The 102,853-nt window shown below is 42.7% G+C and overlaps 5 protein-coding genes across 6 annotated transcripts in view; 4 read left to right on the top strand and 1 right to left on the bottom strand.

The window, feature by feature from the left end:
* The first annotated feature begins 2,152 nt into the window (after nt 1-2,152).
* urm1 (ubiquitin related modifier 1) lies at nt 2,153-13,483 on the top strand. The gene is made up of 5 exons (XM_076758394.1): nt 2,153-2,203; nt 3,921-3,991; nt 9,360-9,441; nt 11,501-11,549; nt 12,121-13,483. The coding sequence occupies exons 1-5, from the start codon at nt 2,169-2,171 to the stop codon at nt 12,187-12,189; spliced, it is 306 nt and encodes a 101-aa protein (XP_076614509.1). The 5' UTR covers nt 2,153-2,168; the 3' UTR covers nt 12,190-13,483.
* A 15,214-nt stretch (nt 13,484-28,697) lies between these two features.
* cercam (cerebral endothelial cell adhesion molecule) lies at nt 28,698-38,169 on the top strand. The gene is made up of 12 exons (XM_076759001.1): nt 28,698-29,165; nt 30,492-30,602; nt 31,224-31,341; nt 31,538-31,672; nt 31,846-32,050; nt 32,169-32,288; nt 32,378-32,454; nt 32,923-33,029; nt 33,297-33,429; nt 33,852-33,979; nt 34,365-34,568; nt 36,061-38,169. Exons 1-12 carry the CDS (start codon nt 28,840-28,842, stop codon nt 36,293-36,295), a joined length of 1,899 nt encoding a protein of 632 aa, XP_076615116.1. The 5' UTR covers nt 28,698-28,839; the 3' UTR covers nt 36,296-38,169.
* A 2,046-nt stretch (nt 38,170-40,215) lies between these two features.
* Nucleotides 40,216-81,473, top strand: sardh (sarcosine dehydrogenase). 2 transcript variants are annotated; one of them, XM_076758998.1, is made up of 22 exons: nt 40,216-40,328; nt 42,390-42,579; nt 43,339-43,475; nt 43,763-43,941; nt 44,782-44,961; nt 46,080-46,203; nt 46,601-46,701; nt 49,001-49,105; nt 54,139-54,268; nt 55,950-56,036; nt 60,469-60,559; nt 60,780-60,921; nt 64,901-64,984; nt 65,250-65,363; nt 65,812-65,950; nt 67,663-67,776; nt 68,818-68,965; nt 71,670-71,763; nt 73,992-74,154; nt 74,783-74,951; nt 75,714-75,849; nt 78,640-81,473. In XM_076758998.1, the coding sequence occupies exons 2-22, from the start codon at nt 42,395-42,397 to the stop codon at nt 78,766-78,768; spliced, it is 2,751 nt and encodes a 916-aa protein (XP_076615113.1). In that variant the 5' UTR covers nt 40,216-40,328; nt 42,390-42,394; the 3' UTR covers nt 78,769-81,473. The 2 variants fall into 2 exon arrangements, with proteins under 2 accessions (XP_076615113.1, XP_076615112.1); XM_076758997.1 differs by lacking the exon at nt 40,216-40,328 and adding an exon at nt 41,017-41,240.
* A 113-nt stretch (nt 81,474-81,586) lies between these two features.
* On the bottom strand, nt 81,587-97,804 carry dbh (dopamine beta-hydroxylase (dopamine beta-monooxygenase)). The gene is made up of 12 exons (XM_076759000.1): nt 96,281-97,804; nt 92,507-92,653; nt 91,087-91,344; nt 90,460-90,636; nt 87,860-87,962; nt 86,675-86,841; nt 86,359-86,502; nt 84,927-84,965; nt 84,471-84,530; nt 84,157-84,284; nt 83,645-83,804; nt 81,587-82,221 (listed from the first exon to the last, which is right to left on the bottom strand). The coding sequence occupies exons 1-12, from the start codon at nt 96,647-96,649 to the stop codon at nt 82,114-82,116; spliced, it is 1,860 nt and encodes a 619-aa protein (XP_076615115.1). The 5' UTR covers nt 96,650-97,804; the 3' UTR covers nt 81,587-82,113.
* A 4,999-nt stretch (nt 97,805-102,803) lies between these two features.
* LOC143338537 (protein FAM163B-like) overlaps nt 102,804-102,853 on the top strand; it is a 27,892-nt gene continuing 27,842 nt past the window's right edge. The window contains exon 1 of the mRNA XM_076758996.1: nt 102,804-102,853. This exon is cut by the window's right edge and continues 1,213 nt beyond it. The gene's annotated coding sequence lies outside the window, so the exon portion shown is untranslated.

Raw genomic sequence — 102,853 nt, 5'->3', positions numbered from 1 at the left:
CGTTGTCAAGAAATGTCTAAAATGTCAATGTCAATGAGATGTAATTTCTGTAATTTTTGTAATGACATGTCAGGGTGAGGATGACCGTAGCTTGGGTGGGATATAGGTTGCACATAGAGACAAAGCATAGGTACATATTTGTCACGTCAGAGGTCACCACCACTCTTTCACAGAATAAAATCTAATAAATATAATCTGATGAAAGAATGTTTGACCTCAGTGAATCACATATTTAGTCCAGGATGGAGACATTGTAATTTAAAAGGTATATGAACATTGGCATGGGTGAGAGCAGATCCTTGTGTATTCCTCGGTATAACATACTCAATTTTTACCGTATAATAAACAAGAATCATATAAAATGTAAATGCAACTATTTGTGTGGACTTATCAAATTCACATAAAGGCTCAATTTTGATCACTGCACACTGAGATGAAGAAAGCACAAGAAATCCATCAGAGTACAACAGAAGCAAGGCGTACCATTCGCAGCTTTATGTGAACTTCAAGGCAGCTTAGCAAATATGACGTGACACCCAGCAATGCTGCGATCATTCCTGGATCACTCATGAAACTTACAGCCATAACAATCCCACCCACACCCCATCTTCTGCCTGTTTGCCTCCCTCTGAGCTCACCCCATGACTGTTTTCACTCGTGAGGACACTCCTCGCCCCAGTTAGGACCAAAAGACAGCACTCACCAATGGTACACATCATGTCTTCATTATCTTTCAAAACTTCCACTGCGGCCTCCGCCATCAGAGGACCCCCTCGTTTTCCCGCCCGTCTCCTCATCCACGCCCCACTCTACCCTCACCCCCCGCCAGGCCCCTGGTCGATCTGTCTATCTGCCCCTGCACTGACTCCTCATTAACACATGAATGTAGACAGGGAAGGGCCTACTAAGGCTTGGACGCCAACAGAAGGCAGCAGATTTGCAATTCAAACCTCTGACCGACCCTCTCCCACCCCCACCCCAGCCTCCCAGCCCTGTATACTGGGACTGGAACTGTCACCAGTATGATTGAGGATGTATGTAAGGAGGGAGAGAGGGGATAGAGAGACAGATGTGCATTCACACACTCATGTCATGCCTCTGCACACTTAAATATTGACTCATACAATGCAAATGCGTGCACTTGCAAAGGCCATGTGTGGGAGAGTGCTGTATACTAATGACTTTCCAATATAATGATTTTCTCAAATAAAGTTAAAGTCCAAGGGAGTATATATAGTTGCACTCAGTCAAAACAAGTTCAAGTCCAGCTTAAAAATGATAATCACAGTCCTTATACTGCAAAGCAGTTAGACAGTAACACACAACAATGCAATTTAAAAACTGGCAATTTGGCACGCTGCTGCTCGAGTCCTTACAAAGACCAAGAAAGCTGCACACATCACACAGGTCTCTTCACTGGTCCTCAGTGTTTCAGAGAATAGAGTTTAAAGTACTGCTGCTTGTCTATAATTTCTCAACAGCTCAGAACCAAAATACGCCTTCTCTGCCTCTCAGGTCATCTGCTAAAGGGCTGCTAACTGTTCCCAGAGTGCAAACTAAGCGCACAGAAGCAGCATTTAGTTCCTGAACACAACAGAGCAGAACAAACAATCAGAGGATATTAGCACCAAGTTTAAATCTGTGTCTGAACAGCCTTTGATTGAACCTTAAATACACCTCATGATATATCTTATTCATATATTGTGTATTTATATCTATGGTTTCAATTTTCGATTCAATTTCAATCAAATTTTTGATTTCTTTTGAACGGTTTGATTTTTTTTTATTCTGCATTTCAATGTTTTATGGTATTTTCCTCTCCATTATATGTTTTTAATGCATTATGTAAATTGCTTTGAACTGCCTTTGCGTATGAAATGTGCTACACAAATAAACTTACCTTGCCTTGGGATAAAGGAGCTGGTATTTGCATTACTGACTCTGGAGTGCGCAGAACAGAACAATGAGTAAAAGTGTAAAAAATGAAATTCTGGAAACATTGAAAATCAAAATTCAATTTTTGTCTGCAGGATACATTTCATTGAAAGATAATTCTGAGTTTGCGTTCAGTTTGCTCACCACGTCTAGTCTCCCCTTAACCAATGAGAAACGTATCTAAATACGTCACTTCCGACTTCGTCTTACTACTTCCTGCATTTGCCGACAATATGGCAGCGCCCTTAGCGATTCACCTGGAGTTTGGGTAGGCGAAATTAAAACCCTTTCTGACAGTTTAGTCGTCACGTTTTAATGTTCCGTCAGCAGTCAGGCGGAGACCAAAGGCTGGGCGACCCTTGTATTAGTTTAATATTGAATCGTAATTCTTCGTTTACTTAAAAAAGTCCTTATATCAGTGTAACAGCTAGCTTACCTGCTAGTTTTCAGTTTGTTTATGAAATATCCATCACCGTGAGATCGCTTCTTCTCTGTAATTTGATAGGAACAGAGCGGGATGTGCGTTAAAACAGAGTTGAACATATAAATGAGCATTTTTGGCAGCTGACTGACTTTTAACATGATCTTCAGTCTGACCGGGCTGCACTGTGAAGCCTGTGAAACATTTCAAACTGTCCGATCGGTTTCACACACAGACGCCGTCCCTCTCTGTGCCTCCCCTGGTTCCTCCTGCAGCTCAGCCACATGTGCATAATCCATGAACTGCACAACAAAAAGAAAACAGTTGGGAGGGGGATACTTAGAAAGTCCCTTTTCAGTGTATGTGATTCTGTATTAAGAGAGAAAAACATATTTATGGGTCCCATAATTCCTATTTTTCATAGAAATTAACTGATTTATCACAGTAATTAATCACTTTTGTTTTTTGAAAAGCAAGCAAACAATCTGGTAGATGAACTTAGAAATGATAAATTAATATTATCTTGCATTCAAAAGGATTTCGTTCAGTTTTTCCAGTCATTAAGATTTTAAAACAAACTGCTTAACGACTGTTTGTCACAGCACAGCTAACTAATATAACTAAAAGCTGAAATGACTATTTCAGAATTTGTCTTTATTTTCTCAGTAATTAATATTTCTTTAAAGTTCTTGCACCCCAAAAAGTCTTATGGACAAGTGTGTTGGATTTTAAATTGTGACTAAAATAACCCAAAAAATGGCCGTTTTCTTCTACTCTCTTTATTAACAACATTTTGGCCCTCAGACATTTATTGGGTACAATTCATACAAACAAAGTGCAGCAGTACCAGTGACTATAATCACTACCAAATTACCTTCGATGCTTTCAAGGAAACCTCAAGAAAAGAGTGGGAATATCACAGACCTTTAAATTAAAGTGTTACCTAACTTTCTGCAACATCAAGTAACAAATGAATGCATAAACTAACCAGAAACACATCTCTGTTATTGGCCAGTCAGGTGAATTAAATACCTGAGCTGCCCTGCTCAAACAGCCCTGCTTTCCCCACATGTGGCTCAGCGGTTTGGTCGTAATATTTGGGGAGAGGCAGCTTGTACACCTGAGCCTTTCAGACCCTTTTCAGCTGAAACTTCCTTCCATTGTGTCTTAATGGTTTCTTTCAAGATCCCCTAGTTTCCTCACTGAGACTCACATAATATAGAAAACCTTTCCTCGGGCTCAGAGTGATGGAAACCAGGTGTAAATGGGTTTTATATATTTAATCCTTCAACCTGCTTCGGCCTCTTAAATGTGTGTGTGTTGTTTAATTGCTATATCTGTAAAGCTGTTTTTATTTTGATGGTGTGCTTCTGACTCCTTTTCCTGTGAAAAACACCACATTGTGCTCTTGTCTTTATATATTTGAAATGTACTTTTATTGGAAATAGTTAATTACGTTGTGGATTGACACGGCACAACAGCCAGTTTTGACAGAACCCCCACAAGTCTCTAAATGCCACAACGCACACACTTTATTGATCCGTCTAACACTTGTTTTGTCTAGTGGCGGAGCAGAGCTGCTCTTTAATGGCGTGAAGGAACATCATGTGACTCTTCCGAGCCAATCTCAGCCCTGTGAGTATCACCTGTCTGCTCGTGTCATATTTAGAGCCTCATTGTATAACGGTGATGTCCTCAAGGACCCGTCCAGTGTTTCTGCAAGCTTCAGTACTTTCACTGCAAACCACACAGACTGGTATTGTACGTGGTGTGTTCATGGACATCAGACATCTTGGCTGCTACATGACAGCTTTTTACTCCACAAGCTTTTACATTTCACTTTAAATTCATGTTCCCAAAATTCATATGTGCCTGCTCGTTTTTAGCTGCATTACCATGTGATGATTATGTTGAATTAACTAAATTAAAATGAGATATGAGCTTCAGTGTGATGGATTACATGCATCCATTTTGCAGCCTCATCAAGTTGACTGCCATTACATGCTGAAATAAATGGAAACCAATGGGGAAAATAGAAAAAGTGTTAACAGATGACAGTTTGTGGAGAAAGCAACAATCTTTCAACAACTGTGGATCACTGTTGTTCACTTTGTTTATGATGTTTTGCTTCGCCTGATCAACAGTGATAGATAGTGTGCACGATTCTTTGGTTTCCTCGCGGTCGAGAGTTTGTGGTCTGTGAGATTTTTGTTGCACATTGTCAGAATTGTAGCTTACAGAGAGGTTTGGAAATGACGGGCAGTCATCTCAAGATAAATTGTATGAAAATGCAAAACCATCAGCATTGCACACATTTCGCATAATTCCAGCTGTTATCTCAAAGCAACAGACACGGTGCCTTCTTAGATCATAATGGCCGCACATTTTATTTCTTCAACCTTTATTGAGCCAGGAACTCTTTTCAGGCACAGTTTCTCCTTTCCAACAGATCACACTTGTATTTTTAAAGCACACGTGCATTGTGACTGTTGATATAACACAGCAATGTTAAAATGCGTGTTTCAAGGTTTTGTTGATACTATGATACAACAGGAAGCAACATCATACAACAGGAAAACCTGCTCAGTTTTCAATATGGATGCGAGCACCATCGTTAACCCTTCATCAGCGTTTAAATCAAATGTAAATAAGCAATATAGGAGCTTTCCCTTTGCACTTCTCTGTCATGACCCCCTCCTGTAAGCCATCATAACATCTGTGTGGCTGCTTGTTCTGCTTCTCAACTGCCTCTTTCACTTGGAAAAGCTGCCCACTGCTAAAGCCGATGTATGTGTGTACATGAATGGGGGTAGTAAACGGGGTAAAAGGGAAGTTAATTTTTTTTTTTTCTGTGGGTTGCAACACTGCGGTGGGGCGACATTTTTTTTCTTTTTTTTTTTGTCAGGGGTCATTTCAGCTGACTTGGCGGGCTCATTTCTCAATTCATAAAACGTTTCCACCTCAGGATTCAAATGAAATAGATTTTAATTTGGTGAGAAATTCAGGTTTCCTCCAATGTGGGTCACTAACTCAGCATGGGGGAGGAGGGGTCGAAGGAAAACCTGCCTGCAGCCGATTTAACGTCCTAAACCCACCTCAGGACTCGGCTCATTGAGAAAATAAGGAGAGGAAAAGTGAAGGCAGTGAATGGCAGCTGCATAGAGGTTAAAACTGTGATTTTATATGTGTATGTGTGTGTGTGTGTGTGTGTGTGTGTGTGTGTGTGTCTTTGGTATTTCACTAAACAAAGCATGTTCATCCATGGCGCTGACGTTACCACGACAACAAAAAGACAAAAGTTGACCAGAACAGGGAATGTCAGCCAGATATGACCTTGCTGCACCAGCCGACCTGTGTGTGTGTGTGTGTGTGTGTGTGTGTGTGTGTGTGTTTTGCCATGCGGTGCACGAAGTTGATCATTGTAACGTCCCAGCAGCACGGACATTTTGACATAACATTTCCTGGATGTATGCGCTCGTTGTGATCTTAAGTTTGTGTGTCTGGCAGGTTTGCTGATCCTGAAAATGTTGCTCCGAACTAATTTCGCGTTACGCGTCAGTGCGCGTGTGTGTGTTTGCATGAGTGTGTGTTCATACAGAAGGGGAGCAGTGAAGGCAGATATAATTGGTTCTGAATCCTTCGTATTTCTCTTTGACCCCAGCTGGTGATTGATGACCCTCGACTGAAAGACACCCCCCTCTCCCTCTCTCTCTCTCTCTCTCTCTGTCTCTCTCTCTCTGTCTCTCTCTCACTCTTAGTCTCTCTCCCTCTCATGCACACACACAACAAAACCCCCGTGGTCGAAGGATCACACAGTTTTTGCCCCTCGCATCAGCAGAAAGATGGATAGCTCATCCCCCCTCACATGACCGTCATAATCGCACAAAGACAGAAAAGCAAAGGGAGAAGAAAGGGGGGAAAAACTGCACGCACAAAAGAAAAGCGGGCACGGTTTTGAATCGCCGTCAAAATGGCGCCTTTTCCTTCCCCTCCCTCCATGTCTCCTTTCCACCCACGCAACGCAGCTATCCCAAGATGCATTAGGAGGCTGTGACGCATTTTCCCTGTCTCTTGTCTGTTTGTTCCCTCATTTTCTTTCCCCCCTCTACCTGGACTGCAAAGCGTGATCAAAAGCCCTCAGTCGCTCCGTGTCGTCGTCCTTCCGCCTCTCTAGCTGCTAATTGCTAATGCTTTACATTGTGTCCCTTTCTTCACACAGTTCATGTGTGTAAGCCTGTTGTTTTGCCTCTGGATCATTTGAGTTTGTGTAACCTCTTCCAAGAAAGCCATTAAAAGGGCACCGCCTGACAACTGTGTCTGTTATAAAAATCTTAACTGATGAACTTGAATTATCATCGACCTGCATAGCGAGCAAAGACATCCCCTTTATTTCCTGCGTGCAACTTTAACATGTTTGCTTGTGTGTGTTTAGGGGGAGGCAAATAAAATGAGAAGGCAGAAGACGTAAAGAGATGAAGGGGGGGAAAGAGGGGAGGAGAGCGGGTTTTACGAGAGAATTAAAGAGAGTGTGAGAGTGCGTGAGATGGAGGGAGAGAGAGAGCAAATGAAAAAGTAAATGGGGGGCGAGAGGATGAAAGAGCGAATAAGGGGTAATGGTGGAGAAAAATTACCAACAGTCAAAGGCAGAGAGAGAGGGCAAAGAAAGGAGTCACCAGAAAGAAGGAGTTATGACTTCTGTAGTGATTAGTTCTGTTTTTAGCCCCACAGAGGTGCCGGTCAATATTCACTGCCTAGGACTGTGTGTGTGTGTGTGTGTGTGTGTGTGTGTGTGTGTGTGTGTGTGTGTTGCAAAGAGAGGTATTTGTCTTTTTTTATACGGAGGCCTGGAACCGTAGAAAACCAGCACTATCATTATACTACTGAGCTGGCCGACAGCACTGCAATTAACCTGAACACCATTCACACAGGCTTGGGACTCCACATGCAGTAACACACACACACACACACACACGCATGCACACACGCCTTCATACATCACATATCATCCACGCAGTCTGTTGCCCTCATAGCCACAGTGACCGAGCAGGTGCTTCTACAAATTCATGAATCATTTATTGTCACGAGCAAAATGCTGCAAGTAAGCCGTCCGATATTTCTTTTAGTGTCGTTTGTTTTTATTTTTTTTTTCCTCGTTTCCTTTTTGGATGTGTATTATCTGTTTTGTAATCAATCTGTGATTTCTGCGATTTTTATGGATGCATTAATTAAACCTTGAACTTTGTAAGATGCCTCTGCCACAGAAAATTAAAAAAAAACAACCAGTTTTTGTCAGATGTGTGGAGGCCAGGTTTGAAATCAAAAACACCTGAGCCCCGGTCACAGCACCCCTCAATTTGGTGAGTTTTTGGATGATTTTAGACAACAAAATATCTCAGTAATTTTACACACGTGAGCTGTAAGCCTGCACTTTATTATCTAACAATAATTCACTGAAAAGTAAAACAAAATCCGCATTTTGCTCCGCTATGAGCATGCAGCATTTTCCCTCCTGCTTCTCTCTGGACGTACTTGATGTCAAACCTGCCTTCACTGAACACGTAATGGGATGTTAGCTCTGCGTTTGGTCCAGCTGAACCCCGCGTGGTTCGACGCCTACCTGCTCACGGCTTCACCGCTCTCCTTACACCTGTCTCGGGATGACTCGCTGTCGTCCCCCTCATATCTGCTCCATCTGCTGCTGCTCTCTCTCTCTCTCTCGCTCTCTCTCTCTCTTGTAGCCTGTTAGCTTTCTCTCATCTGTTTATTTACTCTCTCCTTGCACATTTCCATCCCTCATCCCCTCTGTTCTTTCATTCCTTTGTAAACTGTTCAAGGATGCTGATACTGTTAATTTTGATGGTGTGTGTGTGTGTGTGTGTGTGTGTGTGTGTGTGTTATATGGCTAGCAGCGATTGCAGTGCAGCTCTCAAGTGTTATCGCGAGTCGTTGTGCTCCTGTACATTAAGTGGACAGCTGTGATCATACACACACACACACACACACACACACACAGACACGCCGTACATTTGAACACAACCACAAGTCACAAGCAAATATTAGATTTCTGTCATTTGCTGCATGTGTGTCCATGTTAGACCACTGTTTTTAAAGGAAAGCGCACAGTTTTGTGAGGAAACACACGCAGTGCGAACACACAGACACTCAACAGCTCTTAGACCACCTTGAATTTTAATGGTAACGACCACCATAACTATAATATATTCATTAATAGTTGTTTAGCGGGGATTTATCCTAAAACCTCTCATTGTCGTCGCCTTTGTGGCTTTCTGTCAGTCGGTCCGAGTGAGGCTCAACCTATTGTTGAGACAAGGTCAATCTGATTGTTCCAGAGGTCAGACTCATGGAAAATTCAAGCACCGCGGATATTCAAGCTCAGGCGATTAAATGTTTGACTCTCGCAATGAAAATGAGCGTTGCGACTTTCTGTTCCTTTTATTTAGTCCTGAAAATATTAAGTGCAAGCGTGCGGCTGGGAGAGGAGTAAAACGTATGTTTTAGAAGACGCAGCTGCTTTTGGAAAATGTCTGGCTTCATATTTTCTTTTTTTCCCTTCGTGTTGATTTTTGAAAAAGACACGTCAAGCTGTGGATGGTCTTTGTTTTCACCTCTGTTCAGTCGCATCAGGACTGAGACGCACAAATCATACATTTTATTTCTTTCCAACCAAGGTGAACAATGTCGCTCTTGGCCATTGACATCAGTCAACCCTTCCCCCATTTCCAGTGTCCTCTCCTCTCCCGCCCGCCCGCCAAACATACACATACACTCATAAATATACATGCACACAGACACACACACACACACACACACACATATACACAGCCTCGTCCCGCCTGGTGCTTCCGTCGCGTCACATCGACCAGGGGGCTGGAACCGTGCACCTTGACCCTTAACCCCTGACCTGTGACCTCTGTTGTCTGCCTCTGTATGGGCTTTGTGTGTGTATGGGTCTTATATGTGTGTGTGTGTGTGTGTTTTCCAGGGGACGTGAAGCAGCTGCTGGTCTGGATCCAACGGAACCTGCTGAAGGAACGGCCCGAGCTCTTTGTCCAGGGAGACTCTGTGTGAGTGTGTGTGTGTGCACTTGACACACACTTGATCTGCGTACAACAATACAACCTAAAAGGACGTGTTATACATCACACGGCCACTGGAACAAAACCCTAAATGCCAAATATGACCCTTATAGTTGATCACGAACGGGACGAGGATGGTTTTCGGCCCGTTGAAAATTCGAGTCGAGGAGCTTTCTCAAGCATTTTTTCCTGCACTTTAAAACTGCTGAAATGCTGGAAAAAAAAAAACAGTCTAGCCTTGAAGTTATGGGTTTCAGTAAGATGATTACCTGTGTGCAAGAGTGTGTGTGTGCGCGCGCACATGTGAGCTTGTGTGTTTGTATGCACCCACGTGTGTGTTTACGTCTGTGTGTGTGTGGGTCCAGGGCTCACAGCGGTCTTATAGGACTGGCTGACTTTTACAGCTGCCTTTGTGCAGGACTATTTATAGCTCCCCCTAACCAATGAATGGAGAAAAAGCTGGCCTACCTATAAACCTTATAGATTAGATGTGTGTGTGTTTGTGTGTGCTTTATGTTGGTAGCACACACTGTTTTTGAGCAAACCATTGTCAAGGTGTTTTCTTCATTATCTTATTAAAAAAAAGCTCAGGAGCACTGTGTGTGTGTGTATGTGTGTGTGTGTGTGTGTGTGTGTGTGTGTGTGTTAGTTTACAATCTTTAGCTTTTTTTTTCTTTTGTTCTTTCTCAACGCAGCCATGTTTTTTTTTTTTGTGTGTGTGTGTGTGCGTGCATGCGTGTGTGTGTTGCCACATGTTTGCACTCACAGGTTCCACTCACACTGCCCTTTCTCATTGACGTCATAGAGCATCCACAAGGTGGAGAGAGGCTCACTTGAACGCTGTGAGAGGTGTCTGTTTCAGGCATTATCTCACCATCCACTTCACCTAAACTGCTTCCTCTGTGACTTTCAGGAAAACAATACACTGACATGTGTGGAGCAGACTGCACCCATAGGTGCCTGTTGTTACCCTCCCCCATTATCCCCATTATGCTCTTTTAGAGGGTGGTGATTTTTTTTTTTTTTTTTCTTTTTTTTAGCTTTTATCTGTATGTTATTTTAGGGCCTCCATTAATTTCTGGTGACAGTTTGTTTCCCCCCCACAGTCTTCCTACTCTTTTACCTCCGTCTCTTATATTTTTATATATAGTATTTTTTTTATTTTGGTATATGAAATACAAGTAGTCTCTGTATATTTGTAGAGCGTTCTCAGTGTACATAGCAACAGTGAGAATAACCCCATACATAACACACATAAACACACACTCGCAGTCACTTATCCTGATTTTTATTATTTAGTTAGTTTTATTATCAGAAATACAACAGTTTTTGTTCCCAAGTATAAAACTGGCTTTATATTAGTTTCATACTGTGCAGTGTTGAAAATTAAAACACCAGACTTGATTTCCTACAGCTATGTTTTACTATAAAATTAAAAAGATATCAAAATTTTTTGGCTGAAAATATTTCACAACAAAAAAAACAACAACAACATATATTTAAAATCTTTTCTTGCTACTTTCAGGTTAATTTCTCAATTATCTGTGTTTTTTAAAGCAAACTGCGTTACGCTGAGTAACTGTTACACAGGCTGTGGCCGCAAACAAATGACCTCTGTGTCCTGATCCACCACCCCGAAACGTTAAAGACTAAACTGTAACTGATAATAATTAGTAAGAATTTAATTTGTAATGATATATTTATTTTTTCTAAATAGGGTTTAATTGGACTGGCTTACATTCACAGAGGAAATAAAGATCTCATGTCTGGGAAAGCAGTACTTTATTTATACTATTCCTCCTTTGTTGAGCATCATTTTAACCTTTTTTTTTAGCTTCTCTTTCATCTGTTTAGCTCTCATATTTCATAACAGCTTGAAAGTTTGGATTTTATCTTGACTGTTTTTTATTCGTATGTTTTTTTTTCTGTACATCTGTGTAGGCTTTTCCTGCTCTACGTGTTTCCTTTACACGCATGTGTACGTGTGTTTGCGCCTGTGTTACCTTTGGGAAATGTGTCTGACTCAAAGCGGTGTGTTTTCCCACAGGAGACCTGGGATTCTGGTGCTTATCAATGACGCAGACTGGGAGCTAATGGTGAGCACTGGGAGCCATGTTCACTGTCAGATGGTGTAATGTGTGTGTGTGTGCGTGCGTGCTTGCAGCAGCTTGTAGAAACATGCATTATTTCTATTTTAAGCTCTTTTAACCTACGTTGTCTGTTTTGAGGATGCACCTTTACAGTGTTAAATGATTGGAGATCATGTGCGGTTTCATGCCCTCATGCGTAGATATATAAAAATGCTCGTGTGCACGTTTAGATCAGGAAGAGGACGACTGTTTGTGAGCGTGAAGCCTATATGTTCCCTCACACTGTTCATTTTCTCTGTGTCAGTTCACGTGTTATATCATGTGAAAGCAGCTGCAAGACAAGTTTGTCCTTGGGGTCTCATATCTGAGCACATATTTACATGCACACACAGTCTGAACGCTTCAATTTGAATCCATTGATTCAATTACAGGACGCAACGCAGGATGTAAATGAAATGAAAAGTTTGTCATTGATTGGACTCCAGTGGGAACATGGGAGTAATGCACATATTCGTATTAGTAAAGACAGACACTTCTGTTTGAATATTGAATATTTTGTATGTTTTCTACACCTCAGGGAGAGCTGGACTACCAGCTACAAGACCAAGACAACGTTGTGTTCATTTCTACTCTTCATGGAGGATAGAAAGCGAGTTGAGGAAGGCAAACAGAGCCTTGACACGTCTGTAACAGCCTTTTCTCCACATCCCCTCCACTCTTCACTCTTTCTCCCCCCAACATCACAACAACACATCGCCCCATTGGACGTTGCGGATGTGTCGGCCTGCACCGTCACATACGAGGTGATTGATGTCGGTCTGCGGGAATGAGTGGAAATTCAGAGATGGTTACCAAGAATAAATGTGGACAGAAATTTTTGGGACGTTTGCGTAAACACAGACAGATTTTCATTTCATTTTTTTTTTTTAATCAAGCTGGACAGGTTTAAAGGGCAGCCGAATGAAGCTGTGGTTGTACTGGTCAGCTCACAGAGGAGAGTGTAAATACCCACAGTCGGCATGTAAACCTTCACCTCCCTGCATCCTCTCCTTCAGCATGACTGTGGAAGACAAAATGACCTTCTCCTGGGATCTACAATGACCTTTAATTCATGAGTATAAAAGAAAAGGCAACACTTTACTGAAACCCTCCTGATTCGCATTTCCAAGCAGTGTATCAACATTTAATAACACACTGTAGGGTAGTTGTGAGCAGACTGAAGAACATTGGAAGTGTTTATTCATATATTTGTCAAAATTAGAACTTCTCCCATGAAGACATATTTTATATGATTACAGTCATGTTCTAATCTTATTCATTATCTGTTTATACAGCAGAAAACGAAGAAGAAACAATAGAAACAATTTCCTTACATCCGCCTACAACTACACTGTAGTGTGTTATAAACTTTTCAGTGTTTATAATGTGCTTAGAAATGCTAACGAGGGCCTTAAAATAAAGTGTTACCAAGAAAGTTATGGGTTGGTTTTTTGGGGGGTTTTTTGTGATTTTTGTGATTTTTTTTTTTTTTTTTTTTTTTTAATAAAATTTAGTCTTTTTATTGCTTCTAATCTTTTTCCTCGCATAAAAAAAATAAACTTTTTTTTTTAAGACAAACTAAGTACCTGAATCTTTGTTACACCATCATTTCTGCAATTACACGCTTAATGATCAAAGGGCTATTTTTGGAAAAAAGATATTAGAACAATATAATTTCTTTGCTTTATTTCTGTGGGAATATTCTCAGTTAAAAACACGTGAAATAACAAATTAAATATATATGTTGAGTTACACTATAATTCCTGTACCCTCTTCAATTTGCGGAGGGTAATTCAGTTGCAATAAATAATAAATATCTGTATAGTAAATTCTACTGTTCCGTGCTAAATGTCGTCTATGTTATGATTTTTGTTGTCCAATATAAAAATCATTCTCTCACAAACACCACACTCTCACTGTGTGTTTCTGCACTTTACAATTTCCCCCTAAAGTGGGCTGCAGGGATCCAGACCAGCCTGTGCCGCACACAGAGGCCTTCTCAATTAGGATTTTCCATCACGCCTCGATAATTCCCGGTGATAGCTTATATCTGATCGATTTAAGACCAGCTCTGTGATCACACTGCAGTTTTAGGCTGATTAGGCGAGACTTGAGGGAGATTTTGCCGTCCTATAGCCCCACTCAGCTGGAATATTCATAAGAGGAGGAGGGGGGGCGGGGGGCGGTGGGCTGTGTGTATATGTGTGTGTGGTGATGGAGTGGTGGGTGGGGTGTGAACTACAGGACCACTGCGGGAGGTCGAGGTCTAGCCTCCGGGCTGCCCTCCCCTGAGCGCCCGGGGCGACCTAAAACCTTTTCTCGGTTGCGGAGTCCGATTTGCAACGGGAAACCGACCGATAATGGCCGCTAGAAAGGAAATGCTAATGAGGCTGCAAGGGGGTTAGAGAGGAGCTCTGTGCCAGCCAGGCCTGGGACAGGGAGAGACTTCCACAGAGGGAGCAGACGATCAAAAACATTTTTCTACATGTGTGCAAACACTATTTTTTTTCGGATTATTTGGACCAAATATGAAAAGTGTCGGAGCTGATGCTTTCTAAAGCGCACAATCTTAAATTTGATCTGTTATACATTCCACACGAGACTGTAGTTTCCCATCATTTGCGTGCATATCATGATTTTAACTCACACTTGATTCCCTCTCAGTTTCCACTGTTAGAATGAACAGTACGAGCACACACGTCTAAATACCGGAGGTGCTCCATCAGTCCCGCAGGGCTCCGACTATTACCTGGGCCTGCACACTGACTGGCTGCCTGCTGCAACAGGAGAGATACTGGTGGTGATGATGCTGGTGGTGAGAGGGTGGACCTGGCCTCACCATCACACCACACACACACACACACACACGTATCATAACGACTGTGAGCAGTCCAGGTTACAACAGTGTGTATATAAAAAGCGTCTGTGATCTCCAGTCTGTGGTGAGCCACAGCCATAAAGTAAACACTAGCCAATAAAAATAAACTGCTACACTATGATTTTACATAATAGCATTGATTTTGCATTTCTTTCTTTATCTATCAGGCAGGCAGGATGGTTTTATTTGCACAGTTAATTTTTCTAGAACGAAAAAGCAAAGCTAACTTGCATCCCTGCATTGCAAAGTCAATGTGTATTTACCAATAATATTTCGATAATGCTGACAAAAGTTCTCAGTAATTAGACCGTTTTGTGCATGTTCTCGTGTAATCTGAGATCGTTTGCTAAATAAAGTGCCTCCTGCCTTACGCTAAAAGCAACTGTTGCCAGATCTGCTCTCCATCATGTTTTCCTTTTGCACCCACAGCTTCCTGCAGAGAGTCCAGAGCTGAGACTCAGTGCATGGTTAGCTGCATGGGAACAAAACACTCCAGTTGGAAACATACAGTTAAATCTGCACAAAGTAATGAAAGCTAAGCTCAAAGCCTGCATGTGCAAATAACATAATTGGAGGCATTTTTTAGCATCTGTCACCACACTCAAAAGGCAACAGGATTTAGTGATTATTATTTAAAAAAAGGAGCTCTTTATGGGAACCACTTTCCTGTTAAGCAGTTGCTTTTTGTTTGCACGCAGAAAACACGTGCACGCATCCATCATTTGTGCAGAGCAGACTTCAAATATTCCACCATTTAATATGCGGTTGTAATTTCGAAGCTACCAATATTCTGTGAAATAAATGCAGAGGGAACAGTAGCCTAGCAGAGACCAGCAGATCACACAGAAGCACCTCTGCAAACACGATGCACTGATCCCGGAATTAAGAAAGGTTAGCCTTTAATGGTCAACAACAACACACACGTTGGCTCTGTGTGTGTGTGTGTGTGTGTGTGTGTGTGTGTGTGTGTGTGTGTGTGTGTTGTGTTTTGAATTAAATGTTGAACGTACAACTGAGAACAAAATAAGGGCATTTTTAAAAAAAAGATATTTTAAAATAAGAAAATATCTTTTTGCGGTCATTTGCTTTCTATATTTTTGCATTACCGATTAAAAACGTGAATCGTTTTTATGTTCAAATAAATGTGAATGTTAAATCATTTAGCGTTTGATAAAAGAGGAGGTTTTAACTATTTCAAGCAGTAAAATCCTTCATTAAAAAAAAAAAAGAATGGGAAAAGTAAAAGGATAAAAACACGTAATGGGCCTTAAAGTGTCCCACGTGATTTATCAGTGACGCTGCTGGGCTCCACAGATTTGGCAGCATCAGTCCAATCAGACCTCTTCCTCTCTGTGTTTTTCCGTTTTCACACCTTGACATTTAGCACGCCGCCTTTGATTTTGCCCTAAAAGCACTAAATGCGTTTTAAAGCCGCGTTTTAAGTAATACTACACGTGCGGTTCAGTGTCTTCCTGCAGGATGCACTTTAGCTTCGCCTTAATAGGCTCTAAATATGCTCATAATATATAAATAAATTATTAGGAATTATTTAAGGAACTGTTTTACAGCCAAATGTAGCTTTGAACGATTTTTTTTATTTGTCTGCTCTGCCTCGGTCATTCGTATTTACTCTCCTGGTGTCTGAGATGGGCTAGTTATTTTATTTTTTTTGTTGCTTTGCTCATCTCATGCACAACGTGCCTCTGTGCTGCATGCAGGCCTCACTCTGCGAGCACTCAACTTACTGCTTTCTACTATTTGCCAAACACAGTCAATACATCGATGCTTCCAGTCGATATTTGCCATTTAAAACAAACAGTCTTGATTAGATCTTCGACAAAGTGTAAATACCAATCGGGCCAACCACAACGCACAGCCCGAAAAACACATTACATGAGGCAGGATAGGCTTTCCTCCACTTTATTGGCCCAGACGCGCGTCTTTTCCTCCATAACATGCGAAACATGGCTTGTGTCTTACCTGAAATGAGACAGTTACACAACAAAACGAGGCTAAGGGCCTTTCTATAGCCTTCTTTGTGGCTTTGGGGGCCTACATTCTTGGTGTGGCGTTTGGCCAGAGACAGCAGTGATGAATGCGAGCCTGCAGCAACAGATGTCCATACACAATTCTTGGGGTTGAATCTGAGTTTACTCAAGAATTGCGTTTGGACAATCAGTCGCTAAAGACTCTGTATATCCTCTGCCAAGATGAAGAGAAGAAATTAAGCATTCGATTATTTAAATCACAAGCGTGCACGGACAGTTAATGTATAGGCCCATGGCTGCACCTGCTACGGCTGCCTAAATGCCCTTTGACAGTAAGAGCTGCGTCTGACACTGGAAACTGTTTGCTTTCCCCCCACAAATAGGGAGTTGCAGCACTGTGCATTATTTTTGACATTCTCACTGCTCAGCATTGCCTTTTCCTTTGAAAAAAACAAAACAAAAAAAACAACAGCTTTCTCGCTGAGCATTTCCAACACTGAGCTGTTGCAGCAGAAAACTACATCTCAAGATTTTTTTTTTTTTCGATGAAAAATATTCAAATGCAGCCTGTAGTGCAACTTTCCTCTAAACTATCCAAAAATGCTTGAGCACACTCCCTTTTTGACGCCAGCTAAAGGCTGATCTCCTTCTGTTGGACTGATGGCCGCATGAGAAGAAATTCCATCCTTTTAAGCAATTGTTTGATAACGCTATGGAGCCATTGTTGCAGCCACAATCACTTGGTGACTTTTTCTACTGCAGTTTGAAAGCATCCTATTTCCCACTTTCTCTCATGGCTACACCGCTGTCTCTCCATGCCTTTGCACCGGTTGCTAGTTGTAAAGTTAACCCCAAGTCTGTCCAGATCTTTGGGCCCTTAAGATGGCTGAATGGCCGTTGCATCTTTAAGTAAAATGTCATCTCCTTTGGTTCACCAGAGAGTCTCACTTTCAAAGTGTCTCAAGGAAAAAAGGGATGAAAAAGACGCGGATCAAAGGAGCTCAAGTGCACTTTCTTTCATTTTTAAAGTCCGAGGTGTGAACGCCACGAAAACGTTTCGCCATTTCTGCACCTGTGTACTGTCATCGATTTAGGGGAAGACTGTTCGGTTCTGGTGCCTCAGGATGCACAATGGCTTTCCACGGATGTTAAATCTAATAATAAAAATAATAATAAAAATTAAAAAATCCCCTTCTATTTGAAGAAAGACACTTGGGGCGTTTATGTTCTTTCCTCTTGTGTTTTATAGCTGGTGATGAAACCGATTTTTTTTTTTTTTTTTTTTTTTTAAAGGAAACCCCTTAGTTCCCGTTGGTGCGTCCTTGGTTCAGTTCCCACGACGTGAATCCCTCGGATCTCTCTGCTCCGTCCAAATGCCCCCCCAGCGAGCAGCGGTGGATGGTGGCGAGCAAGACGCTGAGGAGCAGCAGAGAAGCGGGCTTCGTACACTCCGGACAGACGCTCCTGCCTTCCCTCCGTCCATCCTCCCTCTCCGGGTCTCTCGGACTGACTGGCTGGCTGACTGGATGGATGCCTCTCTGCCCTCCTGGCTTTTTCTTACGCTGCTCCGACAATAAACGCTGCGGCCGCGACGCAAGGCGGAGAGAGGAGTGGAGAAAGTCCTCGCTTGGTACTGAATTTGAATAACACCACGGGGTGATAAATGTCCATTGTACTGCTTAAGTAATGAATCTCCGCTGTCCTCTATGTCACACACACACACACACACACACACACACACACACACACACGCCAGCAGCTGCGATGAGGGACCAGCAGCCCCTCTTAAAGACACAACAGCCCTATTTTCTACCCAGAAAGAGATTACAATCCCGACACTGTTTACTCTCTGACCGCACTGCATGACGTTTAGTGTTTGTCTTGTGCCCCCTCTCTTGTGTGAGCAAACTAGTGCAACGCTGTAACCAGGCACTTGGGCATAAAGCGGTGCCTTCAGCGCCATGTGCAGCCGTCCTGCTGCAGAAAAGGCCAGCCTACTGTAGGCCTGTGTGGCAAGTGTTCTTCTATGATGCTCATGTGACAGAGGACAACACAGGCTTGTTAAGAGATTTTAAATAGCGACCAATCTTTATTTGTATGGCACATTTGAGGGGCAAAAGATGCAATGAAACATCAACAAATGGTGCAAAGTGCAGTGATCATTTTGCACTGGTTTAGCAATGTTCCATCACACTCTAAACTGCTAATATGTTGCTCCTGTGTGGCTGCTTCTTTATTTATTTCAAAATGCCAAGGTTAAAATGTTTAGCCCCGAGCGCACCCGGTGAAAGCATGAACACTGTGACTAATGAGATCAATTTATTTATTTTTACAAGCAGTAACACAAAAGAAACAAATTAAAAGAGCTTTTCGGAGCGTTTGCTCTTTGTATGCACATGTAACTGCATTTTGGGCATGCTGAAAATATCCTGTCAAGAGGGTTGGCTGCTGTGTTCATGCGAAAAACGGGTTTGTACAAATGGCCCCAAATGTGAGTGTAATTGAAGAGGTGAGGAGTCGAAGTGTGTCTCTCACTGGAAACTGGAATCTGAATCAAGCCCCATTCTCATGGCGTGCATATCAGCACTTTTCAATGCTGCGTTTGCGCTGCAGCGTTTTGATGCTTACAAACGCCGCCTCCTCTCTCTCTCTCTCTCTCTCTCTCTCTCTCTCTCTCTCTCTCTCTCTAATAAATCATCCTGTCTGATCCCGCCCCGGGCGCAGGGGGTCCTCCTCTTTAAAGCTCAATCCGTTTTTTCCCTTTTCATCCTCCTGAAGAAGCCGAGTTAACCTCTGCTGATCCACAGGGCCAGAGCCCCTCTCAGCCTCAGCCCGCCTCTCATTCATTCACCCAGTCACTCCTTCATTGCTCTTTTTTTTTTTTTTTTGAGTGGTGAAAAGCAAGCCCCTCCATCTCCACTCCTCTCTGTCTCTCTCTTTGCCTTTTCATGCCCTGACTCCTCCAGAGGCGGGAAACCCAGTGAGAAGTCAACAGGGCCCACTTTCACTCTCACCTTGCCATCCTTCTCTTGTGGTACTCCAGGTTATGGATCTTAAGAGTTTTGAAGCTCTCAGTTTATACTGTGAGCCAGATCCACACCGCAAAGATCAGTTTTTTTACCCTGTAACCACACTGAACACATACTGGTAAGATCACAGACACGTGTGCCACAGAAGTTTGTTCTTTTCATCTCAAAATGTTGCCCATGTGTGGCAAAAACTCAAGTCAACAAGTGATGCATACGATATGTGGGGTCAATTTCAGTGCAACCTGTTTTTTTATTTTTTTGGAAGAGAAGCCTCTTTAAATCTGCAAAATAGTTTTCACACATGCAGGAAAATGTAAAAATATTAGTTTTTTGGTGATCCGGACCACTTTAAAGTCAATCACTGAAACAAGTTTATCCCTTAAAAATGTTTCTTTCATTCTTCCTCTGAAGCTGTGTGTGTTTGGCTTCAGTTAGAGAGAAAACACAATGCTGGATGTGAAAATTTCCCGACTTCGCAGTTCAAAAAAAATCTAATCAAAACAATTAAAGACTAAATAGGAGCATAAAACCATTTTTAAACACTATCAACTATCTTCATTTGTTGAATTAAGGCCTTTTAGCTCAGTAGCTTTCATGTTGGCTGTTAGTCTTGGTGGTGTATAGTAGGGGTGTGTGTGTGTACACACAGAAACAGTAGGGGACCGCTGCACTCTACGCAGGGGCCACTGTGCTTCCCTCCATTCACAAATCAATGTTTAACCCGCTGGCTAAAAGGCCTGGCAGGGGAGAGGGAGGCCCAGTCGGCGGGGTGGGCTATGAAACCATCCCGTCGAGAGATGGAGAGGAGAGAGAGGACAAAGGGAACAGGGGAATCCTTAAAATAAACCTCCTCTGGTGAAGGCATCTCCTCCCTGCTGCTAGGGCACGGCTATAGGGGACGGAGAGCAGAGCAGGGAGGTTAGAGAGAGGGAGGCAGCGCTGTGGCAGGGAATGTCACTGAAATTTATAGTGAGAGGCATGTTTGGGCAAGACGGGACAAAGAGTCAAATGCACAAAGAGGTAAATTTGAGAGGAGAGTTTTTGAACAGGCTCAGCGGACAAACACAGGCCCTCCATCCATATATCTGCCTGCTGGAGCACTGCTAAAAAGATCATTACAGGAGCAGCTACAGAGATTTCATTCAGCACTCACGGTAAAAGTGAGTTCGTCTGTTTGTTGTTTAGTAGAGTAAATGTAAGAGATAGAGAGGAAATATGATGCACGACCAGAGCATTGAAGGAGACAGACGGCAAATGCAGGAAGCCAATTACAGAAATGCGAAATGACTTCTTTAGGCCAGGCACACAAGAGAGACAGTTTCAGTTTTCATATTAATGTCCCACATTCATTGACTTCTTGCATGTCATGTTCTGAGCTATAATGTTGCTTATAGGCCAAACTTCATATCACCAGTTATTTTGCAATTCGTTGACGGGAGACTGCTCCACGTGCTGCAGGGGGTCAAGAATTTGACCTTGTGAACCAATGACAACACACTGCAAACATCAAAAACATGCATTTGTGTGAGTGCAAAGAGCCTCTGTGTCTGCTGGTGTGAGGAAAGTTGACTCATCACAGATCAGGGCTGTACTTTGTGACACTGATGAAAAGGCTGGATTGTAAAACAGATCCTGAGGAGTCACCGAGTGGCATAATGGCCGAGATTAAAAGATTAAAAGAAAATTCTCATATAAATGCACAACTGAGTGTTTCCTGCTACTCTCTGCTCAGACCAACACACACCCCTGTGCCACCACTACAACCACACACACACACACACACACACACACACACACACACACACACACACACACACACACCGTCCCTCCAAGCATGCCCCTGCCTAAACATCCCCCAGAATTCTTTGACAGTGGCTGCGCTGTTGCTTGGCAACGAGGCGACGGACAGCGTCATCCAGGGAGTAGCAGCGAGGATGAGAAGCAGAGAAGTCTGCACTAATCTCACCATTACTTTGTAGAGATCACGGGGGCTCAAGGGTGTTCACAAATATCCTGTAATTTGTTATTGTGTGTCAGCGTTCGCAAGACCACAAGTACACAACAGTAAAGCCAGCTCTGAGTTAGTGTGCAAGGTCGGGGATTTCTGTCAGTTTTTAAAAGTTAAAAAAGCTGAAATTGTAAAACGCTGCTTCTGCAACCAAGATCAACAAACTGGCTTTAAACTGCAGCAGCATAAAGGCAGATGATGAGCTGAAGAGAATGTCTGATTGTTGAGGGTCCAAGCGTTGAAGCTGCTGGGAACCTATTGTATCTGTTAGTCCTCCTGTGCCCTAAACGCATCTCAGCCTCAGAAACCATAACAGCTACAATTTCCAAACTCCACCCAATTACTCAAAAAAATTGTATACCAGTTGCCCAGATGGTGGTTACCTTGCAGGGCAGCTGGATTCACCAGATCACAAGGTCACACGTGATAACGTGAGCCGAGAATCCATCTTGCAAGGCTTCAAGTTGTGTGGACCAATCAGCATCCTGTGAGGTGTCTGTGAAGATTCTCAGTCGTCCAGGTCGTGTTTATCCAAGGACGGTTGAATCAAGGGCAACTGGACTCGGTCGCCCATCATTCAACACTCCTTGCTAAGCTGCCCACGAGGAAGAGCAAAGAACAAATCAGAAGAATTTTCTCGATGAAAAGATGTATTAGCTATTCTACTACGTCATATGGCTCGTTGATGTGATTGGTTGAAGTTCGCCAGTGATAGACAGGTGGTTCACCCAAACAAATAGTAGTCTACAGTGGCCAAGACAGACTGATAAATGTATGTACACCAAAATGCTCGTGTAAATGAATAACAAATTGCAAAAAAAAACCCAAATAATTCATCCTGCACTTTGACTTTTTTCAGTTCCATTTCAAACCTAAATGCAGCACAAATGAACCAAACTGAGCAGCTCAACATAGTTTAAATTTCATCACTGACATAGACTACATCGGCAGAGTCACAGTTCTGACTCAAATGACCAGCGAACCTGCATTATTAGCTTCATGTGCCCGTTTGTTGTACCGGACACACTTCATTCATTTCTCCTTTGGGCTGCTGTTTGAGAATGGATGAGGCAGAAGAACTCTTCATCATATGACGATTCATGTGGCCATTTTCTTTTTCAGCTCCCCGCTTCCTCTTTGCAGATGCTGGAAACTGCCCTTCCTTCTCTTGCTTCTTAGAGATCCATTTGCCACCTTTTGCTTTGTTTTTTTTGTCCTCTTCTAAGGTCTCTGTCTCTAGATTTATTTTCCAGCATTACATGCCTCACTGCCTTTAGCATCACGTCTGACGGTGTGCTGCCTTTGCTGGTCTTTGTTTATAATTTCAGAACCATTTAACAGGCGTCCCTTGTCTTTCCTTCTTTAATTTCTTCCCTCTGTTTGTTTATTCCTACCAAAACGACATTTCATCATTGTAATTTTGTTCTAATTAAAGGCTTTTTATGCACCCTCCTGTGTATTTTAACCACTTTGTGGCCATATCATTTTTAACAATTTAATTACTACTGCCAATACTGTGCAAAGCAGTATAACAACTCACACATTATTGTTTACAGGTTGCGTAGCAGCTAGCAATTTTAGCAACTAGCAGAATTAGCTTCTGCAGGGCTGCAGCTGGATAATGTTCCTCCACATATCCTGCACTGAGGCAATGTACCCCAGAGTGACGAGTGCTCCTGATAGCTATACCACAAGCTAGCTTTAATACAGGACTGTGGTTGAGGTATGAAAATGCACCTTTGTCTCCTTTATTCTAATATCTAGCCATATAAAATCTAATGTAATTGAACTTACTACATTTTTTTTTAACACAAATAGAGCTGCTGGTTTGTTTTTTACTTTTATGGTTGAGAGCAGTGTTGCACATTAAACTGGTAGAGTTTTTAAAACAGCGCCCTCTAGTGTTGGAGATATAACCAGGATGACAACTTACAAAAGTCCTATAAAATTTGAGCAATTGGTATCAAAATCATAACAGCTGCTCTGTCCAATATTCAAGCAGACAAAATTACCCCAGTCTGGCACATGTGATGTCATTGCCTGGAGATGTAAGAAGGTGCCATGTCCCCCCCAGTGGACCAGTCAGAAAGTCTCCTTCTCTGGAGATACAAAGGTCCTGGGTTCAAATCCCCCACGTGGCCAAGTCCAACTTGCCAACAATGTGCTAACTTGTGCATGCGGTGAGTTTACATGTGCTTCTCATCAATTAAATAAGAAACACGCTTCAAAATGCTCACAGTCTGCTTGGACGCTGATCTTTGTGGCTGTATCTGGCTGTTTTTTTTCTGTTCAAACCCATTAGGCATCTTCACTTTACACCAGACTGGAAGACATCATAACTGCCATCGTCTTGTGTAAAATCCAGTCCCTGGTCAGGTATTTTGATATCAAAACTGAATACATTTAAAGGAATGAAATCAAAAATTATAAATGCTATGTTGATGATCTGTTTCATATTCATGAGAACAGATAATGCAATCATACCTGTATCACTGACCTCGTAATCTCATTATTTCGGGCATTGCCAGAGCATTTAGTCCGAGCATCAGCTTCTTAGTGCTGACTAAGTGGTGTTGTGCAAAGGCTAGACTTGACGTGCACTGGTCATTTTTTTACTGAAGCAATTCTGTTTAAGTGCTTGAGTCAAACAGCAGTATTGGCCACCTGGGGGAAAAAAAATGCCCAGCCCACTGGCCTGACAGTCAATTTATCTATACTGCTCCTCATCCTCCCCTCTTCACACTGTCCAATGTGACCGCAGACATGACGTCTGTAAGGCTGAGTTAAACATATTTCTGACTGATGCACACACAAACACTCTGTCTGTCGCTTCCTTAATCTGCAAAAACACTGTCACAGATGTTAGTTTACTTATATGTGAGCTTCAAGAGGAAATTCTTGAGTTTAAACTAAATTCTAGACTTTACATTTCTATCAACATAGCCACATAATGACCGTATGTTATTTTAATACAAGAAAATGTACTTCAACCATCTTTAGCAACCAGCTGCATGGTCGCCCATTGCTACTGTGCTTTCAGGGATTTTTTTCAGTGGTTATGGAATTTTCTGAACCAGCAGATATGCAATCATTCAATATCTGGAGTGTAGTGATGAACCGATTAGTAGATTGACAGAAAAATAATTGACAACAATGCTGATCATTGACTAATTGTCATTTATCAAGAAAGAAAAAATCGTTCTCTGGTTCCAGCTTCTCAAACGTGAAGATCTGCCGCTTTTCTGTTTTTATATCACTGCAGGCTAAATGGAATACCACCGGGCTTTGGATGAATCCATTAATCGAAAACAGTTGTCAAAATTGCCATTAGCGGCAGTCCTATTAGAGTGTAGAAACAAAAAAACACCAGGACTCCTTAAATTGTGAAAACATGACTCCTGAGATACATAGGATGACATGGGAGGAGGCAAGCAGACAGAGTGAGGCTGCTGTAGCTGCTGAGTAAGAGGGTATGTGCCACAGCTCAGACCCTGAGTGACAGGTATTGACCCGCCCAGCCAAAAGACGTCTCTGTGGGAACGCTATTGATTATTGCCACAGCAATAAAGGTCCCGGAAGCTTGTGAGAATGTCACGACTCTCTGCTGCCTGTACCAGCCCTGGTCCCAACACACAAACACACAGAGACACTTTCGCTCTGACACATCCTAACCTCAGCCTCTCACTCTCTCATGTTCACTCCAGCAGTCTGACTGGACGCAGAGAAGATGAAGGTGCAGATGTGCGCTTGTGTGATTTGGGGATTTGGAAGTGAATGGAATTTAATTTGTGGTGCTAACAGCAAAGAAAACTTATAGTTTTCTTGAATCAGTGTCTACTGAGGATAATCCACATTGTTAGTATTTCACTGCTGACAGTCACAGCAAGGCCTGTGGATTATCCCGGATAAGTGGACAACTGTCTCAGTCAATTTTCTAAATGTCATTTTTTTTTTTCAGCACTTTCATGCCACAAACAAATTTCCATTCATCTCCACTGTATTGTGAAGGAGGCAGCAATCTCTCAGATATTTCAGGGTTTGATGTTTCATAACATGCACAAATTAAACCAAAACTATCTGCAGAAAATTAATATGTGTTTTTTTTTGTAATCTGGGTGAACCAACTATTTAAGACCCACCACGGGTATACAAGCGTAAATAACTGCAGTTTATCCACTTTCTCTGTCCTGCTATCTGCTCAAAACAATGAAGATTTTCCTTTTGTCCGTCTTTCTCTCTCTTTCCTTCACACACCCCCGCACGCACAAACGCCATCTCCACCCTTGACCTCACAGTGAAAAGTTAGCACACCCGAGGTTGAACTCTCCCAGATCTGCCTCAGCGGCAAACGCTGGGAAAGTGGCCCTGACGTACGTATGTGCGCGCGCGAGTGTGCGGTTTGTGTGCATGAGTGTGGCAACACTTGGGGTGTCATGAATAGGAGAGGTTTGACCCTCGACCCCCTGACCTGTCCTCACAAATGGTCCCTTTAACCCAGCTCCGCTATTGACAGCTATGACTGCCTTTGTTTATTCACAGAGCCCACCGAAAGACTCAAAATTCATTATATACCACTTTGCTTATTATTTTCCAGCCGCATTTACTCCTCTGTGCCCCTCCTCATTTCTTCCTTCCATCACCCTCATTCTCCTACTCCTGCTCCCATCACTCCTCCCTTGGCTTTTTTCACAGCCTCCATCCGTCGACCTCGACTTCTGATCTTGAATTTTCACTTGAGTGCTGAGCATTAGCACTAAGCTATTTGCATCCTTAAATTCACTGTGGGTTTACTCGGTTCTCAGATAAAAATGCCCAAAATGAGTCAATGCTTCATCTTAACTGCCGCCGCGTCTTTTGGAAAAATGATCAAATTTTGTCATTTTCCACTTGAAATGAGCATTTTCCCCAAGCTGCTGAAATATTTATTATTCAATTTTTTTAAAAAAGTGTTCTTCTTCTAACATTCCCTTGAAGATTTAACGTTGTGCATGTGCATAAGTGTTTACAGTATGAGTGTGGTCTCCTGGACATGATTCAGCATGATAGAGTTAGAACAATTTAGATGGTTAGTTTAGTGATATTTGTGTCTAACATGTCTAATTTAGACTATTGGTCCAGGTTACCTTAACACAGACATGCCATTTATGACTGAGAGGGATGTTACACATTCTAAAATCATCCTGACAACAGCTGTCAAAAGACTTTGTCAAACTGGGCCCCAGGGACCCCCGAAGGATCATTGAGGAGGTTCAAGTTGGTCCTGGACTGAACACTTGTGTTGATCCAGCCTGTTGAGGAGCACAATGGGAAGTGGGGACTGGACTGCAAGTATATACACCACCAGTTATGACCTCATTAGGAGGAGGGTATTAAAAAAGAGGAATTTAGGATTGACAAAATACCAGTGGCTGTTTATCGAAGTGAGTAATGGAAGCCATCTCTGGAGTCCCTTCCCATCCATCCCTGGTTGGCACAGTCCTTTGCTTTGTGATTGTTGGCCTTGTTCCATCAGTAAGTGACCCAACACACATTTAATCCTCTGGCCTCATCTGTTCACAGCTTTCAAACTCACCCCACTCCTAAACTCTAACCCCAGTGCACCTGTCCGCTCCTCCATCCTCTGCTCAGGTATGGATTGTCTGATGGTCACACGCTGGCACTCAGCACATTAAAGAGGTATCTCTGAGCCTTTTATATACTGAGGAAACAATCCCTATTTTCTTACTTCTTCCTCCACGACGGACTCTGTGAGAGCACCAAACCTACAGCTCCTCTTCTCAACAGACCACTTAAAGCTATAGAGCTGTAATGAATAAATAAAGCTAGAGTGCAAATGGAAAATGACAAATTACAAGCTGTACTTAAAATTTAAAAAGTCCTCTTGGCTGAGTACCAGAGACTTTCTGACATCGCTGTTAAGAACTGCCATGACTCCACTCATTCAGCTATCAGTCCTATTGATCACGGCTTGCCTGATCAAGCCTCCACTGTTTACTACTTTAAACTCATTACTTAACCCTTCTTATGAGATACTGCTGCAGCCACGATGCCGTCACTGTGGCACCGCATTACGCCAGCGTTTCGAACATGCAGCCACCTTCACAAACACAGTTTTAGACGCCATTTCAACCTGTCTTTTCTTTTTTCCAATTATCTTCTTCATTGAACACAATCTTTTTATTTCATTCATTTATTTATTTTGAGAAATTTCAGATTGCTTCATAAGTGTGTGAGCCCCACAGACTGTGTGAGGTAACCAATGAGCTGCAGCAGATGCATAGGAGCAGCCTCTGAGTTGTTCCTTTGGGAGCTCAGTGAGGCTTTCAGCACATTAGGCCATATGCAGTGACTGTAATTCACCAAATGGTGGAAGAAATACTTTTACTTAAATGAAAGAAGCGATACTACAGTGTAAAAAATATTAAAAGTACAGACGGGTTATCAGCAAAATGTACTTAAAGCTTGCAAAACGCCTCCTTTCAGTGTTTTATTATTATATTAACTGGTGTGAACTGTTTTACACTGCATGTATTGTTTGTAATGCATCATATTTTTTAAGTTGATCATTTGTTTGCAGCATGGTTTAGCTGCAAAGACGCTGGTAACTATTGTTGCTGCATAAATCTAGTAGAGTCAACAGAAGAATATACCTCTCTAAATGCCGAGGAGTAGAGGTTCAAAGCAGCATGAAAGTACTCATGTAAAACTAAAGTGGCCCAGAATAGCACTGGAGCGCTATACTTGTAATTAGTTAACCAGAGAAACCACGGCACGTTCCTCAGACAGACGCTCGGCTGGACCTTCCCTTGGATCAAACCCTCCCTCTGCTGGTGAATGTGTGAAATTGCTGCCAGAACAAACAGAAGCTGCCATGTACTGATGCACATTTTAGCCTTCATATTTCTACATTTTACAGTTTTAGCCAATATCTGTCCCTCTCAAGTGTTATTTCATAACATTAAATAAACAGGAAATGTTTAAAATAAGACATGAGTCATCTTTAAATTTGAAAATGATGTTAAAAATGGAAAAAGTAACGTCTTCTCATATGAAATTGCTACTCTAAACGCACTTCTTCACAGTCATGCTGCCGTGACTGATGGTAAACTGATGTTTGGACGCTTGTCTGACTGCATGTTCAATGATGAACGTCATAGCTTCCCCTCACACTGTGTCACCATTGTTTGCACAGATGTGTAGAAGAACTATAATCTGGCCAAATCACGCCTTCATTTTTGGATAACGCGGTCAGATCTAGTCTCGTGCCGCGGCCCTGAAGCGGAAGCTGTAATTAAAGCCTCTCGTGACTGGATTTGGACCTGTTCTTGGAAAAAAACGAGCCAGCTTGTACAATATGTCAGAGGGGGAGGTAGAAGATTTGGGAATGCCCTTTTTTTCTCTTCTTGGATTGCTGACGCGTCCAGCGGCTACGTGCTGCGCCGACGCACCGTGGACTCGGATCCTCACAGCTCCCACCATGTTACTTTACTTTGTACTTTTTGGGGCCTTGGTTTTCCAGGCAGAGTGCTACTTTTCGGAGGAGAGGTACCCGGAGGAGTCGAAAATGCAGCCTCCTACGGTGGTTGTCGCGATCATAGCCAGAAACACTGCTCATTCTCTGCCGTACTACCTCGGAGCTCTGGAGAGACTCAACTACCCCAAAGATCGCATCTCTGTGTGGTGGGTTTTCCTGCATGGACACTGCTCACTGCATACACTGCCGGGCTGTTTGTAGAGGGCTCTGCTTTTTTCTTTATCCGACCACAGCAGCCGTTCAAAAGGTCAATGGCATTTAAATGAGTTTGTGAAAGCAGCAGCGTCCTACCCCTCCCCTATCCCCTCAGCGCCTTTCATAGCGCAGGCTGCCCTCCACTCCGCCACATCCATTTCCTACTGTGGATTGCATGACATTTAATCTGCCGTTTCTGCTAACTGACATGCTTTCTTAACAGCTATTTTAAAATAGGCGTAACACTAATGAGTGAAACCCACAAACTGAACTCTGTGCGGGACTTCATGTGTCATAAAATGACTCTGATCTCATCTAAAAGTGATTCTGCTTGGAAATGCAAAGTTTGGTTTAACGAATCTGGAGCTAAGAGGAACTATAAACTGTTGTTGAGCTGCCTACAGTTCAAAACAGGGCTGTGATTTGTACATAGCATGAGCTGGTAAATACTGATGTGGCAACATCCAAAAATGGGATGTTATGTACTGCATGAAGGCGATAAGGGTGCTGTAGGTGGCGCGTTCACAGCGTGACATACGTCACAGTGTATGGCATCATATGTCACGATAGCACAGGATGTTCTCCAAAAATCCATTTGGAAATTGATAATGTTTGGAAGAACTAGACAAGAGTGTGTTTTCAGATAATCCAACATTTGAAATACCTGAAAAATCTGAATGTTTCCTCTCGTTGTTGCAAAAATCCTGTAAATATTTTCAGTATGGCAGCAGAGAAGTTCTGCTAATTGATGGTTATGATTGGGATCGCTAAAGGGAGATTGAATAATATTGCAAAATCTCTGATTGTGTTTTGACTGAGGGTTTATACCAAGTTGCTTCCTACCAAGTAAAAGTTTACTGCAGCTGATATTCCAGCTCTGAAGTGGAAGCAAGGTCACTCTTACTCTAGAAATAACACTTCTGAGGATTATGCACAAAGTTATGTGCAGGTATCAGGAACAAGCCAATGTGACACCCCATTAAATAAAGCCTCTTCAAATTTAGTGATGCTCTTTAAGCTTATCTTCTTTTTTAAGAGAGCTTTCTCAGATATTGTCCTATGAGGGGAAAGAGATCCAAAACATGCTTCCGAGGAGTATCATATGCAGTAAAAATGCTTCAGAGATGAGACTGGTAATTTGGTGGTATTTGTGCATCTTAAAGATTTTGTTGAAATTAATTTTCCCTCCATTAAACTAGCATTTGAAACATGTCTGTGTCTTAAGTCTGATCTTCTCCTTGCTTTTGCATTACACTCCGCTTCTCTGTGTCCCTCAGGGCAGCCACAGATCACAACTCAGACAACACCACAGCCATTCTGAAAGAGTGGCTGACTGTCATGCAGAAATTCTACCATTATGTTGAATGGAGACCGATGGAACAGCCCACGTAAGTCCAAATATATTTAATGTGTTGCACTTTGTTTTAGAGTAGGGAGCCTGTGGGTCGAAGCAAATCTTCCCCAGGACACTTCAGCAGGTGCATTAATAAGAAGGAAAAGCCTATTTTCTCTCTTTTATTTTCAGCAAGATCGCAGTCGGAGCTTTCTTGTGTGATTCATTTGCTGAAAAGCTGAATTAATCAAATGGGGGTGACCAAAATGCATGAACAAATGGTCCAAAACTATACATCTAGCACTGATCTTGGTCACTCCCTCTCACTCTATTGGTCCGATGCACCGTGAAAGTTTATTAGCAGACCTTTCTAGCACACCTATTAGTCATGGTGGAGCCACTGTACAGCGTACAGATAGCGCTCACTTTCACTTTGCATAATAAGGAATGATGCAGCACGCCTCTGCTTGTCCATACGCCTAACTCTGTGTGGACATCTGTTTGAACTGAAGAGGCTGTTGGTAGAAATATATGTGCATGTCAATTATACAGTCTGACTGAACTCTGCTAAGCTTCCTTGTACACTGTCTTTGGACATATATAGGCCACATATAGAATGCATTTGGGTAAAACAGTATAACAAGTGTAAAGTGTCTATTGCTTCTCTATGTCATAGGTCCTATGCAGGAGAGTTGGGTCCCAAGCATTGGCCCAACAGCAGATATGAATACGTGATGAAGCTGAAGCAGGCAGCGCTAAACTTTGCCAGAAAACGCTGGGCCGATTACATCCTGGTACATAATAAAAGAATCTTTCTTGTGACAGCAGCGTATGATTCATACTCTTGATTTATCTGATGAGATTTGTTCTCTTTGCTGCTGGTGTTTCATCCAAGAAAAAAAGTTTTGGCATCCATTGTTCCAGAGACACCACAGTCACTCTCCTGCTTTTCTCTCTGTCCTTTGTCCCCTGTGCGTCTCACTGCTACAGTATGCTGACACAGACAATATCCTCACCAACCCAGACACGCTCAACCTGCTCATAGCGGAGAACAAGTCAGTCATCGCTCCCATGCTCGACTCTCAGGGAGCGTACTCCAACTACTGGTGCGGCATCACTCCGCAGGTGAGTGTCAACTTTAAATATGTGTTCTAATATAAACATCATTCCTTGATTGTATAAAGTTGCTTCCAGGTGACAGGAGAGAGATTAAAGTTACGTTCAAAGTAGCCATACTTCTGTATCGACTGTTTTGTCCTGACATTCTTACTGTATATCCTAATGCATCTGTCTCTCAGGGCTATTATCGCCGAACAGCTGAGTATTTTCCCACCCGTCACCGCCACAGACTGGGCTGCTTCCCTGTGCCCATGGTCCACTCCACCATGCTGCTGGATTTAAGGAAGGAAGGCATGAAGAAACTAGCCTTCTTCCCTCCTCACGAGGACTACTCGTGGCCCTACGACGACATCATCGTGTTCGCCTTCTCGTGCCGGGCTGCAGGTTCGTTGGCGCCTGTTTGTGGTTCCCCTTTGTAATCACAGGGAGAAAAAGATAAATAATGGGGTTTCCTCTAATATCTCATTCATTCATTGATCAATTCATCTTTGTTGCTGCTCAGAGATACAGATGTACCTGTGTAACAAGCAGCGTTACGGCTACCTGAATGTCCCAGCCAAACCTCACCACACCTTGGAGGACGATGCCCTCAACTTTGTCCATGTCCACCTTGAGTCCATAAGTAAGAACAGAGACAGAGAGATAACAAGCAACAAACAGCATTCATCATGTTGTGTTGGTTCTAACTTGTGTTTCCTCTTTGTCAAACAGTTGACGGCCCTCCAATGCAGCCCTCACGCTACGTCCACATGTTCCCCAAACAGAGAGACCTCATGGGCTTTGATGAGGTAAGAGACGTCCTGTTGGTTGTCTGTTGGAGATGTAGCTCTGTTTTAGACATGCAGTCATTTCTGATATATTAATATACGTTAGATTTTTTTCCTAATCAACATGGTAGACTCAGCATCTGTGAAAAAAAACACCAGACCCTAACATTTAAACTTACTGTTTGTAACACGGTCTTGTGTTGTGTATTTACCCTGATTCGTGAATGGTATTAATCAAATGTCTGATGCTGTGCCTGGTTGTGCCTCGCCTGTCCAGACATCTGCATTTAATTACATTTTGAAACTCACACAAAGGGCTGTGAAATAATGAAAGCATGGAGTAAATCAACCTTTTTAAAGGCTTTTCGTGCTGTTTTGTCATTCAGAGGAAGTGCAAAGAGCATTATTACACAAAAGTGTTTTCTGCAGGAAGTATTTAAATGGCATACATTTCATGCACTTAAATAAGGATTGTCCTCCTCTCCTCAGATATACCTGATTAATCTGCGGCGGCGTCCTGACCGTAGAGAGCGGATGCTGTTCTCTCTGAATGAGCTGGAGGTTGACGTCAAGGTGGTGGACGCTGTGGATGGAAAGTGAGTAAACTATCAGGGAAAGATGTTTCTAGGAGATGTGTTCCTAGAGAGAAAAATCAGTACCAATAAGCAGACACTGACAGAAGAGGCAGAGTGGAGAATGGTTGGTGAGAAAAAAAGAAAATTCTCTGCAGAAATGTACAGAAGCATCAGCTCATGGTTTGGTTTAATTCATCGTGCTGGGTTCTATTTTAATCACATTCTGAATGATGGCAATAGGAAGATATATTCATTTATAGATATGATATGATATGTGTGTGTATGCAGTGCACTGAACAGCAGCGACATCAAGATCCTGGGTGTCGACCTCCTGCCAGGCTACTACGACCCGTTCTCTGGACGCACGCTGACCAAAGGAGAGGTGGGCTGCTTCCTCAGCCATTTCTTCATCTGGAAGGAGGTGAGAAGACACTCACAGTTACACACACACACACACACACACACACACACACACACACACACACACACACGTAAGTCTTTATTGGCATGACTGACTGATAAAGTCCGAACAACTGTGTAAGTGTAAAAACAACTGTTCACCCAGCCGTGCTAACTGTTTCCCCTGTCTCCAGCATTTACGCTAAGCTAAGAAAAAAAACTAAATATTAAAGACTGAAATTCAAAGAACCAAAACTCAAATTTGCCAGATAGATGTCATATTTGCTGAGTTAGCTTGATAACTATTTTTTTCTCTCTGCTATAAAAAATGAGATTTGATTTGAAAAGTTTAAAGTCGAGGTTTTACCATCTTGGAAGCTGACCAAAAATGGAGCCAGCTATCAGAACACAAGAATATCAAGCGTTTGTCCCTCTTCTCCTCAGATGGTGGACCTGCAGTTGGACAAGGCGCTGGTCTTTGAGGACGACGTTCGCTTCCAGGCCAACTTCAAACGACGCGCCCTCAGACTGATGGAGGAGGTGGAGCTGGTGGAACTGGACTGGGACATCATGTAAGAAGGACGCATTTTATTTGTGTGGTTCTTGCTTTAACAGGTTTAATAATTAATTGAATAGGTAATAGGTTTCCACAGGACATAGAAACAAACCTTTTTCACTGAAATCATGCTGACATGATTACACAAAACTTGAGACGCATGTTGAAAGTATCTCTGTGTGTCTGTGGTTAACGTAACTCACACATGTGCAGAACAAATGCTGCAAAAAAAAAGACGATGTTTCAAAAATGATTTCCAACCCATTTGGCATCAAAGAAGAGCACCTCTGCAGCAGATTTCTGGACCCAGATGTTTTGGACATCCCTTCTTTTCTTCTTCACTGCTGTTTTTGCTCTCTTTCATCCTCGTTTTTTCTCATTATGGCTTCACGTTGCTGCAGATACTTCGGCAGGAAGCAGGTGAATCCTGGAAAGGAGGAGCCGGTGGAGAACGTCCGCAACCTGGTGATGGCCGACTACTCGTATTGGACTCTGTCCTACGCCATCTCCCTGCAGGGAGCCCAAAAACTGCTGAACGCTGAGCCGCTGTCCAAGATGCTGCCTGTCGATGAATTCCTGCCCATCATGTATGACAAGCATCCAAAGTATGTAAAACAGCACTGAATCCAGATATTCACCCCGCATGCTCAAATTATAATTCTCGTTTTAATCTTTGTGAATATTTTGATGAAATTCTGACACTGATGTGATAAAACTCCTTCAGCGCTCTATAACCTCTCTCTGCTGCCAGACCTATAAAGCTAAAACTGACCTTGTAACTGCCAAAAACAATCTTCCTTGCAGTCGCCTAAACTTGAATACGTGTTACATATTTAGCCTAGTTTTTTGTGGCATGAGCCGAATCAAGAACTGTAGTGAAATCTGTGCTTTACTTCTCTGAGGTTCTTTGGAAATAAGGTCAGTGTTGGCCATAATTTCTATTCTTGTCAGTTTAGTATGTTGTGCTTGCTGGAAGCTAAAAGCACCACATTTCAAAGAAAGTCTTTAATCCTTCTGAACATTTTTCCTTTGATGATGTACAGACTTGACATTCCGTCAGCCTCAGCTATACTTCATGATTTGTGCTATTTTGCAAATGTTAGCATGCTAAAACTCTAAACTAAGACACTAAACATGATAAACCATAAACTTGCTAAATGCTAGCATGCTAGCCTGTCATTGTTAGCATTGTTCTCAAAGGACAGCTGGGCCTGAGTATAGCCTCACAGAGCAGCTAGCATGGCTTGTTCACCCTCTGTTATTCATGCTGGTTCCACATTTGGTGCAGCCAAGGTTGCCTCGAAGCAGCAAGAGCATTTAGATCCTCCCACAGTCTGAAAATGCTCTTCTTTGCCTTCCCACACAAATTACTCCTCCATCCCACAATGCTATAACTCACTCAAGATGTTTGGTGATGTCATTGTGATTGTTTGTTTCTTTCTAAAGACAGTCTGACATGCACTCATTGTGTCATCTTTGAAATGCGAAACATCCCCTAAAGTCTGTAGTTTTTTTTTAATTTATTTACTTATTGATAGCATCTATGCAACTCTGACCCTAATATCTCTGAAATTAGCCTGAATCAAATGATTTCCTCATCATCCCACAGTCGTGATCTAGCAGAGTAACTGAGACACATAGGAGGAGCTGACTGTAAGAGATGAAATGCTGCCTGAGCTGAAGGGCCTGCAAACCAGAAGGCCTGGCAGTGTCCCTGTGCTCCATCATGTGTGGAAAACTGGCTTATAGCCAACCCACTTTCTCTATTCTCTCTCTTTCTCTCTCACCTCTGTGACTCCAATTCGATATGCTTGACTAGTCCGCTAAGAGTACACAACAACCGCACACCACACATTGGTCCTGCTGTCGCCTTTCACGCTAAGAGTAACTGAACTGTGTTTGAAAATCAGCCTCTGTCTCCATCTCTTGTCACATCAGTGTATTTCAAATACAGGAAACATTGCTAAAAGTGCACTAATGTTTTACCTCTTATGCAGTTTTCCACACTGTTGTATATTTTATGGACACACTCGATATGTGTTAAAGTCTCAGCTGAATCACATGTACATAAACCCTCTCACTGTTCTCTCTCTGCAGCGAGGACTACAAGTCCCATTTCCCCAACAGGAATTTACAAGCCTTCAGTACACGCCCCCTCCTGGTGCAGCCGTGTCACTACGCCGGTGATCCCCAGTGGGTGAGCGACACAGAGACGTCCACCCTGTGGGACGATGACTCTGTGCGCACTGATTGGAGGGGTTCCCACAAGACCCTGAAAGGGTCTGCGCCGCCTCCTGACATGCTGTCAGGGGCCTACAGGGATGAGCTTTAGTGCGGAGCAGACGCCACCGTCTGGAGGACCTGCAGGTCAAAAGGCCACGAGGGCAGAGAGACAGACGCTGAGAAGAGAAAGAGAAGAGAAAGTGTTCTCAGACTTTGTTTCGTCCACTCTGTGTCACACCACTGACATGCTCAGTGTCGTTCAAACTTTGGATTTTTTTGACTTTGGATTTTTCAAATCATGTTGCGTGTATGGCACAAGATGGTTGTTTTTTGTTGGGGGGGGGGCGGTTACAATATAAGGGACAGTGCTGATGGAGGCTGTTTGTAAAGACATGTCAAACAATGGGTGTTTTAATACTTGTACAGGTGTCTTAGTGATTCAAATGCTTGAACTTGCACATTAATCATGAGACCAATCCATTTTTTTTTTTACTTTATTCAGACGTTTTTTAATATTATGAGATAAAGTTTTTATGGTTGATGTCAAGAGCATTTTTGCTTGAATGTATGCTCCTGATGGTGCGTCTGATTGTCATGATTCCATGTTTATAATGCTAATTACACAGCTTTTAGGGAGAAGCAGCTTAACAGGGACTTTTTTTTTTGTTGGTTAGTTTGTCGAGCGCTGACTGGGGCGACAGTAGCTGCCCTGGTCACAAATCCTGGAAAGTCTGGACAAAGGCGACATATTGTTAATTCTATCTTTTCCTGTTTTCCGTGTTTGTATATTTGTCCGTTCATTTCTCCATTTGTGCATGTCTTCCATCAGGTATTTAACACATAGCTAGACTGACCCTGACGCCCTTGTGTTTCCCGTGGCCTTTAAACTGATGTACCTCATGGTTTCTAAGGACAGTATAAGACTGTTTCATTGGTACCAGATTGTATTCAGGAAGTATTATGTGTGTGAAACGAACACATTGAATGTTTGCATTTGAATAATTTAAGCTTCTTTAATTTTTTTTAGACTATTAGTCATTAATAGATTAACTGAAATAACATTGACTCATTAGAATACCTTCACCTCCATGGCTGTCGTCTAATAGTCTTTACATTTAGTTGCAGAAATTAGATTTCAAGTTCAGAACTTAGATGTAGTTTACATTACTCTAAAGTAATTTAAATGACAGTAAATCTAAAAAATGTTTCTTGTCATTTCACTTTAAGCAACAGTAATCAGGAACAAAATGTGGTTTCAATGTGGTTTGAATTGACAGAAAATATTCTTCGCACTATAATACTGCACAATTATGTGAATCATAGTCATAAATGGTGACAAGTTTAGACATGCAGCAAATCACTTAAGGAGTGCTCTATGTAAGAGGCTGTCTCTGGCCCTCGTGGTGTCAAGCATTCGTCCAGCTTTGGCAGAGGGCTGCTACTTTTTGGAGGAGAACCAGCTACTTTCCTGCGCTACATCATGTGTTAAAAATGACCCCACACCTGTAGGTCTATAAAAGCCATGTTAAAGAGCAGCCTTTAATAAACCTTTTGTAGCATCACTGGGATCCTTAAGTCTTCGAACGTGTTGGCACTTTGTCAGCACAGGTTTGCAATGCAAGTAACTGATGTTGTAATTCTGATCTCCCTCGTGGATTTATATCACAATGATCAAGTTACACCAAACTTCTGTTACAGTCGTCTGTCGGTCTGAGTTCATGTATTCACATTCTGCCTGTTGTTATAAGTGTTGCTTTTCCTTCACGTGTCTTAATTTATTTGTTGCGTCCTTGTTAATGTGGTTTATGGATGAGTCACACAACATGGTGTAAAGCAAGCAGTCAAAGTGCAATGGATTTTCTGCCAAAACAGTCTCCCGCTCCCTCTTTCTGTGTCTTTGAGCAATAAATATTCATATTCAGATGATAGAACAACTGTTTTGCAAACTTTGCAAACGTTAATAAAATGTGTTTTTACTCCTTATTTTTCCATTAATTGAACATGGTTATGCATTTTGTAGTAGTTAAGAAGCAAACTTTCTGCGGACAGAGAATTATCTGAGGAGACGGTAATTTGATAGAAGTACCACCAGATGTTGTACTGACAAGAATCCACCACAAGAGGGTACCGTGTGATCTGTCACCAGCTGGACCAGGCATGATGCTAGTCTGTGGATTTCATGAAAACTATCACAGTGTCCACCACTCCGTCTCTCTCTTCAACCACATCTCCACTTTTCTGCATTAGTTTTCATCCGTCCAGCAGATGCCCCCAGACTTTTCCATTTCCACTCCTGATCCTGCCACTCCCATGTGCCCTGCAGTCACCTCATTCTGCTCACCTGTGCCACCCATCTCCACACCACGTCTCATTACCCTCATCAGTCACTCTTCACATACCAAACCCAGATCCTCTGTCAGTTTGTGGCTTTGTGCTTTTGTTTTTGATTGTGTCTTATCTGCATGTTTACGTGGCCCTTTACCTACCTGCCTGTCTGCCTACCTGCACCTGTCAGTCAGCTGTTGCTTCAGCAATCATTGAAATCACCCTGCTGCCTTCCTCATTCTGTAATAGGGTTCCACTCTGCATTTCCTGAGCATGACAGAATTTGGAAACACAGTTGCAGATTCTCATATTTGTGACAGGAATTTGTGTTTCATTTGGACCAAATGAAAAAAACAAACAAACAAACAAAAACAACAAAACAAAACAAAGATACTTTTGCACAGTCATTGTTTCATTTATATATTTTGATAATGATGACAGTCTGTGTAATCCTTATTTCACTTTAATGAACCATCAAAGATTGTCTCAATCTCAGTTTTCAGAAATATTTTGGTAGAAAGAGTACAGGACTTGATGAAAACTTTCAAGTATTTGGAAAGAGTTCAGTTTCGTCCCTTTTTCCACACAAGCACTTGGCACAGACACAAGGCTGCATGTACATAAGTGCACACACTTACCCTATAGCATACCACAGCTGTCTGCATGTGCAGCGATCTACCCGGTATACGTGACTTTATATCTCTCTGGAACATCATGTCACTGATCATAATGAATAAGAGTAAGATAATTCTTAACGTACACCTGTGTGCATCCAGGCTTGCTGTCAGCTGTGGAATGTAAAGTACTCAAGTTCTGTATTTCAGTACAATTTTGAGGGACTTGAATATTTTCATTTTATGCTACTTTATAGTTGTACTTCATTCCTCACTCACTACTTTTGATGTTAGTGCCTGGTTACTTTGTACATTCAGATAAATAATACAACATATAGACCAAAGACTAATGACTTATCGTGTATTATTATAGACTAAGATAATAATTAGAAAGCAATGATGTTCTGAAAAAGGCTATTCTGCATAATGTGCATTTTTACTGGTGTATCTTGACAGTAGTTTCTTGACAACAATTTTTTACTAAAGCAAGATTTTGAATGCAGGACTTTTCCTTGGAAAAGGGTCTTTTTACACTGTGATATTGCTACTTTTACTTAAGTAAAAGATCTGACTACTTCCATTTGTCAGGCCCGATCAGGAAACATTTTTTTCCTAGGATGACGAAGGAATGGCCCGCCTTACTCTGCCTCTGATTGGCTAGTACACGTCCCTTTTTTGGTTGAGTATGTGCATGAGAAGTGACGATGGTTAGGGTCAGAATAGCAGGGTAAGCCAATCGCAGGCAGAGAAGGGCGGGTCATTCCTTCGTCACCCTAGGAAAAAAATGTTGCACATGCATAAATGCGGCGGTAAAGGTAGAATTACCAACCTGTCAGGCGTCAATAGGACCTGACGTGTGCACGTGCGCAGTACCGATCGGGCAGGATGACATGCACAAGCATAGCACATGCACTTTTACGTGTACACGCACCACATGAAAGGGGTGTGAAGCGGGCAGCAAAGTTCAAAGGTTGGTGTAGGCCATTTTCCAGTTTCGGACGTACAGCAGAACATGCGCGCGCACGCATTGCATGAGACAGAGGGATTGGCTGCAGCTCCTACATTCTGCTCAAGGCTGCATAAACTGGACAGAACCACCTATCACAGGAGGGAGCCTAAACTCAGCGCCTCATTGGCTGCTGGCTTGGAGGTGGGGACGCACGAGATCAGCTTGTGGGACAGACAGCGTAAAGTTTCAGAATGGTGAGTGATGTTGGCGGCAGAGTTTGGGGAGACGAAAAAAACGTCTTCTCAGCCTTCATTTCATTCGCTGACAGATCCCATGACTATGTATCCAAAGCCTCACACGCGCACACAGTATCAGATGTTTTACTTCTGCTTGGTTGAGAACTCTCAACAACAGCTGCTACCCTGACTCCCCCCACAACACACACACACACACACACACACACACACACACACACACACACACACACACCACAGTTTATATAATTGACTCTAAGAGAACAAACAACACATCAGCTGCTTCTCTCTTTCTCCCTCGACAATGTTTTTTTCTTAAGTCATTTCCTTAAAGGGTTTACAGTAACGACCCTTTTACTCAAATGTGAAAAAAGTAGACTATTATTAGGGATTTTAAAGGTCCTGTTAAAGACTCCACTTAAAGGACCGTTGCATATTTTAGCTCATGCACAGTAGACCTTTTTCTGACTACCTCTCAATGCATACTACTCTTAGGAAACGTCAGGGTATTTTTAAATCAATGGGGCATTTGTGTCTGTACGTTTCTGTTCTGTTGTTTCGGCCCTTCATCAGCATTCATTTGCAGTGTCACGATTCCAGTGAACACATTTGTGAGCTGGAGCCAAGTAATATTTGTGGTACAGTACGCTGGAGGGACGGGTGCGGAGGAGGGGAGGGGTCAGGAAAGGACTACAACTGTGGTCTCAGCTGCAGCTCACATTACCTGACAGATACTGAGCCGCAGCTCCTGGGCCTCGCTGTAAAGCTCGGTTTCTCTCTGGTATTTGTAACTATTCGGCCATTTTTCGCCACTTGAGGTCTGCAAACTGTGTTTTTTTTTTTTTCCTCTTCGCCTTTTTAGATCTTGCATCGAGTTTCCGGGACAGTCCCTAACGCGTAGCGGAACCGAGCGTAAGTGTGCATGTGGGAACCAAACTGCTGTCATGCCACAAAGTTACTGTATGATGAAACTTGCAGGTTCGGGTGACGCTGGGTTGTAGTCGGTGCTTGTCGGAGGGACAGATCCCATGCAGCGTTTATGCCACGTTTACCTCCTGCAGGGGCTGTCGCTGTTTGTGTTTTGGGCCGTTGCGCGTGCATGCGGTCTGTTCAATGAGCATGTTGTGTTATTCACGTTGATGTGCGTGTTGTTTGTTATTTTCAAGTACAACGAAGAAACACTCGTGTAAATACTCGTACACTGTAACAACAGGAGACGCTGGACCTGGCGGTGCATGCTGTTAGTGCACGTTATCAGCCAGTTTCTGCACACTTTCTAGTCTTCTGCTCGCCATCAGGGTATTGGAGGGTTTCATAAGTGTGAACCACAGCAAGGCCAATGCATGCATGTCCCCAGTAATCCAGATGAAACTGATGTTCTTCACTCTCAGCTCAAATATTTGCAGATTGGTTTGTGCAGCCAGCTGGTGTCATCCTAGTACTTGTTCTGGTGCTCCTGTTGTTGGGTCACAGTCCACCTATCAGCTGAAGAATTATTTGTTAGTTCATCCATGTGGCTGACAAAGCATTACATCCAGCAGGGATGGATTTTTTACCTCAAGAAACAATACTGTCATTCATTGACCATGATGAAGTTGCAGCTTAATCTTTCTTTTTTTTTTTTTTTTTTGAACCTTGATCTCCGTAGAGGAATTTTGTTTTCAATTTTGTTCAGATTGCAGCCAACTGCAGACCTGCAACCTTTGGCGGAAGAAATCTAGGACGCTAATAAAAGCAGGTGCTTGCTGGTTGGAACTGGAGTTATCCAGCAACATTATCTCAAACTTCCTGTTTGGCCTGACTTTTCCCTGGACCTTTCCACCATACTGTGTGTACAATAATGCACAGTTCCATTTGGCATAATGCTACATAAACTTAAGATTTGACTGTTACTGTTACTAGAAATTAGTGTGACATATCCTCTGCAACCAGAACAAACAGATGACGTGTGGGAAAAACTGTGCATGACCTCACTGTGAGACCTTGACTGTTTTCACCAATACAATCCACGTTGCTTCTGCAGCATCACTCTGTCCCTCTGTGTCCTCTGGCTGTCCACAGGGGCCATGGCCTTCTTAGGGAGAGCAGTTCGGCGGGTGGTGTCGGCAGTGCGGCCTCCTCTCTCTCCCTTGTGCCGAACAACTGCTCGGTCCTACAGCTCAGAACCCACCAAGGAAAAAAATGTTCCCTATGAGAAGACACTCAAACAGGAGGGTGGAGCCACCTCTGGACCCACTAAACCTCTACCCAGGTTAGCTTAGCGGGTGGTGGATGGCGTTTTGTACTGAATTATGTGCCGTAACAGAATTTTTCCCTTAGTCTGTTTTGAAACGAACTGCTGTGTATGGGAATGGGAAAATCCTCAGGACGTTTATAGAACTGCAATTGTACGTGTTGTAGCTTTGAGCTCATCGTTGCTTTGCAGCTCAATGATTTCATGCTATTGTTTGTCAGGCACATCAGCCAGTTCCACATTAAATGATGTAGCAAACATGTTCAGTTCCTTTTGTTTCCATTTCATGGCCTGAAACCTCTTGCTGCTCCTTCCACTGTGCCTGTGAGAATGTGGTCTTGTGAAAGCTGCTCATCCACCTAAGAGCAGTTGTCCCTGCAGCTCATCCAGTTTAACATGTTCAGAGCTGTAATTACACTTGTGGTTAGCCATTTTCAGCACTGCAGCTGCATGCCCCCAAACTAACTTTTGGCACACTGGCTTTCCTTCCGTAAATGGTGTTATCCCCCATAAAACCACCTGGATTAAAGAAATGTGTTAGTGAGCTTTATAGATGCTTTTAGAGTTTATTATCTCCAGTCAGAGTCAGGCAAGGCGTTATCGACTGTTTTCATTCTTTATTCTAAGCCAAGCAAATCAGCTGTGTATCTTCATAGAGAGCAGCATAGATCCACGATAAGGAGAGTAAACAAGCACGTTAACGATAACGCATTGTCCTTACCCCACTTTGAAAGTCAAATTCTTAGCTCACCTGTAGTGACGTCCCACCTGCCTCAGGTCAGCGGATGCCGTGGTGATCGGAGGAGGCAGTCTAGGCTGTCAGACCGTTTACCACCTGGCTAAAATGGGGATGACCAACGTAGTTCTTCTGGAGAGAGACAGACTGACTGCTGGCACCACGTGGCACACTGCAGGTAACAAACTGTAAGCATGTGGACAGGTGATGGAGTGTGTGCTCTGTGTGCTCTGTGACTGACACTATCCAAACCGTCCACCCTCCATCCACTCTTTCTCTTTCCTTGTCTACCTACAGTATCTTCTTTCTAACACATCCTTCAAGTCTTAATGAGTCTGCTGTCCATAACGTGCTCACAGTTGCATGTTTGTGTATTCCCCTGCACATGTGCACCGCTCATGCACTGCACACACATTCCTGTCTAAGAATGTTTGTCCACCCGTCACGTGCGTCTCTGTTCGGTAGGCCTGCTGTGGCAGCTCCGTCCCAGTGATGTCGAGGTGGAGCTCTTGGCCCACACCAGGAATGTGATCAGCAAAGACCTGGAGGAGGAGACGGGTCTGCACACAGGCTGGATCCAGAATGGAGGACTCTTCATTGCCTCCAACAAACAGAGGCTGGATGAGTACAAGCGCCTCATGTCGGTAAAGATCGGGATCGCCTGGTTTTTGGGCCATTGTGCAGAAAATGTTGTTGCATTGATAGATAAGGATAAAGGTCTAGTGCTACTGGTATACTTGAAGTAACTGGTTTTCCAGGTTTTCCATACCATTGAAATACTAGCGTTTGAGCAAGCTCAAGTAAACGTTATTAATAACTTCATTTATCATTTTTAACATAATAGGATTAATCCCTCTTGTGCTGTTAACTAATGTGAGGGGTTAAACTTTGCTGTCATGTTTTGTTGAAATCGAGGCTGTAGGTTTATGTCACAAACAGATGGTGGTATGAAAGGAAAGATTATTGAACACTGAGGTTGATCCTTGTATTTTAAATAATTATTTTCCAGAAGTTTCGATAAATCAGCTAAGTAAACAATTTTCTCTTGCAAGGTAAAACATTTGTGCTATATGAAGCTTATATTTAGATATTTGGGTTTGTATTTTGGTGTTGTTTGCTCATCACACGGTGGCCCATAACCAGGGAAAAAGCTTTGTTTACCTTGATTATTTGTGTTGGCGGTTCGAAGTTCACTTGTAACGTGACCTAACCGATGCACAGTAAGCTGATTCGGCCCTGAAAAAGCAGTTGACTTGTTTAGATCAGAAACCCTCAGTTAAAACCTAATTAATCATATGTTTCAAGTGACTGTAACTACACTCGTCCTGTAGCTGCCCCGCAGTCAGAAAAGTCATCAGATGTGTTTGCCAGGAAGCTTTTACTGTGACGCACACGCAGGAGGTTTTGTGCAAAGTTTTCTCATTTGGTGTAGATACAGCTGATCATCTTTAATGACAGACATGCCATCTCCCCTTTTTTTTTAGCTGGGTAAAGTCTATGGTATCGAGTCCCATGTCCTCTCACCTGCGGAGACCAAAGACCTGTATCCCCTGATGAACGTTGATGATCTGTATGGGACTCTATATGTACCAAAGGATGGCACCATGGACCCAGCAGGCACCTGCACTACCCTGACCAGAGCCGCCTCTGCCAGAGGAGCCACGGTAATGTGAGCCGCTCTACTGGCTGGTGGTCTTCTCGTTTTGGCCAGCAGTAAATACTTTATTTTATGCATGGAAAAATGTCAGATATTACAGTGGATGTACTGTGTGATTCTGTGATTTTGTGGATGTAGTTAGTCAAGTAGAAATCAGTCAAATTGCCGCTTTTTGAGCAGTTTTGCACTTATAGTACAGCAGGTATGTTAAGTATGCTAAAAGCTACAATCCAACGCTGCAATTAGAAGCTCTTACCTTCAGCTGCATGTGATTGAAATTTCAGTGTAGTTTTGCATTCCTTTCTGTGTGCTTTCCATCATGTTAAGTATCTAGATCTATTAAATCCCACCCATTTGAAGAGCAAACAGCTTTCAAAGAAATGCTAGACACAAGTAAATAAAGTTTAGCTTATTTTGGTAATTGAAAACACCTTCATTTACCTTTTGGCATGCTGTTATTGAAGAATTCTACCTTGTTCTTTCCTACCTGCCACTCAGACCAGGTAGTTACATCAGTGAGCTGCAGCTTTTGTGTGTCACAGCGCTGTACTGTGTAAAAATAGCACCCTGTGCGACCTGTGTACCCGGTGTAGATAGCATATCATAACCACGTGTGCAGCTAAACATTAAGTGCTGTTTTGAACAAGTTATGTCTTGAATGGCAGTGAGTAAACGTACCACACATTACCACACTTTTAAACGCACCTATAGCCCAAGACTTGCATTTGTACTGTATTATGAGCAGTGCTTTCATTGCGCATTTTAAACCAAAATAGGCTTAAGCCTTGAGATAAATTGGATATAAAATATATGTCTCGATGAATGACTTGGCTGCAGGTGTGCTGGGAACAGAGAGCCACGCCCAGACAAACTCACACGACACAGAGAGAAAAAAAGAAACACATTCCTACATTAGCATACTTAGCCATACAATGCTAAAGCAACCTGAAACCATATTATCATTATGTGGCAGATACTGTTACTGTTATACTGTTTTTTTTAACTGCTGTTGCATGTGGAGGTGGATGCACTTTAGGGAAACGTATGTGAACAGAAAATCTTTCGCAGCTTTAGTGTGCGGATATTAAATGTGTAAATGACCCAATACTGTCCTCTTTAAACCAGGTGATCGAGAACTGCCCTGTGACTGGTATCCAAGTGCGGACAGATGACTTTGGTATGAAGAAGGTGAAGGCAGTGGAGACCGCTCATGGGACAATTGAGACACCTTGTGTGGTGAACTGCGCAGGTGAGATTTGGCTAACTAATCATCCCAAAGATGACAAAACCACAGAATTTTGGTTGTATCTGACATGTAAAATAAACATTGTACTGGGCACAGTTTGTGGCACAGTGTGAAGCATTTTTTATGTAACTCAAGACAGAAGGATTATCTCCTCGATGATGCACATATTCCACGTGTAATGCTCAGTCGCAACTGTCTGAACCCAGAAGCACGACTCTGAGACCAAGAGGAAAGAAAAGTTTCACATTTACTGGACTGAATGGAAGTGGGCCGGTACAGTGCTGCTGAGGAAATGGGGATAGGTGTGCAGGGAGGTTTGATATCATTTTGCAGGTGTTTTTTGCCCAAATTGCATTTATCTGAATTTTTATGGAATTTTGTCTTTGGGTGTCGCATGCAGGTGTGTGGGCCAGCAAGCTGGGGAAGATGGCCGGAGTCAAGGTGCCTCTTATCGCGATGCATCATGCCTATGTGGTGACAGAGAGAATCGAAGGCATACAGGTGGGACCTCCATTCATCTTATCTGAGCAGCTCGACTTTGGTTCATGATGTGTTATTCTGAAAATAAAATCAACCATTGGCACACAGTTCTCTAGGTCCACATAGCACACTGGCAAATGGCGGGTGTGATTTTCATACTTTATGTAATTGCTTTTCGAGTCTCATATCCTGAAAGAAAATGCTGACCTGTGCAGCAAAGCTGTGTGTGAAAAGTCTTTTCTTAATACCAGAAGATGGAAGAGGCTCCTGATTTATAACAGCGCTATTTCTATTATGTGCTTCTCTCTGTGGCTCATACTGAGCAAAGGTAGGTGAATAGAACATAATACAGCCTTTGTAATACATACCTGTATCCAAGGTGACTTGTTTTAAATCATTTTTGCCCAAACACAGTCCATGATGCTGAAATGCACCGCCTGTCTGCAACCTTGCTTTGCTAATTTTTATGACAAGCAATTTACAACTTATCAAACAAAAGAGGGCAGAGTAATCATAAATAACTATGACACTTAATGATACAGTGCCAATATTACCCTGTGACAATAATCGTAAGGTGTCACAGTTCATCTGGAAAGCTTAAAGCCTAACATTACATTGTGCATGATTTATAATGCTACTGTCACTGTCTACGTAGAATTTATTGTTCATTTAATTCCTCATGGAGACAGAAATCCCTTCATCTGTATTAAGTCTGCATGACCAACAGGGGGCACTGTGACATAGATTTCCACCCTCAGACTACTGTGTGCGCGTGTGTGCGCGCGCGTGTAGGACAGAAGGGGAGATTGTTTTGTTGGTATCCTTTAACGCTCATAATGTGCATATTTGGTGGGAAACCTCTGTATGCAGATGTGACACATTTCTGACATGCCTGTGTCCATGATCCACTGAAGCTCTGCGATTGGGGGGTTTGATTGTGTGTGTGTGTGTGTGTGTTAGATGTAGTTAATGTACACATGCATAACTGCGCTCATCCTCTAGAGGCTGGTGGTTTTAGGCGGGCTGACAGAGCTTCCCTGTGCTATGGAGTTTAAGAGCAGCTTAACCAGCATTACTGCTTCATCATGTGCACAGACATCAGCCCACACACAGGATGACACACTGGGATGCCATCAGGAAATCTGTTCCCGTCAGGGTGTGCAACTTGTCAGGTCAAACATCTCATGCTGACCACATGCCTGTGTGTGAATAGATGTGTTTTTGTCCTTGGAGGCGGCGTTTGGGTTTAAATTGAAAAAAATAGCGAGCCTGCTGATCGTAACTGGGGTGTTTTTGTCCACGGGAGTGTATGGAAGTACAGTGTGTGTGGAAGTCCAGTGCTCAGTATTGATCACGTGGAGTGTATATACTGTACTCGGCAGAGAGGCGGGAGGGACAGAGCAGTTTGGCTTCTATTATATGGAGTGCGCCGTTATCCAAATGTCAGCTTGTTCACTGGTATTTTGGTTTTGTACCCAGAGAGCCAATTGACTTTCCAATGAAAAGCGCTCATGACAGGATGAATAAAAACGACACAACATGCTTAAAGTGTAACTATTAGTTAGACACTTCTACAAGAGTGTTTACTGTGACTTAAGGGGATGAATGCCTCACTCTGCTGTATTTTGAAAGAAGATTTCATGGTGTGTCAGTAGCTGAGGTACCATACATAAAGAGACGCTATGGTTTGTTAAGGTGAGTCATGGTATGCGCGACTGGTGCTGTAAAGATTTTTATGGTTGTTATGGCCGCTATTGTATATCCTGTTCTGTACATAGGCCACTGTGTAAAGCACCAAAAAGCACTCAGTCCCATATGGAAATGTGGACTGAGCAGAGGCTTAGCTTTTTTTTAACACATGGGGAACAGCATGGTCTTTATGATAGTCTTAGTGTTGGAGTCCTTGTGAGAAGAGAAGTTATGCTGTAATAAATCAGGTTGTTGATTGACATAAAGCAATCAAGAATTGTGATATCTTTTAAAACATTTGTTTGAATTTTAGCATAATTTTAGTCCATTATCTGGTAAAATGTCAAACATTTGCTGTTGCAGCTTAAAATATGCTGCCATCAACTTGCCTTTCTTTATTTGCTGTCATTGTGAATGAATATTTTACAGTTCTACACTTCCAATCAAACAAATTGCACAAATGTTGTACAGCTGCTATTATGCTTGACGCTTTAAGAGCTGAACAATTAATTGATAAATGAGAAAAACCTATTTATGAAGATGAATCTGCCCATTGTGTTGTTGCTACAGCACAATGTGTTTGGACTAATGATGTTTTCAGTGTTCCCACTTTAATCTTCACTCTGTGCAGAACATGCCAAATGTCAGGGACCATGATGCGTCAGTGTACCTGCGCCTCCAAGGTGATGCCCTGTCTGTCGGCGGATATGAACACAACCCCATCTTCTGGGATGAGGTAAGCTTGAATATGATCTCAGCCATTAACTGTCGATAGCGTTGACACTCTGAAACCTTAAGCACTGACTGTCAGTGTGCCTGAGTGAGCGCCATGACGCAGCATCTGTCTTCCTTGACATAAAATCAAATTCTTCAATTTGGAAGCTGAATAAAGTTTAATCCTGTTTATGTGCTTCTCATTCTCTCCGTCAGTTTGACCTTTATCCCTCATTCAGTCTGTTTCTCTTCCCGTTGTCATTCATCGCTTACTGCTGCATTAGCTTGGAGGTCAAATTGTGTTCATAACAGGACTCAGAACTCTGTGCATTCGCTAGTCTTACATAGTATTCAAATCTTTTTATTCCAGTAAAAGGAGCAAGATCATAATGTAGAATTTCTCTATTATAAGTAAAAGTCCTGCATTTAAAACTCATTAGTAAATTAAAGTATCATCTCAATTCTATTGTAGGCATTCTGTGACATAACCCACTGCAGGGGCATCATGGTCAACACACTGTACTCTAGACATTTGTAGCCTAAATCAGCAGACCTAACCTAACCAGCGTATGCAGGGACATTCCCAGTTACAATCATGATTCAGCATAGGCACACTAACTTAATGATAAATTATTATTGGGAATTGCCATAAAGTTTCAGAGCAACAGAGAGCATCCTGTAAACATAGTGACTCTCTCTCTCACTCCTGCCTGCACAGTGCAGAGGAGAGAGTGAAGGCCTGCTGACTCCTGTCTGTCCGTGTGCTGTCAGTGTCCTCTGTTCATGCCTTCATCAGTTATAAATTCGTGTTGCATGAGAAAATGGATGTGTGGCATGGGAAGCGTTGGCAGGCCGAATGCGCCCCACGGGCCGCCAGTTGACAATCGCTCAAGTTGTGGTTTTAGGGACAGTCATGTGCTCGAGACTTGATGAGAGTGTATCAGTCCTCTTGTCCAGCTCTTGGCAATAGAGAGAACCAGAATATTTCCCAAAATGTCAAAGTAGTCATTATGCAGAAAAAGTTTGCAAAGTACAAAAAACACTACAAATCATGCATACTTGTAGCTGATGGTACATTGAGCCAAAGGTGTATCAGTATACTGAATAGTGTTAGTGTTTTTCCACTCTAATCACAGGACATAATGCAATGGTTAGCATGTACTGTAGGAAGGGCTGGGTGTCAAATTCAGCACTTTTTCCACTTGTGAATGAAATGCGTCCACTTGTACTAAAACAGTATTCATTAGTATTGAAAACTAATATTTAACGCAGATACTGAAAATTCTTCCATGGCTTCTTTCTTCCAAGGATCAAGATTAAACGTTTTTTGCAGCCTTGCTGAGTATGTTAATCAAAAACGTGTTGTGTTGTCATCTATGGTGAAACTGAAGTGCCTTACTGCCTGCACGCTAGATATTTCATTTCTCATAGTCAGATTGATGTGCACAACACATGCCCCAAGGGACACAAAGCTGTGGATTTTAATGGTGACATGGCTCTTTTTGTAGCACCACCTGCAAAGCTTATATTTTTAGTGCCACTACCGGGGAAGTTCGCTTTTATTGGAACATTAAAACCAAAGCATTTGTGTAAAAGACTGAAATCATAAACTGCTGTGAAGACACATTATTCAAACAACTCTTTGGCAGCTGTAAAAAGTAATCATGCAGGCAGTTGTTTCATGCACAGGCTGACTCTTCAGAGGGTGGTTGACTTTGGAGGTTGATCTTTATAAAAGCCTTTGAATCGACAGGTGGTCTTAGTCTTAATGGATCTGTACTTTCTCTCAATGACTGTTTTTTAAAGCAGTTTGGTGGCAGGCAGCGGTTCTTTTTTCCTTTCTGGTTCCACATTTAAACCTTTTCGCTGCATCCCTGTTTGATTTATTCATTTAATCTTTGCGATGCAGTATAACTTGGTCCCATAGCATTCACAGGTAAAGACTGTCTGTTCAGCCTGTTCATGCTTTAGAATGAAGCCATGTCAAAAAGTACATTTAAGTGGTAAAACTTAAATGAAGCAAACCAAACAGAAGCTGTATCCAGCCCCCCCAAATGTTAATAATGGAAAAAATATGTAGTCTTTTATTAAAAGGCATCAGATGGGTTTTTGCTGATAATATCTTCTTGCCTATCACACTGACTTCACGACTTTTGCCGCCTGCCTCTTTGCACTCTCCTCAGTGGTTTTACATTTTAGAGGATTTCTTTGTGCAGAAGGAGCTCCTTTTGTTCTCGTTCTGCAGCTGAGCGTTGCTTTGATGTCTTGAGGCGGATGGAGGAAGAAAGACGAGATACAGAAAGGAGAATTAGCCGGGAGACAGAGAGAATAGTGGATGCCTACTGAGTGGAGATGAGCAGGATCGATGGCTTGGGAGGGATTGAGAGAACCGTGGTGTCTAGGACAAAGAACGCTGCTCCTCAGATACTCCAGCGGAGTGTCAGTGCTCGGTAATAATGCAGAAACTCTTTGTTCACATGAAAGCAGCGACTGTCAGCTCGCACATCCCTGTAACATTCGACTCTTAATCTAGACTGAAAGTGTCACCACTGATGCCAATTGTAAAGCCATAGGCAGTCCTTTCTCCACCAGTACTTCTAACTTAAAGAATCAATTATCTTTAACATATTTGACGTTTCAGGCGGTCAGTCGATGCCGTTATACAAGCCTGATATATCTGCGATGACTCAGAAAGGCAGTCACCCGGAAAGTAGGAGATGACTGCTTTTCAGGGGAGTTGGAATTGCGTTTCACCATTTTCCATACAGTGATTTGCAAAATTTCTGTTACTGTGAAAAACAGTAACATTGGATTTCTGGTGATGTTTTGGTCCAGGGACTGTCAGGTCCACGGCAAAACCTTCCACTGTGGATTTTGAGATGTGTTAAGGATCATTATCCTGCTGTAGAAACCATCCTCTTTTCATCTTCAGCTTTTTTGCAAACTGTGTGATGTTTCTCTCCAGAATCTGCTTGAATTAAATGAATCCATTCTTCCCTCCACCAGTGAAATGTTCCCTGTGGCACTGCCTGCGATGCAAGCCCAAACCATGATCGATCCACCCCTGTGCTTAACAGTCAGAGTTGTTCTTTTCATGGAATTCTGCATCCTCTTTTCTCCAAACATACCTTCACTCATTGCAGCCAGAAGTTCTATTTTAACGTCATTAGTCCACATGATGATTCCAAAATGCATCAGGCTTGTTTAGATGTTCCTTTGCAAACTTCTGATGCTGAATTTTGTGGTGAGAATGTAGGAAAGTTTTTTTTTTTGGTCTTTTCTGTGAAGGTCATATTTGTGCAGGTGTTGCTGTCTGCTTAATCTTCCTGAAGGTCTTTTGCAGTCAAACAGCGGGGGGGGGGGGGTTAATTTGCCTTTCTAGCAATCCTACAAGCAGTTCTCTCTAAATATAAACCAACTGAGGGAACAGCTACCTACGACTGCTTTACTATCTTCTTATAGCCTTCTCTTGCTTTGTGGGAGTCAATTATTTTAGTTTTCAGAGTGCCAGGCAGCTGCCTAGAGGGGCCCGTGGCTGCTGATTGTTGGGATAAGGTTTAAGGAACCAAAGTATCTATAAAGCTCTTAAATTTGCATCACCTGCCCTTTCCTAACAATGACTGTGAACAAGCCATAGCACTAACAAGCTAATTAAGGTCAGAGACCTTGGTAAAAATTATCTGAGAGCTCAGGTGCTCCGTTCCTTTTTTCCCCTCTACAACAGTACAAAACAAAAATTATGCGCTAATCTTGCTGAAAATGATGAAAAGAATGTTTCACCTTTAAGCCTTTTGGAGATCAGTCCAGCCTCTACTCACTTAACTTTTTACACTAGCAGAAATTTTGTGCTGGGGTGCCCAGACTTTTCGCATGCCACTGTACATGACAGATGAAATAGCTGCACAGAGCATAAGCTGGTGCGCTGGACTTTTTCAATTTGAGCACCCTGACTCAGTCAGATTAGTGTAGGACAGGAGGATTTTAAGGCACGGCGGTCTGCACTGCTTGGCATGAATTGTAGGAGCTAAAGGCTCCATTTTGGCCCTGCTGACAAGGAGGGAGTTACAGAAGTCCAGATGGGAGCAAATTAAGGCTTGGACAGGGAACTGAGAGCGAAGGGTCTGATTTGACAGATGTTGATTCCCTGGTGAGGAGGAGTGGGTTCAACAGATGCTCCAGGATTGTGTTGTGGCTGCAGTCTGTGTCCTCTTTGCATACTGAATTGGTGACATTAATCTTTGGTGTTCACCTTGCAACTGTGATGATCTATAGATCTTCTGTGCTTGCGGGTTGAAGATATGTGTGAAGCATCCACAGGTTACAGTCTGTAGCTTCTTTGCAGCAACATCTATATTTGAAGCTTTGTCGTCCACCAGAAGCTCATTGGGTCTGCTGAAACTGAGCTTCAGGTGATTGTAGTTGTGATGAAGCTCTCTATCAGTCCTCTGAACTCCTCTGGAAAAACAGTCTCTAAGTGAAGACAGCATGTTTCTCACTGGAATCATCCATGTCAATATAGTGCTAACTTCCATTTCACCAAAAAATGCACTTAATACCTTTCATTAAATTCCTTCAAAGTCTTCACTACATGTATTACATGAGCTTGGACAGACATGGACGTTCTTCGCTCTTTTCAGTTAATAACGTGATAGTGTGAAAGGGATCGCTTGTAGTGATGAACTGCAGAGAACTTAAGCTAAACAGAGCTTACAGCGAGTGAATACAGTGTTATACTTACTCAGAATGAATTATAAAGTTAAACCGCAGCAGTTGCATGTGTATATACAGAACTGCTTGCTAAAAAGTTCGCCATATCAACTTCCTAACTCGTTTCCTCTGCCTCTGAAGAGATAATCATTCTCTTAATTTTTCGTGTTGTTTTTTGCCCCAATGGAAGAAGGAGAAAAGGAAACAATGATACTTATAACATCCAAAGCGGGCGGCTGTTTTAAGACACACTTGTGTTTCGCTTGTGTAAGAAAACCAAGTCCTCACATACATTTTTCCTTTAGGAAATAAGTGAGGCACATATTTTTTGTGTGTTCTTTTTCCCAGGTGTCTGATAAGTTTGCCTTCAGCCTGTTTGACCTGGACTGGGATGTGTTCATGCAACATATTGAGGGCGCTATCAACAGAGTTCCTGTTCTGGAGCAGACTGGCATCAAATCCACTGTTTGTGGACCAGGTACATACACACACACGCAGGCACACACACACACACACACACACACACTAAAAAATAAGCTCCACTGAAGCATCAATTTTTATGAAAACCCTGCAAGCCCTTCTTGCAAATGCCTTGTAACATTATGCATTACAGCAGGGAACAAGCAACTTTCATGACACTTCTTAAATTGGACACATTCTAATTTAAAAGTGAAATGTATCCATCTGTGAAATATTTAATGCACCGCTCCCATACTGCATTTGCTCATGAATACCTAAACTAGCAGGCTATGTGTCATGTTTGTAGAGGAGATAGTTTGATTAGCTCTAGCCTGACTTCCTGTCCAAGCAATATCATGTGGCCAAAGTGGCTGAGTGAGCCGGTCTGTTGCTTTGCAGCCTGAAAAGTTACAGTATCGAATTGGATTTTTCATCGTCGTTGTGTGTTGCAGCTGTTTGCAGAGTCAGTATGAATTTGTGAAGTGAAACAAATCATAGCTGAAACGTGCATTTACACCAATGCACACATGCATACGGGTGAATGACCAGAAGAAGAGAAAAAACAGAAATTGGAGGAAGCCTTAGAAAGCCAGGAAGAAACAGCAAAGCATGGACAGAGGAAAGTGGAATTGGATATGTTAATAAAGATATGTAAAAAGAGACAAATGATGGAAGGATGGAAATGTAGAGAATGACAGAGACACACGAAATGGAAAACATCTTTCCATGATGGGAGGAAAAAAAATAAATGAATTCCACAAGGCAACAAAGCCGGAGCTCAGGGGAAGAGGAAGCTCAGATAAAGTGAAAGAGATAAACATGAGGATTATATCAGAGTCCTGTTGTTGTCGCAGAGCATCTCCTCGCCCATGACCCCGAGCGTTGTGTTCTCATGAGGAGTACACCAAGTTTAGGGCTTTTCACAGTCAGCTAGCTCACTGAGTCCTCACCCGTTTCCTTTGGAGAGAGCAGGACGAGCAGAAGTCACCACCGAGATTCAAGTGTCCTGACCATGTCCTCAAGAGGACAGAAGACATCCTGTAGAACACAGACAGTAGAAAGGTCCTTTGTTAATGCACATCCTCAGAGCAGTGCTTTAGAGTTGAGGTCAGAGATAGTAGATCAGAAGCCAATCACGATCAGATCGTGTTATTATTATTTGTTTTTACATATTCAGCAGGTAATTGACTGTGGCTGAACATCTTCATGTGTGTCATAATATGTGTGTGTGTGTGTGTGTGTGTGTGTGTGTGTATTTTTAGCCTCACTGAGTGAAGTGCATGACCTTGGGTCTCTTTCAGTTCAGTTCCACTCCATGACTGATACTTCATATATTTATGTGCATTCCCTCTCTGTTACTTTGCGTCTTCAGTTCACCAAGTGTTGAAACCGCCATTCAGTTAAAAACCTATTTGCTACACAGGAACTCATCAGCCTTGCAGATGGTGTAAATTAGATCCTTTAGAATATTGCCTGAATGATCACATGACACAAAGGGAAAGGTTAACTGTATTTATTTAACCGGGAAATCTGACATGCAGTAGCAGCTAACTTATCACTTACAGCACAGTAAAGTAAGACTTGAAAGACATGGACAAAAAGTAATTAACGGCACAAAGGAAAACATGACACCTCTTAGGTAAGTGTCTGTGTCTTGCATTTGCTGCTTCTCTACAAAGTTTCTCTCCGTCTGCTTTCAGAATCATTCACAGCAGACCATAAGCCGCTGATGGGAGAAGCCCCAGAGGTCAGAGGTTTCTTCCTGGGCTGTGGCTTCAACAGTGCTGGTAAGTGCTGCAAGGATGGAAAAATCCAAGAAAGAATTGGAAAAGACTTTAAAAGACGTTAGCACACAGTTAGGAGCACACAAGGATGAGAGAGTGAAAGGACATCACCAGTCAGATTGTCAGCATCATAATCTTTGCCTGTAACCCATGAAACATATCTCTCATGGTTGTATGCTCTCAGATATTTTATGGATGTAGAGCTTTCCATGAAATGATAGAGCTAGAAAGGTCAAAGGAATCTTCAAAGAAAGCACATGGCACAATAAACAGGAAGAAAACAAGCAAGGAGAAATGGCCGAAGAGTGTTTTTCCTAGATTCTGACCTTGCCATTGCCGATCTCTGTGGACACTCTCAAGGCACAAATGAATAATGGAGTGCTTTTCATTTCAAGTCCATGGAGAAGACACACGCGCATGCATGCACACACGTGCACATACAAACAACAACCTAAGTCAGTCCATTAGTCACTGACTCCCTTCGCTTACCTCTGACATTAGACAGAGGAATGCGAGTATCTCAGCAATGTGAAAAAACAGAGAGGAGGCGTAAAGGGTAAAGTAATCGGCATGCGGCGCTGACGGAGAGTCGCGAGAAAGCTTTTCTTCTGCATAAGGCCAAAAGACAACAGGGCTGAGCTCTTAAAGTTGTTATGACGAGAGCTGAGGAGGTGCAGGCGGAGCCGTAATGAGTTAGCACACAGTGTTGCTAACACTGGCACATTACGCGCTTTCTTTTTTTTTTTTGCTTCATAAGTGTCGTTTTTCTAAGTTGGATGCTGGTTTCTTTCGAGTTTTTTTTGTTTTTTTTTTGCGCCTTCTTGCGCTCTTATTCCCCAACCACTTATGCATGAGACACTCATTCTGTCCATCAGTCTGATCGTAGGTCAGTTCGTATCTTGGCAGGGTAACAAGGGCTCATACACTCCTGTCCCTCAGCTGTGGATTCCTTGCACATCATACCAGCCTATTCACCAGAACTGTATTGCTTATGGTGTTAGAATATGCTGAAAATATGTTCTGCTTCAGCAACTAGTATATTACCAGAAAGTGAATCTGAAAAAAGGATTATTGAAGCATAAAATCCAAACAAATGCTGGTTCCAGTGTCTCAGATGGGAAGGTTTTTCTTGCTTTCTCTGACAGACATCATTGTAAATGAATATCCCTGAGTTTTACTCTGTTGCTCAGATGAAACATGTGCTTTTGGAAATTGTGATGAGAGTTTTTCACTATTTTCAGTCAGTTCTCCAATCCAAGAATAACAGACAGATAAACAACACAGTCCTCGTTGCTGTTTCCAAACAATTTGTATCACTTTCTGTTATATTTGTTTTACACAGCGTCCCACTTTTTTGGAATCAGGGTTGTACTTCATGGAAAAAAAAAAAAAGTTCCTTCACAAACACTCCAACCTGGATGGAGGTGGATAAAACATTGCAGTCCACTCGTCCTCTAGTCAGTGTTTGGGAGTGTCATGCTGGGTCTAAGCTCATTGAAATGGGCCCAGCATCACCGATCTATCACACCTGGGTTGATAATTTGGGACTTTCCACCAGTCATGCACAGCAAGGATGGTCCAAATGCCCTCCACTAGCCTGACACACACACACGCACACACACACTTGCACTAAATATCCTAACTTTTATCAAAGCAGGAGCTCAGGAATATCTGTGTCCTCCTTTCCCCCCTCTCTCTCTACATCTGTCACTCTTTCTTCCTGCTGCCTCTTCGTCCCTCTGGCAAAGGAAAAGTCTTCTGTCCATTGCACTCTTTCACAAAACAAACACACACACACTGAACTCACACAGCTTTTTTTGGCCCAAGGCAGAGCAAGACAAGGGGGGTAGTTCAGACACCACAGGGTCAAAGTCAACAGACTCACATTAAGACATCCGCCAATAAGTTTTGTTTTAGTTGTTTGAGTTCGTTTTGGGTTGTGAGCAATCAGAAACTCTGCTTACTCTTACTGTTTAGTTTGTTGCCCGGCAACCCAAGTTACTTATACTTTCTAATTCTAGTGTCAGAGCCATCGTGCTGAACTCTTAACTCTGAGTGCATTTATTTATTGTGTTTATGCTTCTTTGATTGCTTCACACCGATGCACCTCTTACCCAGCTGCATCACCATCTTGCTCATAATCACAGTAATGAGCACCTTCCCAGGTATGATGGCCAGCTGAGGCTTTTTATCACATAAGGCACAGAAAATTGCCTGTGTTTAAGGCGGCACACAACGAGCGCTGAGATAACCACTGGGTTCGGTGGCATAATGCTTTTTGTGAGGATAGACGGTGACGCAAACAGCAGTGAGAATCTGCAGTAGCGCTTTGGTTGAGGATAGAGAGATAAATAGGAGGGTTGATGGTGATGGAAGCCCTAAAGAGGAGCTAGTTTGGAAAGAAGAAAGAGACGAAGAAAAGGCGAGAGGCCTGAAGCGAAATCACCTCTAAATCTGAAGCGTTGTTCATTTGCACTTTAAAGATGTCAAATATGAATGTTACTGCAACAGCATTTCTCTGGCTGTATTTCCATATCAACTTTAAGAATTAAATATATCTATTAAATGCTGCTGACACAGTTAATGAATAGTATGATAATAGTTGAGAAGCAGCTCTTTCTGTCCAAAAGTTAAATGAGCAGGATCAATAAAAAATGTATGCATTCATAGAGTAGTTTGACATTTTGGTAAATATGCTTTATTTTTTTTTTTTTATTTTCTGTCTTGCTCAGATAAGATGAGAAGGGCCGTAGCACTCGCATATCTGGACAGTAACTATGAAGCTACACCTCGAGGCTGTTAACCTTAGCTCAGAATAAAGACTGTAAACAAGGAAAAAAGTGTTAGTGAGCTGTAGAGATTCTGGGAGGTGGACTTTGTTAGTGTTGATTGGAGGTAGACTGGCTGTTTCCCCCTTCACCAGCCATATCTGGCAACCTTCCACAGCTTGAGATGCTGCACGTAAGTGCTATGCAAACAGATAAACTAGTGTGTGTTAAGAGTTAACTCAGTTAAAAAAAAAAATAGGTGCAGTTTGTAAATTAACCAACTTTAAAGATCCTGGTAGCCAAAGTTTTGAACTTTGAACAACCAACATGCTGCCTTCTATGGTAGAGAAGGATAAACCCAAATATGTATGTTTTCTCCCCCTTTCGAAACATTTTTTTTTTTTGGCATTGCTAGCAGCATCACTGTAAATGTCACAAAGTTGGAAAGAACAAATATCTTAAAGTAATCTGGGAGCAATGCAGAAGAGAGGAGAGGGAGTGGTAGATAACGGCACAGAGAGGAATGAATGTTTGCAAAGCATAAACGAACAATAGCAGAGCAAGATAGCGATAATGGGGGGAAGGAAAGGGGAAGTGCAAAGGCAGAGAGGGGGTGATGATAAGATGAGTGGAAGCACAAGCATGAGGGTTCACACGCAGATACACGCTCACACATCAGCGTGCTTATCTCGGGTGACATTTATCAGTGCCACCTCGCCTTGCTGGTTGTCTCTACATTGTCTTGGAAGGAAACCATCATCCTCCTAGCCCCCCCCCCCCTTCCTCTATCTCTCTACCCCTGCCCCAATTCATCCGTCCGTCCCGCCACTCAAACGTCCACCCAGGCTTGGCCCGGAGTGACGGTGCCTGATGAGTGAAGTGAGGAGAGATGGAGGGGCGGGGGATGCAGTGAGAAGTGGAGATGGAGGGATGCAAGGACACACTGGTCATACTGCTGCTTAGTGATGTGCTCAAAACACATGCAAGAGCATCTATGCATGCACACAACACACACACACACTCATGATGTATGCAAATTACCAGCAACACAACACAAGAAAGGGGGTTGCTAAAGGGGAGCAGCTCATTAACCCAGCAGTTTTGGGACTGGGTGGATGAAATACTGCATTGCCAGTGTTTGTTGGTGGAGTTGAAATAAACACAATGCTGCAGCCGTGGGGTGCAGCTGATGAGGTCAGATTGCTCAGGGGCAGCTGTGAGCAAGGGTCAAATGATGGAACAAAGGTCAAAACAATCCTCTGTAGGTCGTATGACATATAGAGGCTCTAGCGGAGGACAAAAACTGCTCTCTCTCTTGTCCAAGTTAATGAGATGTACTCACAGTCCTCCAGACAGGCTGCCGGTGAGAGAGCAGGGGAGAGAGGTCCTATTGTTGTTCAGATTTTCCACTTTTATTCCCAACTGGTGCTTGTGCAACTGCAGACCCAATAATCTCTTAGAATTGGATCAAAGCTGTGTATTTATTCTGCAACTAACAGTGATTTTTAGGCATTTTTGATTAATCAGTGAATTGTTTGTAGTGAAACATTCCCCTCTCAATTCCACGGTGACGTCTTTGTTTTGTTTGACTTTTTGAATGACTTAGTGTTTTCTGCAAGGAGCTGAACGTGGTTATGAGATTCTGTTCGTAACATTTCTTTTATCAGGCATGATGCTGGGAGGCGGCTGTGGTCGTGAGCTGGCTCACTGGATCATACATGGCCGCCCTGAGAAGGATATGTATGGTTACGACATCAGGTACATCAATGCACACAGAGTATTTGAGCAGCGGCACTTGTCACAGGAAGTGTCATGGCTGTGGTGCCCCTCCACGGAGCAGAACACGGATTTGAGCTTCCGACTGGCATTTTGTGAAAGGGCAGCAGGAACCAGAATAATGAAGTTTTAATGAAGTTCGAATGATTGCGTCTTTAAATGAGGCTTAAATCTCTTTGAATCCCTCTCCCTCCTGTCTCAGACGTTTCCATAACTCGCTGACAGACAACCAGCGCTGGATCAGAGAGAGGAGCCATGAATCGTATGCTAAAAACTACTCTGTGGTGTTCCCCTTTGATGAACCGCTGGCCAGCCGAAACATGAGGAAGGACCCCTTCCATCAGGTAGATGAGCGATTTGATCTCCGGCACAGATGGTTAAACAGGATCTCTCTTGAGGAGTTCAAGGAAGTAACCCTAATGTGCGGCTTTCTGGTGCAAGTCTTTCAGACTCGTTTCAGCTGCGATGAGTCATTTGAATCAAGGCACAGCCGGTTTAAGAAATCTTTTTTTTTTTTTTTTTTTTGCTCCTGTTTCTTTGCTCCTGTAATGTAACACTTCATAAATGATAGAAAACAAGAATGAAAAGAGCCATGAACAGAGTATTCATTCATTTTAGAACATTTTATACAAATAGACATTATAGGAAAATATTGTCTCACTATAATGTTAGTAAACACAAATACACACTGGGATGAAGAAAATAATGAGGAGATTATTTTTTCCATCCTGAATAATCACATAAGAACAGAATACAGTGTTTGTGTCTTTATTGATAAAGTATGTACATCTGATACGCATTAAGCTCAGTGTGACCTTGGCTTTGTTTAAACACTGTCTGTTAGGTTAGTGGGGCTTTTATTTTCTTCTAAACCGTGTAGGCAGTGTTGCGTATCTCTCAGGTTGTCGACAGACAGGTGTATCGACAGGGTTTCCTTACAGAGGTGAGAACAGTTCTCCAATCTAAGTCATGGGAGCATCTCTACTGCCTTCATCTGACCAGTCATGTTTGATAAAGTCCTATATTTTTAGAGGTTGTGTGACTCACTCCTTCTCTCCTTTACCTCTCAGAGTTTTCTCCTTCTGCCATTCATTCCACTCCTTTTTCATTTTTTTTTTTCAATGTGTCTACCCACGGCCTTCACACATCTGTCCCTCATGTGGTGTTCTCTCTTTTTGATATCCTCCCCAGCACAATTTCCTCTTCTTTTCATCCCGCTGTTCATATTAGCTTCTCCTTTCCTCTCTCCCTGTGCTTGTCACTGTCTTTGTTCTTGTTACAAACTGTTCCGTGCGAGAGAAAAAAGCGGCACCGCTGTTCCTTTCCCTCTATTAACCTCTGCAACCTCAGCGTCCGATTGGATAATTGAGACAGTAATGTCGTCAGAGCAAACAATGTTGCTCAAACCCCAGGTTGTGCAGCATTAACCATTAGATACAGTGCACCTCACTTGCCGATGCTGAAAATCAGTTTTAAGATGCAAATGGGAATGCTGAGCCAACCGTGTGCGTGTGTGTGTGTGTGTTTGTGTGTGTGTGTGTGCTTTCATTGGCTGGTACAAATGTTTGCAAAGATATGATTTGTCAAACTCTGACCTCTCTCTCTCAGCATGTGTATCTCTGTGTCACCCCTGTCTGTCTCCCCCTCTCTCACCTCCTGTCTTCTCTTCTCAGGTTTAGAGGCAAATAGCTGATTCAAGCCCAGGCAGATAGCAGTTAGCAGTGTAACTAATCCCTAGCAGCTACATTTATTAATGCGCTCTGCACCAACATGACTATAAATGATACACTTAGCTTCGGTCTCCGACGTCTTTCAGCTTCCTTTCTCTCCTTAGCCAGGCACAAACTCTTAATGGGCCTCGACACCATATTTTATGCATTAACGACCCACTTAGCCTTGCTTCCCTGTTCCAGACATTTACCTTTTAACTGTTGCGATTTCTGCCCCCGTTCACACGTGCAGGCTTTCTTTCAGAACAGATTACTGTCACACAAATTGCATCAGCAGTGTATTTTGTAGATCATGTGTGCTGCTTTCTTCGAGCTTGTTTTGTTTGGCTTCCCTGACACCTTTCATGCATAATTAACAATTTTTTATCCAAAGGATTTTTTAGAAAGATGTTGTGCTTAGAATCAGCAACGGCATGAAGGGATGGAAATGTTAATGTTTTTTCATTTAGTGTCCTTTGTGTCCTCACAATGGATTTTTACATAATGAAGACAAAGTGCACCTGTGTTTTGGATTAATTGCTATATAATTTAGTCTTTTCATTAGTATGAAAGTGGAAAGTCAAATTGAAAAAAAAAACTCAACGATGCAGCGATTATGTGAAAATCAGATTTTAGAAACAATGCAAACAATGTCATTACACTTTTTACTCTTCTTTTTTAATACTTACAGAGACTTAACCTGCATAATCAGCAGCTCATTTGCATTTTCTTCTAATTTTCCTCCTTACTTTCTATTATTGGGATTCTTTCTGAGCTATGCACACTGCAGGAAAATCTTGGTTACTGTGATCTGTGGTGATAAGCTTATTGCTGTAGCAGAATTTACAGCAACTTTCAGATGTGTTTTGGATGGGATGGAAAATCAATAGTAAAATAACTAATCTGCTGCTATATAAGAAAAATCCAGGTATTTTGTTGGTGGAACTGGGTAAAACAAAACAAAACAAAAATAAACTTCTTAAGCTCTATTTATTTCTCCTAGATTTTATAAAGAGGGCTCCCTCTGTGTTAAGAGCATCACATCAGTGATGTATGATGCGCGTCAACACGCCCACAACGTTCTTTTTCTTTCTGAGGACCGCACACCCCGGCGGCATGTGTCACTGTCTGCATCAACTCTGCAGAAAAGCTCCCCAGATCAGCACAACCTGGTGCTGTTTGATGGGGTGTGTGCTACACGCAACAGTTAATGCACGTTAAATGACACAACATGATGCGCCATGACTGGAGTTTACTGCACTTTTTTGTTCCAGTGCAATACAAAACTTTCTTCCCACAAATATTTGTAGACTTCAGTTTAAATATTCAAATTGCCTTTCAGCGAGTCATCACCAGTTGCACTTCTATCTAAAGCATGCCATAGAAGCTTATTGACACTACATTATGTCAGCATGCAGTGTTATTTTCAGGCAGCTGTGGCAGATTTAGTGTCCTGTAGTGCAACACTGTACCATTAAGACTTAATTCCTGGTCATTACTCCTTTCTCCAGCCTCACTTGGCGTGATAACACGTGCAGGGTCAGATGTTATCATGTTACGTTCAATATAATTCTAACTATATTTTGCCCTTGCACTGAAAAGATACAAATAGCAGCTCTCAGGTAGACAGACTTGCAGCTCGAAGGAGAGCACAGTCCCTGCGAGACTGGGTTGGTCCAACCCTCAGCTGCAAGCCCATTAGACCCCTGCTAATCACTCGTCGAGGGCCATCACCTAGCAACTAGCTTTCCTACTGTTGCAGAGCCTGAGATAAATGTAGGGGTGGCAGAGTGAAGAAGGAAAAGCACTGAAAAAGTCTAATTTTTCTCTCTTAAATGAGCCTCTGTTCACGATACCGGCTCTTGCTCGCAATCACGACTGCATGTGTTATGGCTAAGAAGTGCTTAAGGAGTGTGATCAGCCAGGGAAGCTGCCCCTGTGCCAATAATGAGACTGTCTACTTTTAGGAGGCAACACGAGATTTCAGAGCGCAAACAGGCCATCTCTGACACTGCTGCTCACACGTTTTCTCCACCCCGGTAGCACGGATGGTAAATATAGCTCGGTGTGGGAAGTTTTGGCAAGAGACAGCCAACTGCCTGCTAGGAGGAGAGCATAGCAGAACATACCTACCTACTGTGGGCGACTGTCAATTTTAACAAGGAGGATGGTGAGCGCTGAAATATCTTCGCTGGTCACGAAATCAAGAATTAACAAGTGGACTATACTTGCAACAGTTGGGGCCAAAAGAAGGTTTTAACCACCACTTCTCATCAGTTCCACCAATATTGGATTCATTTGTGCCATTTAATGTTTGCTAGCAAGTTCCCCAAAACAGCTTTGATATGCCAGTGTTGTAGTTAGAGCTTATTCTGCTGCCCCCAAGTGGCCACAAAAATATGAATGCTGCTTAAATACTCAAAATCAGCAGTCAAAATGCCCTTGAGTGAGACTCAGCAGCTGTGGTTGCTCTAGTGTTCAGTTCTGTGAATGTAAAGAGTGAAGCTGCTGAATGTGAGAAGAAATGTATGGCTCCACAAACATCCCAGTGTCTTGTCTTTGGCACACATTTCCGTACTGACTTATGTCTTTTGTTTGTTTGTTTGATTGTTAGGTGCTAATGGAGCAGGGCTGTGTGTTCCAGGAGAGACATGGCTGGGAAAGACCTGGCTGGTTCAACAAAGACGGGCCCGCTCCTGTGAGACACCGCACACTTGCATACTGTACACAAGCATATGCACAATGGTTTATTTATATCCACATATTGACAAAAGGCACTTGTAACGATAGAAACAATTAAGATGCCAATTTTTTCACGAGGCTTGCTGGATGGGGGACTGTTGGAACAGATTGACTGCCAATAATGGACAACACTGACAGTATCTGGACCATTGCTTTGTCCTTCTGTACTTGGAAATACTAATGAATAATTAGCTTCTATTTGTTTGTCTATTATTGCAAAGGTTAAAGACTACGATTACTACGGAGCTTATGACATTCAGAAGAATGTGAACCACAAATACAACGATTTGCTGGGCAAAGAGTACACCTTTGACTTCCCTCCACATCATGACGTGGTAAGATACCAAGTGTGAAAATGTGTGTTATTCATTTGAACAATGTTGTTCGAATTGCGTGCAACTTCCAGGTTTGTGAAACAACTACGGTGTGAACACTCTCTGAAGGCCCCCCCCTCCCCCCATGAGGAAAGGGAACATATGTCCTCATGGGAAATAACCATCATGCACAACTGACAGTGATGAGAGTACAGTCAGTGAGGTTTATGGCGCATAAAGTGCAAACCAAACTAAGTCAGCAGCTCAGAGGACACCGCAAGGAGAGAATCGCCGACCTTGACGTCAAAACCTCTCCATTAGCTCTCTTTAATTTCATAGTTGTGATTAGATCCGTCAAGGATCTGGCTCCAAATACGTGCAGTCATCTTATCATGTTTGGCAGAGAGGAAGACATTTGATTTAATGTCGGGGTCTGCATTAATTAGACGTGTTTTTTTTTAAAATGCAGATTAAGAGCGAGTGCCTCTCATGTAGACACGGTGTGGCCGTGTTTGACATGTCCTACTTTGGAAAGTTCTATCTCACTGGACCAGATGCCAAGAAGGCGGCCGATTGGCTGTTCACCGCTGATGTCAACAAGAAGCCGGGTCGGTCTGCCACAGCAAGAACACACACATACACACAACCACGCACACACATGCTCAGACAGATGGGAGAAAAGATTGACAGAATGAAGAGGGCAGATAGAGGCATAGAGGGACTAAACAAGACGCCAGCACACAAGCAAAACAGTCCACTCTTCCACAAAATCTCAAAATATCCCCAACACTAAATGCCATTATGCCAGTATGTACTGTAGGCTCTCAGAGGCTCTGTTGAAAGTGAAGACAAGAGTCTGCAGTGCCAGATTATTTTTTTTTTGTACAAAAACAGCAAACCGACAGCTACGCCTGCCGTCTGCAGTGACAGGTGTGCGCAGATGTGAAAATGGCCAGAGCTCCGAATGCTCTGATATTCTTTTCTCCACTTCCCTCACATTCCTACTTCACCCACTGTCAGGTTTCATCGCTGAACAGGATTCTTCGCCTCCGTGTTGACAGCGATATCCTCTCAGAAACTGAAATCTGTCATCTGACTTTTTAGTTCTGGGTGTGATTTGAAAATGTCTGGTTTTTGGCAACTCCCAGCGGTACCACCTCTCAGATCTGACCCACGGACACTGAATCAATGGGCTGAAAGGAATGCATTCACCGCATTAATGTTTGAACAAATATACACTTCTAAGTCTATACATGGGAGATATGCATGATAATAAGCAACAATGTGTCCATATAGTGTATGATACAACATATAAATATATATGTATAAGCTGTAATGATATGATATAATTGATTTCTATCTCTGACTAATACAAGAGACTGCGAGGGAATACTAGGAAGGTCAGAATGTCCCAGTTTTGACTCTTCTTTTGTGGTCTGTCTGCTGTGGGACAGATTAGAAACCTACTGTAATTGAATTGCTATACTGACTGACTTTGTGTTTTGACATCCAGATCTCACCCCACTTACTTTTTTCCCGACCGTGTACATGATGCATCATCCGACCTCGCTTCTCCTCGAGCTCTTTGCCCATCACTCTTCCTTTCTTGCTCCCACTTCTCAATACACAACAATGACGGTGGTCACACTTGCTCTGAGAATGTTTAATGTCTCAGCAGGCTGACTTATGCTAACACCTTCGCACCCCCGTTTTGTTTATTGGCAGTGACAGGAACTGTAACATCAACGGTGCATTCAGATGACAGATGACTGAGGGACAGACACATATTAGCATGTCGCTGCAGCCATCAGCTCCTTTGACCAGCGGGTGACTGAAATGTTGTCCTGTGTCTTTTGTCGTTAGATCCGGACTTCATTCGCTGGGGGATTATTTTGATGATGTTCTCATTATGAATGTCTCTCAGTGATCTTCTCAGCAATCAGTTTCAGCGAGGTTCATATTTCAGGCGTTTCCTTGGTAACCCTTTTCTAAAATGACGAGGGTCACGTGTCGTCAGGGCGAGTGCATTCCCCGTAGAGATTGCTAATGATTGCCCCTTAAACACAAGTTCTTTCACAAGTTGAGACAGAAGTACACCTGAGTTCATTAAAAATTAATTCTTATTCGCACACGCAAACGCTTCCAAACTGGATTCCTCACAAAGACTCAGTTACAAACAGAAGACTGACCCCAGATTCAGGTTCATTTTTTATTCTCAGATTTCCATCGGCTCTGTTCCAAGACGCTGCACACTTTAAATTGGCCTACAAAGCCTGCCACGAGAATTAATTGTTAATGTGCGTGTTTGTGTGCGTTTCAGGCTCCACTGTGTACACCTGCATGCTGAATAAGAGAGGAGGGGTGGAGGCCGACCTGACAGTGAGCAGACTGGAGCCTGGTGCTGCCAACCTGCCCCTGGCACCACAGTCCAATGGTGGGTGGGTGGGTGTGTGGGTGTGTGAGTGTATGTGTGTGTGTGTGTGAGTGTTGTCTCTCATAATTATCCGCTGTACTCTTATATCTGGCTCTCTCTGTTATTCTTCTGTTTGTCATTCCATCACTGTTGTGTTTTATCAGTTGCCGGATATATCTGTCATTCTGTTGTATCTTATTTTGGATTTATTGTTTTGTTTTTTTTTTGCTCCGTTCTATTTATTGCTCTGTCTCCAAGTCTATCTACCAGTACTGTGTATGTGTTGTATTCACTATTATATTCTTCTGTTCATTCTGTCCTTTATCATTTATCAATTCAATGTACCCTTGTCATTTTGTCCCTTTGAAATCTATCTTTCAACTTATGTCACTTCATCTTGCTGCTCTTCTGCATCCATCTATTGTTGTGTTTGCTATTTAGTCATTTCACCCTCTTCTCTATGTATGTCTTCACCCACCAGTTTCTCTATCATTTTCAATATGCCAAAGAACCCAAAACCTGAGGGGAGCCACAGGACGTTTGCTCTAAAACAGCTCAAGTTTTGCAGTGATGTAAATCAAAAAGAGATAAGTCCAAGAAATAAAGAATAAAAGGAGCGGTGTTGTCAGGGATGCAATGTAACCGCAGCGTCTCCAATTTTAGTCAAGATGGAGCGGGGGACCTTATTGCATCTCACCCTCGGGGTACACCCACAGAAGAGACTAGTTTATTTATTTAAAACATACCATCTTAGGTGGGAAGCAGCAATTAAGTGGCATGATGTGTAAAAATGACTGGCGCTTGATTAGTTATGCAATCTTGACACGCCAACTCAATTTTGTCGAAACGTCATACATTCGCTTATAACATTTTAAAGTACATATAGCATCTCTCTTTCTATTGTTTGGCCTTTTGTTGTATTTTAATGTCACTATCCATTTATGCGCTGTTGTTGTCAACTTGTCGTTCTCGATAAAAGTTTCTGTTTGTTGTATTTATCTGATGATCCCTCTGTCACGCTCCCCTGAATCGCTCCTAATTCCTCTCCCGCCTTTGCTCCAGGTGATGCTTACTACCTGGCCATCGGAGGCGGTGTAGCAGAACACAACTGGAACCACATTAGAACGGTTCTTCATGACCAAGGCTTCCACTGCCAGCTGACAGACCACTCTGAGGACATGGGGATGATCAGCATCCAGGGACCCAAGAGGTGGGGAAAGAAAGGAAGGGGGAGTCAGGGGGGAGTATTGACATGATTTATATATCCAGGTGAGAAAAGAACAAAAGGAGCGAGTGAGGGCAAAGAGCGGTGGAGAGGGGGGAAAAAAAGGACAATGATTGGTCTGAAGACGGATTGTGACTCACATGGTGGACACGAGGTGGAGAAACTGAAAAGACGAGCCGTAGGATCGATGAGGGGAGTTTAAGAGCCTATTCTCCAAACATGGCCATAGGCATCAGAGGTGAGTGAGAGCAGGGACGGAGGTGGATCGAAGGCAGGAGACAGAAGCAAAGAGGTTCAAGGGCAATTCTGCAGTTTAACCATCGTTCTGTGTCACGATGCTAGGAAGTAAATTCAAATCTATGTTTTTGTGATACTTTGAGTGAGACACTTTGCCTGTGAATGGATTCAACCAGTGAATGGATGAACAGTCAGTGGTGGCTTTATGGAAGCCGGCTTGTATCTCTGTGATATGAATAGAAGTTTAGCTGGAGAACGTGACGCCTGAACTCGATGTGACACAGTCCATCAGAGAAACTCACCCTCTAAGCTCTCTGTCATTACACACTGGTGTTACAGAGTGGAGCTTCTTCCCTCATCAGCAGTCTTTGGCCGAACACAGACGCCGCCTTCAGAGAGACACTTTAACCAACAGTTTAATTTTACCCAGTTACCCTCAGGTTCACTGTTTACTTCGCATCGGAATGTTTATTTAGCAAGCCGCTGATATGATCTGCTTCCAGCTATGTTTGCCATTTTAACCAATGAAAGCGATGTTAGCACCAGCTAAAAATGAGAGGCTGCCACTTGAGTGATTGTCACATTAAATTTCTCTAATAAATAATACATTTCCTTTAGAATCACATCTCTTCACCTGCACCATGTGCCATAATGACTCCCCACTATTCCTTTTTCACTCTGTCTTCATCTGCGGCAGAGAAACCGCACAGGTGGAAATGGTGTTGCACGTTCGGACAGGGGATGTAGTCCATGCTTGTCACTTTCTTCGGGCTTCCTACAGCTTTCCTGTGTTCTCCGCTCAAAGAGCAAGCCGGGCCACCTTCAGCTCGTCCACATCTCATTCTCTGAACTCCTCATCGGTGTTTTCTTCCCCTCTGACCTCCCCTCCTCCCCACCTCACCGTCCTCCGTCTTTGTTCTTCCTTCTCACCAGCAGCAGGGTTAGGCCACCCTGTGTGGGCTGTGTTGATTTCTTCTCCTTGAGGCTTTTCTCTTCTTCTGTTCTCCTAAGTTTCTTGTCTTTCTCCGTCTCTGTTAGATCTTATCCATCTGTTTCTCACTTCCCAGTCCTCCCCAGTCCTTTCCCTATTTTCTGTCCCTCTTGCGTTTATTCCTTACGTCAAACCAGAAATGTGCGTCACTAGCAGCAATAGCCCAATATATGCGAGTGTTTGATTATACATACATGCAACCGCACAATAGGATGTTGATTATGCAGCTCATTGACTTCTCTCGAGCATCCAATGCATTCAGCTTGTGAGTGTGTTTGCATCTGTGGATGTTTCTGTGTGTGTCAATAATATTAGCATCTGCATTGCCTCTGCATGCACTGTAATGATCCTCAACTCCTCCTCATTGTTTCTGCCACATATGAGGAATTGCAGCAAATCGACCCTCTGATGTTTGGGTTTTGTTTTCTTACGGCGCAAATTGATCTCTTTTAAGCTTGAGGAGAGGGGAAATTACAGCGTTTATGGAAATGCGTTTATCTCCGTTTTCTCTCCCCAGAAATGTCTCATTCCAATTCTCTGGAGAGGGGGGAGTCTGTAAACTAGCAGCTTTTCTCTCACACAGCTTGGCAGCGTGCTCTTAAGTTTGCAACTTGGGCTCTGTCGTTTGCTTTGTAATTATGAGCCTCATTTATAATATATGAAATGATGTGATCTCCTGTAACAGTGCAGTGTGTGTGTGCGCGTGTGTGTGCATTCTCTGATCTGCAGCTGAGAGCCACGGCTAAGTGGCAAGTCAGAGAAACAAATTGGTGGTTGCAAAAGTCCCTCACACACACACACACAAACTGATTATATATAGCTAATTGGCCTTGCTCTTACGCTCTTGAGTCCGGTAAACAAATGCTTAGGGGAGGACAGAAACTGGAGAACACAACAGAAAGAAATATCTGCATCACACTAGCACATACATGCAAGCCTGCTCCCATGCATATATGGAAGAGATGTTTTATTCACATAAGACTATATCCGTGTGCACACTTTTCTACATCCAGCGGTGACAGCATTTAGAAAAAAAGCACACCCACACAGATGCACAAACATGTAGCGCACACACAAACGTAACCTGAACCCTTCCCCAAATATCTTCATCTCTGGCTTCCTGCCATACTGCTGCAAAAATAACCCCCAGAAAAGGCCTGTACCTGCCCACTCACAAACATACAAGCGGCAAAGTAAGCTAAACTTAGTCCTTTTTTTTTTCTGTTGACTCATCTTTATGTAATATTGATTTTAGCGTGTGTGTGTGTTTGTGGGAAAAGGAGCAATTTCTAAGGCAAATATGACAGATCCTGCTGAAGTTTTGGAATGTTTTCTTGAAATATGTAGTATAATCTGATGATTTGAGTGTTAAAAAGCATACAGGTTACAGGGCAGCTGCACAGGTAGTACACTGACTGACTTCCTCTATTTATGGTGTTTCTGTGTTTCCACTGTGTGCAGCCGAGAGGTACTTCAGGAGGTGCTGGACACAGACCTGAGCGACGAAGCTTTCCCCTTCTCTACCCACAAAGTTGTCAATGCAGTGGGGCATCAGGTGAGACCACACACAGTCCACTCACACTCGGGGCTTCAGCTCATTGGATATGGTTCATTTGTTAGCTTGAAAATAACCCGTCAGTGAATTAATTTTAAAAAATCCATGCAAATCATAAACTGATGAGTGAAACCAGTTTGTTATTTCATAGGTTCAGTCAACAGAGATCGTAGACTTAGCGTGTGTGCGTGTGTGTGGGGTTGTGTGTGTGTGTGTGTGTGTGTGGGACAGATGGCATGTCTCAAGGCGTCCTTGTGACTTACTTAGATATCAAGTCTGTCCACATGTTTTGTTCTTCCTTCTACTTCTTCCCTCGAGGTTGAGCAACTCTAGCAAAGTTTATGGCGCTGTTGTTTACAAGCGCTGAGGAACTCACATGTTTAGACTGCTTCTTTTTCTCACAATAACGCCGTCGGGTAGTGTAGCTCCAGCCTCTCAGGTTGACCTCTACACTGTTACTGGCCTGGGATCAAAAAGAGCATGTTGTACCGGCACATGCGGTGACACATATGTCTGCACACACACACACACACACACACACACACACACACACACACACACACTCTATCTCTCCCTCTGTCTTAGTTGCTCTTGCATGAATTATGCAACGCTCCGGTGATTGCAGTCAGCATCTTCTCACAGCTCTGCAGTAGTGTTTGTGCGTGTGTGTGTGTGCGTTGCTTGTGCTGCGTTCCAGCTGGTTGCCGGCCTTGTCTGGGTGACATTTTAATGGCTGCACTGCTGCGAGAACAGAGCTCTCTCTCCCTCTCTCTGCCCTCTGCTCCCCTCATAGCTCATTAGACTCTCTCCCCTCTCTGTCCTCCGATCTCACCAGTTGAAGGGAGTGTGCTGGCATGCGTGTTAGGTCATATGAATTCATGTTTATATGCATTTTTGTTCTCGTGCCTGTGCTGTGCTGTGTGTGTGTGTGTGTGTTTGATGTTTGCCTGGTAAATGCAGGAGTGACAGTGTGCACGAGGCATGCATGTGTGTTTGAGTTTGTCGCCTTTGTATCTGGTGGAGTGTGTTGAGCGTAAGTGCAGTCCTACATGTTCTGTCCTCCCCAGAGTTTCATGGTGTACATATGGGGCACAGGGTGATCCCTGGCTGGCCAGATGGCCTGGCTGTCACAGCACCCACTGGGGAAACTGTTGGAGAGAGTTTTCTCTCCTCATTTTTCACTCCCTTGCATATTTTCTCACTTGCTTACTTTCCCCTTCAGCTTTCCTCTTTCTGATATAAAATATAAATACTGTATATTTTTTGCATCCTCAGCATTCTGGTATTTGTCAACCTGGGTGTTATTCTCATATTGTTTTGTTGTTGTTCTCATATTGTGACTACAGTAGCCTGACAGATACAGGGAAGATCTAAACAGGAATCATCTTAAACCCTTTAAGTTTGATTTAAATTAGAAACAGAAAGCAGTCCTGTGGAAATCCCTGTAGCTGTTGTTGCGTGGCGTGGCACATCTGCCTCTTGGCTGCCATATTAATGTGCACACACCGGTTTCTTTACACTGCAGCATGCTTGTGTGCATCCTAGAGATGTGGGAGAAAATACAGGACGACAGTTTGTGTCTGCAAGGACAGCAGCTACAGCTACAGGGATTCCACAGGACTACCCTCTGTGTTTTTTTGCAGTTAGATTCACATGTTTTAGAGATTATATTTGTTGGATTGAGTTTTTTGTTTGTTTGTTTGTTTGTTTTTTGAAGGCTGCCTGAGGCTTGCACTCTTTGCCTCATTCAGCACTGTTTGGGAGTATTTTGTCATCTTTTCATGACCAGTATTCACAATGGATGAAAATATGAGAATAACATCTAGGTTGATAAGCTCTCCCTTCTCCTTTTGATTCATAGCGTCTCCTTTCCAACCTCAATTTTCTCCTCCGTCATTCTCCGCCTGTCAGGCTTCCGTCTCTACCTGCTTCTCTGCGCTGTTTCTCTATTCTCTTTCCTTTCACCTCCTTAATGTGCCTCCCATCATTTCAACCTCTTAACCCCCAGAGGTGTTTTTTAATACCTTTCAGGACAACACCCGTTTCTAAAGGGAGATTACAGCCTCCCTGTGTCCCTCTGTGTGCGCCTTATCTTATCCCTGCATCTATTCTATTCCAGGTCTTTTCTTCTGTTTTCTGCGCTTATGTGTGCGTGTGCACAAGCAGAACCGTGGCAGCTTGGTCCTCTACATGCCTCTCTCCGTCTCTCTATCCCCGCTCTCCTCCAGGTGCGAGCTATGCGTCTGTCATTTGTCGGAGAGCTCGGCTGGGAGCTGCACATTCCCAAAGACTCTTGCCTTCCAGTCTACCATGCTGTCATGGCTGCTGGCGCAAAACACGGCATCATCAACTCAGGCTACAGGGCTATCGACTCACTCAGCATAGAGAAAGGTAACTTTCAATAAGAGGTCATAAATAACTAACTCTAACATACAAATCCAGCTCAGGTAGAGATTTACTGGAATTTATGCCTGGTCCACACGTACACAGGTATTTCTTAAAACAGGATTTTACCTTAAAAAACCCCTTTCACAGCAGTACTTAAAAAACTCATGATTACGCAATAGCACTGTCAAGGGCATGCCAAACCAACTGTATGGTTGCAATATCACATAAAGCTATTCCCAGTAGGCTACCTGCACCTGGAGTTTCTGGATATCTTCACCCTCGGGGAGTTTTTCAAAAGCTCTGTTTTTAGAGACCTAAAACTGCGTTTGTATGTAGACAACAGGCCGAAGTGCATAGAAAAATCTACAGTTTGAAGTATAAGTACGTGTGGACTGGGTTTCAAAATAAAAGAATTACCTCTTATCCTGTGGGTTTGTTACCATTTTAATACAATATTCCTCAGTGTAGCTTTAACTTTATATCAAGCTGTAACTTTATAAAGAATACTCGGACTTGAGCGACCTGTTGTTCAAAATTAACGGCTCACAGTTGTTTTGCTCGCATGTCCACCTTCCTTTCGGTGCTTCTCAAAGCTAATGACTTTGCTGTTTTTTCTTCCTCTCTTTATCAGGATACAGACATTGGCACGCTGACCTTCGCCCAGATGACACACCCTTGGAGTCTGGCCTGGCCTTCACCTGCAAAATGAAGAGTTCGATCCCATTCCAAGGCCGTGATAGGCTGGAGAAACAGAAGGAGGAGGGACTGAGGAGGCGCATCGTCTGCCTCACCATTGACGAGTCAGTAAAAAAGGCTGATATTGTGTTCTAGTTAGAACAAATAGAATGAACAACGAGCAAATTGTCTTTAGAAAATACAGCCCCGAACTGAAACTTTGGAAACATTTCCTGCCTTTTTTCTGTCATAATCTAAATGAAGTCAAATACTTTGAATGTTTAATATGTTTTCAGACAAAAATCTAAGATGTAATTACACCAACTTGTGGTTTGGTTATAATTAATGTTTAATCTTCAGCTGGAGAGTTACATCCTCAAATGAGTTTTACAAACCATACAGTGCGTGTATCAAACCAGTCTATCAGACTCAAAAATGCATGATGGTGATACTAAAAATAAATCTTTCCTTTACTCCTGACCCTGTTTAAATGTTGGACATGCAAACAGTTTGCCATCATTAAAGCATTGCTTTCTTTATGAGGAAGAGATGTTATTAAGGTTGACATATCGTGTTTGGGCCTGACAGCCATGATTAGTGTGAATGTGTGCAGTTGTGCATGTGTTTGCATTTACAGGTGAATCTTGTGTGCACGGGAGGAGGTCGGCTAGAGTCTAAGTCTAATGAGTTTACACTCAGCAGACCTCTGCACTATACGTGTTGCTGTGCACATGAGCAGATTTCATTAAATATGCTCTGGGTTCGCCACCAACTTGGATTGAATAAATAAATTTTGTGCGTGTGTGAAATAAACATGGCATGTGTGGTGTTTGTTTGCGTGTGATTAAAGACTTCCTTCTCTCTCCCTCTCTATCTCAACCTACTAGGAAAGTGCCGATGTTCGGTCTGGAGGCCATTTTCCGTAATGGAGTTCCCATTGGTCACTTGCGGCGTTCTGACTACGGCTTCTTCATCGACAAAACCATCGGTTATGGATATATACGCAACCCCGATGGAGGAGTGGTAAAGGCCACACAGCACCTGCACACTGTATCCTATCATTACCCTCTTTTATTGCTCTGTGTGTAATAGGTTCAATTCCATTTTCTGGACTAATTTTGTTCCATATTCTGGGTCAGTTTTCTTCAAATCAAGGAAATGTTTTGCCTGATTAAGACTGAAAAAGGCAGATTCCTGCACAAACATTAAGAACACATCTTGATTTTACAAAACTCAGTTTGCAAGCAGGTGAACCGTCACACAAGTGTTTTTATGACATTACCATTTGATGACTCAGTAATAGAGGAGTTTGATATTGTCTTAAATTTGGCACACCATATCTCATTTTCCTAATGCTTGGATGATGACATACACCAGAAAAACAAAGCACTTTATTTGTGTTTGAGCCGGTGCATCAGTCTCCTTTTGGTAGGTACTTTAGGTGCTATCGGCTCCCTATCAGGCCCCACCACTCACTTCACACTGAATAATAAGTTTTATTGGCCGGCATGGAGTTTTTAGTGTTTCTCTCCTGATCCAGAATAACAGATGGAACATCAAACAGGAGGATGGAAGCAGCATGAGAGGCACACAGTCATTGGTTGAAGTGGCGTGCTCAAAAGCAAAGACATTTTTTAGATTCTGAAAAATAGAACAATCCTTCTGTGATTTGTTGAGTATTTAGATCTGTATCTATGAATGTGTGCTCAATAGACGCACACAGTGTGGGTTTGTGTGTGGTGCTGTAGCACGTCTGCCTTTGTGTCTGCGTGCTCATTGGTTTAATATCCTTCCCCGAGTCGTGACCGACAAAACAAAGCGGATTGACCCTTTGCTTTGTCGGGCACTTCAGTTTGGAAATGCACTCAAATGTGGACGCGTGCACAAAGACACAGACACACACGCACGCACACGAGTCTATGGGATCTAGTCTCCTGTCACTCAGTATTACAGAGCACATCCCCTACAATCACATCACTGGCTTCAGCAGAAACAAGTGTGTGTGAGTGAGAAGTGTCGTCTCTCCTTTCTCATCCTTCATTCATTCCCCCCTGTTTTTTTACACAGCATGTGCTGACTACATATTCTCGAACACCTTCGACTCTGTCCCTCGTGCTTCCTTTTTCTTTCAACGTTTCGCTGCTCTGTGGTTTTAGCGTATCCTCCATTTTCATTTGCTGTCAGACACAGTGCTATACATGTGTCAGTGGTGTTTGACAAGTAGGTGTACTCAGTGATTTCTGGAAGAATAAGTGGTTATTCAGTTGAGCCTGTGTGTACTGCACCACCAAATAATGATGGGCAACATGGTAAATGAAGTAATTCACAGTGAAACAGCAGTTACAGCTCGGGTGAAGTGGAATCAGTCAGGTTCCTTATATATGATTGGATTGCTCAAAAGTGGGCGTGGCTTACCACTGGCCTCCACCTGTGCCACCTTCACTTGTGTTGCTCGATCAGGAGGAGTGACTTAAATACATCAGACCTCAACCACAAAATTTTTGGTAACTGACATCCAAACAAACACCTTATGATCAGGTTTTATGTTTGTGTTAGCAAGTTATTCCAGATCACATTTGATTGCATTTCTCTTCAAGGTGAGTAATCAAGGACCTTGTAATATTTTACAGGAAGAGAAAAGAGAGACCTTTTGATCTGGAAACAATGCAAGAACGATCATTTTAACATATATCTTAAACATCGAACACAGGCACAAAGGATTACTCGGAAAATGCCTTTTTTATGTCCCTGTGTCTTTAAGCTTGCTTGCCTTAATCTGAAATTGTAAAATAAAACAGAAACTGTTTACTCCATTTAAAGTATTTATGTATTTGTAAAAATAAAAATAAACCCAGTGCTAAGTGTGAATAACATTATTCTTCACAAACTGCACTTTGCAAGTCATGAGACACCTCGTAGCAGGAAGGCGCATCAGACATGAATGTCTGCAGTGGGTGCTGTGAACGCATCCTAACTGGTTTCTTTGAGTAAAGAGGAAATAAGCGCAGCGATATTTCATCACATTGTACCTGACTGAAGGGATCTAGATAAAGAATGAACTCCATTCACGCAGGAGAAAACTGGTATCATTTTGTATCTTAATAGAATACAGTGATAGTGGCAGCGTGCTGCAGGGCTGCTTTTAAGAAATCAGGGGCTGAGAGCATGGTGAGGGAACAGTGAACACAGTCAAATTCAGCTCAATTATGGATCAGTGTGTTGGTTGATGTCAGTGTCTGTAACACTGATCCATTCACACTGAGACGAGGGCATCAGCGTCCTTCCTGGTGTATCTTTTGCTGTAATGTCACATGGCTCCGGACGTTTTATACTGGAGTAAAGGCAGCTTTGTCCTTTAATAAGGTTGCTGGTTGCTGTTCCCTCTAAAGCCTTCAGCATGGAAGTAGTAGAAACTAAGTGGTGATGAGAGTGAGCTCTGTCTGTGTGAGAGAGAGACAGAGCAGCAGATCAGTGGGAGAGCTGCAGGGATGTCAGTGAAAAGGGGAAGAAGGAGTCGGTGGGAGAAAATGAGTTCTGCGTGTTATGAGGGAGCTGACATTCGCTCATGAGTGAATGAACTGCTCTCAGTGTTTTATAGCTCCTTCGCCGTTCTCTGCTGTCAGGTATGAGCGTCCTGAAAATGTCCATTCCGGAACACAGTTTTCGCAAATAGCGTGGATTTAATTGGTCGTGTCATTTTCACTCTTGTTTTAATCTCCGTCATGTCCTCGTCGCCCTCCCCTCTCTCCTTCCCTTATCTCCCTCTGTCACTTTCTTATTTTCACTCCATCTCTCTCTTCCTGTCTCCGTCAGGTGAGTGCTGATTTCATAAAGAGCGGCGAGTTTACCCTGGAGAGGATGGGAGTGACGTACAAGGCCAAGGCCCACCTCAAATCTCCATTCGACCCTGAGAATAAACGCGTCAAGGGCATCTATGCTTGAGAAGGACCACGCATGTGAAGGCACCGTGGTCGAGGAATGAGGCAGAGACGGTTTTTTAGGTGCGGATGCAGCTGTTTTTGAACCTCTCTGTGAAACGCCAGGTATCTCAAATGCTGATAGTTTTATTCCAAGTGTATTTGTGATTTGATGGAAATGAGGGGGATGTGATGGAACTCATGCCCACTTTAAAATGTAGTCTTCTATTGATGATCTGAAATCTGTGTCAACATGTGAAAGAGGTGTCGATTAAAATCTGACAGGAATCTGTTTTACACCCGCTCTAGGTTTGAGAGTAAACGTGTTCTCTTGCGACTGCTATCATAGCAGAAGTACTACTGCGAAGACAAATTCAATCTTTGTATCTCCAGTAATAAGATTTTTTTTTTCTTTCTGGTACACCTGGGGAAACTGAAAAAGACCCATTCATGATCCAGCTAACTTTGAATAAGCCTGCACATTTCCTGGACTGATCTCAGCGAGTTAAACAGCACACGATAGTTTTTTTTTTTTTTTTTTGAGGCAGTTTTATAAAGAGAAACTAAACTGAACCATCAGCAGTCAAATTGAGCTTATTCAGAATGGGGCCTTAATCTGTTTGCAAGGGGTGAAGTTACATCTCTGATTTTTAAGCCTCCGCTGAAAACTGTGATAAGCCTTAACGCTCAGTCACTCAGAGAGTCTTAATCTAACTTTGTGGAGAAGTAGCGGCGAGCACAGCTGTGGAGCTGAAGACAGTATTATAGGTGTGATGGCAGTGTTTTATGTGAAGCGCATACAGCTGCTGCCCCTGTAACCAAAGTATTGGTAGTAGGACTGAAATGCATGCGAGTGAAAAGTAAATACCATAAATTAGTGAGCCTTTGTGTACTTAAACTGAAGAGAAAACTGCTTCTACCTTTAATTCTAATTTTGTCCTTCCAGTGCACAGTATTATGTGGTATTGTGTTGCTGTAATGTTTCATTTCTAATTTATCCTATAAGACCATAGAGTCCTGCATCAGGGAATAAAAGTCAAACCATACAGCACAGCTTCAGGCTGTTTGAGTCAGATTACAGTGACTGATGTTTGTGCTGATAACAATGACTAAAAAGCAGTTTTGCTTGCTTGTGTGCTGTCTAAATCTTAGGCAGACGGCCTGAGTGTTTATCAGAGTTGGATGGAAAGGGAGGAAAAAAAACACCTGGAGGCCCATTTTACCAGCCGGGGACAAAACACTGCTGGAGAAAAATGACAGAAATAGACGAGAGTTATCAGAAAGCGGCTGTTACAGATAGAACTCCCTTGTTTTCTGATCGGTCCCCTGCCGCTGTGCTCCGCGGTGATAAACTGCTATCGCTGCCGCTTGCAAACTCAATTCTCTTAGTTTTGGAGAAGATGCTTTGTTATTTAATAAGGCTATCTACCAATCCGGGCATTCTTAAGAGCTCTCGCTTTGTCTTGCTTTGCTGTTAAATTAGACAGAACCCTTTGTGCATCTGTTTTACGGTGAAGCCCTGCGAGCCGTTCAGGGGCCATAATCAAGTCTCCTTTTACTGTGATGCGTCTGCAGGAGTCGTTGAGCAACAGCACACTGGAAAAAAAAAAAAGCTTTGGCCTCATTAATGCTTTCATTGAAAATGTGAACTAAGCACAGCAGAGTGTATCAGGACTGTTTTGTAAGACTAATTAAAATGTAAATGATGTTGAATCAATTACCCAAGTCCTTACGGGTTATTTGGGACAGGTTGTAATTTTAGAATTAATTTGAGAACGCGGCGCCTTTATTTATACACTGTGTGTGTATACATGCGGAAAATCCAAAATTGCCAACAGGTTTGCTAGCCAGGAAGAGCCCAGTTTCTTTATAGACAGTTCAGGGTTGTTGGAATGGAAAGTTCTTCCTGTGCTTTCCATTTAACAGCACAAACTGTGAGTTAAACAGCAAGGAAGAAACCACTCGTTCAGCGCCTTGATAAGTGATTCATGTCTTTAATGCAGGTGCAGGTAAGTGCAAATTTATCAAAGATGTTCTGTCAATTCTTTGCGCTTCCATCAGCATGTACAAGCTACAAAACGCAGTTAGTTTTAGGTTCAGCACTTCACATAGAGTTAATTATATTTCCCATCTGTGTTTGCATCCGCTCACGCTGACACAGTTTAAGCCAGACAATAATCAAAGTTGATCACACACTCTGTGAGAACAGCAGCCTAAAAAGTTCGTGGAGGGAGAGGAAGGCATTTGTATGTAAAGGTATTATTTGCCTCTCAGATGTTTTCTGCTGCACATTCAGCACAAAATGTTTACTAATGTGGAATGATTCATTGATTCTGCCCACAAGGCCATTAATCATTGAAGTGGTTGTTCTCAGTAGTGGCTTAGGTTAATAACAAGATTTATATTGGAAATGTGAAACAGACTGATAAAACACTCACTAGCAGTGCTCTGATTCAGTCTCTTTTTTTCTAATTCCGTTCATAGAGTTTCTCTTCCTTCCGTAGTGCATATGTGTGAATAACGATTGAAAGCAGGCGAAGTTGATTCTTACTGTAAATGCAAACAGTATAAATTCTTCTAAATATGCTTCTTAAAATTGTTATTCTTCTTATTGTCTAGTGAGCATTTTTGTCCAGTTCAAAGAACAAAAAAAATGACCAGAGGAAGGATATGTATCGCTGATTCTGTCCAAAGTCCATCTCTGTGTATTAATAAATGACTTTCTAACTGCCAACATTGTTGTGATATTTTTTATTCAACAAGGAAGAATTATGCAACGACACACAGGGGCACATTACAGTGGTAAACCGAAAACGGTCTTTTTTTTTTTTTTTTTTCGTTTTGATTGATTACCACTCAAGTCATTCATTATTGAACTGTTTATTACAGACTGAATCTTCGCCAGATAACAGAATGTTTCATGTCTTAATGACGCTTGTTAGTCATTATCAGAATCACGGGGAACAAAGTGGAATAATTTACTTCTAAAGTAACGCAGCAGAAGTTAATGGCCAAATGCTTTACTTTACTTTACCCAGCACCAATTTGTCAGCCACTTATTTTTCTTTGGGACATGCCAGTTCCAATCTTGAGAAAAAATGGCCTTTGATGCTCTGAAACAGGAACAGGATTATGATTGTGTGCATACTCTCAATAATACCGACAGTGGATGTTTATAGAAGCATATAATTACAGCAGGTGTCAGAAAACCCGGTAGAGGACGTTATCTGTCCCCCAAACAAGATAAAAACAGATAAATCCACCTCAAATTCTGCAAAGTCACAGGAGCTTCTTTACTTCTTTAACCTTCCTCAGGTTAGCTGTCCTCTCCTGGCCTGAAGCATGCTGTAATGCCCCCCCCCCCCCGCGCTCAGACCGGGGGTGGTTGGCTGGTGGGAAGTGCTCCTCCCTCGCAGGGGTAGCGAGGTTTTTCAAGGATGGAGGTAACCACCGGTACAGGCTGTTTGTCCCACTCTCCCTGAACAGAAACAGATACATGACGTTGGTGATGGGTTGTTCGGCCAAAAGATATTTAGACAGGCTTCATTAGATAACTGCACAGTTGTCACAGTCCAGTGTATGAAACACAGTGCATCTTCAAAAAGTACACTTTTTTTTGCAGCCTTGAGTGTATTTTAGTGGGACGGCGTTAAGACTGTGAAAAGGCTGTTGCTTTCTTTTTTTTTTTTTGACAAGGTCAAACATTGCCGTGTTTTTGTGAGAAATTATTATTTTCTGGTCAGTGTTTTGCCAGTTAATCTGTCACTTTTTTTTCCTGCTTGTGATGTTGTTGCTGATCGTCTGATTCGCTGAAAGTGAGAACTGTTGGAGCCGGTGTACTTGTGTGTGCTGAGAGCTCAATTTAAATGTCGTTGCTTTGTGAGTTTCTTTTGCTTTGCTTTGCTTTTATTACATGTTCTTTGAATGCTTTGGACGTGTGGAGCTCACCTCATGTGTGCCTGAGCAGCTGGTGGGTTGCAGCTAAGTGAGGGAGTCAAAAGCCAGTCACCTCTCTGCAGCAGGGGAGCGTGAGCTGTGGCTGATTTCAGCTCCAAATTGTTTTTGTTGAACTTCAGAAGTTTTTTGCTCTCCTTACCAATTTTGTTAATAGAAGTCCTGCCTGTAGTTTGGAGCGTTGTTCATCATTCCTTGCAGTTTTTTTTTTAGTGCCAATCTGCTGCCCTTTATATGGAGTATCGACACTACAAAGACTAACAGTGTGAGAGCCTGACTATGAGCCTGACTGCTGAATTACTTTGAGATTATTTCACGCTTGATGGCTTCACCCAAAATATCTTGAAAGCGGTCGTAGCCAAAGACTTTCAACTGCCTTCCAGCGGCGGCACCATTAATGGACTGCATGACAGTTGATGAAAAAGACCACCCATTGTGCTTGACGTTAACGAAATGAATGAATGAAAATGAATACAGCATCTTTCTGCACGTATGAGGAGATCAAGCAGTGTGCTGTGTATGCGTCCTTTCATGAACCCCATCCTGTTCCTGGTGTGGGGTTTTGTGCTAGTTTCCAAACCCTCATCAGCTTATTTTATTTTGTCTATGTGTTAAATGTGGGTGTATTTGTGTGTTTGGTTTGCTGTTGCACAACTGATGTTACACATCAAGGAGAAACTTTTTTTTTTCTGACAGAAACTTGATCAAGGCCACCGCACAGTTTTGAACTATAATTGATTTGTCCGTTCTGATCCAAACATCATGTGTCCGTGTGTGTGTGTGTGTGTGTGTGTGTGTGTGTGTGTGTGTGTGTGTGTGAGTGAGTGTGTTCATATTACAAGTTGTCCGTTCATCTGGTCTGACTGTGCTCTCCACCTGATGTCTGCTTTTAAACTGGTTTAACTGGTAGCTTGCCTTGTCAGGTGCGTGAGTGATTGGGGACTTACAGGAAAGAGACGTGCAGTCGACTGGTTGCAGTGCATGGAGATGGGGGCTGTGTTGTAAAGGGAGTCCAGCACCTCTCCGGTGAACGTGTCCCACTGTAGCTGAGAATACTGCTCCGTCACACTAACGTCGGCGCACACACACTGGTCATTTCCGTGGAACCTGGAGGGAGGAGAGAGAGGGAGCGGTTGAAGGAAAGTCGATAAAAGAGGGAGGCAGGGTGAGATTGAGAAAGGAGGACGAGATTGAAAAAAAAAAAGCAGTTAGAATTGGCGTTAGGAGAACACAGTTTCACTTTAAAGGACAAAGCATCTGGTTTTTGAGATTAAAAGAAGTAATCAGTCTGGTTCCCGGGAGCGAAGGGTGGAGGGGGAAGAGATGAATGCTGAGACCAAAAATTGCTTAGTCACGCGGGAGATGGAGAGGAAGATGCAAAATAAAAAAGAGAGAACGAAGGACAAGGGTAACAAGCAAATGATTTGAGGGAGGGAGAGATGGGTTGTGCGTGTGCTACCTGTTAATGAAGTTGAAGAATTTCTGAAGGTGTCCTGTGTCAACGTGGGTCTTGCAGAGCTCCAGCTTTGTTCGAGGGTAGTAGTGAATGTAGTTAACACACATTTCCTCCATGATGCCAAAACCTCCCTGAGGGGACAGAGATTTGGATGGAGATGGAGAGGAAGGCGTAGACACACAGCACAAAGAGCAGAAGGATTACGAGAGTGGAGGGAGATAAGAGAAGGCTATACTCGGGCTTCTGCTGTTGTTGACAGTGCCCAAGGTGAACTTTAGCAATATACAAAGTGTGGTGTATTGATAGGTGCTGCTCACCACTGTAGGCTTGCTCCTATCTTCTGTGTTATAAGTGCACTTTGTTATGAGGACGTCGCCCTGCAGGATCAAGCACAAACACGCCAGCGGTTCACCATATTTCCAGTTTAACGAAAGAGCGTTGAAGATAATTCAAGGTTATCCGGGGAGTTATTTAAGAGAGCCAGTTGTTTGCGGGGACAGAGTTCTGCCTTGATGAGCTCAGCTGCTGCAGTTCAGTTCAGTCTGTCTCCTGAGAACTTCCTATCACAGCGCTGATTTTACAGCCTGTCCCTATTAACACTCCATTTAAGCACCTTATGTATTCTAATTCAATACTTTAAATGCAAAGAGAGGGGGGGGGGATACATCTGGGGCACTGCCATTCAGAAGTAGCTGGCTGAGCTTGCAGAATTGTAAAATCCCACTGCCTTTGGTCATTTCAAATGCAGACAAAATGATCAACTTTATACTCACAGGTAAGACGTTCACCATTTTCCTCAGAACTCGGATCGTCTGTAACCAAGAAGAGAAAGACACAGTACACTGAACGTTCATATTTGAGGTTTCTGTGTTCTTTTATCTGTGTGTTTGGACATGAAAACACACTAAACCTGGAAATAAGGCTGTTATCTATGATGTGATTAGAATGAATGGTTTCTCCATTTCCAAAACACTGACAATGATCTAATTGGATTGAACAGAACCAAGCTTTGTTTAAGCTTTTCCAAAGTCAAAATAGATTTCCTTGTTACCAGTGGATCTATTTCTACAATGCATTTCCCTCCCCAACATCTTAGTTGTGGGCTTAATTAAACACTTTGTGCGCGGTAGATTTATTTCAAACACAGAAAGATAAAACACCGGTTGCTCTTGAAGCTTTCCTTGGAGGCAGCTTTCATACTTATTAGCTGTGTGTGTGAAAAGGTCTAATAGCTTTGCTGAGAGTGGTTTGATAAAGTCTTCATACGCCTAATGAGGCTGCAGGGTTTGAAACAACACCGCCACACAGGTACGCTCAGATTAATCTGACATCAACAGCAGCTGGAGATTGTATCAGGCAGTGGAGCAGATGTCCTTCTGTGCTCTGCGTGTGCGTGCATGCATGTGTGTGTGTCTACCTGCCTCAGGATATTGTGCATAAGAAAAACACAACAGATGTTGTCTGCTGTCTCTCAGTAATGTTAATGTTGCTGTTTGTCAGATTTGATGGTCAGTGTTTCAACGTATGAGGCCTGAATTCACGTCGTGACTGATTTAGCTGAGGCTGCTAATCACAGAATCGTTTCTGTAGAATCCTGACGGGTCAGCAAATTGGACAAGAGCTCGGATAAAAGCTCAGGTACTTGTTGATTGGCCAGTAACTGTACGTCAATCAAAAGTAGTGCAAGTAGGTATATGCTGTGTGTTTTTATTATCAATACTATCAATTCATCTGTGTAGCCAGAGCCGCACACGCTCGCTCCTGTGTGCCCTTCATCCCCCATTGTTACAGGAAACATGGTCACAATCATTTGTTTTTTAGATACTCAATATAGTACCGAATGTGTATTGTTTGCAACAAGTAAACAGCGACAATGAAGCATTTGTTTGTTATGAAACCTTTGTATATATGGATCACCCACTGCGAAATTAAAAACTAATTCTTCTATTTTAATTGTAACAAAATGGCTGGTGTCTGTTTTAAAAGGTGCAGTAGGAGAAGTCAGTTAAAACAACTAGCTTCAGACGTTATTTGCTGAGGATGATCTTCATCCCAGTGGCACACAGCTCAGTGTGATGTGTAAGTCAAGTACCTGAAAGTAGGCAAAACTCACTTTTTTCCAGTCTAATACAGAATAACACACTGCACAGAGGGGGACCTCTGCACCGAGTTCCTCTGGGTAAACTGAGGCCTGCTGTTGCTCACCTGGTAGTGTGTACTAAAGTGCTGGTCCTCCTGTACCACCTCCAGCTCTTTGCCTCCCCTCACCAAAACTGTCCTCACCCCACGACCCGCCAGGTGGGTGTGCAGCTGGGACGCGAATATATAGATTCCTCCTGGAGGCAAAGCCTAGACAGACAAATGGGCAGACAGACAGAGAAACACACTATGTAAGGTCAAACCAAGAGCTTTGTGTTTTAGGGCCCAAAACTTCTAAAAATGTGGCACACCAGCTGAAGTATTCACCCAACATTTGAACCATAAATAATGCAGTAAATGATGGAGTTGTTTGTATACACACTGTCTGGGTACACTTGGAGGTGCAATATCCACTGAGATAGAAGGTGTGTTGTTTGGGTGGGATAGCCATGACAGGAGTATAAACGAGGCCCAGCTCCATGATCCCTGCGTCATACCGCCTCAGACTGCGGGTGTAATGCAGCCGTATCCCTGATGAGTCCCCACGGCCTGCGTAAGGAATATCATGGAATATTAAAATACGTCACATACAGTCATCTTGCTAGTAGATGGCATTAAAAATTCCAGCCAGAATGATTTTGCACTAAACCGAGCTATGAAGTATGTATGAATGAATAAAAAAATGTAATTACTGCAGCCGCTGTTTATCTGCAGAGCAACAAACGGAGGATTCCAGAGATGAATATGATGCAATACAATAGAAAGTGAGATTATGTCGCAAAAGGTGTGCTCTCTATGTGGTCCAGGTAAATACACAAGCTGCTGCATTTTGAATCACCTGGAGTTTATCTAGGCCAGAGGAGACGGTGTTACAGTTGCTAAGCCCACTGAGGAAAAATGTGAAAAAAAAAAAAATGACTACAGCCTGACAACACTGTTCAGATACGAAGAGCGGTTCTGGTGATATTTCTAATTAAGGAGGTTCCCTTATCTTCAGTTCTACTCCAGTGAAGGACTTTTGTTTGCTTGTCATCCTCCATCTCTCTCTCTCTTCCTTTATTTCCTATTATCTCTCCACTGTCGGCCTTCTCATAAAGGCATAAAATGCTCCATACATACTTTAAAAACAAACCAAATCAAGATCACTGAGCACACCAGTGTTTCTATTATTCTGGCTCGATTGTTTGTGTCAGGGATTCTACATTGATGCAAAGCGTTTCCATTTATCTCTGTTGAACTGCAGGGACATTTGAAGGATGAAGATGAGACGATGCACACAATCATAATAACAGAATACAACTGTAAAGCAAAAAAAAGAAGAAGGAGAGAATTAGGAGATGCCTGCATATCGTGAGGTCAGATAAGGATAAGGAAGGCAAAGTCTGCTGTGACTCGTACAGGCGAGATCAAAAGGTATATCTGGAAAATTTTAAATGAATCGCTCTGCTGAAGATAAGCCCGGCACTGATCGGGGGGATACGGGGAATCCTGCTGCTTGCATGTGTGAAGGAAAAAAGACGTGTGTCAGTATATGCTCAGGTTCAAGTGTGTGTGTTTCTGTATGTACCAGCTATAAGGAGAGGGTTGTGGTAATGGACCTCCAGACGAAGGAATCTCGAAGAGCCTGGTCCACCCATGGGCAGCCCTGCATCAGGAGGATAGTAAAAAGCCTGCAAACACACACACACACACACACACACACACACACACTTCATTATTCCTCTCAATTATGCACAGTTGCTTTGAAGTCATTGCAAAGCCTCACATAGTGTACAGATGATTTAGAGCTGTTGAGTAGTACAAATATTGCCAGGGATTGGACTGGTGATTGAAACAGTGGGAGTGAGGAAGATCTCTCTAAACAAAGTGTTTTAGTGAAGGAGACCAAACTATACAGTCACAAACTGTGACCTTTCTGGAAAATAACTTTTCTTTTTGCATCATATCCTGCTCATTCTGTTCAAGGCAGACACTGTCAGAGGGTGAGAAAAGAAGTCACCCACATGTATACTCCTGTGCAAACGTGCACCAATTATGTGTTGAAAGACGTCTATCTGGCTTTGACAGGTGTTTTTCAAGCTTCCAGGTGAGAAAGTTTCATTTCAGCCACAGTAGGATGTCTTAAAATTCAATTTCCCCAATCCACCTGAAGTCAGTACCCCATCCTCTTTAAGATGCGATCCCCTGTCAGAGCGGTATATCTAACGAATCACAATTATATCATCCTCTGGCCCAAAACACAGAGGTAATAGAGAGCCTCTCTGGCCCTGCTAGTGTGATCCTCTACCATTTTTGATGATGGCCTCTAAAAATAACAGCATGCCTACTCCCAACCACCCACAGGATTTAAAACTGTAACAGCAACAGTTTGTAAGACTGAAAAAGACATTTTCAACTGAGTATGATACAGAAAACCGATTAGATTTCAGTCATTTCAATCTTTGCATCAGCTGCGTTCATTGCTGAGAACCTTTAAATGTGATTGAGGCCTTTGGGGAAAAATGTTTATGGATTATTTCCACACCTGAGAAATAATTCTTATATGAATGCGCCCTCGGGGATGCTGGTCGAACTTGTGAGGTATCATTTCTTTTTCTCCCTCTCTGACTCCTTGGAACCTGAACTGCTCTGCATATCTTAGCGAGAATTAATTTTCCTTGCTGGCCCCATGGGCGTCAAACCTCCACGCTATTATCACGGAATCTTGATTTAATCATGATTCATCATCAGTGTCTTCTTCATTTCAAAGGGAGGTCCACCATAAGCCTTTCGCTTCTGCTGATACACGCAGTTTGTAATGGAAGGAAGAATTGTTTGATTTAATCATGTCGTAAGAGTAAAGTCCTTCGGGACTTGCTTTCTCCCCAACACGCACCTCTTTTCCTCTGGTGCCGTCCTCTCTCTTCCCATTCTGACAGTGTCATACGTTATTGCGTCTCTCCTCTCTCAAACTTCCCCCACTCTATTTCCCCTCTTTCTCTCTTGTGTTTTTTTTTTTTTTTTTGCAAGGCCACGTTTCCCTTCTCATGCGGTGCCGGGGAGAATGAAACAACACTATTAAGAGGTGATGAAAGAGGCCTGAATATTTCCCACCTAATCTTGTCTTCACAGCTCACAGCTCACAGAAGGCATCCTGCTTGTTTTTGTTTGGCTGGCAGATAATCCAATCAGAGAGGGGCCAGGCTGGCTGTGATACAGTGGCGAGCAGAGCAGAGAAATATGGTGACAGGCTCACCGTTGCCTGTCCTCTTTGCTTTATGTGACTAGCAGGCTTGCTTGCTTGCTTGGTCAGCTGGCTGGTTGGTAGCCATAGTACATAAGTGCAGTGATTTAATGCCTGATACATGACTGACTGACTAGCTGGCTGTGGAAACAGGTACGTTTCTCATGCAGTTAATATTACATTTGGGAGCGCTGCCTGAAAAAAGGCCTGTTTCCAAAAAATCTGGAAAAAGCTGAATGCCCAAATGAAGTTCAACGAGTGGACTGATCAGTTTTTTTAGCTGGCTGAGTAGTTGGCTAGCTTAGTGCGAGGCCATAGCCAGGACTGAATGCATCGGTGAATAAGACCATGATGAAACCTGTGGATGTACCTCTTTCTAAGATACCGATGCACATAAATATGTGGTTTATGTTGAGCAGGTTTGTGAATATTTGCATGAGCATGACTTCCCACATACAGACTGTCTCCGAGCTTGTAATAGATTTGTGCTGCGTGTGGGATCATCTTTACAAGGTTCTCTGCTCGCAGTTTTAGGCTTGGATATTACTCACGTAGGAGTTTTTGTTTATCTCTTATAATAGGTACGAGGACTGGACCAAAACCAAACTCTATTCCAACTCTTTTTCAATTCGACACCTGTTATGTGCATTAAAAAAGTTGTTGTTGTAGATGTTTATTCAGCTTTACATTCAGCTTTTATTTAGCTGTTTGTATAGCTGCGCCTATGGGCAGCTCGAGTGTTAAATCTTTTGCAGAATAATGACACTCTGGCTGATTGTTCCATCGTCAAGGGGCAGTTTTAGGGTCAGGACTTATTCGTATCATAAAAGTTATATTCAGTCAAGTGTTGAGGATACGTTTGCAGGACTGGTTTTTGCATTTTGGAAAGACGTCATGAGGATGGAAGTAAGAGAATGTGCGTGAGCGTCTGTTTCCCATCACACCTCAGCACCCATAGCCCATGCAGCCAGCACATGGCGACAGAAGTTGAGCTTGCCCGGCTTCATCTTGTCATCACAGGAACCGCTGTACTGTGGAACATCGCTGACATCCGGAGAACATTCAAACACTTCCATGTGATGCACGATGGCCTCGTTACCTGGAGTTACCACTGACTCATACTGACAGACACAGAGAGAGGCGGAAAAAGAAACAAGTGAAAAAGAGAGAGTCGTGTTTTTTTTTCTGTGTTTCTGCTGGCTGAAAGTTGTGGCAATGATGTTACCTCAGAATCAATAGAAAACATCTCTGAAATGAACTGAATGTAATATTCTGTGCAGTAACTCCTCTATCTCATTCTGCAGTTCACATTTCATCACATTATAGACACTATATCTATTTCTGAGAGGACAAAAATAAAGATGTGAAGTGAGGTGTTGTTGGGTTGATATATTTTCTGGGATTAATACTTTTCTTTCTAACCATGACAGTGCGGCTCTTGTTTTGTTTGGCCCAGCTGGTAAATAAGGAGCAATAATAGCTGCCTGTGCACCATCTCCATCTGAAACACCCACTCTACTATGTGTAAATACACTCAATGTAATGGTTTCCATTTTTAGAGGCATTTATACCATAACAATGTGGTTCTTGGGCATGTTTTCAGGCAGCGTCTGTATGAAGCACCAGTAGGTGGTCTCTTGATTTGGTATGATGACGTTTGGCGCCAAGACATCCAGCGTCTGCACATCTGGAGGCAGCGTGGGCGAAGGTGTGTCGGGGCGCAGCATCAGCACCCTCTGCACTCCCGTGTGGATCCGGGACAGGTTCAGCTGCTCCAGAGAGGTAAGTGGTTGATCCAAGAATCCATAGATGATGTGCACAGTTCCCTCCTGACCAAAACAGAAATGAAAAGCACGAAGCAGGACATAATCAGCAGGGACGCGTATTCCAAATTAAGTCTCTCATGATTATTATTATTTGGCTGAAATGTCTGCTAAGGCAAACACAGAGAGCTTTTCATTATGTTGTCATAGTGATGAGCACTGGCTTTGTGTCAGCAACTTTAGAGGTCTGATGTGGTGCCATGGAAACCATAATCGTTATAATGAACATTTCAGTGGGTGGTCATTCCAACTTTCAGAGTTTTTTTTATATCCACACCTGAAACCATGAACGCTCCATAGTCATCACTCACACATGCATTACTGGAACACCATCTTACCCGCCTTCCTCCCATGTTCTTGTCACCACCGCTTCACTGTCAAGTTCAGTCAGTTCAGGATTGACAGACATCATTTTTGCTTTAGGTCATCCGGGACATACAAAGCAACATGTGTGCGCTCAGGTAGAATGGTGGGGCAACAGTGTCAAGGAGAAAATCCTGCTGTAAATCGTGATTTGTATAGCACTTCTCATACAGGTTAGTGAAGTCCAAAGTGCTTGACAGGTGGCCAATGAAGAAGACAGCAGAAAGATGAAGAGGAAAACAGGGAGACTACTGACAGCAGAGCACTGCAGCAGAGGAGAATCTCCTGCCTTAGCCAGTGAGGTTAAACAGACAGGCTAAATCCATATAGGATTCTTCAGTAGAGGGTAAACGGGTGCACTGCTGAGTTTGCTCTGGCAGTTTACACAGCTCATGAGATATGGACAAGCTTAACATGAGGATAGCTAAGAAAGCCACAGCTCGGTCAGCTGTGTGAACCTTCTTCCAGCAGTTAGAATAACTTGTTGCTGCTCATTCAGGTTTTAAGAATTTCTTCCAAGTGAAGATACTGCAAAAAAAAAGTGGAGTTTTAAGATAAAAGAGGCAGAGACCAATTTTCTCTAAAAATTCAATGCATCCATAAACCAATCCACCAAAGGAAAGCCTCTCGTTGAGGTTATCCTGAGTACTCGGTAGCAGACAGAATTGATGTTGCTGTTAAAAAGTCCAAAAAACAAATTATTTTCACAATCGCACTCTGAAACTAATAGACCCACATTCTGCTTCCCTGACACACACAGACACACACACACACGCACACACTGTGAAGGAAAGACTTTGCACACCTCTATGAGGTAGTCTCTGGGATCACAGGTACTGAACGCTCTTTTGAAGAGCAGGTAGTATCCGTCGGGTTTCTGTTTGGCGTCGATCAGCTCGTAGTCTTGTTGGCTGTCCAATGAAACGTGGCCCTCGCTGTCGCTCCATGCATCCTGAAGGAAGAGACACACACATTAACTTTGGCAAATCTGTATTTCTTGTCATTCATCACATACGGTCTCTATTTTAAGTGGGTGGAGATTAGACAATAGACAACCTTTTCTTAACTGCATATTTGAGGAACAGTTTATGGAAATGGCTCATTTCCATTTTAAAGGAGGTATGGAGGCTCGGCACAGCAGAGCCGGCCTCGCCAGATGAAACTCTTTATTCAGCCGTGAATACTGAATATATTTCAGGGGCACTGTGTGTCCATGCAAACCGGGCTGGAGAGTTATAATAAATAGAAAGTGCAGATGCGCATTTTTCAAAATATATATTGTAAAAAAAAAGTAAGCAGGGGTTCAATTTTGCAGATAAATATTTGAAGGGGAACACGAAAGAAAGCTTTAAAACAAGCCCACACAGTTTTAATGGGTTGTTTAATAGTGGATTATATGATATTGAATTATGATTATGAGACGCATATGTTATCATGATCCAGGAAATCAGTGATACTGTGGCGGTTCATGTTGGGAAACCTTCCCAACCCAGTGTACAAGACTCCACTTCTCTACCAGCAGGCTTTGCAACAGCTCAGTCTATCTGCTTCTGTTATGTTTCTCACATTCATATCTGTCCAGAATAGCACCAAAGATCTCTGTCTTTATTTCTGCCTCCCTCTATGTCCCTCTTATATAACTGTTCCACACAAACAGCAAAGACTCTGAAACCAACGATTTTGAAAACACATACAGTATATACAAATCTAAAATAAAATGTGGGCAGCGTGCAGTATGTGTTAGGTGTGTTACATGTCTGTGCGCAGAATAGCTACAACCTCTGCAGATGAGTGAGAGACAGAGTCATGTCTGGATTATTTAATTTAGAAAACATTCAGTTCTAAGGCTTGAAAATGGTACGATTATATGTAAAGTCTTGGTTTTAGTTATGTTGAGGTTGGAGAGGGCTTTGGTTAGATCAACTATTGATGAAGTTAGTGATCTCTTACTGATCCACTCCCAGTTTGATTCCAATGCTGGGCCCCACTAACACCTGCTATTAACATTCTGCAAGCGTTTACACCTTTCAATGTGTTCTTCCTTATCCAGACACTGACTGCATGTTATGCCAAAAAGATATTTCCCTGGACACTGTTTCCTTGCTGAGCTTTGGTGGAGAGATATTATCACAAAGAGGGAATTTCATACTAAAAATGACTTTAACTTTGGTAGACACTCACTTGATTTCAGACTGCTGAAGCCTCTAATTAACTTCGACTAAACTTCACAGAACGAGGGCTGTGGATTTTGTCCTCAATCACTTCCATTAGAATGCCTTCATGGCCACTATGGAGAATAGGGACAATTACTTTGACTTAAAACACATTCGGCGTACATGTGTGTGTGATTATTGTTTTGAAAAACATTTAACCCATCCTTATTTAGGTCCTGATGGGGATTTGTGCTTTCCAAAGGGAGGTACAGGTACCCCCACCTGTCCATTAGAGAATCCCTGAAGGTATAAATTAATCAGTATCTCTCTTGTCTGACTCATTAGTATCACTAAAAAATACTGAATATACTTAGAAATGTGCTTTAGTCACCCCATCCTCTGTATTCATATCTCAGACAAAGTCTACATGGCCTGATTTGAATACACTGAATTAAAAAGGGATTTTAGGAGTCCATGAACTAGAGCATATCTAAAATGTGCCTGGCTTTGTGAGAAGTAACGTGTGTGAATGAGAGTGAGAGAGAGAGAGAGAGAGGGAGAGAGAGAGAGAGAGAGAGGGAGAGAGAGAGAGAGAGAGAGAGAGAGAGAGAGAGACTATAGCAGTGACCTTTTTTCTGCTGGTAGTTTTACCCTCCTGGGAGAAGAGAGACAGAAGGGACAAAGAGAGGGGTACAGTCGGCGAGCAGGGAGGATCGATGTAACAAGAAAATACTTTACAGTGATACGAGTGCTACATTTTGATGGTTTGATTTGAAACTGCAGGAATGCGATACACTGGGATTTGGGTGCCTTGACGGGAAACAGTTCTAAATTTAGAAATTAGGCGGAAATAAAAACAGGGCTCAAAGCTACTGTAAACGAATGCCATGCAGTGTCTCCCATTCTTCCAAAAGAGTTTGATGAGAATAAGAACACTTTGTTAACTACATTTGTTTAATTACATTGCATTTAATTACATCAAAGATAATTTTAAAGCACCAAAATCTATCCCTTGATTATCGTAAGCTAAGGTGTCTACGGTACCTCAAAGGCAGTTCACTAGCTTATTTAACTGGTGGTCTGATTTGTGGATTATTATTCAAGGAATAGCAACATGTGTTCAGAAATAGATGTGCTGGTATAAAGACAGACTGCTTAGGGACTTATGAGACCTGAGCAACTGTGTGTTACTTCCATCCTTCCTGACGCTCTGATATAAACCATCCAATAGCCTTCGTGTCTGCGCCTAGAGAGTGGCCTCTGGAGCCCTGCAGGCTCCCTCCGGCCTCAGATTGAATCATAGCAGAGATTCCCGGCAGAGATTTCTTTTTCTGTGTTTTATCTCTGCTGAATAAGTCAATAAACCTTTACAAATGCACTTGACTGCTCATCCTCTGTTTTTTTTTTAAATGCCTATTTTTATTCCATGGATATCAATCAGCTATAAAATAAATAGTAATACAGTTTATACTGTGTGTGATCCATTAGCCATGAACGCAGACATGATCCTCAAAAATAAGCAAAAACAAGTTTAAGCTATGGCTGATCATTAAAAAAAAAAAAAAAGTAACGTGATACTTTCTGATAGGCAGGCAGATAGCAGTTACTTATTTACTGATGGCTTTCACCTTTTGTAAATTGTAAGTGCTTTTACAAACCAGGAGGTGCTTCCTGCAGAAACAGAGTCTTCAAGGTCCCAACACACGTCATCCATTCACCCACCAATCTGATGTTGGCCTCAGTTCTTGTGTTAATGCGACACAGATAGATTGACAGGGGATCATTTTTAAGTGCAATCAATATTCACCCTGCTTCCTGTTTCTGATTAATAATTCCACAGAAACCGTATCGACCAAATGTACAAGAATCGAAATGTAAATGGGATTTTTATTTCAAGATAAATTGTTTATCAGAAAAATATATCAGAAAAGAAATCTTTGTTAAAAAGAGCCAAAATGAGGCATTTTACACACCTTAATGAGGACAGAATTCAATTTGTTATGCTAATATCTTCTAATGATTCCCAGATGAACTTCAGCTATTAGTGCAGTTTGAGTGATTTCCAATTAGCAGGGCCCGATAACATCCATTGTGACTATGTGATCATGAAGCAAGCCGTCCGCCAGCTCCTCATGCAAAAACACCAATCTCACACCCCAGGGACCGCAGACAGATGAGGAACACTAAGAAAGAGGGAAACCTCCACTCCCTCAGGACCGTCATGTAATCTCTGTGCTTTTATGAATCTGACAAGTGAACATAGAGAGAGTGAGAAAGTGATATTACACCTTCTGTTTAGAAACCTTTCAAATCCTTATATTTTAGAGGCAAGTCCTGTGTCAGTCTGGCATCTTATAAATTCAACCTCCAAACCTCCTAAATTCAGTCATCTGAAAGGTTATGCAGATAGTCACTGCACTGCTTACCCCAAAGTAGCTTTTAGTTCCTGTGTTCCACAGCACCACCAGGTCAGCGTTGGTCAGCTCCCCGCGGTCAGACATCCCCAGGACCACGCCGTGTTTGAGCTCTGCCACCCTCAGCTCCATGTAGATCTCCTGGTTGGCGTAGCTGATGTTCCAGGCCAGCTGGAGCTCCCCGCGTGGGTCAAGGGGCACACGGAAAGGCATGGGGAGAGGTGGGAGACGGCTGGAGGGGTTTGAGTTAAGGCTGGACACTTCGACAGCAGTGGTGGGCGCCTGATATGAAGCCACCAAGATGACCATTAGAGCGGCCAGGGCAGTGAAGTACATGATGGTGACGTCCTGAAGGCGAAGGTTCTTATTGAAAATCCTCATAGCCCCAGTGTTGGGTCTCAATCAGCGTCAGTGCAGTGGCTCAATTTATTGTTTGCTCTTTCAGGTGTTTTTGCTCTCTTCAGAGTTGATTTGAAGTTCAGTCCATTAAGCTGTGAGGAAAGTTTGTTCTCCAGCGCTGTTGTACCAACGCTGTGGCTCTGCAGGAGCTCTAACACTCCAAACTCAAACACTCACTGGTTTCTTTTGCCTTGTCAGCTCTGCTCTGCTTTCTGGCCACAGTAGACTGAGTATCTCCCTCGCAGTGGTCAGGTGAGGTTGTTTATTCTTTTCTTCCCATGTTTTCTATCCTCTTCGGCGCTCGTTTTCTGAGAAGTTTGACTTTCTTTTGAGTGAACTTTCCAGTCTTTAGGTTTCTGTGTTTCGAAGTCCTTGTGGGTATTGTCTCTTTCCTCTGAGCAGCGGCGCTCTCTCTCTCTGTCTTATCCCCCTCCCTGGTTTTTAAGAGACTCCTCCCTTGTGAGTTGTCTGTTTTTATCCAGCCTAATGGTATTACATTTGTTGTGGAAAATTGGATTGTATTCTTTAAGCCCTGGGGTCAGCCATGATTCTGCACATCTGCCAGCCCCTAATTGATCCAAATTCAACCATGGACATTATCAATGACAATCTGCTTAGACTAAGTAAACTTAATTGCTCACTCCATCTCTGTTTTTTTATTTATTTATTTATCTGTTTTTTTTTGGGGGGGGGATGCTTTCAGGAGCATGGATCACTTTCTTGTACATTTCCTGACAAAAATCTTTCCAAACACTACACCTCTCACCTGGATTGTTGGGTATTTGATTGAAAGCAGATTTAGATGGCAGCGAGCACTTGCGGAGGCGTAAACAAGGCATTAATGCATTAGGCCCTTTCCTTAAGCCACCGCCTCAGGCTGCAGAAGACCTAATCAAACTGTCAATTATGGGTTTCTAAAGCAAGAGGGACACGTTCAGATTGGTTTAAAAGGTTAGTATAGCCCCCCTAGACAAGTGTGTGTGCTTTTCTCTGTGTTTGTATCTGGTGAGAAACAGGTGAGTTACAGGATTTTAATGGAGTTAAAGTGAAATGAAGCACTGCTCTTTGGCCTGTCCCCGCCTTCTACGCACATTTGAGAATCAATACAGTGTAAAAAGATTACAAACAAGAAGCTTGACATTACTGATTACAAAATCAGCAATTACAGAAAAAAAGACCAAGAAGGAACTGTAGAAAATCAAAATGATTAAAATAAGTACAGTTATATAAAAACATAAATGCATTTGAAAGGGCTGAGAGACTGAAACCAAATAATGGTTTACATGAGTTAATTCTGTGTATAGCACCACCATTTGGGTTGCAAACACTATGAGGTGTCACACAGAGAGTCCAAACAGCCTTCCACTCATTGTAGGTGTGAACATTTTCGAGGAAGAAGAAGAACTCCTTTATTAATGGTCCTTGAGGGAAACTCATCTTTACTCTCTGATTAGTACTATATTACACACACACACATGCAACTGATGTGGAGAGAAATCAGAGTAATGGGTGGCCACAGTGCAGCGTCCAGAACAGTTAGGGGTTAATTGTCTTGCTCAAAAGCACCTCTGCAGTGCCCCCGGAGGTGAACTAGCACCTCTCCAGCTCTAATCCCCAAGCCAAGTCCTTATGGACTGAGCTACTGCCACCCCACCAAGCTTTTCTGAACACATATAATGTTTATACTATCAGTACAATCCTCCACATACATACAGTGCATCTGACAATTATCAAGTTTATCTGTATACTGTTGCACTTCTTAAAACCAATGTCGCATAGTGCTTTACATTAGTAATAATAATAATCATAATAAACAGGATAAAAGCATCATAATAGAATAAATCTACAGGCCTGTGTCTAATGTATAACTCAGGGTAGCTAACAATGTGCTATGGATCCAACACCCTGCAGGTTTCAATAGGCGTTTTTCACAGAAGATAAGGAAAAGCAGAGGTGTAAAAAATGAATTTATGAATGGCAGCTGAATTTCATTTAGCTGCTTCAGTTTCAGGGTGTTGGCACCGTGCATGCTGGCTCACTGTCAAACTGTCATGACTTACTGGGACAGTTGAATGGAACAGAGCCATCGTTAATGTTGCAAGTAGCAGCTGTGCTTTTCCTACTTTATGAAGAGTCAAAATGCCGGCAGTGAAAAAGCCTTTTTCCGAGCGATTTCACTGATATGTTTCCTCCTCTCCTTTAATGAGTGCTCATCAGTTGGTGGAGTGAACACCTGCAGGAGCTTCCCCTGGTACAGAAAGACATCATGCATAAACATGTAGAGAGATATCAATACAATGATTTTTAAGAAGGAGATTTAAAGGATTGCAGTGAGCAGCCAGTAGGTTCCTGTCTGAGGGCCTCACTCTGCACACAGGTTGATACAGGAGAGCATTATAGGTTAGCAGCTTAAAGTATGTTTTTGTGCTAAATTGATCATTAAAGAGTTATGTAATACTCCTGAAAACCTTGTTTTTGCTGACCTCCAGTAGTTCACCGTCTCACCTTGCTGCAGTGATGTCCAGGTGTACCCTAAGACGCTGTGACATCACTGCTGGGTGTGGTTACAGGTGCAACAAAGCATATTTCTGACCACATCCAAGTGAAACAGGCTTAAACTTTCACAGAGGGTAGAGAAGCACAGCCTGGTGTTATTACTCTTTATAGTAACTTGCACAGGGATAAATACAGGATGGATGGAAGGAAGATGTTCTGGAAATGCAACCTCATTTTTACATTAGTTCATCGTGTCTCTTTTCACGTCCTGTTCTATATGGATGATTCAATCATTTTCAAGTTCCTGTGAATTCCTGGGAAAGCTCGTCATCAGATGTGCTTTAGGGTGAATGCAAATTCTGCTTGTTAGATAAAATTTTGTACATGACGTCAAACCACTGAGCTCTTTATCTGGGAGAGGCTTGTAAATGGAAAGGTTTGGATCTGAGAGGAAAACAGAGAGAGCAGGACAGAAAGGCACAGGCTGGTATCGTGTTGGTTAATGTAATAAAGACTGTTAGTCCCTGAGGCACAAACAGAGCTGTGTGCGTCCTAATGTCTCCGCCCTTCACATGAGGCTCAATAATCTTCTCTTTCTCTACGTGTCTTTTTTTTTTGTTTCTTTTCATCTTTTACACCGTCACGCTTCTACCTCTTTAAAAGTCAGTCTCCCCTCTGTCACACTGCTCCCTATTACTGTTGATCACCCTCTCCCACTCCCCTCCTGTCTTCTCATTTCTCTTACATTCACGCTTATCTTTCTGCTGCCACTGCTGATGTGTCAGCAAACATAAATGAGACAAGATGTCGTAAAGTCGGCTGTGATCCGGAGGGAGCGACAGGGAAAGAGGGAGATAAAATGGGGGATGGGTGGGGGAGAGCAGATTTAGGGAGAGAGCGATGGTCCTTTGTGTAATAGTGTCTGTGTGTGTTTATGCAAAAACCCCTGGGGGTCTATCTGACATTATCCTGCCTAGAACAATCCAGATATTGCCCCCAAAACTTTCCCATCATGCTTTGCTTTCAGTTTGAGAGAAGCTCATGCATGGACACACACAAACACACACAGCCAAAATGATTAGGAGTCTATGCGATATATATCTTTATGAACATCATTTTATGTCTTGTGGCGTGTAATACTGTTTTCTATTACTCTATAGTTTGCAGGTCTGATTACATTATATTGTATGTAAAATATGAGGCAATACCATATAATAGGCCTGCAAGCTGTTCAACTTTGTGTTGATTTAGCTTTCGGGTGGCCTGCATCTATTATCAGGTTTGCTAGTGCTCCTGAGCCCATGTACTAATATCCTTTATACAATCGTGTTTTACAAAGTGGTGAACTTGCTCCATTCTTGCTTGTGAACGACTGAGCCTTTCCACGACGTCCCTTTCATACCCAATCATGACACTATCACCTGCTACCAATGAACCTGTTTACCTGTGGAATGTTCCAAACAGGTGTTTTTGGAGCATTCCACCACTTTCCCAGTCTTTAGTTGCTCCTGTCCCCACTTGTCCCCAAAAATCAATGAAGCTGATGAGGTCAAACATTAAATATATTGTCTTTGTAGTGTTTTCAATTTGAAATTATGCCTGTATTTTTTCCTTTTCTTTATTTATAGGGACAACGCACATTAGTCAACATTTCTGTAAATGTGCCAGCGTAAGCCAGCTGGCTAATTTTCAGCTGCACTCCTTTGATGACATGTTTTGAAACCTTTAAAGTCAGAAAATCAAATAGCACTAATCCAGTGTCAAAAAGGATTAGCAAATTATCACATTGTGTTATATTTATGTTTTAGACAGCATCCAAACTTTTTTGGGTTTGTATATTGTGTCTTTATTCAGAAAAAAAATAACATAAAACAGCTCTCAGAACGCTGATTCTGCATATTTATGTTATTCCTGTAAAACCATCAAGCTAGGGAGGGACAGATATTGATTTCTGTTTGCAGTAACCAATATCCCTTAATATGCATTATTTTTTACGAGTGTGCAGTCAAAGATCACACAGATTGTTAGGTCTCTGCCGGGGTCTCTGTTACAGGTGCAGTGTAATAGTTTTAAGGTAGAAGACGTGTTGGAGGTTTGAAGTTGATATTGTACTTAAAGCATCGTTTGCTGAACAGCAGCCATTGTGGCCACATGTGGCAATTACAGGATGATGGTAAACGCTAATATGTAATGTAACAGAACCACAACTATTGCAGTCATAAAGTCAACATTGAAATGAGTCAGTGAGGTCAGTTACGCAGCATCATCCTGAACCTAAAGTCTGCTAGTATTAGCTTGCTTTAGAGAAAGATGAGAAAGATTGTGTTTTTTCTTCTTTTTGGAGTTGCGTAGTCTCACTTTTAAGTGGTGCAAAGTCCTCACAAGTTTCACATACTCAAACCACCAAAACATATCCTGACATATCCTGAAGGTAGATATTCCTGGCCCCTAGGGGGTCTGGTGCCCCAGGCCGGTTAGCCCACTTTGCCTGCTGAGTAATCCAGCTTTGACAAGAATTGTACTCAGTTGCAGGTGCTGATGTTGTTGTGTAACCAAAGCTTAATTTAAATTCTATGCTATTGCTGTCTAATCTAATCTTATTTTCAGCAAAAAAAAAAAAAAAAAAAAAAGAATCAAAGCTGTGAATGTGAGTTGAACTGCCTCTCAGCCACTCTGACACACCTCGCCCTGCATGCACACACACACACTCACACACAGAAAGAGAGAGAGAGAAATGGATAAAAGCAGAATTCACCTCAACATGACCAATCCAACCATCTCATTCTCTCCTAATATAAATATTTCAACGCCGCACACTCTCAAAGTGCACTAATCTCCACTTCTGTGAGCTTGAATAATGAATGCAATAAAAACTCACACTGCTACTCTTAACGTTGCCTCAAACTGCCCCTCGTCTGATCTGAATGGGAGAGGCGAGCCGCTGAAGGGGTGGACTGGATCATTAGAGGAGCCCACGAGTGAAGAGTTTGGAGAGCAGAAAAGAGAGAGGGGTGGAGGAAGGGGAAAAAGTGGTGCAGCAGGTCAGATTCAGAGGCAGGGGGGGGGGATACTGTGACACAAAGACACATGGCTGAGGGTAACAAGTAGGAGTGTTTCACATCCATGGATGGCCTCCTAATATGTCCTGTAGTCAGAGGGAGAGCAACAGGGACAGAGTGAGGCACACAGAGAGAAAAATTATCCTCCTGGGGACAGTTGGGTCCATTGTCCTAATGGAATTTAATGAACGTTATGTTCCAGACAGAGGGCCAGTTTGTTTTTCCACCTTGGCTGAACCTTGGGCAGAGGACAGGTGTAATTTCTTAATTATCTTTATAGAGTTGGCTGTCACCTGCGCTTAGAACTTGGGTGATGAACTGCTGGGACTGTAAGTGGGAAGCTTAATGACTCTCCTTTAACTGCTCCAGCAGCATCTGGTTTCCAGTGCAGGAGGAAGACCGAGTGAAGGTTTGACTTTCAAGTTTAGGCTACACTTCGCTGTGTGGTGGTTGCAGAGTTTGTCACTTCCTCTTCATCCCGCTGCTCGTGCACTTTATTTCTCCAGACTGGTGATGATGACTTGAATCAACTCATTTCCTATGCATGTGTAGACGTGTTTGTGAAAGGCTTGGAGCTCTTCAGAAATTAATTTTCTTTTATGTAATGAAAATTTCTAGCCACATCCCCTTT

The sequence above is a fragment of the Chaetodon auriga genome, chromosome 19, assembly GCF_051107435.1.
Source record: "Chaetodon auriga isolate fChaAug3 chromosome 19, fChaAug3.hap1, whole genome shotgun sequence".
Taxonomy (NCBI): Eukaryota; Metazoa; Chordata; class Actinopteri; order Chaetodontiformes; family Chaetodontidae; genus Chaetodon; species Chaetodon auriga.
Note: the sequence above shows the minus strand (reverse complement) of the source record. Positions and strands in the feature narration are given on the sequence as shown.

Bases quoted from the DNA above. Each gene is read 5' to 3' on its own strand.
- urm1 (XM_076758394.1), top strand. From the start codon at position 2,169: ATGGCAGCGCCCTTAGCGATTCACCTGGAGTTTGG. The intron at 2,204-3,920 runs GTAGGCGAAATT...TGTTTTGTCTAG, and splicing joins GCGATTCACCTGGAGTTTGG to TGGCGGAGCAGAGCTGCTCT. The intron at 9,442-11,500 runs GTGAGTGTGTGT...GTTTTCCCACAG, and splicing joins TTTGTCCAGGGAGACTCTGT to GAGACCTGGGATTCTGGTGC.
- cercam (XM_076759001.1), top strand. From the start codon at position 28,840: ATGTCAGAGGGGGAGGTAGAAGATTTGGGAATGCCCTTTTTTTCTCTT. The intron at 31,673-31,845 runs GTGAGTGTCAAC...TCTGTCTCTCAG, and splicing joins GGTGCGGCATCACTCCGCAG to GGCTATTATCGCCGAACAGC. The intron at 32,051-32,168 runs GTTCGTTGGCGC...GTTGCTGCTCAG, and splicing joins CTTCTCGTGCCGGGCTGCAG to AGATACAGATGTACCTGTGT.
- sardh (XM_076758998.1), top strand. From the start codon at position 42,395: ATGGCCTTCTTAGGGAGAGCAGTTCGGCGGGTGGTGTCGGCAGTGCGG. The intron at 64,985-65,249 runs GTGAGACACCGC...ATTATTGCAAAG, and splicing joins ACAAAGACGGGCCCGCTCCT to GTTAAAGACTACGATTACTA. The intron at 71,764-73,991 runs GTGAGACCACAC...GCTCTCCTCCAG, and splicing joins TCAATGCAGTGGGGCATCAG to GTGCGAGCTATGCGTCTGTC.
- dbh (XM_076759000.1), bottom strand. From the start codon at position 96,649: ATGAGGATTTTCAATAAGAACCTTCGCCTTCAGGACGTCACCATCATG. The intron at 84,531-84,926 runs GTGAGTATAAAG...TTGATCCTGCAG, and splicing joins AAATGGTGAACGTCTTACCT to GGCGACGTCCTCATAACAAA. The intron at 82,222-83,644 runs GTAAGTCCCCAA...GTTTCTGTTCAG, and splicing joins CGACTGCACGTCTCTTTCCT to GGAGAGTGGGACAAACAGCC.